At 44.2% G+C, this 144179-nt stretch overlaps 3 protein-coding genes and 1 non-coding gene across 5 annotated transcripts in view; 1 reads left to right on the top strand and 3 right to left on the bottom strand.

The window, feature by feature from the left end:
* Positions 1–33566, bottom strand: part of LOC118098865 (myosin-9) — a 93905-nt gene extending 60339 nt beyond the window's left edge. The window contains exons 1-3 of the mRNA XM_035143071.2: positions 32905–33566; positions 29537–29686; positions 25605–25721 (exon numbers count right to left, since the gene is read on the bottom strand). Coding sequence (XP_034998962.2) covers positions 25605–25721; positions 29537–29686; positions 32905–33123 — 486 coding nt within the window. The 5' untranslated portion in view covers positions 33124–33566. The remainder of the gene's footprint in view (positions 1–25604; positions 25722–29536; positions 29687–32904) is intronic.
* Positions 32776–32857, bottom strand: trnal-uag. The gene has a single exon. It is a non-coding gene; the product is annotated as a tRNA-Leu (tRNA).
* Positions 33491–41051, top strand: pex2 (peroxisomal biogenesis factor 2). Of its 2 annotated transcripts, none has more exons than XM_035143077.2 (2): positions 33491–33619; positions 39453–41051. In XM_035143077.2, exons 1-2 carry the CDS (start codon positions 33616–33618, stop codon positions 40424–40426), a joined length of 978 nt encoding a protein of 325 aa, XP_034998968.1. In that variant the 5' UTR covers positions 33491–33615; the 3' UTR covers positions 40427–41051. The 2 variants fall into 2 exon arrangements, with proteins under 2 accessions (XP_034998968.1, XP_034998969.1); XM_035143078.2 differs by having other exon boundaries at positions 33563–33619; positions 39456–41051.
* Positions 41052–57630: 16579 nt separating this feature from the next.
* Positions 57631–140323, bottom strand: zfhx4 (zinc finger homeobox 4). The gene is made up of 12 exons (XM_035142087.2): positions 139875–140323; positions 116246–118790; positions 115606–115818; positions 114845–115139; positions 112547–113088; positions 97173–97407; positions 76759–76857; positions 69716–69849; positions 68281–68481; positions 68030–68150; positions 62519–67942; positions 57631–62031 (listed from the first exon to the last, which is right to left on the bottom strand). Exons 2-12 carry the CDS (start codon positions 118742–118744, stop codon positions 60419–60421), a joined length of 11376 nt encoding a protein of 3791 aa, XP_034997978.1. The 5' UTR covers positions 118745–118790; positions 139875–140323; the 3' UTR covers positions 57631–60418.
* Positions 140324–144179: the final 3856 nt, after the last annotated feature.

The following is a 144179-nucleotide window of genomic DNA, read 5'->3' as shown; positions in this document are numbered from 1 at the left end:
CGTTTTGATATTTCAAAAGAGTGGAAAGAATGGAAAGTGGAAAAACCCAAAAGTCAGCCAAAGGGGTTGCGGTTGGGCAGGGTAGTCAGCTCAGTGTGTGTGTGTGTGTGTGCGTGTGTGTGTGTGCGTGTGTGTGTGTGTGTGTGTGTGTGTGTGTGTGTGTGTGTGTGTGTGTGTGTACAGACTGACACACGCACTACATATAATGTTCCCATGCATTTGCATTATTTTGTCATTTATTCCTCCCTTGGATGTGGTGTAGGAAGACACATAAATGCAGTGGATGTTTTTTTAACTCCACCAAGGAGATTATGTTTTCACCTTTGTCTATTTGGTTTGTTGGTTTGTTTGTTTTGGGGCAAGATAACCGTAACCAAAACACAACTAATCACATTCATAGGAAACTTGGTACGAGGATGTGGTGTGGGTCAGGGAAGAACCCATTTAACTTGGATGTAGATCCATGAATTTGTTTTGACTTTCTTTAACATTCTGAGATAGGGTCCTGATAAAAAATCTGACTCATCTAAGTAACTGACATCTATGAGTGTGGGAAGTTTGGTGCAGTTTGATTTAAGTTAAGGGGTTTTCTAATGTTTTCTGTACCTTAGAGAGAAGTATTTCCTCCTTCTCTCTGCTCTGGCTTCAACTACAGAGACAGAGACATAGCTTAATTACATATATGATAATAATATGATAACAACAATAAAATTATACATACTGTAGGTGTCTGACACATTGTAGGCACGTGACGTTTGTAAAAATATGTTCCTCAAGATCCTGTGGAACAAGAATAAATGGTAGTTGATCAAACAGCGATGCGTCAAATGAAGAGAAATAAATTCGGACAAAAATGTCCCACAGTGTGAATTTGGTGCCAAAGAGAATGGTTTGTAATGTACGAACAGACAGGTTCTTTCTCTCTGTCTCTTTCTCTCTCTCTCTGAAACACACACACGCACACACACTCACACGCACCCTCGCAGATCGACCAGGACAGGCCAGGGATGAGCACACCCCATCTGATCTGTGGCCCGTTCATTCATTAGACCCATGCTCTCCCATATTGATTTCAGCTTAAGTAATGAGAAAGCTTATCCAAAAATCTTTAGCATTTGGGCTCCAACTTAAGGGAATCGATGGGGCCATTTCCCATTTTGAACAGCACATATGCAGGGGTTTTATGTACAGTGAACGGGACAAATCCCGATGCTGATAAATCAATAGGCCTTTTTGTCGATGGACAGGCACGCTTGCACACACACACACACACACACGTCGCATACACGGCCACACATGGCTGATAAATGGTATTTTTGAGGCAATTAAAGTGAGCTGTAAACATATGAAGGCCAATCAATTGGTCAGTGAGGTCTATTATCAAGGCTTTAACACTGATTTAGAAGGGGCTTTAAGGAGCCAAAGGCTTTAAGTGTGGCACAGTCACTTATGCAGATCCACAGCAACCTGAGCAGATCAGTGTGTCGCCGTGCTAAGCTTACATGTCACCACAACTGATGCATGCAGGGGAAAGATGGGGGACTGTAATGATTGTTGCTACGGCTGGGCGAAATGAAATATAAATGCCTCTAAGGGACATTGAAAGACAATTTTTGTTTGTTATATTCTATTATTTAACCAAGGTTGATATAGAAAAAAAAAAAAAACTTTCATAAATTACGTTTTTGCTGCTCTCTGAATCTAAAGTACCTTTTCAAACATGGTGCCAATTTAAAATCTCACTTAGCCATAGGCGCTGTTAAAGAAATGCATTCGCGAAATGGGGAGAGTGGGGTGGGGGAGGAGCTGCGGGCTGGACATATCTCTTTTAGCAGGCGTCGACAAGCTTGTTAAGAAGAAAACAGATGCATCAGTGCAGGCCACTCTTCAGGAGGCGCCCCCTACTGCTTCCACTTTGCTAAAGGTGAGACATGTACGTATTAGCGGAGGTAACCTTCACACGACACGTCCCTGAGGTAATTCCGCGTTAATATTCATTTGATTCTGTGCATGGCGGCTATGACAAGATTCTCTGCTTTCATGCTCTGTGCCTGCAAGCCCCCTGTCCGCCGCACAACGTCAATCACATAAACACACACACTTGTTGACACAACTTTTTCTTGCTATCTGAAAGTACAGTGATGTAAAGCTCAACCAAAAAACGCTTCTCCCCCTCTTAGCTGTTACTTTTTTTTTTCTTTGTTTCTCTTGTTTGTGCAATGTGCCCACTTCTTTCAACACACTGTTTCAGCCTGGTTGATCTGGTGCGTGTGCATGTGTGCTGCTGAGGCATGACATTTCAATTGTGCGTCCAATCAAATTGGCAGAGAGGCGGTGAGGAAGGCTGGGGGAGTGATGAGGGGTGCGGGGGTGTTCCGAGGGTTGCCAACTCACCGTTGCCATGGCGAACCACTTCTGTCAAAACCACCAAGGTCACATCAACTGACCTGCAGTGTTATGGGACTTCTGAATAGCGTTCTGTATATGGACATGAGGATTTCTCTCTTTCTTTGCTTCTTTGTTCTATTCCCCATTTTGTCTTTCTTTCCTCACTTTTTTTTTTTTTGCTGTAATCATCTTTGTGTACAGCATTTCTTCCCCCCACCCTCATTTAGTCTTTCCCTCTTTCTTTTATATTTAAGATGACTAATTGTACCATTACGAGACCTGTGGTGTGGCTGAATCCATTATGTAGGCCTGTGCTGGCAGAGAGTCTGAGCACAGGCTGCTTTGGGCCATTATAATTCAGTTTGCTAACACACAGCCATTGTGTTAGCGTGGGGTTAGGGGAGATGGTATGATAAAATATTGAGGGCGACCGAGGCAGCTGCAGATGCTAGCTGTCATGTGTGAGCGAATGAATGTTATGACAAGCATGTTTAAACATTCATGTGGGGAGGAGAGTTTAGGAGGGCTTTTCATTAACACCAATATGTCTTCCTCTCCCCGGTGCAGACACTGCTGGTGGAAGCATGACAACAACAGGGAAGAGAGGAATTAACATCTCGAGAGGAAACTGTCACAGATACACACGTATAGAGAGGAGGAAGCGCTCCGTCGTCTGCATGAGCACACGCAGACGCACACATTTTGCATGGGCTGAGTGCTCTTCGGTGCCTTGCATCTTAACATGAAAAGTGCTAAGCGAAATTGACACTCTACTTTCAAACTCTAACAGACAGCAAAACAACTTTCTCTTGTTTACCGGGAGAGAGGGGGGGAAAAATCTGAAAGTGTAACATCGTGTTCTGAGCTGATCAAATATCTCGCAGCAGAACTGAGCAACGCATTCAAATAGGAAGAAATGGGAGCACAATGGATTCTCACATCAACCACAACAATGACATAATAGAAATGATTTTTTTTTTTTCAAAAGGAAGAATAAGGATGTGGGAGGTTTCTAGGCCAAACATGCATCACCCACTATGCTGTTAGGTTGTCAGGAGATTTGACCTGGTAGCAACGGTGCAATCTCTTTTGACACTTTCTGGAGACGAGAGAGAGGAGGAGCTATTTGTGGCATTTGGTGGGAGCGGAGCAATGGCCAATCTGTTTATATAACCTTGAGAAAGGTGAATGAAGAGACCCTTGTCTTTAACAAGTACAGGGCTGGCATAACCACGTTGTGCTAAATGGGTAAACACTGTGCTCATGTAGGAACTCAGCTCTTTTAATCTCGTCTCAACCATCATGTGCGGATCATCTGTAACTTGGGAGAAAAAGTACATGGAACGCGCCGTACAGTCAGTCGTGTAGTAACAGAGCTTCATTCGTTATTGTTTAACTGTGGCGTGTCATTATGGGAAAAAGGTATACACGTTTTATCTCACTAAAACTCAAATGGAGTGCAAAATCAATACCGATGCTGATGATCCTACGAAGTCAACAAGGCAAAGGAGAAAACAGGGGGATCAAGTAATCTCATCATAAGTAGCTTTGACTTGCAAAATGTGTTTGAATAACATGAGCTTTAGCTAATGTCATAAATGGCTTTAAATGCTGTAAGGTGCATTAAAAAAATGTGCCCACTCATCTGTTTCCCCGCACCTTGATGCAAACATTTTAGATTAATCGAGTTTTCACTGGTCAAGCAATTCCATTTTGATATTCAAATTCGGTGTGTGTGTGTATGTGTGCGCGCATGCCAGCGCTACACTGATCTAATCAGTCTTAAATCAGTTAATAAGCCAAGGACACAGAGGAGATGACTCAGCTGATGTGAGCACGAGCTAATATTAGCATCTCGCCATCTCGCTCGTTCAAGACCTGTGCGGCACATAGTAGCATCCAGTGTTCCCATTTCAAAAGTGCAGGCTTTGGGTGCTAAGCCCCGCAGATAAGCCCACCACAGTGAATTCCATTAGCACATTAGCAAAGGTGTCACGACCTAATGTTAATGTTTGGGAGCAGCGTTTTTATACCATATTCATTATTCATCATACCGTAACTTTATTTGAGGGCAGCGCTTCAATTGTTCCAAAAAAAAAAGAAGATAATCCAAATGACAGGTGGTTGTATGCCTTGAGATGACAAAAACCTCTGAGCCGCTCATGATAAAGGACGTGCGTCTGACCTCTAATCCATGTTGACGATTATAATTACCTCCACCAGGGACGTTATGTATTCATCTAAGTTTGTTTGCGGGATCGTTAGCAGGATTTTGCCATGGAATTTTGTGGAGGGGTGGGGCGTGATCCAAGAAGGACCCCATTAAATTTTGGTACGCGTCCCAGTGTTTACCACGGAATTAATTAAATCTATGGCAGTAATGGGGGTGTGCGTGCGTGCGAACAAAGGTCACTGTCAAGCGCAACAGATTCTGATTGACAGGTACACAGACTAAAGGGGGAAAGATACGTTTTCGCAAGGGAAAGGACTGCATTGCATGCCACAACTGCAGCCGAAGCCAAGAGGTCAAACTGTCTACGCGCGTGCACAGTAAAGACGTTATGGACCACAGCATAAGGAAGTTTTAGTGATCATGTGCTCATGCAAATTAGTTTAGCACCAAGTTAGAGATCCCTGATGTTATGATGAGAAGTGTAAAAAGTGTTTGTTTGATTATGAAACTGTGGCAGGACAAATTAGAATCTGGCCACCAATGTCTTTAATATAATTAATGGGAAACACTGGGATCCCAATCAGTAAAGAGGATCCAGGAATTCTTTTTAACTTTCTTTAACAGTGCAACAGGCGGTTTTTGACATTTCCACTGATTTCCCAGGGAATAATTCATAGATGAAAACAAATCAGGCATATCAAGGGGCTGACATTTGTGCATGTGTACAATTTGGTGTGGCTTGATTGAATTTAAGAGGACCTTTGGGCCTCGGCAGTGGCGTGCGCTCCTCTGAATGCGATTCTACTTACAAATCGTGACGATGTATTTTAATCAAAGCTCGCCCACTGTCAGCCTTGCAGACACAACTCCAGAGGAGCAGATGAGCACTATTCCGTCAAAACTAATTCTCATCTACAAACTCATTACATGACAAACCGCACGTCAAGATGCTACAGACACAGGCACGCAGAGACACATCACAGAGACAAACAGATACACAAGTTCATGAATGCTCAATACATGCAAACAAACACTCAGGCAGTCACACAGAAACTGACTATTAATTAAAAGCCGGAGCAGGGGTGGGCGGTTCGCAACACCACAACTCTGGATAACTTCCTGTAAGACATAAATCTGTTCTCTCTCTCTCTCTCTCTATCCCCGTCTTGCCTGGTTTCAACAAAGACAGTCTTGTGCGGATGCCTCCCTCCACCCTCTCTCCTCACCGTTCATTAGAAGCACAAGCAGCTGTGGTCAGGTTCAAAGACAATCTTACATCCTCTCTCTTTCAGTCACTCATTCATTCCCAGTGTCTTTTTCTTTCTGGTTTGCCCTCACTTTTTGTACTAACTCCCCCTCCTTCCTCTCTGGGGTCCCTCTCCCAGTCTCTTTCTTCCTCTCTCCCTTCTCTAAACACTGTCTCTTCCACATGGCCCGGATAATGAGTGGCGAAGCTAAACGAGAGGAAACACGGCTCACTATTAGGAGGGGAACGCTGACTGAAGGCTTTAAATAAACGGAGAGAACTTGAGGCCAAATTGTATTTCCAAGGACATAAACTAATGGAACAGGCAGACATTCTCTGAACAAATACACACTCTGTTTAAACTACCGTAATAGTTGTGAAAATATACATGTCCGTATGGATCTAACTGAGGAGACAGACTGGAAAGAAGCAGTCAGGAATAGATGTAAATGCGTATGTCCTTGCATATGCTAGCGCGAACACTGTTTGTGTGAATTCAGTCCCTCTTGTTCTCTTTTGCTGTGAAAATCCTATTACCCTCGCATTCAAAAGCAGAACAATGGGGACATGAAAAAACATAAATGCTTGTCTATGTCACTGGAAACTAATTAAGCAAATGTGTTTTCTTAAGTGTCTCTGATATGCTCTTAGGCATAAGAATCCCCACCAACACGTAAACACACAGAGGAGCCCCCACACCCCCCTTTGCTTCACTCTATGAGGTTAATTGGGTTATCAAGGCCGATTAGCATAACTAATTAGGATGCTTGTTAACGGATAAGTATTATTTATGCAATTAGCACTCAGGGTCTGTGTATGAAGCTGTGCATGTGTATAGATCCCCCTTCATCGCTGGCACGGGTTCAAATGAAAATGCAGCAGGGCTAAGTAGGCATGAAGTGAGACCTGTGGGTGTCTGTGTGTGTGTATTCACTTCATCATTTATCTATTCTGCACACACAGATGCTCAACCATCAGGTGCCAGATTCCTCCCACACCTCATCATCACACACACGATACACACTGGGCTGGAGTTCTTAAATCCCTCACCATCATCATTAGGCTTCTGATTAGTATAATTAGCATTGTGAACCAGACGAGCCGAATGGAGCCGGGCTGTGCCAGTCACAACAGCTGACGTGCGTCGCCCTTTCGCCACCTTTCCAGGCTGTTGAAGGGGACACTTGTCCCCGTCAGGTGGCTTCATGGCACATTTGCATGTTCTCCCTGATTGCTGACTGATAATGTCGACGCTGATGTTCACGAGTGCAATATGTGCGGGGAAAAAAACATTTCTGACGGCTAGTAAAGTGACACAGCTCTCGCCGTTATATCAGCTAATGGAACAATGCGGAGCTCATTTTACAGATTTTATTCATAGTGTTTGCAAATGCAGGAACCGCTGCCTTTTGTTTGTGATGCTTCATGTGCGCTCCGAGCCAACGGTAAACACGAAAGGAGGCAAATCAACAGCACTCCTCTGCTCTCCGGCTCACGAGTGAAAACTCACAAACACACTACAACGCTCACAAATAACCAGAGAGGGGAAAATGAAAGAGGGAGAAAGAGAGAGGGAGTGCTACATTTACTGAAATTAAACATTTTCTCATCAGCCTGAGGGTGCAGCAGGCCCACTAATGTATTATTCATCCCCACTTCACAAAGGAACATTAATCAATTATGAAGATATGAGGATCTTAAAGTATAGAGGAGAGACGAAGAGCGGCCCGTTCGTATTAATATGCGGCCGCAATCGTGCAAAACCCCCCCACCCCCTCCCCTTTGCTCCTCAAATCAATATTTTGCAGATTAATTTGGAGCGGTTGTGGCGAGATGGCAGGATGGAAGGAAGAGGGAGGCGGGGTGGGGGGGGGAGAGTGTCTGAGGTCTGAATTAAGGTGAAGTGTTTTGTTGTTGTTTTTTTTCCCCCAAGTCTTGTTTTAAGTCTGTGTAAATGCATCAATGAATCCATGCATGTTCATAATAATATCAAAAACATACTAAAGCCGCTGATTTGACAAAACGTTATTTTTTTGGTCATGAAAATATAGACAATACATTTTAATTGATTCTCGTTGTCTTTTAATTGTGGATGAAGGTGTTTGTGATGTTTTGACTTGCTATTTGATTTCCTGGTGAATGTCTTTATGGTTGCCATGGTTTTATAAATCTTTAGTGTGTTTGTTTTCTATTGGATGAAATGACCTCTTTTTTTTCTTTCAGTGTCTATTTCAGTTATTTTCGATTTTTTAATAGATGTACTTAGTACAATAATATACTTACCTCAGAATTTAACAAATATTTACCTCCTCAGCTTTTTAACAGCTTGAACATGGGCCTTCGTCTCCCCCTCTTCCACTCCTCGCCCCTTCTCCTTTTCCACTCTCTTCACCCACTCCTCTCTCACTACTGTTCCTCCTCCTCCTCCTTCCCCTTTCTCTTCAGCTCCTCCTAGCTCCCTCGTGCTCACATTCAACTTGGGGAGCTGAAGTCAGACAGAAGAAAAGGGGACATGTGGTGACATCTCTGCACGCTGTGAAACCAATGACGTAGCAGCTACCTAATTTAAATACTAATGTGAAACATCAAGTGGCCCACTGCAAGGCAGATGTTTGACGTCACTGACTGGGAGCAAGCGATGGCGTCCATGCCTACATTATAAGTTAATCTGCATGTTCAGTATCTACCCCACATGTGGAAATACATTTGTGCCAACAGGAGTATGAACTCATGCAGGTCTCTGCACATCTGAGCACGTGTGTCTGCCCCGTCCTGTTCCAGCAGCAGAGCTATTAGGTTGCACTTTGACGATGCAGATGTATTTCTTAGCAATATCATGTTTCATTTCATATCATGGTGTCTTTGAGGCCACCCCTCTGTAGCACTGGCCTCTCATTATCGTCCAGCTGCAGCCCTTGTGTTACAGTCGGGGATTTGAAAGAGTAAAAATGTGAACAATTCTATTTAAGGAATAAAGTTATTTTCAGCCATGGTGACTATCTGTGTGTTGTGTTTCAGAAATGCTGATGACTACTTTACAAATGTCATAGAATAATTTAAAAGAATCTGAAAAAGCAGTATGAGTAGCATTTTATTTTTGTATTTATTTTCATTGATTTTCAATAACTCTTTTGTAATTTTGAAAGACTAATATAGTAGTAAATAGTATCACTTATGAAAATGTTTCGATTTAGTCTCTAACGAGTACCAACAACAGTTTATATCCTGATAGCTGCTGTTTTATTGTTATTTGTGGTGATGTCAAACTGTACAAAGGAGGAATCAGCAGAGAAATGCAAAACATAAGCTGCTATAAAATAATCTGTGCCATTGTTATGGATTTATGTGATGGAAACACTACAACCATGTTAATCATTCACACATAATTACAGAGGAAAACCTTGTGCACTAACAAATTCTAAAGAATTAAATGCACACATCCATATTTCATTGTTAAGAAGATGCATTTGATTTAATTGGGCCTCATAGGTATCACTTCAGTTTATAGAGGAACTGGCGTACTGCTTACAAACAAATGGCAATCACCTTTAACAAGGCTGTGCGTGTGTGTATGCCATCTGCATTGCAGACATACCACTTAAACAGGAACACAAGCACAATGAAGAAATATATAAATCAACATTTGTTGAAAGTATGATTAACAGAACAAGCCCCAGTTACTAGACTTGTTTCTGTAAGCCTCTGTAATCACACAAACCACTAATTAGCAGCAGTGCAAATGAGTCAGCTCACAAGGAGCATAAACAAACAGCAACCAACCAACACACACATAAACAACCAACAAGCCCGGGTTTACCACAAGCAAAAATGTATGTGTGTGTGTGTGTGTGGATTTCTACTAGCCCGTGTGTCTTAACCATAAGCCACAGAAGACAGTAAAACAGCAGTGGGTATAATTTAGTGACACCCTGTAAGGAGGTGTGGGAAGGCCATAAAAAACTCTCCCTTTTAATCCCGGCCGGCAACGCCATGTTTGTTACCCAGGGCGCTGAGATATGCTGGTAATTCATCACACACGCCTCAGCTTCCTGTTAAACCTGGCTGCACATGGAGAGCTTCTAGCACAGCTGCCAAAGCAATATCGTAAAAAAAAAAAAAGGAACGAAAAAAAAAAAAGATTTCCCCTCCTCTCAGACAGGGCTCTAAACAATAACAAGCACGCTGCAAAAACTCACCTCAACAAGTCATTAAGTTATGTAGGTCGTCCTTTTGTGATAAAATAATGAGAAACAGTTCTTTTCATATTTCAGGTTTACGTATTTTCGGATTTACCTTGAAACCAGTGACAACAGCCTTAAAATGCACGTCAAATTAAATCTACGTAGGTTGGATTCAATTAACAGAAGAAGAATTGGAACCTTTTCACAAGTAGAAATTACACTAACTAATAGGCAGATGCTTTCTTTTCATTTATCCCTTTGTAGTATTTGTCAAATTAGGAGAAGTTGAGAACCTTTTGCTTTGGCTGTTAATTCTCCCTGAGCTCCCTCTCCAGACCGGAGATGACCATGTCCTGGGTTGGCCAGTGGATTTTAATGTCTTCTAACTCAGCTGCAGTCAGAGAACCAGAGCTATACGGCCCAAAGACAGAAAGCAAAGTGAAAGGAGAGAGATGACATGGGGTTTCGAGAAAAGACGGTGGACTGGTAACTATTGAAAAAGATATTATGAATATTGAATGCATCGAAAATGTGACTTGAATCACCTGAAGCCTAATAATCATCATACGATATAAATAAAGCAAATGTTAATGGACAAATTACATGAAACATTAACACACACTACACCACTGTTTTCGAGGCCAGACTTTCCTCTGGCTACTCAATTAAAAAGAAAAACCTATCCCACCTCTAACCCTGAATGAACCTCGATTATTTAATTTAAATGGTTAATTAATCTATTTAGTTCTTTTAAAGATGAAATATGTAACGTAATGATGAGCAATGTGTGAGCGGCAGGCAGTGTGTGTATGAAGTGTAATACGCGATTCATAAGAAGCAGCAAGGGGTTGCTGAGCCTGGTGAAATTTAAGTTATGTGACAGCAAGTGTGTGTGTGTGTGTGTGTGTGTGTGTGTGTGTGTGTGTGTGTGTGTGTGTGTGTGTGTGTGTGTGTGTGTGTGTGTGTGTGTGTGTGTGTGTGTGTGTGTGTGTGTGTGTGTGTGTGTGTGTGTGTGTTTCCCAGTGGTAAGAATATCTTAACTCTGCCCAGACACCTTTCTGAGTCACCAGTGACAGCTGTCACACACCCAAGATGGAAGGAGTGGGAGAAAAAAAAAATCTGATCACGCAGTGCCGTTCTCACTCACACACACACACACACACACACACACAGTTTCATATGTACCAGCCTCAAGAGATGAGTTATTCTGATTAAACTTTGCGCAGATTAAAAATGTTAAACTCACATTTGATCAAGCGTGTCTGCACGTTCACACCGAGCAGGGAAGGAAAGGCAAGATTTGACAAAAGTGACATGTGAGTGGAGGGAGAACGGTGAGACTTAAATCTTTCACCTCACCAGAGGAAAAAAAAACAACTTTTCAGTCAAATGGAGTAAAAGCCACGGAGGAGTGGGAGGAGAGAAAAAAAATTACTTTAGATTATAGTCTGTTCTTGTCTCTAAAAGAAAATGGGAAAATGTGTGCTGTGCTATTAATTTGCCGAGGCTTTTTTATTCTACTCTAACCACAGTGTTCCTTTGTTGAGAATCACAATTTTGCTGGGCATTTTCCTGTAATGTACAAAAACTGTGTGAACCTGAACATGTGCAGATGTGTATAAATGTCCCCAAAAATATCCTCAATCTAAATCTTCAATTTTCACAAAAGACAAAAACCTTCTACAGATCTTCTAAACGTTTTACAACATGATTTTTCTAAATATTTTTGGGGCAAAATCATCTAAATGTTTTAGCATTTTTTAGTTTGGTGGGAAAATACTGGAATAACACACAATCTGGGTAAAACACTTCAGAGACGAATGGCCTGAAGTTGAAAACCGAAAGAGAGTTGAAATTCGAAAGAGAGTTTTGAATGAAAAGTAACTGCAGCCAATTTCATCCCTATTTTCACCTGCACAGCAGGGGGCGGTGGGCTTAGACTGCTCCCTGTGTGCAAGCGTGCATGTGCATGTATCTGTGTACTACAGAACACAATCACTAGCTGAGATAAGAAACGTCATTTTGTCTCAGCTTGCCTTTTAAAAACACACAAATCCACACAACAAACTATTAAATTAAATCAAATATTTAAAAAAAGCATTGTCTATATTCATTAAGGTTTGTTGATGTAAATCTAAAGGTAGATGCTGTATTTTGTCCTTTTTGCATCTATTTACCATAATAAATTTAATAAACTACCTGTAACAACACATTCTGATCTGCAACAAGTCAAACAGCAGATTTATTCACGCCATGTATGGTGTGTGCATGCTTGAACGTGTCAGTTTGTCTGTGTGTAATATTGCAGGTCATGATTATGCATGTTAAGAAAATTAGGCCATATGATTTACTATATTGTTGAATACAGAGTAACTGTGCTAAACAAATGACACAATGTCAAACCAACAGATGAACATGGAATTCTTATTTAGAGCCCTAAGTGTTGTTATGATTATTGTGCGGACAGAGAGAAGGGTGAATGAGTGTGACTGGAGTGTGTGTGTGTGTGTGTGTGTGTGTGTGTGTGTGTGTGTGTGTGTGTGTGTGTGTGTGTGTGTGTGAAACCATGAGTGTGTGTGATATGAAAGCAGGCTCTCGATTTCTCAAGCTGTCACTCAGGCCTATTAGGCAAGGCTAACAAAATTAGTCATGAATATGCAGTAATAACATGCATATTGCCACCCCTTCCCCCTGCCCTGTGTGTGTGTGTGTGTGTGTGTGTGTGTGTGTGTGTGTGTGTGTGTGTGTGTGTGTGTGTGTGTGTGTGTGTGTGTGTGTGTGTGTGTGTGCCCGTGCCCTCAGGGCTATAGACATTGGCTTTGTAAACCTAATTCTTTCTACATCATTACAGAAACAAGGCATAATTCATAAGAATAATATAAACATGCATGTAGCGTGGCATACACGTGCACACACACACACACACACACACACACACACGTATACAAACAAATCACACACACAACACACACACACACACACACAAGTCCTCTATACTGCCCTCTTAACATACTTACCAACTAAACGGCAGGTTGTCGACAACCGTCTTTATGTAGTGAAAAGACTTTTGGTGTCTCCACAGTCATATTTAATGCAAGTACACACACACACATTTGTGCATGTGCGTACACAAACATGAAGATTGTCTGTTGCCGCCATGTCCCCAGGGTGATGTTTGACACAGCCTGGGTGCTGCCACAGCAATTAACCTCCCTGTTAATGAGAAGAGCGCTGTCAAGCAGCCAGATGGCACCGCCTGGCTCGCTGCCATCCACGCACACACAGACACACACACACACACACACCTCACCATCCCATCTCAACCTGCAGCACACCTAACTGTTGCTGGTTGTCAGCGCCCCGCCCTCCCTTCGGCACCCCCCGCCTCCCTCGTCACTTCCCTCATGCATTGTCCTCTATGGCCCTCCATCCTTTCTCTCTTTCCTCCCTTCCTCCCTCCCTCCCTCCCCCTCCATCTCTGGCAGCTGCTTATCCATGTCGCAGTACTGCAGATGTCACAACTCAGCAGCTGGGAAAACAACAGGGGACGAGAAGAGAGGAGAACATTTGAGGAGGAGATTGATGCTTCTCCACATTTGACGTTGAAGCGGCCAACTGGGGGAAGATTGATAAATTCATGCTCGACTGATTGATTGACTGATTAATGTAGTCATTACATTAGGGATTAATTGAACAAGATTTTATTGTAATTTGTTGGATTTTATTTTGATGGAAATTGTTTCAACAGTGTGTGCGTGTGTGTGTGTTTGTGTGTGTTAATGAGTGTGGCACTTGACCATGGCATGGCCTGCTGCGTGTGCCTGCCTGCATGTCCACACAGCAGCCCACCAGGCCCATGTATTGATCAGTTAGCTTGGCCTAATAGGAGAAGAGGAGTCTGACCTGGAAAGTCAATATGGAGAAAAAGAGACATATCCTCCTCCGGTCCTGAGAGAGAAGTGGGAGAGCGAGGGAGGGAGGGAGGGAGAAAAAGAAACAGAGAGGGGGGAGATAGAGAGTGCTAGATAGAAATAAATGTGCACCTCTTTCTGTCCTTGCAGAGATGAAAATGGTAAGAGAAGAGTCTGGAAACTGAGAGGAAAAAATCTGGACAAGGGAAAAAACAAGCAAAGCCATGAGGAAAATAATAATGCAATGCAACAGTAATGACGCTCCAGTCTACTCAGCCTAAATATCACATCACTTTTGTTAGGAGTTTTGAATTAGAGCACTTACACCGAGGGATACTGCTGGAGTGTGAAATAAGTCACGTTTCTACCTTTCCCAAATGAAAATCAGGAAATTCTGTCAAAGCGTTTCTTTTTGTTTTGTGCAGTTTTTTTTTTTTTTACCTAAGTAACTTTCAGAATTTGACTGCTTTTGGCAACAACAAAAAACAGAACTCAAACTTACTGTAACTGTGTAAAGAAAAAACTCTGCAGGAGATTATACCAAGGGAAAATAATTAAAAAATTGGAGGGAAATGGAAAATAAAAAACTGACACCCACTCACACATCAATACATCGATAGATCAATGTGTGTGTGTGTGTGTGTGTGTGTGTGTGTGCTCACCATTTCAACAAAAATATATAAATAAATCTGTAGATAAACAAAAAAACCAGAGGAAACGGAAAAGTAGATAAAAGACTTAGGTTTCACCGTGCACATGCACACACACAGACACACACACCTGGCTGAGTGATGCTACCCTGGAGGGTGGCTTCAATCTGATGTGTTTAATGTTGACGCTGGTGGCAAGAAACACACAAACTCACCCGCTGTTTCAACCTGCCTGTCATTTCATTTCATGAGACCTGATTTACTCATTTCATTTATTTCATTTTTTTTTTATTTTTTATTATCATATGTGCAGCCATTTAAAATGCTCAAGGTGTGATGCAAATCCCTGCCTCTCTGACAGTGAGTGCGCTGACTGAGGATCCATCACACCCTTCAGTGTGTTTCGCAGGAATGGCAGAGAAAAGCCTGCACAGCCACAAACTCAATTGTGCCACATTGTGCCAGACCACCGACTCCTGCTTGGCTGGGTGCTTTAATTGGCTGCACTGCGGGGCTGTCAGGCTACTGACTGGTTACTTCCTACCAAATTTTGGATGTGTTCTTAGTTTTCAAATGACAACTTCTGGAAAAAACAAAATATTGACTGCAATGTTATACTTATGTTTGGAAACCAGTTGATTTGTTTAATGACATCCGGGTAATCATTACAATGTCAACTTGTATAAAGTTTGATTTGTGCTTCTTGTTAGAACAAGTAGTCATTTACATGACTCACGTTTGAAGGAATGGTATTAAACACCATGGTCATTAAAAAAGGTCCATTGATTTCAAACAATTTAAAAGACTCGGGTTCAGGATCACGCACAGAGGATGTGTGCTACATCCTGAGCTAGAAAAGATACTCACTATACAGCCAAAGCGTAATTAACTGTCAACAGAGTCATTTAAAGATATTAACTGTCTTGGAAATTGGTTCGGGACATTTTGTGAGTTTTTAGTTTGCCTTTCACTTCACGCAGCAGGAACACAACAACAGGAAGCTTTCCGGAGGATTTAGGCAAAGGGGTGGCGCCTGGGAAGAGCATGCAGGAGGCCGGACATGACATATTGCGTTGCGTTTTTGTCTACAACACATTGACACCAATGTGCTGTATCTCATTGCCCTTCTAAGTTGACATCTTCATCAGCAGTAGAGCAGAGTAAGGCAACTCTTCTTTCTGAGATATTTGTATTCTTCCAGTTTTATGTCCACTGTGTGCTACAAACGTCATCGGCATGCCCACTCGCTCACTGTTACATTTTCCTGATGTATTCTCACAAGGGTTCACCCGCACATTTCACCGACACCAAAAAAAGTCTGGGAAAACGTCCAGAGCAACTGACTCGGACGTTTGCTTTCTCACACAAAGCACCTCCAAACAACTTCAGTAAAATGCGCGGACTTAAAGCAACTTTGTTGACTTTAGTGAACATTTCCCTGATAGACATTATTGAATCTGAACGTACTTTCAGACAAAACCTCTCCCTAAGTGCAGGTGTCGCTCTAGCGATGTTAAAATCTGGAATAAGAACATATGTCCTGTGAGAGTGTTTAGATTTATAAAATGCTACTTTCATTAGTTTTGTCAAAATGTGTGAAACTTAGTAAGTATAAACCTGTCTTTCCAGAATGGTCTACAGCCGAAAGAGAACTAGTCTTCAGGGGCCTTGGAGAACTTCATGGTGGTAAATATCATATGGGGATTTGCATATTGCCATGGGGACAGTGGTGTTGCAAAAAAACCCTGAGGAGCGCAACCTCCCCAAGGAGAGACAGAGTCCCTGAGGCCAACTCTGTTACCGCTCTCTCCACGCAGGGATCTGTGCATGTGTGTGTTTGATTCATGGAGTTATTATAAAGAAGTTATTAGGTATTTTGAGTCAAGGGTAAACTTTTCTTGAGATAAAATGACTTTAGTGAGTAACTTATAATTATTAGAAGGTAAGCCGCACAGTATCTACCTGATTTTTTGAAGGGCCCGTATATGAGAACGCAAACGTCCCGAGTCAGATGCATTGGACATTTACCAGAACTTTCCCTGCCAGCCCCTAATAAAATGTTTGGAAAACGCCACCATGGGCGCCACCCCTCATCTGAATGTTCTGGAAATTGTAATAATAACAATAATAATAATAATCACACATTTTATTTAATGGCAGCTTTCATGACACTCAAGGTCACCTTACATCAGATAACATCAACAGCAATAAATCGTAAAATCATCATGAAACATACAATCAACAGCAAAAGCAATAAAACATAATTGCCGTCAACAGTGTAAAAGAGCAGAACTTGGAAGTAAATTAAAATCAATATTTGTAGATAACAGAAATATAGATAAGGTGCATTGAAAAGGAGTTAAGGTGAGTACGTTAGTTTAAACAGATGGGTGTTAAGAGCAGTTTTAAATTTTGTATTGGAGTCCAGTGTGTGGATGTGGTGGGACAAGGGAGTTCCAGAGTTTGGGTGCAGCAGGAGGGAAGGACCCTAGCTCCCATTGTGCTGAGGTTAACAGTTGGTACCGTCAACAGATGTGCTGATGAAGACCGTAGGGAGCAAGTAGGGAGTGTAAGTGTGTAGGAGGTCTCTGGGGTAACCAAGTGATAAATTAGGAATGGCTTTGAAAGTTAACAGAAGGATTTTGAAGTTGATGCGTGGTGATACATGGAGCCAGTGTAGACGTGTTGTGAACACCTCTGACCCACACAATCTCCTGCTGCATTCTTATTACGTGAAGAACAAACTCTGGAAGACGTCCAGACCTAGTTTTCCGATCTAACCCTGACATATTCAAAAATAATTAAATTATCGCCTAATACTACTTAGATTTCGATTTATCAATTAGACACTCTTCAATAAAGGTTAATTAATAATTTTGGAGAAAGTTATCATTTTATTTTTTCCACATGCTGTAACCTGAGATGAAGCTTGTCGACACACAGGAATAGACGTGTGAAGTCTGTCACCTCAGGATTCACATCTTGATGACCATGGCAACATTACCATCGGGAAAAGTGTAACCATGTCAACGATTGAATAAAAAAAATATCTCCTTTATAATTCGCTCATTCAAAAAACAGGGACAGCTGAACATAAATGACCAAAGTCAAATCACAAAAGCTGACAAATTCTAATACAGAAACATTTAATTGAAGATTAAAGGTGATGAATATGATTCATGTCTTAATAATTTGTCTTCCCTCTTTGTTGATGCACACAAAGTCACTTTCTCTAAAAGGAGGACACTGAGCTGAGGAGACAGTGCATTCATAAATGAAAGTGAACACAAAGGCGCAGTCTTCTGTTCATTTTCAGACGTGGTACAACTCCTTGGACTCGAATAACCCTTACCATCGCCCTGTCTGCCTGGCTCTGCCTGGCTCCTTTTCTAAGTGAACGCTGGTCTGTGTGAGGACGGGTGAGAAATAAGGGTCACCACTGTTATTGTGAGGTCAATTCACAAGGCATGCACAAAAAGAGAACATACAGGAAAATACAAATTAACTCATGAGAGATGTAACACTTGCAGTGACCCAGCTTCTTCATTACACATGACTATTAATAAAGGATAAACAGACAGGGCCACAGGAAGAAAGGGGATGAAGAGTAGCTGCAGAGGGAAAGAGGTGCAGTACAGAGGGAGATGAAGAAAAAGACTGAGAGAAAAAAGAAGGAGAGAAAGACAGGGCGCTCTATAGAAAAAGAGAGACCCAGCAGTACTGGTGAAATATCGGCCACTCTATCGTTGTGGTGACAGGGGTCACTCTGGGAAAAGGAAATCAATGCTGACAGCAATGACTCACAGGTCAACACATTGCCCTGTATGTGTATGTGTGTGTGTGTGTGTGTGTGTGTGTGTGTGTGTGTGTGTGTGTGTGTGTGTGTGTGTGTGTGTGTGTGTGTGTGTGTGTGTGTGTGTGTGTGTGTGTGTGTGTGTGTGTGTGTCTTAAGTACGAGCCTGTGCATGTCTGTGTATTAATTATGCATATGCTCATGTTGAGTATGTGTCCGTGTGCCACTGTGTGTTTGTGCATATGTAGGATACAGGGTCATGAAATACGAATGAAAATATACTCACATGAACACACAAAAAACATCCAAATAAGGAGCTGATGCAGATGGAAGGATGAGTCTGAAACCATCAAAGGCGAAGTTAATATTTGATGCAAGATGTAGGCAGACACCACTTTGGTTTCGGTAGGTAAATGTGTGTTTCTAAAACACAGGAATATCATCTCTATTGCAGCCCCAAAGAGAAGCACCTTCTCAGCGGGCCTTCCTGGTGGATAGCAGCTAGTTAGCATAGCTAGCATCGATAGCATAGCCATGACATGCTTTGTGTAGACTGCATCAAAAATAAGATAAAGCCGTGCAAACAAATATAGTGTTGTAGTTGTATTGTTGGACCAAAATTAAAGCCGAATCCGAAGTTGGACTGATCTGACCGTGTGTTCTCATATAATAATGCAGTGGTGATTCTAGAGCATTTAATGGGTCGGACCATCTCAAGATGCTCTTTACTCATTCATTTTAATGTACTGATCATTTTAACAATAATTGTTTGTATGGTTTTTTTTCAGTGGAATGTTAATTGATATAAAAAAAATATATAAAAAGCCAAAGTAAGAGTAGTTATTGACTAGTTGTGTGTCCTCTACATATAAATCTGGTCACTGAGCAAAGACACACAAACAGACATAAACACAGAAGACAAATAACCCCTTTCTCCCCCAATCATAAAACATTCACATTCCAATGCAACCCCAGCGTGACAACGAGAAGACCCAGCACACGCAGAGGTCACTAACTATTATTGGTAGGCTGTGTGTGTGTTTGGGAGTGTGATTATGTGTGTGTGTGTGTGTGTGTCTATGTATGCATGCCTTATATACCCTTGGGTTAGCAGGAGCTACGACCTGCTTACATTATTAAGGTGAGTAGTAGACTGTGTTATGTATGCCTAAACAGCCAGTCAATTCATTGCCGATGCAATTCCCTAAGTACATGAATAAGCACACGGCTTCCTCTCATTCTCTGCCTCTCTGAACTGTAAAGGAGAGAAAATATTGGTGCGGTGCATAGCGCGTCAGATAAATCAGAAACGGGAGCAAATTAATAATAAGGAATAAAACAACATTAGCTGATTAAGTATGTATGGCGGAGTGGCAGCTGTAATTTACAGGCAGCTGGGTTTGGTGTCCGGAATAAGGTCTCATTACAGATCACAATGTGTGTGTATGTGTGCATATAAGTGAGTGTCCAACCGGTTAGTAATCCGTCACCAGTGGTCTCAGCTTTATGAAAAGACCTGCAATCTATGATAATGAGCCCGGTGAAGGTTATGACCACGGTAAACTCATTTGTTAGAGGGAAGGCTTACGTGTGTGTGTGTGTGTGTGTGTGTGTGTGTGTGTGTGTGTGTGTGTGTGTGTGTGTGTGTGTGTGTGTGTGTGTGTGTGTGTGTGTGTGTGTGTGTGTGTGTGTGTGTGATGAGTAATATACCTATACCATTAAAGAGTGGTAAGGAATATAATATTAAGGCAGTGGTTTTCAAACTGGGGGTCACAGAGCCACAGCAGTGGGGGTGTGGAGGAGGGAAAATATGGAGTGAATGTTGAATGAATGCAATTTATGTAGGGAAAATATACCAGCGAGTTTGCTGATGATACTGTGCTGACCTTTATTTCCCTAAACATTCAAATTGGACGCCTTTTTTATTTGCTTTCCCCTTTTGTTGTTGGTGTTTGCGGGGTGGGGGTGCTGAATCTTTTGCAGGGGGCATGCTGAAGGAAGTTTGAGAGCCACTGTTTTGAGGTAATTCAGCCGAAAGCTGCGAGAGTGAGAGTGAAACAGAGGGCGCATTACACAAATGTTGCATCACATCAGTTTTCTGACTCAGTTTTTAGACAAACAGAACAGGCAGATGCAATACATCCTTACAGAAGGGGTTCTGCCTCATCTCCAGTGGAGAAGGAGAGGATGTGGAAAATAGTCACATAAATAATGTCACAGGGACCTGTTCACTAGTTGACCCTGCAGAAAAGAAAGCAGTATAGTAGTATTAGTAGTAGTAAGCTGCTTTCATATCTTCCAGACAATTTCCAGTGGGACTGTAAGTAAGAATGCAAATGTCCTAGTCAGTTGCTTTAGACATTTTGCGTACATTTTTCTGCTCTCATAAAAAAATGTGAGTGAGCCCGTGTAAGAAAATGTCCAGTAAATTCACTGTGATCTAATGTGCGTGTTGATATCACATCGTCTGAGGACGAGAAAGAGGTGTCATACATGAGGACGACATCGGCAAACATGTCAACTTGGAAAGACAACGAGATACAACAGCTTTTGGCGATAAAGGTCGAAGGCTGTGTCGATCCACAGTGGAGTTGATACATCATGGCCTCCTGCACACTCTACCCAGACGCCACTCCTCACATAAATGTTCCAAACATTTCCCTGTTCTTGTGAACGCGTCTGACCCCAACAATCTCCTGCTGTGTACTTCACATGGGAAAGGCAAACTCCAGAAAATGTCCAATTTTCCAGACATTTTGATGTATGAAAACAGCTCAATTAGCAGACAGAAAAGTAATAGTTGCAGATATACAAGGAGAAATAGCAGACGTACTTCGAGTCATGGCAGGACTAGTGATATAAAAAGTAGAAATAGTAGAAGCACCTCTATTGTAAGACAGCAATAAACTAAGTAAACTTATTACAGCAACAGTCATTAACAGAATCGCTTCACTCTTTCCCTTCTCTGTCCCTGTACTCTCTTTCCTCTCTCCTCTGTTCCCTTTTTCTTTGTTTCCAGCCTCATCACATTGTCTTGTCTCCTCCTGTCTCATTCACTTGCCCCTCACCCACGTATCCTCTTCCCTGCTCTTTTTTTTTTTCCTCAGCCCCCCCCCCACCTCACTTTCCCTTTTTCTTGATTCTTTTCTATCTGAAAATAGCCGTCCATTTACGCAATCATTCCATTTTTCCCTCTACCCTCCGCTCCTTTTGTCTGGAGCTAGGTCAACTGAAAGCAACAGAGGAGAAAAAACAAAAGCAGGAACGTGTGTGCGTGAGTCACCAGATCACAACAGAAAGCAAGGGATGGAGAGGAAGAAAACAGGATAATGCAACTCATGGTGACGGTGATTGGAAGGGGCATGCCAGTGTCTAGTTCTCCTATGTCGAGGCTTGCATGTTTAGAGTGAGTGTGTACTAAAAATGAACTTTAATTTTGTCCAGCTTGATGTAAGTGTAATACAGTGATACAGCCATGATAATAGTTCTCCAGGAACGAACTGAACTCTACTACCTCACACTCAAGGCTATTTTCTGTGTTATATCACATCAAGTGCACGGGATGACTTAGATATAAATAAACGGAATACTCACACAATTTTTCATTCCATTTCTAGTGTGGCATACTCTGAGATCTCTCTGTGTGGAGGTATCGTGTTCTCCCCCATGTTGAGTTTTCTGCAGGTAGTCCAGCTTCCTCCCACAGTCCAAAGACATGCAGATTGGGGTTAGGTTGATTGGAGACTCCAAATTAACTATAGCGTGATGTTGTTTGTCTCTGTATGTTGGCCCTGTGATACGCTGGCAAACTATCCAGGTTGTATCCCACCTCTTGCTTTACAGCAGCTGCGTTTAGCTCCAACTCCCGCCACGACACCCAAAAGGATTGACGAATGGATGGAGCGTTCTAAATATGAATCTTCCCAAATATAGTTTGTCCTGTCTGTGCAGTCAATAGAGCAAGTGTTGCATTTACAACAGGAAGACTTGATTGAACAGGCTTAAGTGATCATGTTTAAATGTTTTCATACGGTCAGCATCTTCGGAAGCAAAACATTTACTGCGACACAAAGTCACTGCAGAATGATTGTGAGGCTATAGAGCCACGGTGGCATATGTTGCCAGGTTTACACGTTATGCAAAACAGTTGCACAATAAACTTTTTTTATTGAAGAAGAATTTTTACACTCAGCAAATGATGCTCTACAGAGCTAGTATGTTGCTACACAGCAGGCTCATGCCACAAGAAACTGCAAAACAATTCTTAAAGCATTCGCATGAACTGTATGTCTGTGAATATTGATTATCTGTCTTTGTTTTTACAATCAATCAATTTTTTTCCTAGTTTTATTGGTTGACAAAAAAGTGAGAAAAAAATTACGAATCACAATTTCCCTGTTTGTTTTTTCTGACCACCCGGAAATACCCAATATTCACTTTACAGATATAACACTGGGAAATTTAAATCATCACACACTAACCTGGAACCAGCACATTTTTATTTAATGACTTACTTTAATCAGTTAATAAAATAGGAGAATCATTTGCTGTCAGTTGCCGTATCGATGAATCGCTGTTCATTTTCATACCAATTGGTGCATTGAATGTTTTTTCTGTAAAAGTTCTGTCTGCCACACATTTGTTTCCTTAGGATAAAGCTGAAACGACATGATTACCATACAGGTTAGAGAGCCACAGTTGTCCCAGTGTATCAGATGGACTGGTTACAGTTCCATCCTGTGGCTGATATATTAACAAAGGTTTACAAGGGCAGAGCACTACATATGTAAGTTTGGCCTTATGGCTGACCTTACAATGCACTTAGTATCCTGCGCGGGGAGTAATGCTGCAGCCACTCCTACAAGCCATTTATTCCAGCTAACGACGGTCAAGCACTCATAAATCAGCATTAGGAACCTCTTTGGCCCTCTCTCTCTCTCGTTTAGTTTCCCCTCTCTCTGGCTCCCTCCTTTCCTCGGAGATTCTCTCTCTCTCTCTCTCTCTCTCTCTCTCTCTCTCTCTCTCTCTCTCTCTCTCTCTCTCTCTCTCTCTCTCTCTCTCTCTCTCTCTCTCTCTCTCTCTCTCTCTCTCTCTCTCTCTCTCTCTCTCTCTCTCTCTCTCTCTCTCTCTCTCGTCTTCTTGTCTTTGCCCTTGTCCACTCATTTTTAAATTTTATCTCTCACATTTTACGATCTTCAAACTTACACCTCCTCTCATCCCAACTTTCTCCCTCTTTGTGCATGCCCAGCTCATCTTCTTTCTGTTGATCTCATTCTCTTATTTATTTTTAATTAAAGAGTTTCCTATTCTTCTGTGTCTCACTTTCTTGTCCTTCCTTACTCTTCACCTTTTTTCCCAACCTTCTTGTTGTTTACGTATCTCCCCTCCAACCCCCTACCATCCATCCTCTTTCACCCTTTTCCTTCGGAGAATTCCTTTCCCTGCAGATAGAGACGGTGTCCCTGAGATGTCTAACCTGGTATTGGCACCTCTATTGATTTTAATTAAGCTAATTAGTTCATTATTCCAAGGATCAAATGGGGGCATCCATTACCGCATAGAGAGAGACTGCGGGCTGGTGGGGGTCTGAGAGGGTGGGGGCAGTGGAGTTAATATGGTAATGAAGACGATCAATTATCACTCACAGCAAAGTCATTAACAGCAGCATTAGCATAGTCAACCATCGCAACCCTCTGACCTCCCTGCTCTCTCATTCTCACACTCCGGCTCTCCCTGCGAGCAGCTGCTACACAAGCAAATGTATATACGTGTGTGTGTGTGTGTGTGTGAGGGAGGGAGGGAGAGAGAGAGAGAGGGGGTGATAAAGGTCACAAAGTTCAGGGATGGTTATTAATGCAGACCAGAATTGAGTTAACACATTTTCTCGTTGACTCGAGCAGAGCAGTCACCACAGAGGGTCCAGCCAGGTTTGGAGCGGAGTTCTTTCCCTTCCCGGTTATCAATTACAATGCTTGGACTTTGCGTATTGGCCAACACAGAGTATTAATCAGATACCTGTGTATTTTAATATATAACAACTTGTAGAAGATTGTTACAGCTGAATGCTACTAATAGAAGTGACGATTGCTATCATTGTTTTTGGCCTGGCTCAGGTTAAACCCTTCAAATCAATATCACGATTATTTCAAACTTGTATCTCGATTATGATTAATGAATGATTATTTAATGCCGCGCCACCGCAGCAACTGTTTATTTTATTTTTTTGTGCAAAACATGAGTAGTATATGTACCAGTCTTTCCAATTCTGTTTTTAATCAGTGATAGAAATAAATTATGTGAATAATGCTAGTAAAACTAATAGCATAATCTGGATATTGTGTCGCTTCTGCCCCATGAAATCCAATTGAAGCTGCTCTTAATGCTCCTTGAAGCGTGGCTGTGAGGCTAACCATCTGTTTGAATTCAAAAAAGTTGTGGTGATTCTGAAAAAAAAAAGCCTCTGTTTTCATCCAACAGTTACAACATTACTTATATACTTCTTTTATGTACTGTTTTGCTGACAGTCGTGGAGGCAAAATGGGTCTTGAGAGAGCTACTACAGAGGGGGCTCCGCATGACAGGAAAAATTACGTTCTCATTAGCATGAATTAAGTCATGAGACCAATTTTCTCATTTGGTTCCAGAGCCTTAAGATTTTAATAGCCCCCGTTCTGTGGTTTATGGGGAATGTCATAAACAGTCACTTTGTGAATCACACAAAGAATGGAGACTCTTATCACAGCTGGAGACATTCCCAGCATTCGGTTAGCAAACACAGTTGACACTTGTTAAAACCTGTTTTTCTTCCCTTCTCAGATATGAAATGAGACAAGATAAATTAGGTCTTATTTGATAACCCTAACTTTTATAAACAAGGAAACCAAATGACTAAATGACTCCGAAAAAATGTGTTGACTAATGTGCGGGTGTTTTGACTTTGTCTGGTATGGAAATAATTGGAAAATTGTGTGGGAATGAGATGACAGGTTGAGTGGATCAAAGAGAGGGTCATTGATCCCAAATGATCCCTACTGATCTGTTCTGATCTACACTGATCCCCCTCAGGCCTTCACAGCACCCCATACTGCACTGCAGGCCAGGGGCCAAACCCTGGGTATTAAATGTGCACCGCGCAGACAAACACACACACACAGATTTGCACAGCGTGCACATAATGTACAAATAAAGTGTACCAAATTGCCCATTAAAGGCAGATCAGCAGAAGAAAAAAAAGACAGCAGAATATATGGAATAAGACTCACGTCAAGGTTGTGCAGGTGTCCGGTTTGCTGGAGGAGCTGTGTAATGGAGTTCATGCCTGACCTCAGATCTCTGAGATGATCACTTAGCTCTAGGTTGGTCCTCTGTTGATTCAGGTCCTACAAAGAAAAACATTGAGAGATAATAAATGATTAGAGCCACAGGACTGACAATGAGGAAACATTTGACCCTCCACTCAACCTGCTTAATAGTAAAAGACTTAAGGCTGGGCTTAGCTAGAAAAGAGCGGACATGTTTTCCTACCATGTCAGGAATTTACACAAGGGGGCCTAAATTATTAGTAGCAAATTCTTGAGTTGACATCAGAAGGCAAACATCTGAGTTAGTGGCTGTAGACATTTTCAAGAACCTTTCCTGCCAGTTCCCGAACAAAATGTCCAAAACCAATGGAGGCAAAACTGAAAAAACAAAAAAGAAGACAAATATCTCAGGATGAAAAAGAGGTGAAATACATGAAGAGTGCACAGATGAAGATTTCAACTTTAAAAGACAACAAGGCGCCACCCCTCACCTGAATGTTCAGGACACAAACTGCTGTTGCATTCTTCAAATGTGAAAGGCAAACTCCATAAAAATCTTAACCCAATTCTCTGGACATTTACCAGAGTTCACGTCTGCAAATGGCTTTAGACAGACCCTCGACTAACTCTTATCTGCACAAGTCCTGACCAATCAATCTTCCTGCAGGCTATTGTAAGCGGGGCAAAAACATGGTGATATAACCTGATAATGGTTTGACCATGGCCATTTATGTTTTCCTAATTGTACGTCTCAAATTAAGCGTGAGTGCTTTATCCATCTTGCAATTGTCATTGAAACCTAAAATTGGCAACCATCTGGCCAATAAAAGTGTCTTTAAGCAAGATACTGAATCCCTGCCAGCTCCAGAAGTTGCTCTGTAGCTGCCCCTGTGCCTCTGACCTGCCTGGAATAAAGCTAGCAGGAAAAGAAAAAAAACTTTTCTACAGGGATCAATAAAGTAGCGGTTTTATTGCATTTTATGATTACTAATCCTTAAGCTGCCAAAATGACTGTCCAATGAGAGTATCACCGGGAAGATTGAAGGAAATGACTAAATGGAAAGTTTCCCCATTGGTTTTCCAACTCCAAACTCCTCAGAACTAATAATAATGCTTTTTATTGTAACTGAATGACACAAAGAAAGTTCAGCATTTTCCGTACGTTTTTTCCCTGGCTGGAACTCAAGCAAACCATAGCAAATAAAGAGTGATACTGGCAAGAGGACCACAGGGACTGGGAGTCTACATCTTAATACGGATTATCAATGCTGTTTTAGAGCCCAGCTCCCACTGGAATAACCATAACCACCATTCATCTACATACAGAATCCATAAAAACTACTTCACAAGACCCTACTTGAAAGTGAATATAAAGACCTTGGTCACGTTGTATTAAGTTTTAAATTAAGTTCTAACCTCGTTGGAGCAACAATTCAGTGAGATTGACCAAGATAGTGGTGTCACAGGTGTTAGCAGTACAGCAAACATTCTTCCCTAATAGTTGGCTAAACTTCCAGATGCTAAAGGAATTGTCCCACAGCCCACTTAAAGTTAACTACAGGTTAAGACAGATGTTCGGCCTTATTCACGGAGTACCGTTTGATGACATGACGTCTGCCCATGGATGACAAATAAACAACAGGCTAATTGCAGCAGTCTAGAACAGAGAAAACAAGCCTTGGATTTCATGACATTACGACCACGAAACTAACTCTGCTCAGTGTCCATTACAGTTCATCCCCATTGTGCATCAACAAGGCCATACACTACGATTCAATCAGACGTGAGCCCAAGCTCCCATTACAGAGCTCACTGCATCGTTTACATGGTGGAACGGGCCATAAGTAGCTCTAAATGCTCTTCATTTGATTGGATTTCACATTATGGACATCGGAGCAGAAACACAATGTTGTCCCCAACTGCCCTAATAGACTGTTGAGTGAGGCAGTCCATTTGTTTGTATTTGTTTACCAATCGGGGCTCCGAAAACACACAAAGTCATTCAAGGAGGGTGAAAATGGAGATTCGAAAGCCCGGAAGACAGTTCAATGGCAGGGCTGCAAACTATTACGTTCCCTCTCGTCGTTTGTCTTCAGCTGTCAAAAGAAACTGTTGTTGTCACGAACAATCAGTTTTACAAACTTTCCTTCACCTATTTCCCCTTTATGTGTAATTTTGTAATCTACAAAAGAGCAAAACAAATTGGCACAGAGTCTAAAATTGCATTGCTTTTAACACATCTGAAAGCTAATAAAGGTCTTGGCCATTTTCACCATTCACTAAAGATGTATTGTGCTATAGTTTGCAAGAAACATTAATATTGTACAGCCTATTCAGTAAAGACATCTGAGAAAGCCCTATGGAAGAGAGGCTGTGGCGATGCTGGTATTTTTTTTGTTGCTGAAGCAATGCCAATACCAATAAAATTAATAAAAAATGGACATGCTTTGCAGTGACCTTTGTGACCAGTATAGAGAGCACACAAAGCTGGCCCCCTGACCTTCTCCATAATAGCAGACAAGTACTTTGGTGTATAAAAGGACCATAATTACTTTTCTGTGTGCAAAACCTAGTCAAAAGAGTGAATATTGGCCATAACTGAAATGGAACAATACCTTAAGGTCACTACATCAAGTGGTGATGATGTCTTTATATTCCTGCTTTGCGCTGATGCAAACTTGGGAAAAAAATGAATTAAGAAAGGTAAAGGAAAAACACTTTGTTGGAGCATGTTTTTTTTGCACACGGCTTTCCACCTCCAGTCCATTCAGAATGAATGCTAATTTGTAGTTTCCTCCAGAAAACGGTTGGGGCCACAAGCTTAGAATATAATTATAGAGGCCCTTCTCTGCTCAACTCCTTTTTTTCAGTTTACACGCAGCTTATCCTTAAGAGTTCACTCTATCTTAAACACCAGGTCTCAATAAAAACAAACTTTTTTTGCCTTTATTCTTTTATACAGAAACTTCTAGCATGACTCCGTGCTTGTCCTAACTTTAGCCATAATTCTATAAAATTATATTATTCTGTCTTAACAATAAATTTTCCTTGAATTTACTGTTAACCATATTCAGTGTGATCTCAGATGATTGGATTCTGTGAAGTCAAAGGGACCTTGGCCTCGAGTAGTGCACACAAACAAAGCATCCTGGAGACGATGGTTCTGCACAATGGGGGAAAAAAGCAAAGAGCTGTTATTCTTTATTTTTTTTCTCTCTCTCGGTTTCTGTCTTTTGAATTCATTCTTATTACTGTTGTGCTCATGTTAGGTGATGGTTGTCTATAGTGTTTATGAGTACACATTTCATTCTATTGACATTTGCGTCTTTACTTATTGGATAAGACCAAATAAATGTCCCTGGTTAAACAGGAAGGTGATATGTATGTACATTTATTTGTGTATATGCTGGAGGAAAAAAGTTGGTTTTGCATTCATGTTGCTAACATAAAAACAAGCACATGGACAAATTACCCTGATTTGTCTTTTACTTTTTCTAGAGCTTATAATTAATTAATGTACTAAAATATTTATGTTCTAGCACACGCAATGAGAGCCATGGGCGTGCCTCAGAATAAACTGTGCCTATCACAATATCTCCAAACTTGTGTTTTTACAACCACTCAAAATGTTTTTCAATTAATGTTACAGGCATGTACAATAATATTCTGTGTAATATCCCTCTAGATATATTCTACACCTCTTCATGTATTGAAACCCTTCGACATTAGTCTTTTTCTTGATGAAACAAAAATCTGTTAAGGAAATAAATACCATAAAGATTTCTCAAAATTTGTATAAAATACAAGAATATCAAAGGAAAAAAATGCTGATGTATTTGGACTTACTACCTTGTTAAGTTGAAAGGAAATAAAAAATATTTTGAAAATCTTACATCAAATATAGCATCAGAGGTGCACAGCTTCATCACCGATTTAGAAAGGTTGTGGTCAGCTTCCATCTGCAGTTCCTCAATGGTCTGAACCAGCACCTGGTTCTGGTCTGTGAGGTCATTCACGTAAGTCTGCAGGAGGTCCTCTTTCTTCTGAAGGAACAACAGCACAGCAGGGTCAAAATGTGGTTTATTTACTGCATTTTAACAAGGTGACAGCAGAACCAAGAAGGTTTTCTTTTCTACAAGACTCACAAATGAATGGCAAACAAAATCCATCGTTTACACGTAATCTGTGCATCACAAATAGCAGTCAAACATAAGGGCTACTGACTGGCCAAATAGGTTTGCAGGAGAAGAAGATTACGATTTCACCACTGTCTGTTTGTGTGTTGGTTGTTGTTTGGTTTTTTTGTCACAAGCATTACGCAAAAATCGTAAGGATGGACATGGGCCAAGAAATAAACCATTTCATTTTTGGTGTGGATCTGGACCAACGGGCAGCTGTAGACTTTTTTGTCACTTTCTTTAACATTCTAGTTTAACATGCTTTGAGTGGAAACTAATTGTACTTTTCATCAACAGTAGTAATAGGAAACATGTCTGTAAAATGCTCAGTGACTAAGTTTTTAGAATTTTTCCTATAATATCCACTGATTGCAAATAGATCGCAATACACCAATTTATAGTTATGCTTAGGCCACTAAACTAGTTGGTTAAGGAGTAAATAATCAAGTGTGGGTAGGGACACAGATCTGCGTCTACAGTGTTGAAATCAAACAATGAACCCATAATTCACCCACTAAATTGCTCACTGTGCAATAACTAAATAAAAATATGCAATAAATCCCTTTATTGGGAATTTATTTCAGTATCAACATCGTTACATGAGGCTGAGATGCAGAGACAGTATATCATAATGTTATACTCTCACCTGCCAAATCTCTGTTTTTGAAATTAATACATAATTTTCCCCAAGCTTCATCATAACTCAAAGTGATGTCATGTATCACTTTGACAGACACACAAGTGAAAGAGCAGGGCCTCACAGGGGAAACATTAGAGCTCCCGAGACAATCAGGAAAACAGAATCTGAAAATGTATGTTTTATTTAGCTGTATCTAACCCTTGTGTCTTTAGGGTATTCCCACTGAGATGAAGACTCTAATTTAAAAGGGAGATTCAATGGATGGGGAGTCAATAGTCCCACTGGAAAGGTTGTGATTCTCTTACTTAGGGAAAAAAACACACACATCTGAAGACAGCTAGCTGTTACTGTGGTGGGGGTGGAAAGATCCACTGCTGATCTAACAGTTAACCATACTTTTACATAACACTTACACCAGCTTTAATGTCTACTGTGGTCAGTTTTAACTCGTTCTACATACACATGGTTAATTATCTATCCATGTTTGTTGTTTGCTGAAAAAAAAAAGATTTACTTTGGGCTGGGGTATTGTATTGAGATGGTTTTCAAACTGAAAACATATTTTTACTTTCCAAAACCAAACCCAAGCCATAAACCTGCTTGTGCACTTGTTCCATTGCAGTTGCCAACACATACAATTATTTCAGCTCTGTTAAAGGAGAGAGCAACTTGAGTTTCTTTTGCCTTGGAGGAGCATCTGTGTTCACAAGTAGCTGTCCCCTCAAACTAAAAAAGTCAACAAGCAGTTTATACAATCCCCTGACGCATAATTTCACACTGTTGTATAGCTTCAGGGAGAGTCATTTTACAAAGATGGTAGATGTGACAGTGTCTAAGATCACATTCTAGGGTTGAATAGAATATATCTTAAGGTATGAAGATTAAAATGGAGCCATAAAATTCTAAAATGAATATTTTTTGGCAACTGCCATAGCTCATAAGAAAAACAGCATGTATGGATTAACATCATGAAACCTGCAGTGGGTTCATGGATGTATGGCCACTTCTTTTTCAATGGACAAGCTTTCTGATTAACTGTGCACATCAACCTTTTTCGGACCTGGGAGCTCCTGGGTTCGAAACACATAACCTTGTTAGGCAGGCCCTCAACTGGGGCCGGCTAACCGAAACCCATCTCCGAAACCTTGTTACACTTGCTTTGATGCAAAGCTCAGCTCACACAGGCTACATCCAGCGCCTAAATGATGTCACATGACAATCCTGATGATTAGAAACCTCTCTTTTTTAAATATGAGGGTGGATTTGTGTTCCCGATCTCTGCCGCTCAGATGGAGACATAATGCAATTTGCCACCTGTTACAAGTGCTGCGGCTTTATGAAAGCACCCCTGTGCTTCCTACTGTCATTTGTCTGACACGACAGAGGTCATCTCCTGATGTCCGAGTCACGGTGAGCAGGATGCTCTTTGATTTGTATTGGATGGATGATAACTTAATGGCAACTGATGTCGGTAGAAGACAACATCCTGAAGAGACTTTGGGTCTGAATGGGGTCCTCAATATTTCTTTTTTTAACAACTGTAATTTATGCTATTGACTGGAACCATGAACACAAGCCAGGATCCTCTGAAGGCTGCAGAGTTTCCCCTGTTAAATGAACTGTGGTTCAATTTCAGTGTTGAGGTCTTTGAACACCAAGTCCTTCTTTTTCGAATGCATTTTTTTTTAATCATCGTCCAATAAAAAATCATCACGCAGACAAACTGAGTCCGATGGATTTTATTATTTTATTTGATCCAAAAATTCAAAGTGAGAGATAAAATGGAGTTGAGCAGTTAAGATGATTTCGTAGTCTTTTCACTTCTTGAAAAAAGAAAAAGAAAACATTGGGTCCATCCAATCCTGAAAACCCAACAAGAACAAGGAGGATTTTATTTCTGATCAAGGAGCTGGAAAATGATCCCGATCGTCTGTTTCAGGATGTCAGGGGTCCAGTTTGATACATTACTAGCAGAGCGGGTCGTGTTGGAGTTGGCGCTGAGAGATGTTGAAGAGCAATTACTACTTTTTTTTAAAAACTGCAACGAAGAAAAGAAAGACATCGTCCCCGTTCGTTTCTTTAACTCAATTGCAAAATGGCGGCGAGTCAGCCGGAAATATGCTGCTAGGATACTCGTCTACGCATAGGCTACATCGAAGAAGCATGAGTTTGGCTTTAAAGAGAAAAGCTGCTATATAAGTTCAAAGCTTCTATGTTTACTTTGATGGTACAAACAAGTGTGACAAGATGCTACACGGTCCAAAGTTAGTTCATTACCAGTATAACATGTGATCTTCTGTGTAAATGGCCATAATGGCAGCGGTGGGATTCGAACCCACGCCTCCAGAGAGACTGGAGCCTAAATCCAGCGCCTTAGACCGCTCGGCCACGCTACCGTGCACGTCTACCTCCACAAGGTCTGAATTTGTTTCTGGCGTCTCACCTGCAGCAGCTCCTCCGGTGAGAAGCCGGTGTCCAGCTGCAGCCACTCGAGCCTCTGCTCGTGAAGTCCCCTGAACTCGCTCAGGAGCTGCTTCACGTCGCTCGTCCCGGTCGCAGGACTCCGGGGGGCTGGTGCCTCTCCACAGGGGAGGCTCGAACCATCACCCCCGTGTCCCCACCGCTTCCACCGGGCTGCCCCTGACTCCGGCTTTTGGCTCATGCTCGCACACAACTCCCCGACATTGCTTCGAGTAGAGTCCCTGCAGCTGGCCTGTCAACGCTAGCAGGCTAACAAGCTAACGCTGTGTGCCACTGCTCTCTGGTTTAAACCTCAGCTCTGTGCTTCATTATTGGGCTGCAGCCTGTGCACGGTGGGTTTCTGCCATTTTGAGTGCGTGCATGACATGAACTGTGTTGTTTTCTGTGAGTTGCCGTGACTCCACCTGCTGCTCGGTCTCTAGGAGCCGTTTCTACAACGGACTGTCAACGTGTTTTCTCCCCGGCGTTCATTCCTGCACTTTGCCGCTGCGTTTGCACCACGCGATCCCATTGGTCGATCCGGTCCACGGCGCCTCGTAATCCCGTCGTTCCGGCGCACCATTGGTCACTTCTCCATGCGAGGCGGGGTTTGTGTTTGACAACCCGGAAGTGCTGTTTTGTTTTCGTTGCATCCGGGAAGCGCTGGTGTGTCTCTGCCTTCTTCTGGAGAGAAATGGGTAAATATGTACGAGCTGTGTTGTTTTAAAAAAGCAGCCAAGTCTGTATTCATTCATTTAATACCCCTGTTTTCACACAGGAACCCGAGAAGCGACACGTCTGCTTCGTTTAAACGATTTAAAGGCTGGTGTTCGCCTCCTCGCTCATGTGTTGCGTTTCTACTTCCATGTTTACTCCCGTTTTTCTACACGTGTGCATCTAAAATCAACTGGATTGTTGTGTGTGTGTGTGTGGCTTAAACGACCCACTGCTGCTATATATATATATATATATATATATATCTACCAGCTGCTACTTTGATGGCAAAGCTGTGACTGTGTGTGTTCCCCTCTTAAAGTGTGTTCTCCTCCCTTGCACATACTTCCATTATTCCCCCTAAATAATCAGCGCCATGGATCAAAAAACCCTCCTTGCACTGAGATTCAAGGCGAAGTTGATCTCATTGATTTCCAAGTGACGACTCACCTCATTTCTTTCATCCCAATCATCACTGCTCTCCTCTTATCAGCCTCTCGGTTATATCGCTCTCTTCCAGTGGCATTGACTGCGCTGCCCTCACGTACTCCACCAAAAACCTAATCCCCCCGCTGTGATTATCACATAATGCTCTTGCCTTATTATCAAAATGGAGCAGATTTGGGTTTTGTTGTTGTTAAAGACTGATTGGCACGAGCTGGGGGGTGGGGAAATAAACTAAGAGACAATGCATTATGAAGAGAATGTAGAGCGTCTGATTGCACGAAATTGAAGTATAGTTTTGTGCCTCTGACGCTAAACACTTAGTGTAATGAGTTTTTTTTTTTTAGGGAGTCATTGAAGTTAGATTGGGCTGTGATCTTACTCAGGGGTCATAGGGTCATTTTATACAGTTTCCACATGAAGGCGAGTGATAAAGGCAGCAGGGTTATCTGTAAACTTGGAAACAATTCCACCATAGGGCTATAAGTAATGGTTTTATGTATTCTGACTGATGGTGTCAAGGGTATTCAATTTAAAATGTTAAGAAACATAGAAATGTAATCATAAGTGACCAATAATTAATTATCGAATGTGTCATCACATTATTTTCCCTCTTGGTTTCCTTTTCATTTTAGTTCTACTTGCCAGGTTAATAAAGTACCACAATGATAGGAACTGGTAGACATACAGACAAGGTGGGAACACCCACACTGCAAATTAATTGTGATAATTCAGTTCTCTCTAGTATAACAGTATCTTTTTTTCCATATTTGCATTGTAGCAGAACATTCGCAGAGGGTTACTCATTTCTTTGTTACAGGAAATCAACGCATTGAACTTCCAAATTTAAATCAAACAAAACACGTCATGTCATTGGGGCTGGACAGCAACAGTCCAGTTAACCGAACCGATTCAGAGATACACATAAAAGAGGAAGTCACAAAATTAACATTTGGGGATTTGACCTTCACAGCAAATTCTTAAAATCCTCCATCGTGCAGTGGCCTCCACATTCTCATAAACTTTACAGTAGACCAAAAAAAGCAGCTGCCAGTTTAGAAGTTTTGTCACTTCTGAATACATTTTAATTGCTGCACAGATTAAAAAACAGACAATGTTCCCTCTTTTATTAACAACTCCGTTATTCATGCATAAAGTAAAGCAAAGAGATGTGCTGATCAAATATTCCTCAGGATAACACATTTTATTTGCATGAGGTGAGGCCCCAGCGCTTCCTCATTGACTCCTAAGAAAGACACAACTTCGGTTCTCTCATTTATTAGTTCCGCTGTTTCCTCTACATTCATTGTGCTTCTCTGCCCTCTAAATGTTTCATGACTTTTTAAGTTGTTTTTTTGCAAACCCCAGTACTTATTACTCATACAGCCTTAGCATAGTCAACCTTCATACTCATGAAATCAATTAATTCTCTTAAATAATTTACCTTCTGAGAAAACCAGATTAAGCAGAGCACATTTTTTTCCTGTGTCAGATGTGCTGCTCTAACGGATGTGTATTTTTTTGTGTGTTCAGGCATTAACTTGGCCCTTACCCCATGGCTTGGAGGAGTCTTTGGTGATTAGAGAGAGAGGAGAGCCTTGATAACGCATTAGTGTGTGACACACACACACACACACACATACACGCACACACTGCCTGAAGACCCCTCTGTGCATTTGCACACATTCATTTTTCATGAAACAGACTCATAACAATTAGTCTGGTTACCGCCTGGGTAATCTTAGCGTCCCTGTAATGCCTGTGGTCTGCTGTATGACATCACTGTCTTAAAAGTTCTAAATCTGACATTCTCATCCGTTTTCATAGTGAGGACATTAGCAGGCCTTGGCTAATAGGCTCGCGCTCGTTCCAGGCGAAAGAAGGGCAATAAAGTGAGGGGGCGGGAGAGAGAGAGGGGGGAAAAAATGAGACTGGACTGCTCAGAGAAATAAGCTTTATCCACCACGGCTTTTACACAAATTAATTTACATGAGCAAGAGAAGAAAATGTAAAGTTGTAATTCAGCATGCGTTGCCAATGCATTGCCTATTTCTCGCTACAAGCATCATAGAAAGCCAAGTGAACGTTTATGCATTATTTCTGAAAATATATTATGCTAACAACCATAGCTAAGTGCTCAGGAATTTGTGCACTACACCGCGCCAGGAGCTAAATCGAGACATTTGGCCACACAGTTTCCAACTGGAGAGGAATGATAGCCTTGTGAGCGGCTTCAGAGCATTTGTCTGCGGCAGAGAAAGCTAAATGCAATCCCCCAGAGATGCTCCACCTTTCCTGCATCCCCCAGTCTTTAGTCCCCTGCCCTAAACAGCCTCATCCCATCCCTAGACACCAAAGCCAAGGTCAAGAAAAAAAAGTGCAGTCTTCCTCTGTCTACAGGCTTTTCCCTGGGTGCCCGCACCTCCGTATGGCTGAGACGTGTCTGCTTCAGGAATGTTCCCTCCTCCTTTTATTGTGACCGTCAGTCTGAAGGTCAGCTCCTAGGGAGAGGTTTGCGCTTATCTGTTTTTCCCCTCCCTCATTTTTTTCCCCCCTCTCCTCAGCTATCTTTGCCCCCAGTTCCTTTTCTTCACTGTGTCAGTAGACAGTAGCTCAGAGCTCCCAGCTGGGGTTGTTCACGACACGTTGTCTGAAGCGTCAGTCTTCTTTTTCTGTCTCTCCGTCGATCCATCTTCCTGTTGGGTAGCTGTCATTACAGCCCGTTGTCTAGTTTTCAGAGGACCAGGCGCAGCTGGAAGGCTTCAGTCTGATGCTCTGTACACTTTTGTTGCCTCATCTCTCCCTCCTCACACTGGTCATGGCCCCCATTTGCCTTGAAGCAATGTTACACTGTGTTCCCTGTTAGATTGGGTATTGTTGCTGCTGCTGCTGTTGTTGTTGTTGTTGTTGTACTCTGTAAGCTATGGCAGTCAGCCTTGAGTCAGTGTGCTATCTTTGTCTGAACAAGATGCACAGGCTAAAGTAACAAGGAGAGAGAGAAAACACTCATCTGACCTGAATCATAATACCCTTTAATATTCCATGGAAGATGTTTTTGTAAAGCATTCTACACAGCTCTGTCAGAAAAAGCGACACCTCAGACTTTTTAGGTGATTTTTCTGTTGATTTCCAGTGAACTCTTCTAACTTGCCTCCTGCCTCTGTTCGTTGTCAGCTGCCGACTCGCCAAGAGAGGGCATTTTGTCTCCGGGTCGGTTGTTTGGCTGACCCACGAGAGAGTTATGAAGTTGATATATCACATCAGGTGTGTGTGTGTGTGTGTGTGTGTGTGTGTGTGTGTGTGTGTGTGTGTGTGTGTGTGTGTGTGTGTGTGTGTGTGTGTGTGTGTGTGTGTGTGTGTGTGTGTGTGTGTGAATACATCAGAGAAAGCGCCCGTCTGCTTGTATCTCTATACTTTTTGTGTGCAAATGCCGTGCTGGCTGCCCTCTAACACACACCGTGTCAGTACTCTGTAAACACCGGCATTGACTGTGACTTTTGACTATTACATAAGAAACATGGATTTCCAGCTGTCCACGGTAAAAGCCCTGTAAATTCAAATGCTTAATTTTTATAGGCAGCCCGGCATTGACTGAAGTGTCTGCTTGTTATATATTTGCCAAGTGCTGCAAGTCTGAAGGGAAGCTGTCAATAGCAATCCCAGCTATTGATATGGCAGTGGGCAGGAGATGTTACTTGGCCCCCGACTCCGGCATCCCTCTGATCCCTCTACATCATAATTACATTAATATTGACAGACCCTTGACAATAGTCACATTACTATTGATAGGTGGCTGTCAATACCGTGTTTGCCCAAATAAAACATATTCATTCATAACTTGTAAACTGCTCGATAAAAGGCTTTGAAAAGAATATTGGACCCGGTCGGGTTCACTTTCCCGAGAGGGCTGCTGCTGTGACGGGGATTTCCACCACCTGCGTGTGTGTGTGTATAACTATGGACTGATAGATTAACTTAGCTCCGTATTAGAGCTCTGCATAGATCAAGGCTACACTTGACATACATAGAGTCACACACACACACATACACACACAAAGGCACATAATCTGCACATATTCTCCCATCAAGGAAAAACTTTTAGATTACGCTAAACAAATGGAGCCTGTTTGTTGGTGAGCGTACACATGCAGTCTACCTCCGTCTTATTTGAAAAAGAAAAAAAAAATCCAAACTCTACTTCCATCACAGGCGAGGTTCTAGTCACTAAACATGGCAGCATTTCAAATGCAGCTCAATGAATTTGTCACACCTGCTTACTTCAGAGTGAATTCACCCTTTTTTTCATTCATTTGCTAATTCTAACTTATTTGGACGGTGCTCTATTGAAACATCATGAATGCACAGATGGTTCCGCGCACCGCAATAAACCCAAGCGTTGCCACCATATATATTAGAATGTTATTTTTTTCCCCTACCTCCTCGAGATATGTCTAAAGTGACCATCATCCCCTTCGCTTTCAGTCAAAACTGCCATATTTACCCAGCTGAAATCTCTTTTAAAGCCTCGTGACAAATCCTGTTCAGCGAGACACACAAGCCACTGTCAGAAAAGGGGCCTCTCTGTGGCCCTATTGCTCTGCCTCTCCCTTGTGTTAGTTAGTCTTCCACTCCTTAAAGCGTTTCATTTGAGGAAAAGGCCAGATAAAACCAGGGGGAACTGTGAGCAGTTGAGGCGCAGTGGTCCCGTCGTCACAATGGCGAGATCCCATATGGAGGCGACTCTGGGGGGAAGAAAATTGTTCCACATTTGGCAGATGTTTACGGTGTACCAGAGACTGTGCCGTTAGCCTAATCCCTAGTGATGTGATTTGTACACACACCCCTATCTCCAGAGGGAGCAGGCACCAAGAGCCCCTGGGCTTCTCCTCGTGTGTGTGTGTGTGTGTGTGTGTGTGTGTGTGTGTGTGTGTGTGTGTGTGTGTGTGTGTGTGTGTGTGTGTGTGTGTGTGTGTGTGTGTGTGTGTGTGTGTGTCTAAGACCCCCTGCTCCTCTGCATTGCGCCGCTCAAAGGTTGCATTAAGGACGGGTTTTACATGTGAAAAGTGATTTCCGTTCCTATGTATAAAGAAAAAATAACCCTCCTAACAGGATGGGCCTCACCCTGAGGGGCCTCATTCCTCCCAACAACCGAGCTGTCCTCTTAATAGTTCTGCCCCTGTGTTTATTTTGTTCATAACTTCAATAGATCGAGTATGGCTTTACTTATATTTTAAGTTATTTAATAAGGTCATCAGACATTTTAGTATTTTACTATTGGCAGTTTTCGAGAAAAGTCTTTGTCTTTGTGCTCGATATATAAACTGCAAAATTACAGTCACCTGAAAAAAACCTCTTTGTCCTGTATTTTTCCAGCAGGTTTGGAAAACGGGGACAACCAGGAAAGGACAGCTGGAAGCTCTGCTCCAGAAACTGATGCCGAGCCGCAGACCCCAGTGCTGCGCATCACTCAGCTGGATGCCCTCGAGCTCGACTCTGCCCTCGAGCAGCTGGTATGGACCCAGTTCTCCCAGTGCTTCCAGAACTGCCGCCCCGGCCTGCTCACGCCTCTGGAGCCTGAACTGAGGGCTCTGCTCCATCTGCTCGTGTGGAGGTTCACACTCTATTCCAGCAGCACCACCGTGGGCCAGTCTTTACTCAGCCTGCACTACCACAGCACTCTGTCCTCCTCCCCCCGTTACAGTCCTCTGTCCAGCAGGCAGAAGTTGGGTCTGGCCCTGCTCACCGCCGGCCCCCGCTGGCTCCAGGACCGTTCCCATAGCCTGCTGCTGTGTTTGGGTTTGACTTCAGGAGGGCCTGGAGGAGACAATGGTTGGGTCCGTACTTGCCTGACACTTGTTTCTAGTATTGCCCAGCTTGCAGGTCTCCTCAACTTCCTTGTGTTCCTGAGGAAAGGTCGCCATCCTGTCCTGGCTGAAAGGATCACGGGAGCTCAGGCGGTTTTCAGCAAGGCCAGTGTGCACCGGGACATAGACTACCAGTACATGAACCGGGAGCTGATGTGGCACGGCTTCGCTGAGTTCCTCATCTTCCTGTTGCCACTGATCAATACGGGGAAACTGAAGGCAACGGTGTCTTCACTTGTTTTTGGGGGAGAAAGGGCCACTGGGGAGGGAGGGAAGGAAGAGCAAGGGGTGTGGAAGGAGTGTGGCCTGTGCGGAGAGTGGCCCACGATGCCTCATACAGTGGGTTGCCGGCATGTCTTCTGCTACTACTGCATCAAAAGCCACAGCATTGCAGACGCTTGCCTCACCTGTCCCAAATGTGGTGCAGAGGCCGGGCAACCGGAGCCGGTCAGGATGGAGGAGGAGGTGATTGGCAGGCAATGATACGGAGAAGAGTTTATTTTTGAAATTGCATCAGTGAAACAGAAATCAAAAATTGGGTTTTATAATTTCATAGCTATCCAAACTTAATTCAGGGAACAGTCTCAATTACCTATTGCAGAATAATCTTAAAATCTTAATGTTAACAATATTTTGGTTAATTTATCACTGAACAGAACTATATTAAAAACATGAAGAAAAGGATTTTGCTGCGCCTGATCTATCAGCAGCCCTCTTTTTTTTTTTTAAAGATTCACAAGGTCGTCGTGGATGAGTTTATGACTGGACTTCAGTCTTTATGATGTCTGTGCCGTCCTGAACACACATCGACCTGCTATGTTTAATGCATGCGTGCATATATTGACAATCCTCTGGCCCTTCTGTTTCTCCAGCCGGACTTTGGACAGAACTATTTGTCTTTGCTGCACTGGACAGACTACAGAGAACCACACAGAGCATATATTTGATGAGCGAACGTGTTGATTTATGCTCCAAATTGGCTCTGTGTGAGTGTGTGTGTGTGTGTGTGTTTGTTGAAATGGGAATATTTGTTCTGATGAAAAATGCAGAAAGTCAGCTGAATAAATAATGGGAGGAATTTCTGATGCCTCTCATCATTGCCAAATTAGCATTTGTTGTGTATTTTGTGCCTAAATTGTATTTCAACATCATTAAAATTGATAGAGTGCCACCTCTTGGGTGTTTATTTAGTTAAGTGAAGGGGAGAAAGATGAGGGAAAGTTATAACAATCAGCACACTTCTCTCTCGACAGGCCCGGTCGTTCTAACTCCCATTATCCATTTTCACAGCACCCCAACATGCTCAAGATCAAGGGGGCAGCCGGGGGCTTGGATTGACTCACACACACATACACACATGCACAGACTTGACAGCCAGCCTCTCTTTTCCCTTGGCCTTTCTCTCTTTTGCTGCCTTTCCATCTCTCTCCCTCTGTAATCTCCAGGGCCCTCGCCCCTATAAGACTGTAGTAAACTGTACCAAAACCCTGGCAGTCGTCTCCTTCCTCGCAGGCGAATTACTCTCTAATCCCTGTAATGAGTCCAAAGATGCTTATTTATGCTGGAGTTAACCTCCACCAGTGAGCCCAGCCCCAGGCCAAACGCACCCCAGCTGAGTGAAGCCTTTCCTGGGCTGACAAGAGAAGAGTGAGGGGTGGGTGGTGTTTCAGGGGGGGGGGAGTCCAGGGAGGAGGGGGGGTGGAGGCTTACCTCCCACCTCTCCTCCTCTCCTCACCCCCTCTCCCCTGCTCTCATCACTAGGGCTTAATTGCTGATTGCTGAGACGATCAATCGGAACTGCAGGCGTGATAGAAAGCCTATCGCGGAGGGCTGGTCTCAGATCTACTGGCTCAGAGAGACGTATACACACATTCGCACTCAGATGAGGTTAATGTTTCTGTTGAGCGGAGGGGATAAAGCATGAAATATTTGTCCTCATTAGGTTGCACGAATGCCCTGAAGAACATGCTGGGTAGTTGGACCGGTGCGGCTGACCGTTGTGATCTGTATTTCTCCTCCAACTTGTGCAGGTCTGCAGAGTATACATGTGCTAGGAAATACTGTACGGCCTTGGTGGTAATGCAAGTCCAAAATTGATTAATTGTATCTTACACATACATACACATTTTCGCTGATTTAAAAATAAAATAATAAATAAAATGTACACCTTGGGGGTGTTACAATCTTGGATGATTGGTTTGACATTATGTAAAAAACATAAAGCTCATCACATTGATACTCTGAGCTCTCTCACATCAAGGACATTTTGACGAATGATGCCAATACAATGCATATAAAGGGTGAGACGGGGAAGACTGGATGTCAATATGTTATGCTCTACATTACATTAATGTAAAGATGAGTCCCACAACGTCAGGTTAAGGAGGAATTTAGAGATTTGTTAATAAATAGATTTTGCTTGGTAGAAAAAAAAAAAACATAAAAAAAAGAACTAGTAAATTCAACATAACTGTGTTAAATGAATTCAACATAACTAGTAAATTCAACCGTGTTTGTTAAATCCAGCATAGTTGTATTGAGGGCCATTTAATGTGGAAAAATATTCATAATAGCAGGAAGTATGTTACGGCCTCAATCTCACAATTTCCCTTGGCTCAAAATGCCATTAAATTAAACTCTGGGACTGTAGAGGCCTGGCCAAAAAGTTGAAAAGTTGGATCCAACCCTGCAGTGGGCCGTCAGATCCTGAAACTGTCCCCCTATGAGTGAGAAACTAACTAAAAACAAAACTGGACTATACCAGATCCCTAACTCTAAAGGAAACAACAAAATTGCAACAACAGAAATTGTGCTATATGACGGAGAGAGAGCTCCTACTCTGCAGCCTCCCTTAAATCACCCTCGGTGTCTTCACTCATCGTGTCCACCTGAGACGTGAGAGAGGAAAAAGGAGAAAAACTAAAGTAGAGCAAGTTACAGAGCAATTATTACATCTCTAGGATTTTACCATTAACACAACCCAGTTTTGTGGGACCAGTTGATATATCTAGATTTCAGTGAGACATCATGGCCCGATGACGTACTGGAGCCACACTTATTAAAGCCCTTCCTCAATACCCTAATATTATAGAAACTAGTTCATTAGCGTCATGGCTCGACCACAAGTTACTACAGCCGACAGTAACACTACGACTTTGTCCTGTGAATGCATCTTCCCTTAATAAAAAGGTTTTTCAGATTTTTCTCCATATTCGAATCTGGTAAGAATGATGAGATGAAGAAGAAGGTGCATTGGCTTTGGGAAGGGCCACACTGATTAAGAGCTGAGGATCCAGATAACCCTTTACCCATGTTTCTTGTGAATGGTGAGGTGAACTGACAATGTCCCTCCCCTTAGGTTTGTCTGGTTGGTACAGTTCGTTTTGCCAGTCGATCCCTGGCAAAGACCAAAACACCAGACCGTATGAAAAGGGTCAGCTGTGGTTTTAGCTCCCCGAACATTTCACAGCGGAAGATACTGATTTTGTTTTAACATCATTTAGTTTAGGATTTCTTCAAATTTGGCTGGGTGGTTAATAACACATTGTTTCTGGGTGTGACTCATAGGAACTACTGCTGAACACAGACTGTAGGAATGCATACATGATCGACCTCAACGCCACTGGGACGTCGTCTTAACATTCAGACACTCACAATCCAAACCCTTTTGCAGATATTACTGCACAACCCCAGGTCCCCCAATCCCCAGGAAAGGGAGCAGATAAAGAAGAAACGGTGCATTAAAGTCTATTAATTGAGTTAGGCCCATGGATTGAATTAGTTGGAAGTTGGAAGGGCGCTGCAGACTTAAGGAAGGTAGCTGAGGCTCCGCTAAGCCTATCTGTCTTTGGATCTTTTCTAATTCACAGGTTCCGTGTGGAGAAGAAAAAGAGGAAGAAGCCCGGATTCCCAGCGGCTATGCAAAGCAATCTGCACGTTCACACGCAGCCATTTAGGGAGCAAATTGGCCCCGTGCCCCCTCCGACGAAGGTTTTAAGAGAAAGGGAATTAGGGCGTTGAATCCCTAACTAGATCTCCTTCTTTGATGAGCCTCTTTATCCGCCTGTCCCTCATCTCCATTCCTTTGATGTGAGGCGTTGATTTTCCTGATTAAATAGTTTTTAAAGTAAAAAGCTCTTTTCTGGGCCGTGTAATACTGGGTACTTTACTGTACCTATTGTAGGTTCGTTTGTGTGCATGCTTGTTGAATGGTCCATCTGTGGTATTCTTTAATTGGAACAGAGCCCTTGGCTTGCAGATGCTAATAAGGATAGTACAATAGCTTTGATTCGTGCGTGCATATTTTTCTCGGAGAAAGAATGTTCATTTAAGCTCAGGCCTGGCTTTTACCTCTTCATTTGAAATGGCTGGAAGGACACAGGAAGCCCGATGCATCTCTAATGAAATTAAAGAGCACAAACACCTGGGCTCTCTCGCCGCAACAAAATTCCATCTCCGCTCCTTGTGCTAATGGCGCAAAAGCTTTTAGCTACTTTTCAAGAGGAAGGGGAAATGCGTCCCTTTTGAAATGGGAGATATTTCCAACAACTATCTCTTTTCAAGCAGCGAATGACATTATTACCATGCCAAAAAAAACACAAAGTAAACACACACAAAAAAAAAAACGCGCCAGTTATTTGTTGACACCTCCGAGGATTTTTGACACCTGTGTGTGTTTTTCTTGTGGCACGTCCAATATGTCAATAGGAGTTACAAGCATCTCTCATATTTCATCTATTCAATAAAAGACCCTGCCAAACACAAAACACCCCAAAAATTCCTCCAAGGTAGGGAAAACCCTAGGTGTGCTGGAGTTCATGGCTGCAGTCTCCGCAGGTACCGGTGCTGTGAGAGTTCTTTCAACACCTGCCGGGCTTTGGATACCACCGGGCCCAATTATATTCGTCTGCCTCCTCTTCTTAACCACCTCTTCAGTCTAACGGGTCAGGGGGACAATCAATCACACCTAAAATAAGGAAGTTGATTTCCTGGCTTTTTATCATGGTGCTGAGGTTTTGTCTGGTTGAATTTCACAACTTGAGAAAGATGGAACGTCACTGGCTTGGGAATATGTGGAATGTGGTCTTTTCTGTTTTGTTTGCAAGACCCAGAATATTTTGTGATCCACATAAATACAAAGATCAAGAAAATACACGATTATGTTTTTAGGCAGGCAATGTTATAAATCTTGTCATGCTCTATATTTGTCCATATTTTCCACCGTTAAAATTATTTTTAACATTACGTACTGTTCTTAATCCAGTTTTTAAATATTCTACCTACCTATTTTTCTATTGCATACATTATAAAACTGTCTGATCTGAAAATCCCATCATGTTTTTTTCCCTGAAGCCTCAGGAAACACATTTTTTCAAGAACGCCCCGAAAGTCTGAACATTAAATTGCAGTGTTATAAAACGTGGCAAGTTATTAAAGACGGCATCAAATCAAAACACCAAGCCGAGCGTGTTCATTCAGCATATTTCATATTTCACATCTCCGCACTCTAACGCGGGGCTAAACTGACGGAAGCAAACTTTACCTGACCTGTCCTTTGATTGGACGAGGCCCGGGTCAGGAGCAGCGAGGGCATCATGGGAGGATTACAGGCAGGTGCGTCGCGGTGAGCCTGGGGTAAGATCGACCAAAGCCTTGTTTGTGTGTGTGTGTGCACATCTTCCAGTCTGTGCGTGCATTCGGCCATCTCAGTCCGCCGCCCTACTGATGTCTAGAACAGACTAAATGAGCAATAATCTGCACACATCCCTCCAGATGTCCCAGTGAATTTCCTGTGGCTTATGGCACCAGCTGAGCTCTTTGAAAGTTTTGATAACTTCTGCAAATGTGATTGAACCTCTGCTTGTTCAGGAATGTCGTGCGGGACACAATGTGCTTATTCCTACTTCCCCTCGAAGAGATGAAAACAGAGGCATGTGTTGTCTCGGGCACTCGTGCACCAACGGTACAATACGGTCAAGCACAGGGTTGTTGGAAAAATATATTTCATCTGTAGAGTGCAAAACATTTGAAGTTACTCTGATAAACTTGTCAAAAAGTTGCACCAGTGAATGTGAATGTATTCAAGGTTATTAAAATTATCATAAGAATATCAAAAACGTTAAAAAGGGGTTTGTATTCAGTTTTATAAAGAGCAAGTTAGTTGTAGTCTGTAAAAATGTCTTTGTGTCTCTATTTTGTTTCCCTAATTACATTTTTGTTTCCCTAATTACATTTTTATTACGCCTTTTTGTACAAACAATACCGTGCATTGATATTTACTTGTATATTTTGGCTTCTGAAGCCACAGACTCATTTCCATAAATATGGTTCTGATCATTGTGCAATCAACCAGAAGTTGTCAGCAGCGACAGAGGCAGACGGTGGAGAAGAACAGAGCTTTATTCCCCATCACATGTCAATCACTGCTACTGCACGGCCCTCAGTCCACACAGGCAACCAAATACAAGCAGGAGCCCATGTAAAGTGTCACAAATACTCGATAATGTCCTTCCAGCATGACAATTACTCCATTTTATTGACTTAATCTAATTTTACAAATCTCAGAAACACGTTGCGAACAAAACAAATGTGTAAGAATGTAGAACAGAGATGTAATAATAATAACCCTGGATGGAATTTTCAATAAATCAGCCTCTTGTGGGCAACAGAAGGAAGCATCAACCCTGCCTGTACGTAAGTATAATATGGAGTTTCTGTCTGGAAAATGTAACAAGAGGAATTTCTAAATTACATGTGTAGGCAACACAGCGAACAATGAGAACAGCAGGCAGGAAAAAAAAGCCTAACCCTGTTAAGTATGAGGCTGCTGGGTAATGACAATGTATTTGTGCATTTCAGCATCTTGGAATCTCCAGCTTGCCAGAGGAAGGAAGAAACATAATTTTTGTGGTTGCCATGGATACCTGCGTGTGAAGGTTCCTCGCTGCGAGTCTCGACTCCTCGAGCAGATCAGTGTCAACCGGCATTAACCTGCTCGGTCCAAACGGATGCACGGTGACACGCGCGCACGGGAAAGAATAGTAAACACGCACGCGCACGTACACACATTAGCCCGCTCGCGTCAACACGGAGTACAGTGCAAACGGAAGCTTCAAAACCCACAAACGCGCGGTTGTGACTGGAGCTACACGAGTCCTCCGAGCTGATAAACACGGAGAAAGGAAAACTCGGAGTATGATGTTGTTCCGTCGTACATCATGGGTTCGGAAACTCAATAATACAAAAGTCCTCCCGTCTATAAAGACTATATAAGAATGTGGTGTAGCTTGTACACTTTGCAAAGATGGAGTTTGTTTTCTCTGGCGATGTACGTTCCCCAATTTGTCCTATTTTCTATATTTTTTTTTCAATTCATGGGTGGTTCTTTAGCTTAACATGGAGAGCATTACGCCAGGGTTAAGAGGATTGTTCCAGCTGGGGACCATGTCAACTACATTATGCATTCATATTCCTGTCGCACCCACCAAATTAATATATATGCATACTATGACTGACCCTGTTAGAGCAGGGTCAAGTGTAGTGTGGCATAATATAGAAAATACCGCCCGTGCCTTCTTCTGTCTGACATTATTATATGATGACTTTTTCCCCCCCTATCTCAACTAAATCCTAGAAATAAGACCAATTTTTTTGTCGACATCACTTTTTCTAGAGTTGTGGTTTGGCCGCGGTGCAATGCCCTCCTCGCTACATGGTTTAATAAAGACAAATTTTCACGGGGGGAAAAAAAATGGACATAAATTGGGGCCTCATATGTTCTGAAATTCTAATTCAGACTCAGCTCTCTGGCATTTTTTACAGTCTCTGCTTTCACCCTCTTCAAAACACACGCCAGAGTTTTTCTGCGTCGGGGCCCCTCCGCTGACACTCTGGGCTCGTTGTCAAGTATTATGTTCTCAAGTGTTTGTGCTCGTCTCCCGCGCCAAGCTGCTGGAGTCCTCTCTGCCCCATCCGCAAAGGGCTTACACAACATTCAGCCGTCATAGCTGTGATTGTCTATCGGGTAGGAGCCCCGGTGTGTTTTCTTTCAAAGTCAAATTAAAAAGGTATGCCAGAGAAGAAACCGTATCTGCAATTCAGAACACATTTTTCTATCAGACAGGAGATATATTGCCGACTAAGTATTGTCAGATGTTGGCAAATTCCACATATTTTTCATATCCAGCCCCCTGAAACTTGGGGCCGCATCAAGACTCGCGGCACATCATTGACAAAGGCTGTTTGACCTCGGGAGCACGGGCAGAAATGAACCGAATATCCATTCTGTTTTTGTACAAAAAAATATTTTCTGTGATATAAATGCAATATCAGCGGCCATAAATCATTTACTAAATCATTTGGAAATCATTTGAAAAACACATTTATTTGGAGGGGGTTGTTCATCAATAAACATGGCTCCTGTGGAAAGTTTTATTTATATATTCATGCATTCAATAGATTCAGTTATTCATGTATTCACTCATTCACAAGGCCTAGTCAGTGACTATGCGTCAGGCCACCGTGTGTATGTGTGTGTGTGTGTGTGTGTGTGTGTGACCTGCGGCGTAGCCCTGCTATGCTGCGGGCTAGTACTGTTCCCCAGGGGGCTCTCATCTTTTACTGAGCCCTGACAGAAGATGGAGGCTGGGAAAGGAGTCCGCTGCATTAAAAAGCCTTTACCTAGCTCTGATTTATCACCCCTACCTCACACACACTCACACACACACACACTCAAACACGCAGACACACACAAACCTGCCTGCCAACCCTTCGCCATCTCGCCATTCCTCGCTGCAGCTAGACTCCACACTCTATCAAACACACAGACATATATACGCGCACGCACACACACACACACACACAAAGGCTGAAACGGACACACATTCACACACCATCAAACACATACTCGTTCCATCATAAGATGGCTGCCTCGGAGAAAGAGCGAGGCGCCGCACACCGCACCGCAGTGGTGATTTTGCATTTTAATGGTACCTCTCCTCCCTTTACCCCTCTCTCTCTCTCTCTCTCTCTCTCTCTCTCCTCCCCTCAGTTGGTAATTCTGGTGAGTCGCGGGCTATACCTCACCACAGGAAGACGGAGCAACACAATCACAGGACCGCATTTCCTGGGTACGTCACCTGCAAACGGCTGCATTTGAATGTGACAGCCACTCAGGAGGTGAAGGAGGGGAGCGGGGAAAGACGGGGATTTGTGTGTGTGCGCGGAGGAAGTACGCCGATTAGCCACGAGTTTCAAAGTGGAAACTGGTTTTAATGGCAGATGTATCGTGAAGCCATGAAAATAATTGAAATTGAAAGTAGAAATTAAGTCATTACTGAGGCCAGTTACCTTTTTTAATGCTATGATTGTTTGGTACAACAAGTACAATGGAGTCCTAGAGTGAAGCTTCGGCAGACACTATGAACCTTTAATGGCACTCACACACTCACACACTCACACACCTACACACCTACACACACACACACACACACACACACACACACACACACACACACACACACACACACACTCAACGGAAATAAGAATATGCTCACAAAATTCAAATTCAAAGCTGCATGCATTCATCCTAACCTGAGACATGGACGTAGGTGAACACTGGTTTTCAAATGAACTACAACAGCGATAAACACAAACACACACACACACACACACACACACAGGACTTTGTCCTTGAGAGGATCCAAGACTTGGTAATCGTATTCATTCATTCATTCATACATATGGGTGGAATACATTTGCTCCATCTCCGCTCGACTTATTGCATGAGTGCTGATAAAAAGTGGGAACAAAAAAAAAAAGAAAAAAAAGAAAAGGAAAAACACACCAAGGGAATGAATTTGATTCTGAATGAATAAAGACATTTTTTCCCCCAACACACACTTTAATACAAGCTGACTGCACAAGAAGTTGCATGTTAGCATTACTAATTTTTGTGTATTTTTATTCGCCCTTTGTTCGGCCATGTTACGTTAGGTGGAATCAAGGATGTCATTTATGACGCCTGCACAGGACATTAATGGAGGCGTGATTTGACTCGTGCAAGACAAGACACAACTTTTAGGTTATAGGAATATTAAACAACCCTTCATATGTTTGAGCAATTAGAAAAAAATAATAAAGTCTAAATACACATTTTTCCTCAATACAGAAACTCTATTACTTCTCTATTGAAGCTTTTTATGTCTATTTGTTTGCACGATTTTTATCACTCCCTGTTTTTATCATTATTAAAGGCGTTTATAAAGCATTTGTAAAAAAAAATCAATGATTTTGTGCGTTTGATGTGTGTGTCTGTGCTGAAGGGCATCATGTCTCTTTGGAGAGCGGCAGCACATGAAACATTATGGGAATTGAAAAAGCAGTGAACGGGTCAGGGGAGAGCATCGGGACATAATGGTCAAAATGAGGTTTTGTTTTGATTCAAAATTTTGCTCCAAATGCTTGTAAATGTCCTACAGCCCGTGTGCACGTATATGTGAGCGAGCACCTTATGTGCATGATGGGAAAATTAACCCTTTTGTGTTCACGCCACCTTCGATGTCGGAATGAGATGGTGAAATGTGCATGTTTGTGAAAGGAGAGGAGGAGGAGGAGGAGAGACTGTTGGTAATGGAATAATTTCTCACTTGTCATTATGGAGGTTGCTGAAGTGAAAGAAATGGTGATAATAACACAGCTCAGGGAGAAAATGGGTTTAAATCCTGCATTTGACTTTTCAAACCGTTGGATAAAACCGGTGCATTTTCACAACACAATCACATAACAAGAAACAAAAATTTAAAATGTATATTGCACGAAAGATTAATACTAACATCCATATCATGAATAATACAAGCTTTTTAACATATGTGGGAAGAAATCATGGATGCAGGATAGCTGCACGTCAATAGCACCAACTTGTGTGTGTGTGTGTGTATGGATCTACCTGATTTGCTGAGCATATGAAGTTATTTGTCTCAAAAATTGTATTATTTGTATTTTGCTAATGTGTGTGTGCGTGTGCGCGTGTGCGTGTGTGTGTGTGTGTGTGTGTGTGTGTGTGTGTGTGTGTGTGTGTGTGCGTGCGTGTGCATGCTTTGGAAATGTAGGGTAAGAGGAAGGCTGCTGCAGCTGTTGCCTCTAAATCCATAATTTATTGTTGGGAATGCGACAATCTAGATTACACCCAATCTAGATTACCTCTCACCCCTGCATACATGTGTGTGTGTGTGAGTGTGTATATGAGTGTGTGTGTGTGTGTGTGTGTGTGTGTGTGTGTGTGTGTGTGTGTGTGTGTGTGTGTGTGTGTGTGTGTGTGTGTGTGTGTGTGTGTGTGTGTGTGCGGATAAGTGTATTTGTCCGCATGGCATAAACAATCCCTACTCCCGTCAGGAACACAAAGTGATCCATCAGTTTCTCCACAGAAAACCAATTTCACTGGAGATGTTCGGTTTTTCACAGACACACACCACCTATCCTTGCAGAGAGAGCAAAAAGGGGGAAACAGAGAGACACACACTCACACACACACACACACACACAAACACGCACACAGAACAGAGAGAGATAAAGAAAGAGGGAAAAGAATGGCAAGGAAATAGAACAGAGAGGAGAAGGAGACGTGGAGCACAATTGAAACAGAAGGATGGTAGGAATAAGAGAAAATAAAAGAGGAGCCATGTTGCTGTGCTTAATAGGACACACTGCTATTTGCTGTCTCATCAGTTCAATATATGTAGAAACTGTTCATCTGTTGCCCCTGCTCTCATATGCACTGGGAGTTGACACACAGCGCCTGTCAAATGGGCTTTATGTGAGTGCTCCAAAAAAAAGACAAGGGTCTCAGTCTCTACACGGCGGTGTGTGTAATTACAAAAATAAATAAAGATGAAAGACTGAAAGAAGAAAAAAAAAGAGAGAGAGAGAGAGAGAGAGAGAGAGAACTTCTCGCTTTTGACCGTTAAAGCTTGAAGTGTGGAATTATGAGCGAGGGAGCGAGGCATGCGGCGGCGGCCCAGTTCTGCTGCGTCGAAGCGGGGCAGATGACAACATAATTACAGGGAGTCATCTCATAACACGTGATTAAACAAACAATGCATGTCGTCTCCTCCGAAGGTCCCCCGTTCCTTTTTTTTTTTTCTTTTTTCAATTCTCATGCGTGTGCTCGCTGAACGTCGACGCCGCATGTGTTCTCCTCACACGGGGCGAGGAGAAGGAGGTGGATCCGTGCACACTTGCGAACACATGTGGGCACCCACAGACGGGAAACGTTGCATGCAGACAAACAGGCGATGGACAGCCGGCTAATGTATCTGTGTAGTAATGGGCTTAAGTTAAAACAAGATGAGAGAGGCCTTCATTTCAGAGGAGCTGCATTGCTACTAATGACTAGAGGGCCCCCAACTGCCATCTCAGCCTATTATAACTTTGAGATGGCTCTTCTGTGTTTTTAAAGATGAATGCAAATTAAAAAGCATTAGGCTACATTCATTTGCGGTCTTTGGCATATAGGCCACTTTTGGTCTGAGGGCCACTTAAGGCTGCCTTATTTCTTCAAATGACCTTGAAATCAAAGAAGGAGCAAGTTTTAATGATTTAGAGGGCTCTTAAAGACTCGGAGAGGAAAAGCAACACAGGGCCTCATTAAAATTTTCATTTCAACATTAAAAAAGCTTTTTGTTACTAATGTCCCTGCCAGGATGCTGAGTTGATGCACAAAGAGACCCATAAGAATGCCCCGGCATCTGAGCCAATTTGATGTCAATGCGTCTCCTCGTCCCTTCGTCAGTGATTCTATAAATTACAAGGCATGCTTATTTGGGCTGCTTTTATAATTTTCTTTGTGAGACTTGTGTGGGGGGTCTCGCGCGCACGTGTGATAAACACGCCGTGGAGCTGTGTGATTTGGTGTGGGGCCCTGCAAATGACCTGGGGAATGCATCGTGTCACTTTATATTTAGCTTCCATTTCCTCACCGCCTGCTCTTCTGCGGCACATGGTATGATTTCTGAGCGTGCGCACGTGTGTGTGTGTGTGTACGCGAACAAAAGAGTGAGACGTATCCCATCGCCCCCTAAAATTCCTTCATTCCCCCCTCCATTGCTCCCTTATTTCCCCGATGACTCAACTTGCCTTGTAAAATCCTGAGCCTGGCTGCTCTGCGCCCTTTAAAATGTAAAGCAATATTACAGAGTCTGACACGTCGATCTCTGTTGCTATTGTTTCAGGGGTCCAGTGGATGTAAAGAAAGGCCGTGGCTGCGCAGAGTTAAGTGGGTGTGGAGCCAAAATGTTCACTTTATAGGGTTGTTTTCACGCCAGAGGAAAATATGCAAGGAACTGATGAGAGAACTGTACGACGGTTTTGTTTGTTACAGGTGGTAAAGCATTAGAAATACCCCCCCCCCCGCCAAAAAAACGAGAGAGAAAATGTGCCACATGTTTTTTCCGTGTTTGGCATGTGGATCCAGCCCCAACGTAACTTCACCTCTCGTGTGTTTAGTTATTTACAGCCCCCGACAACAAAAAAGCCTTGAACTGTTCAGCAAACTACACAGCATCCTTTGTGTCACAGGCAAAACAGGAAATCAGGCTTTTGTCCGCCCGAGATGGCATCAAAAAACACCTTGTTTCATCTGTCTTAAGCAATCCCATCTTGACGCCTTCACACGTCCCCATGTGGGGCTTGCGCTGCTCCTCAGAACAGATTGGGAAACAGCACAAACGATCTGCCGGGGAAGTCCCAGCGGGCTGCCATAACATGCTCGTTTGCCGACGCACCTCTGTTGCACGGAGCCCATGTTTGATTCCTCTCAGGTTGCCCCTCCCTTTCTTTTCTCTGCTGCTCTCACTCTCACTTCACTTCTATCACTTGCTCATTTCACTGTCTATGTCACCCACTTGCTTTCTTCCCCTCTTCCCCCGTCCCTGACACTCGGGCTCCCGTCAGCCCGCTGGCCCGTCGGTCTGTCTGCGTCTCTCTTTTTCCTTTTTCTCTCAGGCCTGCCTCCCTCTCTCCCTCACACCTCCCGCCTCCTTCTCTTTCACTTCAAAATACGTGCTAGTTGTCTGTGTCTTGTGGAAATGCCAGCAGTGATTGTATCCTTCATCCACAATGCAATAATAAAGCAGGTGTACTCCTGCCCCCTCCATTTTCCTCACTCTCCTTCATTCCCTTTGTGCCTCGGAAATGAAATGTATTGCGGCGGTAAAATGCAAGACGGCCAAAAGAAAGATATACAGGGAAAAAAGGTTATATTGCCTTTTCTCGTATGTTAGTTTGTGTGCGGCCTTTGTTGGCACCTGGGTTAATCCAGAGAAAATGCTGTTAATATGTATTTCCCATCTTAAATGAAGCATCGCTACAAGAATTGTGCCCTTTGTCGTACATCGCTGTGTCCCGCTCCCCACAGATCCAGCGCCGCCCGCTCAACAAACAACATTTATCTCCGCATTTAGTGAAAAAGCAGAGTGAATTTCCTCCTGAGGGTGGAAAGTTTCAAAGTTTTGCAGAATCAGTTTGTTGGACGAAGTCTTAAAGCTGCATTACACCTGTTAGCGGAAAAAACAACAGGGTTTTTTTGGTGCGTACCCGCGAATCTAGCCAGCAATAAATAATACGATTTCATGTTGAGTATTACTTCACGGGGGACGATGGTTTCCTGATTTCTCGGGTGCAATGGTTTGGTGGATGAATCGCAGGTGGAGGAGATATTGCGTGGTGGATGGAGACCAGGTGCTGGGAGTTATTTCCGGTCCTCGCTGTTAATCACCAACCTGACGCTGAAATATGGCGTGCAATTTAGCAGTTTTAAAATAGAGTTCCCCTCGCCTGCATATACTTAGGTTGGGGAAATAATAATAAGGGCACGATGAAGTCAAGAGACAAGAGGATGTTTCATTTAAATGTGCGCCGCAAAAAATGTGTTCCGTTTTATCAGCGAATGTGAGGCTCAAAGTCTGCAGGATAATAGAAACTAAAAAGGATCTGATGCTGTCTGCCTGATAACAATAATTTGACAGTTTCAATTCCGATGCAGCAATCATGGCTTTGATGTGAGGAGCTGATTAACAACTAACTTTACCAATCCCCCCCCCATTCCAGGATTTTATGTGCACATGCAGCATTCTAAGTGAAAGAGAACAAATGAGCGAGAACAAGTCCCTCTTTTTCCTCAAAACTTTTTTTTGGTGTCGGGCCAAAATAAACAACAAAGCAGCGTGTGTGTATTGTTGCACTGTTGATTTGAGTTCCATAGATGAAGCCATACATGACTGTGATGTCAATGAGCAGTAAATAAAGAGAAGAAAACATGGGCGTGTTTGCTCCAAAACAAGCTCTCTCCTGTTTGCATTAATTTGCGTTGCCGCTTCTGGAAGAGTCAGAGTGTGACAAAGGTTTACATCAGAGACAGACTGTCTAAATATCTGATTATAAGCTGTTTATCCTCGTTAAACGATGACAACATCGTAACGCCGATACGCGAGAGGCCTCAAATGTGAAGCTGGTCAATATCTATTGACAGACAAATCATTGTTGTTGTTCTTTCGTTTCGTCATTGTCCAGGCCCCCGATGCATGAGGGTCTAAACTGGGAGTGAATGTGATTGGATTTTCGGTCTCCGTCATTAAATTCCCATGCGGGGAATACTAATTCCAGTATTTAGTGCGGTGATGCTGGGGCTTGCTTTCATCTTAAACTGATTCCAGTCTAATTAGATTGGGCATGTGGGGGGTGGTGGATGTATGTCTGGACTAATCCCTGCCTCTCTGTCCCAAACATTGTATTATCCAGAGAAAATCCATTGGCTGCAGGCTATTCAAAGCCAGATCTGCCTCCTCTGCAGCCTCTGCACTGTATCATCTGGAGAGCCGTGGCTCGAAGGGTACACTGTGCAGTGAGGGTGGAACCTAATGGTCATGAGTGATGTATGGGTTGCAGAAAACGCCATTTAGAATTTACAGTAAACCTTTTATCGTGTATTCGGGGCAAGACCGCTCACTGCTGTGGCCTCTTTAGCAAAGCTGTGTCTGAACTACTCTTCTCTTCAGAGGGCATTTTTATTCTAGGACAGTGCAGTTAGGCGGTGGAATTGGGTGGCCCCTAAAATACAGTTATATTAAAATAGCTCTTTTTTTTTAAAGATTTTACATTTCCTTGGACCAATAAACAGTCAGAACTTGTAAACAATAAACAAATATTGTGCGTATTCACTGTGCATAGTTCATTCACCCATTGAATAACGGACAGACCACAGTGAACACGCAGTGTAAAGAGGTCCTTCCTCTAGGCACAGAGAAGGCCAGAAAAATGAAAGGCCTTCAGCCATTTTACTCCACAAAGGTCAAACACAATTCAATTCCATAGTATGGGGGCCTGTCTCGGCAAGCGGCTGCACTTTAAGGGTGAGCAACGGGAAAGGACCATTCAGCAGCGCATTAGTCAAGGGCGAGGGTGAAGTCAGAAGGAGGTAGGTGGGGGGTGGGGGTGGGGGGCAGAAAAGAAGCTGTTTTTGAAGCTTTTACATGTTGCGGCTGTTTCAGTGTTTGAGCGAAACAATAAAGGCCACAGCCGACTGTGCCCGAGTGAAAAGATCCTCATCTTCCCCTTCATTTTTTGATGTCCTTGTGAAATTTCATTAGGTGGATTTAACGACTTGCGAATGTCGGCTTTCTCCGTGACCCTGACACCGGTGGCGGACGCGTCGCGCTGGCAGGGCGTGATGTATTGTGTTGAGGTCTTCCTGAGGTGCAATTTTTAATGTGACAGCATCTGTCGACCTCAGCTTTTAAAAGTCACCCTGCCGTCTCGACTTGGTGTCAATTCTGCTTCTCAAGAATAAAGGCGGTTTATAATCGGCACAACAAAACACAATTTCTTATTTATCTATTTATCGACTGGGAAATTTATGCAAAAAAATGCTTTGGCCTCGCGATGCTTTGCTTCAGTAAGTGATATTCACTCTGTTCAACATCATCAGCGCGGGCCGTACAATGACAAGAAGATCCACTAGTGGAGTTGTAGGGAACAGCAGATGTTCTTTGCCCTCCCACGTGAGCATACACTTGTTTATCTATGCTTTTGATTTGTTATTGTGGATGTTTCCCCCGATGATGGCAGCGCTGCAGAGTGGCACCTGATCAGATCCAGATTAGCAGACACTTCAAAACCTAATCCCTGCATCTGCTTAGAGTCAGATTACCACAAAAAGCATAATGATGGGAAATACCCATTTTGTGATTTAGAATTTTAGTCTGTGACTGACATGACAATTATTGAAGGGATGTTGACACGATACATAACATTTTCCTTTATCCAAAATGTAATAACATAAAACAAAAACTTGTTTTGAAATGTTTGATTGTCAGCTTCGATCTAAAATGTTGCTCTCATCTAGAGCTGCTTTGAAAAGTTATCATGTATAAAAGCTTCACAAACTTATATTAAAATTGTAATATAAATGTAAACTGTTTGAATTTTAAATGGCTAACCAAACAATATACTGTAACTAAACGACAATAAGCATAATGAGATAAAGAGAACATTTATGGAAATGGACATTTTAAGCATTGCCAGACGTGATCGGCAGCCAAATGCAATTCTTTTTTTTTTTTGTGTTGCAAAATGTCATGAATGAGGTGTGTGGAACCAACTGAAAATGAAATAAAGAATATTTGATGGGACCAGGCTGGTTTGCAGATACAGTTTTTAATGTATCACAACAATGAGCAACAAACATACTTGATGAACTATTTCCAGAAGTTGTTCAAATACCATCTACAATAAACGTCATTTCAACTATGACAACAGGTCTGTGACAAAATAAAAAAACGGTTTCAAAACCATGTTATTACCGTGATACGGTACAGTTGAGACCTCAAACAGTACAGTAACAAAAACTAATGCGACTACTCTCTATATATAAAACATCAATAACATTTTTGGTTTAGTTTATTTAAAGTTTTAGCCATAGGGGCTTCTTCTTATTAAAACCTCAGGGTGCATTTCCTATGTAACCCAGATGTTGAAGAGTACATATTGTGTAGGATATGATTGCGCCATGAAAATCCCTTTGACATCCAGAAGAACAATTCCAATTTCAACCTTTTGAAGGCTGTCCCCATAAACATGACACAATCCATCCGTTTGTTTTTAAAAAGTTCTTTTTTTTTTTCTTTTTGGCTGCTGTGCAGTTGCAATATCTATGTACAGTTATATTGTTGGACCATCCTTTTTGTTGGTTTGTTAGCTTTTACCAGTCCTTGGTGTGGAAAGCGTCCTGTCTGAGGCTAACATCTTAGCACATGATGCTAGCTGACAGTTCAGTCTTTTAATGCTGAGCCACAGAGTGGGGAAAGGCAAAAAGCCAGAGTTGTGAAAGCCTTTGGAATCCGGACAGTCGCTCATGTTTGTACAATGGCAGAATTGCACCTTGGGAGGCCAGGATGTCTCTTATGAAACACAATCGAAAAGTGTCTTCAGGATTAAAGTAAATGTTAAAATACTAAAAATCCAAAAAATGACATTTAAAAAGCTCACGCAGAAAATTAAAGTCTGACATTTTGCTTTAAAACTTTGAAAAAAACACCTTTACAATAATAAAACATAAAAGGAAATGTTACTTGATTTCATTGTTTGAAACAATAACTAAGCATGATTTGATTTAACCTGTCAAACAGTTGCATTACATGCTACTTGCTCATCTCAGAATAGGAAATACCAAAAGCAATACATTTTTGCATTTCTTCATATTAATAAATTTGTACCATGCACAGCCAACTACGAATATGTACAACAGCTTAGCTTTCTTTGTTCACAAGCCTTTTTCTTTCATACAAATAGCCTTCTGTTACTTTGGAATGAATCACATTGGTTTCAATTACCAAACTAGAAAGTGATTCGTAAAAAATTGAACACCCTTTGACAGCTTTCACATTCTTAGTTCCACAGCAAAATAACAAAATAACATAAAATAATAAAAGGTAGCAAAGCAAAGCAATTAATGGATCAGTATCTTGTCTGGTAGAAAGTTGAGAGAATGTATGGCAAGCAAAATAACATTACACAGTAGCAGCAAACTTTGTAAGGTAATACTTTGCAATGTTGAAATCACTAAATGTGGAAAAATGAAAATGTTGACTTTAACTGTAGATCATCAGAAGTGCCCAGAGAATCGATGGGAGGACGTCAACCTATGCGATAAATGTCTGTGTATACGTGTAACACTGTTTTAAGTCCTACAAGTACAGGAAAAGGTTTTTTAATATACAACACAAATGCTGTTGTCCCCCTTTTAAAGCAGCATATTTTCAAACGTAAATGTTCATACCTTTTTTTAACATTGTGACCAACTTGTACCTTAACAGTTTCAAGTATACAGTACTGCTTTCATGGATGCACCAATTATTAAATAGGTCTCTAGATTGTTAGGCATCAATCCTGTAACAAATATGGACCAATATGCTGCTGCAATAGACACAAATAATAATTAAAATACAAACATACATACATACAAATGGAAAAAAAATCTATTAAATTAACAAATGGCCTACTCAAATAATAAAAAGTCAAACAAAAACAAAGTAAGTGCACTATAGTCCAGACACAAGCAGGTACCGTAACAGTACAGCAATTCACAAATGAAAAATGTTATATTCACATAATCCGAGAGAGTCTATCAAAACTAGAGTTATTACCTCTTCAGAAAAGGGTGTGAGCAGAGGTAAAGTGAGAAGGTAAGAGTTGGCACAGATTAGTATATACTACAAGAAAAAAAGGAAAAAATGGGGCGGGAAATAGATACAGCTTGTTGAAATACAAACTGGCAAACACAGGGGCATCATACACATTTACTTCACCATTCTATATTCCCTCAGTGGCAAAACCATACTGTCTTTGTAGGGCAAAACTAAAAGGATATGCACATCGTCCATTGTAACAGTAATATTGTCTCTTGGTACTCTATACACATCAAGGAAATGCGTCCGATAAAGCTTGACATGTTTTGGTTATAAGCCAAGTGTACCCAGGCTTGTTGCTGCTTTAACAAATGAGAAATGTTATGTTCTGACCTGAGAATTTAAAGCTACTGAATTACACCTATCTAAACTAAGAGAGATTCTCTTTGAGGGTTCTGGATCGTCATCCCATACAGTACATGCTAGCATTTGGAAAACAATCCAGCTGAGGTGCAATTTGCTATCGTGAGAGTTTTTGGCTTGAAACAAGCTCCCCAAGGGAGCCTGTGGGATTTTTTCCTACTCCTTGTTTTTGTATACAATATAAGCTCAGTCAAGCATCTGCAACAGTTCTGTCCATAACAAAAATCAATCAATATCTTGCCAGCATATCAATATGGGAAAAACAATCCTGAGTCAATCATTTGGTACTGTAATTTTTTGGGTTAAGAGAGACTTTGGAACTGCAGTTTTAAAAAGTCTTATTTTTTTCTTTAAGCAAGGGATCCTTTTGTCACTCCTACACACTGAACATATCCATTCTGATACTACTGAAGCTCGCGTCTAGGCCAGAGGCCGGCTTAGCCTTGACTTCCAACGCGTTCTCTAAATCATCCAGCTTCTGGCTTAGCTCATTGTCAGACTCATCTGAACAACTCTCGGTGGGTAGTGAGGTTGGAACCCCTGAGGTGCTGCAGGAAGTTGAGGTAACCGTTGAAGGTGAGGAGAGGGGGGGAGGAGGAGAGGCAGACGGGGAGGAGGAAGCAGCTTTCCGGGCTGTGTTGGCCTGGAACAGGACATTTGGCCAGGACTTCATGGACAAGCGAGAGAGATGAGGAAAGGTGTTATTAGAAGAAGCTGCAGACTGCGAGGTAGATGTGGTGTTAGGAGTAGGGGAGCAGACAGAGTGAGGTAATAATCTAGTATGCTCTTTGGCATTTCTCATTGCTTGTTTGATTGTTTTCTCTTTGTGCAAGCTCGACTGAAGATGTTGGCCAAGTGCTTCATTCCCGTTAACAACCACATTGCAGGCAACACAAGTGTAGTTGCTCACTGCCTTTCGAAGCACTGTCTCTTGCGGGTCAGTAAAAGGATGTCCGAAGTAACAGAAGGACTTCTGATGACGCACCACTGAATCTTCATCAGCAAAAATCATCTGGCACTTCCTGCATATAAACTCATGCTTGACGGACGGTACAATAAAAGCGTCTGGAAAATCCATGGTACTTTTGGTATCTGTTTTGGGATCTTCTTTTGTGCTTTCTTTTGAAGAGCCTTTGTTGGTTTCATCCTTAGCATCTATAGCATCTTTTGGTTTGAAAGAGTTAGTGGTGGTGCTCTGTATGCTCTGGGGTGTCTTCACAGGGGGTGGTTTCTGTTGCTGCTGCTGTTGTTGCTGCTGCTGCTGCTGCTGCTGCTGCTGCTGCTGCTTCTTCTGCTGTTTCTGCTGTTGCTCTAGTTGTTTCTGCTGCTGCTGTTGTTGCTTCTGCAGTGAATCCTGAAGGGACTGCTGGTACTGCTGGTACTGCTGCAGGAGAGCGGTCTGGGAGAGACCAGTTGCCATGGCAGCTTGTGGGACTGCTGCCGGGCCATATGGAAACAGGTTTTCCATTCCACACAGTGGTGGGAAGTACCCCCCTGTTTGGACCCCTCTAGTAAGCTGGGGAGAGAAGCAGTTGGGAAATCCAGGGAGAAAATAGGGCAGGAACTGCCCCCCCAAGAAAGAGGTGGGATCACTTGCCGCAAGAGCATTCTGAAGTGCCTGAAGCTGTGTCGCGTCCAATGCAGTCTCATTTCCTGGTTTCCCTGGAGCAGAACGTTGTTTCTCCCTTTTCTTAGCCATGCTGGGGGTCTCAGGGCGTGAGCCGCTCTCGTTCTCTTGTTCCTTCACCTTCATCTGCAGTGACTTGTCTCCTGATTTCTTGCTGCGGTCTCTCTCTGTGTCTTTGCCTTGCTGCTCTGTATGATTTGCTGCTGCCAAAGGTGTGGAGGGAACAGGAGGAGGAGGAGGAGGTGGAGGAGGAGGAGGAGTCTGCAGAAGAGTCTTGGTTGGGGTAGTGCTGAGAGACATGGCAGGAGAGGGGGTGGCTGGTGTAGGGAACCCAAGCATGCCAGCACCGGGAGACGCTAAAGCTGAAATACAGTGGTATATAAATATGGAAATGTTCAATATTTGAATAATCAATCCCAATGGAAATTGTTTAAGATAAAGTTGTTAAATTTGTCACTGGCTCATTAAGATTTTGTTATGGATCAAAACTGTTCCCATGCGCTTTATGATAATTTCAATCTGCCAATATATTACAATATAAATATACCAAACCTACAATAAGGGGAAAAACAAACATGAACAAAAGTTATGATATAGATACATTTGTTGTAAAAAAAAAAATCTCTGAATTATCAATTAGCAGGTCAACTCTGATGCTGACAATATGCATGCACTAAGTCCCACCGTTTTTCATTTTAAAATATTTTAAAAAATAAGACTTTTTGACAAACACCACTGTGATACAGAATAAACAGTAGTACAGTAGAATAAAATAGTGCATGATAAAGCTCAGTTCATAAAGCTTGTAGTCTATTTAATATTTTTTTTCTGTTCGTCATACTAACTCACCAGGTGTGTTGGGTGGGAAAACAGGAAGTGATGATGGCCCATTGACCCCAGGAAGTAGCACGGGTGGTAGGCCAGATAACCCTGGGTAGCCTGAGGGTAGACTGAGGCCATGAAGTGCATTATTGTTGTCCAACGAAGTCAGTTGCTGCTGGCCAGGCAGGCCAAGTACATCACCAACTTTCTTCATCCGGTCCATCTCTTGCTGGGCCATCAGCTGACGAACAGTGGTTGGTGCTAGGTAGTCCTTTTCTCTATCCACCTGGTTTCCCAGGGTTTCTTGCACTTTGGCGATGTGCTGTCTGGAGAAAATGTGGTCTCGGACAGACATCCGGGCAGTGTACTTTATACAACACAAGGTACACTCAGGCCTGGGCCCCTCCGGTGAGCCTTGACTTATCATGAATGGCTTTCCAATGTTAATCTTGAACTTCTTTTCTTTAGCACGGGCATTCTGGAACCACACCTGGACAACACGCTTGGGGAGTCCAATCTCATTGCCCAGCATCTCGCACTCTTGCATTGTGGGAGTTCGGTAGTCACTAAAACAGGCCTTCAGGACTTTAAGTTGCAGGTTACTCATCTGAGTTCTGAAGCGTTTGTGGCCAGGCCTGTCCCCAGAATTGCTGCCTTTGCCAGACTTGCTGAAAGGGTTACCTGTCCCAAACGGACTGGGGGAACTGGGATCAGCTAGGCTTGATGACTCACTCCTGTCATTGCTTTCATCCATTTCATAATCCCTGTAGCTATAATAAGAGTCGCAGTCTCTTTCAGAATAGCTCAGGGAAGGGCTAACCATACTGAATTGGAACCTTTCATTGCCAGCATCTGAATTTGACCCCAAGCAACTCTTGGTGTCACTCAGCTTGTCTCCTCCATTGGCAGTGAGGCTCTCAATCTCATTGTTATTACCCTCGTCTCCAGTTGTAGCATCACTTATGGCTGTATTAATTGATGATGTCTCATCAAAGTCCATCTTAATGAGATCATAAGTTGAAGCTTCTGCTGAATTAATATTAGGCCCTTCAGTTTCATCGCAGATTTCAGCTTTTAAGGATGAAGGGCTTAAGAAGTTTTTTAACTGGGCTTCAGATGGTTTGAGTGGAGTTGAGGATGCAGCAGGCAGCTCATACTCATTTGGCTCCGTCTTGGTAGGCAGCTGTGAGAAGTCAAAGAAATTATATTTATTTGGGCTTTCTCCTCTTTCATTGTCTTGATTCATCATTGGGCTTGGTGGCAAGCTAAAGCCTGCCTGCTTAGCCTCGTGCCAGTGTCTGGATCTTATGTGACTATCTAGAGCAGATTTAGCCTTAAACAGTGCTCTGCAGAAGGGACACTTCTTGTGGGACTGGGAGGGCCCAATAGCTCTAAACTGCCCCTTTCTCTCTCTTGCACGTGTGTTTTGGAACCAAACTTGCACAACTCTCTTTTTCAAGCCAACCTCTCGTGCAATATGGTCCAACATCTTCCTTGTTGGGTTAGAGTCAAGTAGGTATTTGTCATAGAGAATCTCCAGTTGTTCTGGTGTAATGGTGGTTCTCAAACGTTTATCTCTGTGTTGCTCTTCACTACTATTTCCTCCATCTTTGTCATTACCACTTTCGTCTTTGTCATCCAGTTTCCTTTTCAGTGATCCAGAGCCTGTTGCAGAGGCCAAACCAGAGCTACCCTGAGATGGGATTTGGGAAAGGCCTCCAGATAACAGCTGACTAGCCATTAGGGGGTTGTTGGGATCAAAAATCATATAGGGCATATCAATGGGTCTTTCAAGGAACTGAGAATGAAGGAATTGGTTTTGGGCAGCCAAGAAATGCATGTGCTGGTGCTCTTGCCATAGCTCAACAGTGGGGAATGCAATCTTGCACTGGTCACACTGGTACTGAAGCATTTGGTGGGGTAGACTGTTTGTGAGTGAGGAAAGGGCCAGAGACAGTGGACTTGAGGGCACTGCTGCTGCCTGGGGCTGGGAATGGGGTCTTGATATTTGTGGCTGGGGAGCTTTCTGAGGAGGTGGCTGAGGAGTGGAAGCCTTAGATGGTCTGGGCTCTGGTAGTGACTTGATCACTGGTGACTGGGCAGTCTCAGTTTGTTTAGGTTCAGGTTCAGGGCCAATGTCTGGCTTAGGGGACATTTTCCCCAAACTGGCACGAGGAGAGGCCATCACAGGGGAGCTTGAGCCAGAACTGGTGGCAGTTCCTGTTTGGGACTGTTTAGGTGGCTCTAAAGGTCCTTGGGTAATCCTAACTGGACCTTGCTCAATACAATCTGTGTATTCCTCAAAAGACTGGTCCTCATAGCCTTCTTCATCTTCATCTTTATAACACAGTTTCTTCTGGTGAGTGATAAGGTCAAAGATGCGTGGGAACACTATGTTGCACTTTTTGCACTGGTACTGCATGTTACTGGTTCTGATGTATCGCTCATTCGTCAGCTCTTTTTTCTCATTATCTTTAGAATCTGCCTGGTTCTCATAGCTCTTGCGAGCTTTCTGGCGGGCATTCTGGAACCACACTACAATGACTCTGGATGGTAGGTTGAGCACGGTGGAGAGCTGCTCAATCTCATCATCCTTTGGATAGGCATTAGTGTCAAAGAAATCCTGAAGTACCCTCAACTGGTAATCAGTGAATCTGGTCCTAGAGGACCTCTTGTTGAGGGATGACTCTGTTCTGTAATATTCGTGGGCACTGAGCGGGGGCTCCATTCGAATATCTTCCAATGTAGTAATGGGAGGAATACTAAAATTGTAGGGAGAGTCTTTACTCCTCTGTCTTTCTTTAAAAAGGGTGTTACGGAACCAGTGCTTTATGACTTTTTGGGGCAAGCCAGATTTCTCTGACATCTCCTGGATTTGCTCTTCATTAGGAGAATTGTTGATGTCAAAGTTGGCACGCAAGATCTTAAGCTGGTCATCAGTAATACGAGTGCGGGGCCTCTTAAACTGAGACTGACGGAGAAAGTTTGGATCAAGACCCAATTGTTGCTGGCAAAGCTGTGTAAGGTCAGAGGAAAGACAGTCCATTGAGGGCATTTGGAGGGTCAGCTGATGGGGCAGGCCTGGGTGCTGGACAGACTGCATCATTAGAGGTGAGAAAAGGGGCATATCCAAGGAAACGGGAAGCTGTACTTGGGGTGGTGCAGGTGGGGCAGAGGGTGTTGGAGGAGGGGGTGGTGGCTGGGATGGTGGTGCCTGGTGAGAGGGTTGGTGCTGGGTCTGGTGGGAAACAGGAGCCGGTGAAGGTACTGGGGTTTGGGGCTTGGTCATTGATGTAGATGGAGGCTGTGGAGCTGTCACTGGGGCTGGAGCAGGAGGGGGCGGAGGAGGAGGAGGCGGTGGAGGCGGCGGTGGTGGAGTCTCAGGTGAAGCAGGGTTTATTGGATAGAGTTTGTCATAAGCCTCTCTGTACTGCTGGGCAAACTTTTCAAGCTCCACATATGGGAAAAATTGACTGTGCACATGTTCCTGGTGACTTTTGAGAATAAGCATATTGGAGAAGAGCTTTCCACACATTCCACACTCAAGCTTATCATTGTTCATTTCTGCATTTTCACCTCCTTCTTTGTTTTTCCTTTGGTTTCTTTGTCTGTTTTCATTGTACTGGATGACTAACTCAAATCCAAAGTTCTCTAGAAGTGCTTTGGCTGCATTGCCCCTTGCTCCTGACACAATACGTGGAGGGGGAATCATTGGCTCTGAGAACTTTGACCTTTTATAATCTTTGTTGTCTTTTCCAACATCACCTAATGAATCGCCTCCATTTTCCAGTTTTGCTCTGTTTTCTTGTTTTTCTAAGTGGTCCTCTGCCTCTCTTGACATTTGAATTTCTGAAATTGAAACAGTGCTGGACTCCATTTTGGGTTTGTGGTTCTGCAGTTGATGGTTTTTATGTCGATGCATTTCAGACTGTTTCTGAGAGGCTTGCTGCTGCTGCTGCTGCTGCTGCTGCTGCTGCTGCTGCTGCTGAGCCTGCTGCTGTGCCTGAGCCTGCTGCAGCTGGTGCTGCTGTTGCATCTGCTGCTTCAGGTCCTCTAGGAATGATCCAGTAAGGCCAGGCATTCCAAAAGCTGCTGCTGAGTGCAGCGCAAGTTCTGGGCTCATGTTGAATTCCGCTCCTGGGATGTAGAAGGGGAAAAGAAACTGTGGTTGTTGAAATTGTAGAAGTGCTTCTGGGGTCATTGGAAAATGGGGGAAAAAAGCTGGATTAAGAAACTGAGGCTGGAAGAAAGCAGCTTGTTGCTGGAGCTCATGCTGAAGCTGCAGTTGCAGTTGGGCTGAGGCCTGCGCTGACTGGTGACTTGCCTGTGCGGAAATATGGTCAGTAGTTATTTGTTTATTACTGTTGCTGCTGTTAGCTTCTTTGGGATCCGCAGTGTTTTCTTTGTTAGCAGAGGGTGTACCACTTCTAGCAGCATCTGAGTTGCTGCCATTTCCTTGTGTGCTTGGTGCTGGACTCTTTGCAGGGACTGGACCACTAGTACCAGAGATGCTGCTGCTGCTGCTCATTTCAGTTTTGGCTGTTCTTGCTTTGGTCTGGTGGAGTACTGACCTCATATGAATTTCAAGTGTTGAACTTTGGCTATAGGCAACATTACAAATATTGCATTTAAATGGTTTGTTATCAGTGCTGTTGCTTGTCTCCGGTGGGACAGGACTTGATGCTTCTTGAAGGACTTTCTTCAACTTATGCAGATGGGAAACTGAATTATAGTGGACTAGTAAGATGTTCTTTTGGGTAAAGGACTCCTTACATACTGTGCACTTGTAAGGACGAGAGGGGTCCAAAAATTTCTCCATTGTAAAGTTGGGCCCTTTTCTAAATGGTAAGGTCCGCTTAGGTTCTGCTCCCATGTCATCAAGCAGAGAGCTACTGTCACTTCCCGTAGGACTGGGCTTCTCTTCCTGGTCAATGTCATCATCTTTGTCCAAGTCATGTTCAAAGGCCTGAGCTTCCTCTAAGGCCCTGGCCTCACTCTCAGTGATATCTCCATTCGTTGGGAGATTTCCTATTAGTTGCTGCACTTCAGCTTCACTAAGTTCAGGATGTCCATTCTCCAAATGCTTCCTGAGGGCCAGGAATGTCCTGAAGCTGCGCTGGCAAAGGCTGCACATAGTGGCTGCTCTGATGGCATGGTACTGGGAATGTATCTGAAGCTTCTGCATTGTCTTGAAGGCCAGGCTGCAGTGGTTGCAACGATACTTGTAGACATGACGATCAGATACCGAGAGCTGCTGTTGTTGCTGCTGGAGTCTTTGGAGCTCACTGAGATGGTCTTGAAGGGTATCAGGGGACTTGCTATCATGTCCTAACCCACTGGCTCTCTTCCAGTCTGGGGCCTCTGAGGCCTCCTTTGGGGGCTTGACTTCCTCACCCTGAGGGTCCAATTCATTCTTTTCTTGACTGGTCAGCTCATCCTTTGCGATGTTTCCTAAAAGTAGAAATACAATTTGAAGTACAATGCTCTGTATTGTTGACTTTTTTCCTGATACATGACAAAGTATCATACTCTGCTCACCTTGAGATTTTCCACACCCATCAGTCAGGGAGGTAGAGGAATCCATCAGAGATAGACCTTTGTCTTGTCCAGTTTGGGGATGCATAACATTATTTGGTGCTGCTGTGTCAGGTCCAACGACCTATCAAGACCAAAACAATTTCTTTATTATTATATCAATTTAGCTGAAGTCCCCACCAGGATACAAAACACTTATTGTAAAAACCGAACACACGTAAAATATCTTAATAATAATCATTATTACCACATACCGTCATAATAAGTTTTTCTACGCAGTCAGGAGCCACACTGTGAAGGTGTGTGAGATGCAGCTGCAGGTGAATCTTGTTGCTCAGGACATCCTGGCACAGAGGGCAGCGGATAACTGGCTGCATGGAATGCTGGGACATCACATGGAGCTGCATACGGTTGGCGTCTTTACTGCTGTAGTTGCAATACGGACACTGCTGAACCTAAAATAAGAGAGTGGAGATATTATGAAATGATTTTCAAGAAAACAAATCTAAAAATTAGTTTAAGAGCAGGAATGATTTTTCCTTAGTAGTTCTCTATCTTGTTCTGCACTGTTATTAGCAAAGCCTGCTGTCCCCTGTCTGCCTCACTAGAGAAATGACAAGACCTCACTTTATAATTTTATAACTTAATAACTTTATAAAAACAAACAAGGATTTGATGAAGACATGCAAGAATCCTCTCCCCTGCACTGTTGGGGTGACAATCAACAATTATTTGCAAAATTCAAAGTGGCTCTATACAGAGCTTTTCTATTGTTCACTGCCCACTCACCTCATCCCACCACACACCCCCCGCCCCAACCCCCCCCGTGCCCACTTTCAAACTGAAAATGTAGATCAGCCATGTTTCATGTAATTCACTTAAGTCTCAACTCATACAATTTTATTAACAGAAAACACGATTGCCCAGAATTTCTAATCAGGAGATTACAGATGACAAAGGTGTGTACTCTCCCCAGCTACGCCTTGCCCTCATTACAGGGAGTACTCTGAACATAGCTGCCTCCCCACCACCTGTCTTAATAGAATCCATTTCTGAAATGACTAAGTCCTCCCTCCTCGCAGGGCCCAGAACCAGACAAGCTAATACTTCATAATCTAATTTAAAAACACATATAATTTAAAGAGATGCAAAAGGGGGAAAGAAGCAAAGGGAGGGAGGCTTAAGGCAAGTGCAGGTATTCCACTTAAGCACACAAAGACTGGCCCACTGTGCTTGATGCTAAAAAGCTCTGTCAGGGAGGGAATGTTGGGCTGCGTTTAACCCTTGTGTAGAAAGCTGGCTTCAGCAGTTGCTTAATGCTTAGCTTAGCATTTTTGCTTCTTAGAGTTCATAAGTATCTTCCCATTAGCTCATCCCACAGTCACGGTGAAGGTTAGATTTAATTAGTGCTTATGAAGAACTTGCCTCATTAGTCATTAGCCTTATGTGCATCCAACATCAGACTGCAACATGTATTTGGAATATGAATTGCCAGATGTCCACTTGAAATATACGCGCGCTAAGCACTAAAACCTACGTGCATTTTCTCCAGCGAGGTGAAATGATTACCCACAGTGCACCTCAAACGCTCTCAGGATCTGCAAGAACACACCCGTCTTTGAATTTCTAGGAACAAGACCGGTAACCTCTTTGAGATTCTTGCTCGGCGGTTTCTCACAAACTTTTTACCTGCTCATTGGCAGAGGTCTTCCCCTCAGCAGACTTTGGCCTCTTTGGTGGGCTTTCAATTTGTCGATCCGGCGGGAGGGAATGTTTCACCGTAGCATTCGGTCCGGTAACCTCTTTGGACATGGCGATCACTCCTGGCAGGTCAAGGGAGACACAGACAGAGATTGTGGCGCATTAAAAATGTATGTCTTTCATGAATTAAACAGTTATTATTACATGTGTGTGCATTTGTGTAATGTATGCTGAGATATGTTTACAGCAAATCTTTTTTTAGAACAGTTTAGAAGCTGCAAAAGTACAATGGAGGTGTTTTTATTGAGCTTTTTGGAATGAGCTCAAAAGCAGAATGACATTTTGAAAATTATAATTGACTGGATTAAGAACATTGATGTAAAGTATCCCATAGATCACACATGCAGTGGAGTAGGAGCATTTAAAATATACCAAGTAAATAAAACTGCCAATCTAATTAATGCATTTAAACATTTTGGGGCCATGTTAGATCACAAAATGGTCAATAGACGATTGATGCACACATAATAGAGTAAATCGCAAGAGTACAAAGTTAATATTCAGTGGGACATGGGCGATGATTTGAAAAATGATCTGACAACAAGACAACATAAGCACGGAGACAAGCGTGGACTGTGTTATTCACATTCATGTACACTGATGTGTTTCTGCCCCGAGGAAATGTGAAATGGAGAAAACTCCGGCAAGCTCATTATCACAGCACGACATACATTAAATGTTATGGTAATATTATACACTTCATTAGTTCATATACATTTCCCCAGCTGCCTCAACAACTCCTCTGTCTGTACAAGATGCTAAATTTTCGGGGGCTCGGTCACGGCTGGTGGTACAGTAGCAACGGCGCTTGTGTGTGTGTCTGTTTGTGTGCGCACGTGTAAGCGTGTGTGACGTTAACAGCGGGGCTCAATGTGGAGAGATCAGCCTCTGGTTGTATAAATGCTGCAGCCGCTGATAAATCTTTCATTAGCCTCATCCTAAGATACAAGCCATGCAGGCTCTGCTTTACTCCTGCCACTGCAATTTACCCACACAAACACAAAGACACAACAACAGCAAGTCTCCCTCCCTGCTCTCTTCCTCCCTCTCTCCCTAAGCCATCACCCCCCCCTTTCCTGCCTCCCCTCCCCTTGTCTGGTCACTCAAGGCAATATGTGAGCCTCACTCTTGCGAGTCAACGCTTCACGCTAGATGCACAAATAGAAAAAAAAGGGAAATCAAAGCACTGATACATGGAGAGGGGGGTTGAAAAAAAACATTTTGTATTTCAAATTATTTCGTGGCTCGTGTTTGTATTGGGCGCATATCAATTCCTCTGGCCCGTTCATGCATTTTAATTCTGTTGCATTAAGTAGGCGTTCCACTTATTTTATTTGTAATCCCCTATATCTGGAGCCTGAAATATTGGCCTGTCAAGGAAAGTGACAAGAGAGAGCGAGGAAGGGAAGAAAGGAAGAAAGCGAGCGAGCGAGAGAGGGGGGGGGGGCAGAAAAAGAAAAAAACACATGGTCACAATGTGAATTTCCAAGAACATCCGAGAATTGCTCTGCAGCTCAGAAAAGCGAGGTAATCTCGTCTTCCACTGCCTGCGATGGCCCCTGCAGGGCCTGTGTGGATGTGGGTGTGCACATGTGTGTGTATATTGTGTACTTCATGACAGGCCGCTGACACCCCATTGGTCAGAATGGTCCAGGCTGCGAGCACCTATCATATCACCTGACCTTTTCCAAAGCCTGCACCCGCCTCCCGTATTTATTATAACCATTTCTAATTTCAACTTTCAATTTTTGCCTCCGTCCTGCAGTCAATTTGCAACTAAATTACATCCCCGCCAAAAAAAAAGAGATGAGACGATTGTCGGACAAGAGACTGCAAATACATTTACAATGCGGCGGGGGGGAGAGAGCCCGCACATCACCATTGATTACTGTCATTTTGAATGTAAATGTATTTGTGTAGCCTGTGTGTGTGTGCAAACTGAAGATCTGTCCTTCCAGTGCAAAGTCGTGTTTTCATCATCACTTTAGAGTGAAAAACATTTGGTTAACCCTGAACGCTCTCTGCGTGGACACTTAGGAACTTTAAATGGAAAGTCCTGTGAGTGGATAATAGTTATTTTGAGGAATGTAATTGTGTTCCAAAAGATACAATCACATGTAACACAAATAAATACAATGGCCAATAGAATTCAAACCCAATCTATAAATTTACGAGAGAAAATCTAAATATCCCTCCGTCTGCAGATGGATTCCTATCCCTGCCCTCAATAGCTGAAATAATTAGAGAGAAACAATGGGAGAGAGCGGGTCAGAGAAAAAGACAGGATCAGTGGACTATCCTCTCATTTTCCTTTGTCTCAAAGTCTGCACCCTACACTTAATGACTGTGTCCTTTTTTTTTCTTTCTCCTCCTTTCTGTCCCCCCCCCAATCCCTTCATCCCGACGTTGGGCTCCACCAGCTGCAGCCCAGTGAAGCGGAGGGGCAGAATAAACCTGACACCACCAGCCCCACTCTGCCAATGACAAATGTCTGCACGCGGCAGGACCTTGCTTGATTAGATAAATCAAAAGGTGATTTATGACACTCAACCCCCCTTTTGCATTGCAGGGGGAAGAGAGCGGCACACTCGCCACCCATCTTTATTTGCGACTGTCAATGATGTTTAGGGAGCGGCGCACACACGCACTTGTATACACGCATGCGGGCGCTCAAATGGAGAGTCGCAACGGAGGGAGAGGTGTGGAGGATAAAGAGGGAAGAACAGGAAAAAAAAAAAAATACATGGTAGAGACGGACACAGAAGCCCAGAGCTCTAAACACCTCCGGATATTTCTGTCTCAAATTGTTCCTCAAAACGCAGGACGACCAACAATGCCATCGTAGCTAATGCTTTTCCCGTGGATCTATTTTAGAATCTGCCCTTTTGTGTTGGAAAGGGTAAGACATTTTGTGCAAACTGAACCAAGCAAATGAGATTTTCACACAAACAAGCACGTAATTGAATCCTTATATCTCTCAAACTATGACTTCAGGTGAAATCAACGACATCATCAGGGCCGCGTCTCGCTACGGGCTTTTCAAAAATAACCGCCGTGCACCTATTGCAATCTTCTTTTCGCCTCTTTCTTTCATTTACAAGCCACAGAATGAGCAGATTCCATTCCTGACATTTCATTTCATGAAAATAAAAAACCCCAGAAACATAGAGAAGAGAGTGGTGGTTGAGGGTGGGGTGGAGGGGGCTGTCAATTAAGAAGGAGCAGGCTGGGTGGCGGCAGCTTGGATTTAGTATTCAATTTAGCTGTCCTGAGCCCTGGCAGACTGGCTAAGGTTACGGAGCAGTAAATCTAGGGAGGAGAGCCGGCCAAAACAGGCCAGGGTGGGCCGGCCGGCATGATTTACTGGCCTGGTGCTCCGAGGTTACGCATTAGGCTGACCCCCGGTCACCTGATAACATTACAGCAACACACTCTGAACCCCAAACTCCCACTGAAGCACTCAGCAGGTCCAGATCTAGCCGGAGGGGAGGAGGAGAGAGAGAGGCCGAGAGAGATAGAGACGGAGAGATAGAGGCCCTCTCTCTCAAACCGCCCCCCCCCTGCACCCTCTCTACACCCACTTCCACTCCGTCTGTGCGTTCATGGGAAGGGTCCACCACATTAAGTGCCATCCCAAACCAATTAGTGGGGAATGGAAGTGGGTTATAAAAAACCCCCAACAGCGAGTCTGCATCGATGCTGACATACTGACCACGTGCGACGCCTGTGTTGTGTTCGTCACACAACACACTCCGTACAAATTCTGTTCGACTAGCCGCACAATCAGAAACTGCTCAAACTAAGACAGAGATTTAATATTGTCAAACAGATGATAATAACAGGGACTTTTGCAGAAAACAAGCAGCGGAGCTATAAATGAGATGTTGGGAGCATGTTTAATTTGGGAGTAACCATGGTTACGAAACAGTTCCTGTTTCCGCTGAGGAGAGGGAAGTTCACCATATAGCTTTCTGCTGTATTTATACCCTACACCTTCAAGAGGGGTGCGTCATTCAGCTGTGAGTGTGACAACAAACACAGTCACCCTCTGTGACGGAGTGAAGTGTGTCCGATTTGACAAAGGCCCAGAGAGAGACAGAGGGATGGAGGGAGACGAGAGAGGGAGAGACATAGTCGGATGGAGAGGGAGAGAGGAAGAGAGAGATGGTTAAACAACAGCTGCCTTGTAGTTTGTGATTTTTAATGACTACCCTTCCTTTCTGTTCCATCTCCGGCTTGTACGCTCATGAGAGATAAATATGAGCGTGGCCTTGTCACATTTGACAAATCGTCTGAGACATTCAACAAGCTGTCATTACACAGAAAACACACACACACACACACACACATGCACAAAGGAATTGCTGCAGGCTCGTAATTAAACATGCTAATATATTTAATATATTTTAATCTCATCATTGAGAGACAGAAAAAGAGCAAAGCTCTCATCTCAAATTGGGCAAATTTGCAAGATGCATGCAAATATAAAAAAAAAGAGAGACTGAAGATATTATGAATGTGAACAAGCTAATATGGAATATTTAACATCTCATCTTGTTTGCGTGAGATTCCATTTTGGTACAGCCCTACCTGAACAAGTCAAACATGAATACACAACATTTGTCAGCAGGTATAGATCAGTGGGGCTGCCGCACAAGATCATTTCCATGCCAGGGTCTTTGTTTAGCCGGACAAAGAAGTGGGCCCCTGAGCCATGATGGCAACATGCGCCATCTACAGTACACAGATAGCACAAAGCTATCTGGAAGTAATCCACATAGGGGACATTTGCATGGAGAATGTAACATGGATTATAATTAATCTAAAGTGACATGGGATTAAAAAAGACATTGTAAATGAAGCAAGGGGAAAAGGCTCTGTGGGCCGGTCGTTCCTTGCCCTTCCCCCCATCTCTCTCTCTCCATCTCTCTCTCTCTCTTCCCTTCTCTATCTATCTGCCCCTCTTTGTTTAAAGGATCTTGGTCTTGGAGATGAAGTGCGCAAACACACTGCTCACTTGGTCACACTGTAATCCCTTCCCTGGAGATCTCCACACACACACACACACACACACATGCACACACACACATAAGTTCACACACATCGGAACATTTCAAGCCTGCCAGAGATTTGGGGCTGAGGAAGGAGATGCTAAATCTTACTACACTAAGCTGGAAAAAGAGAAAAACAAGAGCCCTGTCTCTGATGATAACCCGAGCATAACAACGCACTACTGACACATCAGAACCCCGGCCATTAGACTTTCTGAAACCTCCCTTTAATCCAAAGGCAAAAAACCCACCAGCAATATTATCATATCTGGATTCCCTCGCCAAACAAGGCGATCCCCCCGGACAAATTATTCACTAAAATAAAAATGCATACAATGCTGCTTTAACAAATAGGTTTCTGACATCTGATGAACTACACTCGGGAACACATACATACGTAAGCACACTTTAAAGTAGGAGGGACATGGACACTTGGCTTTTTTTTTTGCATGTGTGCGGTGGTGTTAAATGACGCTGGCGGTAATATGCGGCAGTAAATGCATGGATGGTGGTTCCCCCCGCCAGTCCGTCAGACAGGCCTGTCAGAGAGATAGAGCTGAAAGATAGATGACTAGCCAAACTAATAGGCCCCAGCCTCACTCAGCTCTCCTTCTGCCTCATTGAGCCTCACATTATGGAGCTAGGTATGGCATGCTAGGGAAAGAGGAGGTGGGGTGGGAGCTTGAGATGGATAGAGGGGTGGGAGTTGGAAGGTGTGTGTGTGTGTGTGTGGGTGTGTGTGTGTGTGTGAGTTGGGGAGAATGAGTGTGGTGGCAGGGCGCAAAGAGAAAGAGGTGGGGAGATATTAGTAGAGGAGGACGAATGAGAGAGAGAGAGAGAGAGAGAGAAAGAGAGGGAGAGAGGCCCATGAAATGACAGAAAAAAGTGGAGAGAGAGAGAGAGAGAGAGAGAGAGAGAGAGAGAGAGAGACCCCATGCAATATTCATCCCCAGCCATGGATTTCCATCTCATACATAAAAAGATCATATGAATTCTTATTTGGGTAAATCAAATCTAACAAAGCCAGGGCTATCCCGACCACAGCCTGGCAGCGGAGGCATTATGTGCTCGCTACCTCGCCCAAAATAACAAAAACATCCAGCCGTCTTGTACTGATTGTTGCCCCTCCCCGCGTACAACATCGCCATTCTTACAAACAAATAAACATTTTTTTCCTCCCCCTCCTCTTTTCTCCCTCGTACTCCTTCTCTATCCGAGGTAATGCCTGGTGATAGGGTCACAGATTGGACAACAATTAAGGGATAGACAGAGCCGGGGAAAAATAGGAGAGAAAGAAAAATGAAGGGAGGGTACAGGAGAGAGAGAGAGAGAGAGAGAAAAAAACTAATTTAAGGGTTGCTGGGATGTGGTGCAATATTAGAAAAACATATACACAGGCCCCCCCATCTAATCCCGTGCTTATGAAAAATTAATATGTCATCGGAGAGGGCACAAGAACGAGAAAAGATTAATGCAAGGCGCTTATAAATTACAAGCACGCAAACTGATTTGATTAAAAAATAATCTGGGGCCTGGACATAGCCTGGTAATATCCACAACACTCAACTTATCCCTCTCTCTTTCTCTCCGCTTTTTTTTCCCCCTCCTCTTTTCCTTCTTTCCCACTGTCTCTTCCCCTGTCTCTCTCATTCTCTTTTTCTCTTTCTGTCAGATGGAAACGATTAAAGCGGGTCACATGGAGGCTAGTCAGCAGCGTTCACATGTTACACACACATGTTAGAACCTTTTCTGAGGGAGCGAGAGATGAATGCTAACTTGGAAAAGAAAGGAAGCTTATGGTCATATGTGCTTTTATATATATATATATGTGTGTGTGTGTGTGTGTGTGTGTGTGTGTGTGTGTGTGTGTGTGTGTGTGTGTGTGTGTGTGTGTGTGTGTCTTTGTGCATGTGGACTCACGGTCAGCTCTCCTGCTGTCAGTCAACTCTCTCTCAGTGAGGTTGAGTCCGTGCCTGGAGGAAGAGCGAGGAGGTCTCTCACCATCCTCAGCAGTCTCTTCTGAAAACACACACAGAAGAAAAAAAAACTACATTACCCACAATGCTCTCTAAAATACAGCACTTTGCTGGCCGGGGCCGGGGGCCGCTGAAAAACAAACCTCCCATGATGCTGAAGTTGAGAAATGGAGCAGATGTTTTATCTGATATCGCTGTATCACATTAAAGCCAGTTTGATAATATTCCTGTTTGTACATGTTCAGTTAATCCTCATAAACCCCTTTTTTTTTTTCTCCACCACAAATGTCAAGTGTACTCTGCTGGACAGTGTCTCGCACCGGCGAATAATGCTCCCAGTGACTTGAACAAATGTTGTGTTGAAAATAGCTCTGCCGTGCCACTTCTGGAGGGTGAAACATAATACATCCGTGGCGTGGAAGCAGGGCAGTTGTGCGAGGAGAAAATATGTCCTACTGGGGGAAGTATTTTAGTCATTTTTGGGTGTTTCTTCAGGGGGGACTTTTCAGAAACTTCTATTTAAAGACGAGGCGTGGTGATGTTTTACTTTTCTATGTATTCTCTTCAAAACAAATGTCAGCTATTCTCCTGTTCTTTCTTCAAACCATTCTAATATTTATTTCAGGTTGGACAAATGTTTGTATGAGAACTTACAGGACACAAATTATAAAATGGGTTTGTTTTTTGTATGAATTCTTTGTATATGTTTGGATGCAAATGTTTTATTTGTCACTATATGAAAACCTCCTTCTACAAGCATTATCATGGATAGCCACATAATTTAAATTCTACAAAGTAAATATATAATAAATGTAAAATATAATAAATGTGTCTATCTTCGTGTTTGTGTATTTCTGTATATCTCTGTAAAAAATGTACATGCATGCACACACACATGCACACACACACAAACCCAACACACACGTGCAGCTCTGTACTATTAGCAGATTAGCTTGCCCATCTCGGAGAGTTCAGCCCCTTGTTTGATAATTCTGTGTATCTGCAGTGTTCTGCCAGTGGATTAAAGTGTGCGTATGCGTGCATGTGTGAGTGTGTGTGAGCGCAAGTGAGTGTGTGTGTAGGCACAAGTGTGTGTATGTGTGTGTATATGTGTCGCCAGCACAAGCTAACACTAATCCAAGCCGAGCCCCAGCGATCCCTTTCATCCAGCCATCATTTGTCTCCGGCTGGGCTGATGTCACTTTGTAATGAATTTTGAGCAGTCTGAGAGAGGCCAGATAACCAGGCATGCACACACACACACACACACACCCTCACACGCGCACACAAATATATATATACACACATATACTACCCTCCTCCATCTCGTGGCTAGCACACACAAATGTAAAATCAAACAGAAAAACTTGCACATAGGTGTCTATTCCCACACACACAGAGTCATATTCACTCACACACACACACACACACAGACCAAAACCGTTAAAAATTTCATGTCTTCTAAACGGGGGAGGGGAGGAAGGGGGGGTGGTCTCTCTCACCACAAACCCCTCACTCTGCAGGAGAATGAAAGGGGAGTGTGTGTCTGTGTGCATGTGTGTTTGAGTGAGTGTGTGTAAAAGAGCTGCGCTCATCAATCCTGCACTGCCTTAATAACCTTATTTTACAGTGCGCGTGCACACACACACGCGCACACGCGCACACACTCACAGTCATATTCATAGAAATCAGGCAAAGGGTGCATTGAGGTCAGCTAGCATTTGCATACAATCACTTTGCCCATTGTATGACGAGCACAAGCGGTCTGTAAAAAAAACCCGACGGAAACATGATATGATTAACCCCTTCCCGTACAGAGAGGTGCACACACACACACACACACACACATACTAAAAACACACAAAGACACAGACAGACACACAGACTAAGCCCTGGCGCCGTTACTTTAAGCGCCAACACATTAAGTGGACATTATATCCAGCATGAAATTTTCATGGCAGAAACTGGCATGTGATTGAAAAATTGCGGTTGTGTGTGTTTGCATTCATGAACACGGTTTTTATTTTTGCACACGCGTTAGTGCCGCACATTTTTTTCACATGTGTATACACAGTCAATGTCAGGGTGTAAGTATCCATCCTCCTTGTACGTGTGTGTGTGTGTGTGTGTGTGTGTGTGTGTGTGTGTGTGTGTGTGTGTGTGTGTGTGTGTGTGTGTTTGTGTGTAAAATAGGGAGAGACTGGGGCTGCACTCTGCTCCTGATGTTTTATTAATACGTCGGTGACAACGGGGATGAAATATCTCCTGTCAGCCACGAGAGCCCGGACTGCAGAAATTGCAGTTTTCACTGCTGGTGCTGCTGCGGCGGCGTCTATCTTTGTATTTTAATTCACCCCACCTCCATATATATTGAAGGGAAGCGGTAGGATAGTGTGTGTGTGTGTGTGTGTGTGTGTGTGTGTGTGTGTGTGTGTGTGTGTGTGTGTGTGTGTGTGTGCGTGTGTGTGTGTGTGCGTGCGTGTGCGTGCGCGCATGGATGTAAATGGTTCTGAGAAAGTCCTTCATCGCTGGTTTGTCTCTTTTCTCTACACATGACTTTTGTCCGGTGCCAAGGAAAAAAAAACACAAATGGCACAAATTGAACAGCGTGTGTTTTGCAGAAGAGTGAGAAAAGACAGGAAGGGAGAAGGGTCAAAACATAGGGGGGGGGGGGCAACAAGCTCTCAAAGATCTCACACATTGCAAGGTCGGGACAATGTCTCAATTTGAAAATCTCAAAAAAGAGATTGTTTCTTGAATGTAAAATCATATTCCATTACTTCTATTTAAAACCCTGTTTTCAGATAACAGGCTACAGGTTAAATGTATGTATTACTTATTCACCATATTATCACTATTGTTGTACAATATTAATATTATAACAATATGCACACATTTAATTTCATATTATGTACCCTGAATTAAAAAAATTAAACTATATGACAAATGAATGATTATTAACATTATCATCCATGCAGCCACTGCAAATCATGACAATAATCAAGCTTATTGCACATAAAACATCAACTCATCTTTATTAGACTCTGAAAGATTAATTTGTATGACTTGACATGATATGTGCATGAAAAGATTCGACATCTGCAGTGGATAAAGTGCACGTGAAACACTCAGCTTTTCTTAAGCAGGACAGTGAGGGAACGGCGGATGAGGGTAGTGTGTGAAAGTGGTCATAGCTGCACCCGGTGCTTGATCATAAAAGGACTAAACCACCGTCTAAATGTAACCTCTAGGGGGCACTCTACCTGTGGCCAGATAGGACACAAGAGAAAAGAGAGACAATGAACAGAGAGAAGTAAAGAGAGGAAGGAATGAGGCTAGAGAGTGGGTGAAGAAAGAGAAAAATTGAGGGGGGAGAGGAAGAGGAGGGGGTGATCATCTGGGCCTCATCAGTGTTTTTTTTTCTCACTCCTTTCCCCTTCTAGTCGGTTAGATCTGTGGTGTGTGTGTGTGTGTGTGTGTGTGTGTGTGTGTGTGTGTGTGTGTGTGTGTGTGTGTACGTGCGTGCGTGCATGTGTGCATACAGGGAATGTGTTTCCACACTGAGGACATTCCCAGACGAGCTCTCTCAATACATCAGCACAGCGTCTGCCCTCTGACTGACCCTGACAGTTACACACCACATGAGTGTGTACGCGAGTGCGCGTGCAACTGAGTGTTGCGCACATGTTTGTGTGCGTGTGTGTTGTGTGGTTGTGTGCCATTGATCAAGTGAGTGAGACAGTGACTGCATGTGTTTGCATGTGAGTTGTCATGTGCAAGCGTGTGTTCCTGTGCGAGAGAGAGGGGGAGAGAAAAGAAAGAAGAGAGAGAGAAAGAGAGAGAGAAAGAGAGAGAGGGTTCTGCGGCAGGGACTCTTAACCATCAACTTAATCGCTACCAGAGGACGCAGAGAGCAAAACTTTCGCAGTCACCTTCCACTGCCTCTGTGCACATCCATACACACGCACACACATGCACGCACACACACATACACACAGGGAGTGGGTCAGGCTGTGCAGGGTGTGTGATTTTGGCAGCCTGGTGGGACTCTCTTTGATGTGGGTCGGTCGGAACATTAAAGCTGGCCGGTGAGCTCGAGCTAACCACAGCCCATGGGTCTGATTACCCTGCAACCAACACCAGCCTATATTTAACTGTTAGAGAGGAAGAATAATTAAGTGACTCCTGATCAGGGACACAAGCAAATCAGTTCGGTTTAAGATTCAACTAGTGGCCAATGTGACCGGTTTTCTTCCCCGGGTGAAGAACTTTTCTTGTTAATCTGACAAATAACACAATCTGATTTATACCCGATCTGAGAGGAAATAGGATGATCTGTATGATTTCAGCACAAATATTCCAGCTACTCCACGTCACTTCAAATCATCAAAATCAGAAAATCAAATGAAAAGTTCAGGACAGATAAGTGCAAGGGGATATAGAGAGAGAGACACGCAGAAAGAGATGTTTGGAACGAATAAATGAAGGAACAGACATATGGGAGATGGAGGCAATGGAGGATGTATTGAAAGTGTCAGCGCAGTGTGTTTGTGTGTGTGTGTGTGCCCTCTAGCTGTATAATGACCTGCTCTGAGATCACTCTCTCTCTCTCCCGTCTCCCCCTAAGGGCCCATAACCACCACGCCGGGTCATTATGTGCCCGGTGGAGGACTCAGTAGTACAGCACACAACCGTAGAGCGATGCCACGCCGGGGAAACTGGACACGGGGGCTCCAAAATGGCTGAATTCATTAGCTGGGGACGAGCTGCCTCTAATTTGCTTCCTTAGGGCGAGGATGGTGCTCATTAAAGGGGTAAAAAAAATCCCTTTTCTTACATTATTGTTTATCTTAAATCATAGACGCTATGAAAGCGGAACATCAACTGCAGCCATAATTGCTGCCAAAGAAAACAACATAAGGAATATATGCGAAATGCTCCGACAACTATAGAATGAGAAAGTCACTTTATAGCTGTTATGACTCTGTATGCTGAATTATTAGCAGCACTGTTGTGTTGTGTATATTTAAAAACAATAATAAAGACCAGATACGGCGCACGTCTTTATACGTCCGTTGGAGCAATGCAGCCTTAATGTTTTTTGCGTAACACCCATGACGGCCATGTCTCCAGCACTTAGCCGTGATGTTGACGATGATTTCTTGGTACAACTCTGGTCATGTCCCCTGTGAGACCGTGTTTGCATGTGTGCATGTGCGTACGAGCAATGGGGGCCCTGTGATGTCACATTCCTGCGCCCCGCGCGTGGCTCTAGTTTGGCCTCTAGGTTTTAAAGGGGAAAGCTTTGAAACATTACACCGTCCCACACAGTCGCAGCCATGTGCACACACGGAGACACACACATGCACACACACACACACAGTCAAGGGCCAGTGGTAATACTGCCAGAGTAATAACCTTACAGACTTACTGATCTCCCTCCCTCCCGTTCTCTCACCCTCAAATCTTTATTTACCCTGCTCTCCCTCTTTATCCCCCCCCCCGCTCTCTCCCTTGCTCTCCCCGTACCTTTTCCCCCCGAATTTCAGCGCGTTTAACAAGCATTTAGATCTTAACCAGATGTTGTTAATGTAGCATGTCTAAAATACTAAACATCAACCCAGCGGAGAGGGGCTACAGCTCCTGCACAGGGCCTGGGAATAACTGACACACACACACACACCCGTACATGCTCACACACACACACACACCTACACATGAAACCCTCTGCGCGTAACACACATATACTCCCACACAGCGCTCGATGGATTTCATGCACAGAGGTCCACGGCCCACATGCTAACATGTAAATACACACACACACCAGTACAAGCAAACACACATGTTTCCATGCACACGCTCCAGTCCACCCACACCCACCCATTTATTGCCTAAAACACAAGAGAACTTATTACACCAGCAAAAAAATAAATAAAAAGGATCTATTGTTTTCAGGTTGACTCTGAAACCCAGACAATGGGATTGTCACTTTTAATACGCTCCTGGTGTGAATGTCAATAACTTGAACTGACAGAATAAGCTGAAGAAAAAAAAAAAAACGACTTTTGTGGAAAAACGCTTGTATCAGCAGCTCCAAATTTGCTTTGTTGTTGTCAATTACAACTTCCTGAGACACTTCATTGTATTTTCTTCTTCGCTCAAATTGCCCGCTTCGCTGTCTCGCAGGCGACTGACAAAACACCTCTTTTGAAAAAAAAAAAAAAAAAGGGGAAAGAAAAAGAAGAATCATATGAATAAACATAGCCAAGATTAAAGGCTTGTGTGTCTTGCTTGCTGCGTAGACAGAAACTGTTGTTTCGTGTTAAGAGGGGTTTCGTTTTCGGGCGCTGTGAGCACTGGGGGATGATGCTAATGATTCTTTAATAGCAAATACAAAAGGTTTTTCACAGGACAAAAGTATGGCTTCAAAAGGTTCAGTAGTGGGAGAAAGAAATTGCTGCACCTGGCCTCATACAATGGGCTCACATACCTACTGTACACCTCCACAAGCGTACACACACACACACACACACACACCTGCATCTTACACAACAGCCATATTGCTTTTCCGCTGTTTGAAACACCTTAGGCCGAGTAGGTGAATTGAGGAGGCGGCACGGCAAGCTTACTGAGGGATTTAGGAATAATTTGAAACGAAGATTCCTCTCCTCTGTTTCATCTCCCCCCGTCTCTTTCTCTTTATTCAGTTCTTCCCGGTCTTTTTTATGATTCCTCTGTCCAATATTTATCCAGCCCCTGATTATAAACATCTGGCCTGTGGGGCAGCGCGCACAGCGGCAGCTAAAACACATGCACACACACACGCACGCACACACACACACACACACACACACACACACACACACACACACACACACACACACACACACACACACACACACACACACACACACACACACACACACACACACACACACACACACACACACACACACACACACTCAGGGTCGCACACATAGTGGAAATATCGCACACGCTCGCCAACGTGACCCTGTCAGGTCCAGGATGAAGGAGGTGGGAGGGAGGAGAGAGAGAGAGAGAGAGAGAGAGAGAGAGAGAGAGAGAGAGAGAGAGAGAGAGAGAGAGAGTCGGACAAGACAGAGACGGAGGAAGAACTAGGAGCTGAGGGTTAATGGCCTTCCCATCTCTGTGATAAGAATTCATTCTGTTCTATTACCAGCACTTACCTACAGAGGCTGTTGTCTTTCCCCTCTCTCTCTCTCGCTCAAAAACACACACACACACACACACACACACACACATACACACACTTGCACAGCGAGGGTCTGAGATCGATAGATGAACCTAATGAAGAAAGCAGCTGTTTCTCGGCATACCTGCTCGACTCTATCAGCCCAACAAGATCTCCCAGATGCATTCATCTGTCTATCTATCTATCCATCTGTCAATCTATTTTTATATCTTTTTTCGCGCAGATATCCATCCATATACCTCTCCTATCTGTTCCTCTTTGCCTCCATTTATCCCCCCTATCTGTCCATCCATCACTACACTGGTAAACAAAGATACCAGCAGGGTAGATATAGTTTCCAATTGACCAGGCCGGTCCTTGTCATGTATTCAAGGTTTATCTATTTTTCGGGAACTAATACAAGGCCTGAAAACGGGGAATCTAATAAAATGGCTGCCATGGTTTAAGATAATAGCTGGATGTGTGCGTGCGTGCGTACGTGCGCGTCTCTATGCTTAAAATAGGCCTGTGATGGGCTGTGGCCAAATGGATAATGCTTAAACAGATCTTTATCCTATTGGGCTACTGTCCCGTTTTCAGCCGCATAAAAACCATCTGCTTTCAGCGCCACCAAAAACAAGACAGTAATCCTGGACGGGAATCAAAGCGAGGGGAGAAGATGGAAAGGACAGTCATAAGAAAGTCACGTTGCGATTAATTTACTCATAAAAGTGAGGAATTTAGCAAAACAGAAACTTCACCAGTAAGAGTTTTCATTTTTATATGTTTTCATGCAAGCTACACTCAGTATGTTCCTCTTAGCTCGGATAATAGCTTGTTTGTGTGGATTACACATAAAGAAATATGGCGGAGAAGAAATTACTCCAGGTTTCCATTCATTCAATTCAATGCTTTTCTATGTCTGCATTCCTTATTGATGGGGGCTACAGTTTAGCCCGCAGCACCACATCGCTGCCATTAGCACAGAACAATTTCATATACTGACAATGAGTCCATGTGACCGGTGTCTTTTTGCTATTGAGGAGAAAACAAAAAATCTGCGCATCATCAGGGCCTCATTGTGTGCTGAGGTAGGGGACTCTTAGAATAGAGTCACGGAAGAGAACAAGAAATATCTCCAAGACCCAAATATTCATTAGGTTGCTCAGAACCATCGAGAAAATGAGACGCCACATGGAACCTGCAACACACAGGCACGTGTGCTCACATGCAACAGGCGCACACATGAATGCACGGACCGGGGGCAACTGCCCCGGAGATGGTATTCACAGACGGTTACAAATAAGGAGTGTTGGCTTTCCTCTGACTTTCTCAAAAACATGCAAAAAATGTCCATTTCATTACTGGCTAAACAATGTCATATGGGCCCCCACTGGCCCTAATAGAAGCAGACAAAGACAGAGCAGCACACATATGCTTCGAATAAATCAGATTACTGGGGGAGAGTGGGGGAGAGAACAAGTGAGAGAAAGAGGGAAAGAAAGAGAGACACCGCCAGACACTTAGAGGATTGACAATATTCCCTTTTCTTGCTACCTCCACCCCTCCCGCCTCCTCCTCCTCCTCCTCCTCCTCCTCTCCTCCTCCGTCTCCTTCCCCTCACTTTCTTAACTCTCCCCCTCCAACCCTCCCAGCAGGATCTGTTTTAGATTTGAGCCAGTGCAAGAGCCATATCTCTACCTTATCTCTGCTAGCCGTCAGAAAACAGAAAGCTCCATGTTTCCATGCATTAGACTCCCGGCCCCTGACACGCCACTTGGAAATCTCACAGCCCCTAAAAATGGCTGAGCGGGAAAAATAAAACAGCGAGGATATCGCTTAATCGAATGAGATGCATGTTACCAGGTTGCATTGATGTTTTCTTTGGGAGGGGAGTGCGCAATGATACGGTGTCGTATCAAAGAAAATGAAGGACGGAAATGCTTTTTTGGGGGGGGGGGATTGTGATGACAAATGTCGCCCAAAACCAAGAAAAAAAAAATGTGACGACTGTTTTAAGAGCGGCGCAGCGTCAAGTGTATCTGAAAAGCTATCAGAATTTAAGGGGCTGTGACATTTTTTACCCTCCGAGCATCGATCTCCATCAAGATATTCCTTTGTGTTTTTTTAGCTCCAATTATGCCAAAGCACTTCTCCGATGACTGTAAAGGGAAGTATTGATTCTACTTAAAGTTGTAACAAAAAGGAGAAAAGCATAGACATGGTGGGGGAATATGTTAACAATTTGAGAAAAGGAGGGAAAATCTATATTCAAATGACTTCTCATATTGATTTATAATTAGGTCTTAATTGCGGCGAGGCTTGGACTTTCAAACTGCCCTGTGACAATACCCTGGGATGGAGACAGGGAAACATTATTGATACACTTTAACAGTGGTGGTCACCAAGACATTGATCCAGGCCGGTTCTTGCGGTGCCTTTGGCGCGCTCCGAGGATCTTAGTGCACGTGCCAGTGAGGAAACGCACACATGCCAGTGAGGAAAGACGCACTTACACTTGCATGCACACATGCACATATGTAAGTGAACTAACACAGGGTGTGTAAAGATGGGGGGGTGCCTTATCTGCAAACTTGACACTGAATACAGAATGAGTGTGTGTTCGCATCTGTGTGTGTGTGTGTGTTGTAATTCCACCATTAGGTGTGGAACTGATTGATGGTTGGTGGAGATATCATTCTGGACAAAAAAGTGTGTGTGTGTGTGTGAGATTATTAAAGCTAACATTTTTATATCCCATTCCATTTACTTGTTATTTGTGTGTTTGTCATCTCCACCTGTGCCTCAGCCCATGTGGTTATTTGTGTGTGTTCATGTTCAAATTCATATATGTGTGTGTGTGTGTGTGTGTTTATTTAAGCCAGTATAACTTGTTTTTATATCCCACTGCATTTACTTGTGATTGGTGTTGTTTGTGTGTTTGTCATCTCTTCATGAACCTCAGCCCCATGTGGTAATTTGTGTTCATGTTCAAATACATATGTGTACACGTGGGTGTGGGTGTGTGTGTGTGTGTGTGTGTGTTTGTGTGTCCCCACGGGCCCAATCAGGTATCAGATACCTTTTGTTTTGGGAGCTCATTGATGGATGAAATCTTTATCTGTGCTATTGATCAGGAGGACGCGGGTCCTAAACTGTCTGTCTAGCTGCCTGCCTGCTCCAGCTCTAACAAGATTGCCAGGGCTGAGTATATCAGTTAACATTTAATCAATGGCAGCTTAAGACACTGGGGCTAAGGGAAAGAAGCCCCCCGCTTCAGCCCCCTGCCCCAAACCATTACCCGGGATTGAAAGGGGGCTATATGTGTGTGCGGGTTCCAGATGATTACAAGGGATTGGGTCTGGTTGATCACATGTCTTCGGGGGACAGAGGTGTGTGAATGTTTGCGTCAGTGTTTACAGGCAGCCGAGTGCCGGCTTGTCGATACACGTTAATATGTCAAAAATGCCAGAGGGGGTGGTATGTGTTAGGCTGCTTGTGCCGCTCCGAAGAAAATAGGAAAAACTCGATGAAGTGACGGATGTGTTAGAAAAATCACCATTCAAATCAAGTGAAGGCTTCAAATTGAACATGCCCGTGTGAAAAACACACACACACACACACACACATACACATACACTACAGTGGAAAGATATGATATATTAGGCAACGTGTGATTTTTTTTTACTGCTTTGCTTGCAAAAAGCGCCCTCATGGTAAAATGCAAAAAAGGACAGTCAGCAAAAAAAGAGATATCAGTCAGACTTTTTTTTTCTCTCTCTTACTTTTAATTTTACCATCAGCTCATCTTACTGTAAATGAAACCCCATCAGATCTAAGAGGCAGATCCTTCATCTCCCGTCTCCAATTTTTTCTTTCATTTTCTTCTTCACGCTATCTCCTGACCTCATCATCATCATCGAATCTCATTTTGAGAGAAGTAAAGATGTACTTACAATATTTGCCAATGCACTGGGTACTTCTGTGTTTGTGTGTGTGTGTGTGTGTGTGTGTGTGTGTCTGTCTGTCTGTCTGTCTGAGAGAGAGAGAAAGAAAAGGTTAAGAACCAGAGAGCTGGTGTGCATGTGTACATCTGTCTAGGGGTTGCTCTGACGGGGGAAACCCCTCTCAGTCGCTGCCTTTCGTCCAAAGCCTGGGAGATTCCCACCACCAAAAATCAATGTGTGTGAGAGCATATGTGCACCTCTGTGTGTGTGTGTGTGTGTGTCAAGGTTTTGTAAGACAAATCTCTCCAGCATGCGCCGCTTTAGTGCTATTGAACCAGGCTTCGATCACTCGGCCACTGTGAATAATGCAAGGGAGGCTACTGCTCACTTACAGCACAGGATGCCTGCATGTGTGTGTGTGTGTGTGCGTACACGGGGTGTGTGTGACAGGATGGTCCTTTCTCCCTTCTTGCAAATGCAACAGGGCAGTTGTTCGGTGCTCCTCCACTTGGCCCTCTTAATCTCGTGTCAGATACAGGAACTCCCACATTGATACTGTCTCTTCGGGTGTGTGTGCAACATGTGCGTGCGCGAGTGTGTGTGCGCGCACGCTGGAGGCTCCTACAGTAGACGGAGAGAGCTTAACTCAAGCAGACAGCTCAGGCCTGCACTTTGACACACCCTGACTCATTACATACAGCCGGCACACAGCGGAGCATTGTCATTAAAAAAGACAATTAGATATGAAGTCAAGGGAGCATCGCTTACACACACATGGACACACACGCGTGCAAAAAACGCACGGCGCGGGGATATATAGGTGAACGTGCCCTCGTCTTCATATCCCCAGGTATGTGAAGCGGAGATATTAAAAATAAGGATGTTACAGAGTAATTAAAATGATTCCGAATGATGAGCGTGTGTGTGTTTGTGAGTGTGTGTGTTTTTTGCGTGTGTTTCTGTTAATTAAGCTGAATGATTTGATATGACACAAACCGCAATGCTTTAATGGTGTCCTGTACTTGATGTGGCTGGAGGGGACAGTTGATGGGGAGGATAGAGGGAGAGATGGGGCCACACACACACAAACACACACACACGGACACACGCACAGACAGATACAGCTGCTCATTGGCCCTGCCTGAGAGGAACATCTCTTTTTGAGACATAATTATCTGTGTCATCACTTATGAGGCAATTAAACAAACATCAGTTCCTATTTCCTCTCCCTCCATCTCTCCGTATTCCACTTCCTCATCCTCTTCTCTCCTGCCATCTGTGCCGCTCCTCTGCTCTTTTATTTTTTTATTTTTTATTTAATCTCCTCCTTGCTCCTCTCCTCTCCGAAACACCCCCCCACCACCACCACCAACCTACCCCCTCTCTCCTGTGCGACTCCAGACAAGGTTTCAATTTCAGCATGCTGATTGTCTCATTGCCGACTCCATGCATGTCTAACACTTACTGGCACTCTGGGGACCGGCAATACACACCATAGAATGCCTATTACACTCCCACATGTTTCTGGCGAGTGTGAGTTCATGTTTTGCGCCCATGTGTGTGTGTGTGTGTGTGTGAGTGTGAGTGTGAGTGTGTTTTTGTGTGCAAAGGGGTGATGAGGGTGTAAAATGGCTATTACGCTGAGAGTCTGGTCTCTCTTACACTGGAGAGAATTCTCTGCCGCCTAAAGAGCAGAAAATTGCAACGCTCCTCTTCCTCACTCTCCATTAACCTGCTTTTGAAACAAAGGCCTGGCCAAGGTGTGTGTGTGTGTGTGTGTGTGTGTGTGTGTGTGTGTGTGTGTGTGTGTGTGTGTGTGTGTGTGTGTGTGTGTGTGTGTGTATGTATCCTTGCCCATTAGCCCTATATATGCGGCATCATGGGTAAAGCAGCTTGTGGACCCGACCGAGCAGAAACAGCAGAAATTCTCTTTGTTTTCTGTTGTACTTACTGGCTCGGTGCCGGCTACACGATATATATATATATATATCCGTCCAAAATTTCACAAAATGTATGTTTTTATGCACCTGAATGAACTTGTCACCCATTTTTTTTTTCTCTCCGTAAGAAATGTCAAAGGCAGATGGCATCTTGTGAAGTGCTTCGTGATGACTAAAGCAGCAGGCATATTTGTATAATTTGCACAAAGACATCCACATCAAAGCACAAATCGAGACCCGAGCTCATTCAATGGATTTTTATCAGTCTATCCATTTCTTGTGGCACCCCCCCCGCCCACCACCACCCTCCCTACATCCTCTTTCCTCTCTCTGTCACATTCCTCTTTCTTTCTCTCTCTATTTTCAGAACGTTATTAGGACATGATAAAAGCAAAAAAATAAAAGGGGGGGGATGTCATGACACGGGACCCCCTGTTAGCATTAGGAGGTGGGAGAGAGCAGGAGAGAGAGAGCGAGAGAGAGAGCGAGAGAGAGAAGAGAGAGAACGAACGAGAGCAGAACGAGGGGGGTGGAGGGGTATGTAGGGGGTTTCGGGGGTGAGGAGAGGAGAGGAGGGCGGTGGGGGATGAAAGAGATTTGTCTGGAAATGATTGCTCACAAGGCACTGATTCTCTGCTTTAATCTCGCACAGTGTGCTCAAATTTCCTATTAGGGAGATGAAGAAAAAGGGGAGAGAGAGAGAGAGAGAAAGAGAGAGGGAGATGGGTCTTGTTCACTAAAGGTGGGGAGGTGAAAACTTCGCATGTCTCTCTGTGCTGACAAAACATACGTTTCCCTTATTCTGGAAGGAGAAGCCAGAAACCGCATTAATTAAATTTTCTGTACACTTGCTGTCTTGGTTTTTTTGGCAATTTGTCGTCACAGAACTGCTGGAGGGTCACACACACACACACAAACACACACACACACCCATACGGAGAACAAGCCACTGACAGCTGCTGGAGCTGCAAAGCTTCCTCCGGGCAGTGACGATTAGCCTTGGCTATAGGTAATCAATAGCTGCTATCAATTGCAAACCTCCTATTGATAGATGAAGTAAAGGAAGGGAGAGGAGAGTGAGGAAGAAGGGGAGGAAATGGGGAAAAAAACTTCTACCTGAATATCTCCTGGCGTAATGTTTCGGCTTTTTTTGAACCTCCTCTTTGTGTGTGTGTGTGTGTGTGTGTGTGTGTGTGTGTGTGTGTGTGTGTGTGTGTGTGTGTGTGTGTGTGTGTGTGTGTGCGTGCGTGCATACAGGCTGCCTTAAATGTCCATCTGTGAATTGTATCATCGCAGTCCCGAGATTAGCGGCTGCTTGGGCCCGGCGAGCACATTGCCTGGTTACCGCGGCTCCGGCTCCACACCACCCTCCTCCCATCAGCGGATTGTTTGTCTTAATGCTATGTGACATGACCCATTGTTTTGTCCATCTGTGGTTAAGAGTCAATGGACACTGGGTGTATGAGGGTATCGAGGGGAGAAAAGAATGGAGGTGAGGGAGAGGAGGAAAAATAAAGAAGGCAGGGGGAAGGAGGGGGGGGGGGAAGGCAGGAGAGAAATAAAAAAGGAAAGAAACAAGATAGGGGGACAAGAGCTGAGAGGTGAAAAAAAATATGGACAGAGAAAGAGAGGAAGGTAAAACATGCGATAATGCTGTGATTTCAATATGGCCCTTCACATTCACCACTTCCCTCTCCAGGACTTTCCATATGGCGCGGGGCCTGGAGCGCTTTGTGATATCACCGATTGTGAGAGACGTCCTGGCCCTGAGACGCCAGCTCCCCTCTTCAAAGGGCCAGAGTCATATTTACTATGCGTCCTCAGAGCCCCGAGGCTTTGTATTGTAAATAAGACTAACGTGGCATTGGTCAGGTATGCTAATTCAGATAATCAGCGCAATTTCTGTAAATTATAACTGTCAGTGCGGTGGGCACAGAACCTTGGCGGAAAACATGAGGGAACAATTTAGCCCGGGTAATACCCCTCCACCGAAGAGCTGCTCAACTCAAAGAAAAACAATCGGCCTGAGCCCATATACCGCCCCGACACACCATTTCAAAAATAGTTTATGGTGAACAAGGCTCTTTTTTTTTTTCTCAGAGGCACAAGTCAGCCTGCTGCCCTCTTTTTTTTCTATGTGCACACACAGACCGCAAAGTAATTATAATTTGCTTGGATGGAATTATTCAAAAAATGACCACATCTTTTACGCTCAGCCATAGAGAATATGGTTTTGGGAAATTTGGGGGTAAATTGCTACTTGCCGAAAATATAATAATACACATATATGTATGTGTCGTATTTTGATTTGACAAATGATTTAAAATGCAGCGTATTGTCTCCAACTAATTGCACAGCAATAAAAAGAATGACATACTTCAGGAAAACTCCTCTCGGATAAAGATCACATCACTCTCATAAGAATAGTTTCTTTTTCCCAGGAACTGCCTCTCACTCATGCTCGGCACATAGAGTGACATTCCCAAGTTTTTATAATGCGAGGAATGGATTTCACTGACTTCCTGGTTCACAGCAAATGAGAAAGTAAAAGGTAAGAAATGATTTGTTAACTGTAGGTTACCCTATTAAAGCTTTCTGGTAGATACATGGAAGCACAGAAATATTATCTAAAGACGGACAATGCTGTCTTTTGATGAGCCAGTCAGCTGCTCTCACCTACTGCATCCTGACTCACAAATGAAAATGACCGCCACTGTGCTAACTCTGTTATCTACGTCTGTGTGCAACACGCACCCTTTCCCTCACTCCTCCGGCCATCCGTGAATGTTTATGTAATGGCCACAAATTACTGAGACAAACCCTGGAAATAGACTTCTGTCTGAGGAGGGACCTTCTCTGAGAAAAAAAAAATGGAGGAGGAGGAGAGGAGAACCGCTGGAATGGCAGAAAACCATCGCCACCACCCAGAGGATAAAAAAATGATGAAGAGAGATGAAGGAGAGAAAGTGAGGGAGGAGGGAGAACCTAATGCCTCATAAAAGAGGCCTTGGTGTCATCACATCGAAATGCTCTTTTTGGATAAAAAGCGAAGCCCGTTCCCACATCGGGAACCGAACGCTTGTCTTTATGCGTCTCAGCCACTTTGACTCAGAAAGGGTTTTGGGGTTGGGTAAATCTGGAAACAAGGAATGTCAGCGGACTTGGAAACAAGATGGCACACTTGCTTTCTGTCCATTTTTTCCATTACTTCCTGTTGGACACGCACACACCCATACACAAGCACATATCGGGATGATAAGTGCCCATTAGGCTCAGTTTTTAGCCTAAAGCTGCTATGTAAATGGTTAGCACTGCTACACTAATTCGACCAGGACCAGGGGAAAAAATGTCCCAGAGCCTTATCACTCAGAGAAAACAAACGGCTCTGGACACGCACACACACTCACACACACACACGCACACACACACACACACGCACACACACATGCACCCATATGCACATGATAAAAGTGTTATTGGTCTCTCTAAGTCAGAAGAGGTCTTTTGTTTAAAAGGGGGACTCAGACAAAGAGGGTCTTCTCCCTCCCTCTTTAATGCATGTTCGGTGGTAGCGGTGGGGGTGTTTAGAGGGATGGAGATGTGTGGGTGGTGGTGGTGGTGGTGGTGGTGGAGGGCTGGAGGGATGGATGACAGGCTGGGCTCTCAGAAATAATTACCTCCATAAGATCCCATCTCCCTTTTTCCTTTTTGTGAGGGACGGAGGGAATGAAAGAGGGGGAGAGAAAAAAAAAAATGACAGAAAGTAAAGTATGCAGAAAAGGCCCTAGTGTTTCTGCCTGGTCTGGCTTATGAGGAGCTTTACACATGATGGAGCACAGGGGCTAATGGGCACAGAGAAAAATGCACTCGGGCACAAACACACACACACACACACCTCCTCGCCGTGCTAAACAAACGGTCAAATGCTTGAGACACAAGCGGCAACAGAGAGAGAGAGAGAGAGAGAGAGAGAGAGAGAGAGAGAGAGAGAGAAGAGAGAAATCACTCCAACAACTAAACTTCAGACTGTTAATGTCTGTAAAAATCCTGCCAAACAAATTGTTCAAATTATACAATTGATGATGGAATACCCATGACGCGCAAACTTGTTTTTTTTCTATTTGCTGCTTGAATTTTACTAAGCAGCTCTATTCAGGGTGTAACTTCATTACGGAACAGAGAAGGGCACACGAAAAAAAAAAGAAAAACAGAAAAGAAAAATCTAATTTCTCTAACAACGTTTGGATGACCCTCAAAGCAAAATGGCCTCCAAGTCCTCCATGTTGAGAGGCAATTCATTTATGCGTGCTCTTCTGATACAAACTTGAAAGAAGAAAAAAAATAACCAACTCAATTTTCTTCAACACTTCTAATTGTACACAGAGAGGGAGACGGTTTATCTCAGCCATGTGGGCACAGTGGGCTGTTTGTCTGCGAGAGACACCGCTGAAAGATCATGGTAACAAGTTTCTGCTGTATAGTCGCTGAGAGTTAAAGAGTACACACACACACACACACACACACACACACACACACACAAACTTCACAATGGCATTTTATACCTATTTTAAAGTATGAGACGCCTGGGCCCATGCAGGTTTAGGAGGAATAACAGCCTCTACAATAGTAAACAGGCACCGTTGCACACACACACACACACACACACATGTCAACACGCACACAATGCAGTCCCGAGGAAGTGTTGTTTGTGCACCCCCTGTCTTTGTTCAAAAACACCTATACCCTCGCAGTGCGTCTATGCAACACCATATCCTTAATTAGGCCATAAAAATCAGCATCAGAATTGTTTAATGAAAGCCATTCACATGTACATAAAGTCCAGAGCATTAGAACTCTTATTCCCAAATGGGCCTATAATTATCTGGCCCGGCGCCAGGTCCCAGGCTTTAAGAGAAAGATACCGGTCAGCACTTAAATTAATCTTTTTCATACCGGTCTCTAATGAACAGAAAGTGCTCGAGTCAGGAGTTGCAGCCCCAGAAAACTAACAGCACACGCATACATGCACGCACGCACACACAAACAGAGGCTCCTTAAACCCAACGCCGCCTTGCAAATGTTGCCTACTATGGAGCCTTTTTCCATCGTGAGAAAACATTCACATCATCTATCACTACATAGGGGCCAAAACAGCTATAATATAGCCTTTCTTCCGAATAACGCAACCCAGCACGCAATGATAGCGCGTTGCTGTTGTGTGTTCTGAAACACAAAAAACACTTTCTTTCTGAGTGCAGACCACAGAACAGGACTGCAACCTCTGTTTACGACATTCACTTTCAGAGTTTCTCCGTCTCCACCTGCCAAACGTGCACGGTCCGCAAGGACACGGCTTTGAACACTTTTACCGCGTACCTTGTGAAAGAATACTGTTTTTATACAGCGTGGGCAAAAGGAGGGCATCCAAAAAGAAAAAGTGGATTAACATTTCGGACGTCGCCAGCGTCCACTTTAGCTGTGCGCTCGCTTCCTCATGGAAACTCACCCGTGTGGCATCAAAGCTGAGGTTTAAAAACGAGGCCGAGCAACAAACGTGGTGTGTTTTTTTAAGAGTGGAACATTTGGAATAGGTGCGGTGGGTGAGTATTGCTTTTGACAGTTTTAAAACCTGGTTGCGCTCACTGGTTTGAGAGAAAGAAGAAAAAATAAAAGAGGGTAGGAGCTGGGCTTGTGCTTCGGACATGAGCAGCATAGAGTTGGAGATGGAATAAGTGGAACAAAAAGAAGAGGGGATGACACAAAAAGAGAGCAGGAGAAGGAGAGGAAAGTGTGTGTGGGTGTGTGTGTGGCTGGGGGTGAGGGGTGTGTGGGTAATGATTTATCTAAGCATGCTTTTCTTCTGCTTCTGCTGCACCCCAATTCTCACCGAAACTTTGATCCATGTGTAATTAAAACCAAACGCACACCGGCAACAGTCTCCATTTCAGGATTGGGAGTGTGTCTCCTGCTCGTGCATGTGTGTGTCTGTGTGTGTGTGTGCGTGCATGTGCTTTTGGATTCACATGTGCTTCTGAGCGCCGGGCCCCCGTCTGCTCTGGGAGTACATGTACAGTATAAACAGGACACTTTGGGGAGCAGGGATTCATGCAGAAACACACACACACACACACACACACACACACACACACACACACACACACACACACACACACACACACACAGATGGATGCATGGACTAATGCTATGCCGGAATGCTAATCAAAATGTGTTACCCTCCCACCGCTCCCCACCCCCACCACCCGCTCCTCCAGGTCAAGCAAAGCAAAAACAAGTTAAGCACTCATTTTCTCCCAGCAGCATTAACATAGGGATGACTAAATAATGGACCCTGACTCTCTCTCCCCGTCTTCTGGTTTAAATTACAGCGCGGCCCCCTCCCCTAACGCCCTGCAACCCCCTCCACCAACCATGCACCCCCCACTCAAAGAAAAACGATTAATCTTTTTTCCTTTTTTTTGTCTCTCTGAATGTTTTACAGTTCTGTTACACTTATTAGCTGCTGGCAGGACGGAGACTCTTAAATGAAAGCCAAATTGCTTTGGTCATGAGAAAGGAAATGAAAGCTCACTCCAGGGAGAGACTGTGTAGCCGTAGCATACATGTGTGTAAGTGCATGTGTGTGTGTGCGAGAGTCAGAGTAACATGTGTGTACAGGCCTTTTGACTATGAGATCCTCCCAAGGTGAAATTTCATAAGCTGACTGCCTGCCTGCCTGGGATGTTCCTGTGCACGGGACAGTGTGTGTGTGTGTGTGTGTGTGTTAGAGTTATTGTGTGTGTGTGTGTGTGTGTGTTGCAGATATAAACGCGGCAGCCTAATAGGAACAGTATGCTCATTTTGGAGAGATTAGGAGGAATGGACGGGCCTGTATCGAAAGACGTGATCTGGATGTGAAGGCCAAAGGAGGGAGGAAGGGAGGGAGGGAGGGAGAGATAGGGAGGGGGTGAGGTTTGACAGAGTGACGAGGGAGTGGTGCAAGAAAAACAGGGGGAAGAGATGGGAGGAGTGAAGGAAAAGATGGCTCTGACTTCAAATCAAGAAAAAGTGACCGCTATATAACTGACAACAACGTTTAGCAGTGAACAGAATTTTTTTTCAAACAGAAACACAAGCAAAAAAAGTCAGATGACAAAAAAAAAAGAGAAAAGGACATGTGGAACATTAACACAAGCCCCAAAAATAGCTCAAGTCACAACAGCTCGAGCAAACAGACAGATCAGATTAAAGAAACACCGACCTTGGCTGGAGAGGCACTCCTTGACATGGAACACCTCGTGCAGGCTTAGTCCATCGTCGTCCCCGCCCAGGCCTTGCTGGTGCAGCTGGAGTTTCCTCAGTCCTTCGTTCTGCTGGTGGCGAGCCGAGCGGCTGTGCTGCACCAGGTTGAGGCGGGCCTTCGTGGAGTAGTCGCACAGCGCGCAGTAGTAGAGGCACAACTCCGGGCTGTAGGCGCCGTCCAGCTTCTGCAAGTGCTGTGGAGTAGAGGAGAGAGCAGATGTTACACGGTGGTCACTTGTAGAGATGGTAAAGCCGTTGCTGTAAATTATCTAAACCTTTCTGTTAGAGACATTTGGGTCAATTTCAATATAACAAGTGAGGCTTGGTCCGAAAAATCCTGTTTGTAGGCCTTTGTGCTCTGTGGCTGTAAAGTCCTTACTTCAACTCCACTTTCAGTTTGGTTTCGAAAAATCCAACGCCCCCCCCCCCAAAAAAAAATGTAAATTCTCCACCTTCAAACAAGCCAGCAACGCTTGGCCCTTATTTTCTATAACATGTGCTTGCTAGAAAAGGAAGGACAGGTTCCTGAAACTCTAACAGCCGGACTTAAAGCAAAGATCCTCCTGGACAAACTTGTGGATTTCAAACAGAAGGAACACGACTAATGCAGCAACAGATGCAGCTTTAAGTAGTTGCGTTTAGTTTCGGCCCTACACGCCGCACACCGCAAATTAACTGGATACGTTTAAGGTGACGTGAGGATTAAAAACACACAAAAAGTCAGACGAGGGGTTGAGCTCCGAGCACTTTTTTTTTTTTTGTCTTTAACGTGCACATTGTCCGGCTTCCCCCCCCCTCCCCGCCTCTTTGTTGGCAGCTGCGGGGATTTTTCATTCAATGGTGTGCTGTCAGTTGCAAGCCCTTAATTTCCAGTTGCCTCTTTAATGGCATTGCAGCCATGCAAAGCTACCCCCTACCTCTCGCCCTGCCCCGTGCGTGTGCGCATACACACACGCGCACCCACACCGCCACCGCCTCCCCCCCCTCCCCTCATCCCACCTTGCCCTACTCCCATACACCCAGTCAAGCCAAGCATATCAAGTGTGCCTCTGTTGTTGCTGCCGGGCTAATGAACAATGCACAAAAACAAAAGACCAGGCCAAGCTTTTATTATCTGATCCTCTGTGAAGGGAGAGGAGGGAGGGAGGGAGGCAGAGAGGGAGAGAGAGAAAGACACAGGGAGGAAAAAGAGAGCGAGGCAAAAGGACAGAGACACAGAGGTGGCTCACCGAGGTTAGTTTATGCTTTGTTAAGATTTATTCATACGGCCATGTGAGAAACAGGTGCAGGGTTCCGAGCATGAATTAATATACAAAATGGTGTGCGTGCATGTGTGTGTGTGTGTGTGTGTGTGTGTGTGTGTGTGTGCGTGCTAACTCTACATTGTCTCTCATGGCTCCTATAGGAAGATGTTTCATTCCTGAAGCACATGAAATTTAGCAAGGTGATATTTTCTCCTGAGCAGTTGCATCATGTTATATGGAGCAGGAAGAGAGGGATCGGAAAAGTGTGTGTGCTTGGGGGGGGGGGGTTGCACAGTTAGCTGCAGGTGTGTGAGTTCTTATCCCCCCATCCCCTTCTCCCTCTTCCTCCTTTGACAAACAGGGATTAGCAACATAGCTACAGCCGCTAACACATCTTTTCTCCCCCGTCTCTCCCTCTCTCCTTCTTTTGTCGGAAACCTTACGAGGGTTTTCTCACGAGACGGTGGGACGTCCCCTCACAGTCAGAGGCCCTTTCAGAAGTCTTAAGTTTTAATTAAGTCAGAGTTGTCAGAAGAAAGCTTGCCTAGTCCGGGGCTCAGGGCCATTAATTACAGCTATCTTTGTTTCTCTGTGAAAGGAGGCCTCCCTCGCTCCTTCTCTCTCTCTCTCTCTCTCTTTGCTGCTTTTCTTTCTTCCTCTCCTTCCCTTACCGTGGAAACCACACACACACGTGTGCCTGTGGAAGCAAACATGCGCTCCGTGCACACAAACATGTAAACACAATACGGCTTGAGTTTGCGACTTTTCATTCAAATGTAAACTTTTGTGAATTTTGATTTTCCTTCATACTTTTCATACAATAGGGGTTTGAAATGTTTCCAATAATCTTTCACAATGTCCTTCAATAAAGATGCCATATGCTGTATACACCATAGACAAAATCCCCTATACCAAACTTACAAACACCCCCAGAGTTATTTGTTCGGCTATCAATCATCTAATGTAAAAAACAAGTATATTTTTTACTGCTGTATGGGATTAGTTTTTTTTTCATGTGTCTGGACTCCCTACGCCTTCTAAGAGTCCTTAGAAATGAATGAAAAACTAGTAATCAAACAAGGCCTTTCTTCACTTCAGCTACAACCTTCTGTGCTGCATCGACTGCAGAAGAAAAGCTCAGTGGAAATGTGGCAAAAACATGTTTTCGTAACGAAACACCATCACAGACAGTTTCCAGTGAATCCTAATGGACATTAAGGTAATTAAATTGGATCAAAATCTTTAAAAAATCATCTTAATCACTGGTGGACTAAAACACACATCCTTTAATGTCTCAACTTAGGAGATTCTATTTGTTTTTATGATATGAGGCTTCAGCTAAGAGCAGCTAGAATGATATACTTGGGGTTGAAACGGGCTGCCAGATAGGTTTAGACCTAATATTAATTCTCCCCCCATCAGCACATTCCAGAGGGTTTGTTTAAGACCTAAACTAGAGGCTGTCTGTCGCTCTCTGGCACTCCGCAGGCCTGAAATGCAGGCGGTCTGGTGATCACAGGCCAGAACATCCATGATTTATGAACTTTTAAAGGAGCACTTTGACTCCTGCCAGGCGTGGGCTGTGTAATGCATATTCAAACACACAAACACACTGTTCCTGCTCCTGGGTTTGCGCCTGTGTGTGTCTGCTCGAAATGTGCATGTAATTTATGCCTCTGCTGATTTGTGTGCGTGTATATGCGCCACACATACGTTTGTGTCATATGAGTGTCTGCGTGCTTACAGAATGAGGGTTGGGGGCACATCCCTGTCAATATGGCACCTCTCCAGAGTGCCTGGTGGTTAATTGTTAGGGATTAGTGTTTGGCAAACAACCAAATAAGCTAACGCTCCCCGTGGGCCAATCAAAATCAACTAAAGAGCGCTCCCTGGGTGGACCTAAACATGGCACAGACGTCCCTGGATGGTGTGGGAGGTGCATACACACCCACCCCAACACATGGCATGCAAATTACGACAGTGAGGACTTCCTGTTTACCTGTCAAACACACACACACACACACACTGGGACTTGTACCGAGGAGAGGGGAGGAGAGTCAGTTTGACAGGTAAGGGGAGCTCCCTTGTGTAGCTGTTTCCTGCTGCTGCTGTTGTTGTGTTTGTGGGCATGTGTGTGTGTGTGTGTGTGTGTGTGTGTGTGGGGGGGGGTGTTGAGGATGACAGAGGACTGCATTCATTATGCAGAATGAGATGTTTACAAAACACCTTTCTCACACACCCGTAAACACAAACGCGCACATCCTCCCCTCCGCTCGCTCCCCGGGTTTGTGGGGAATAAAGCAACACTGCTGTCTCACATTCATTTGTTCTATCTGTGGTGACAAAGCTGCCTCATTAACTGAATTCTTAATAAGGCGAGGCGAAAGACATCTTCTCACAACTTCTTTTATCTTTCGCCGCATGTACATGAACGTGAAAGCAAGCGTGGATGTGTGTGTGTGTGTGTGTGTGTGTATGCACGGGTGGGTGTGGGTATAATTGCAATGTTTTCTTCTTCTTGCTGTATACGTGTGTGTTTTTTCCATCGGTAATTTTGACTCCACATTTTCTTTCATCTTACCTCACAAGTGTGCTTTTGTGTCTGTCTATAATTTCAATCATTCTTGCGACTGAGACTGTGCCTGTGCGCCGGTAAAAGGACCAAAATATTTCGAAAGCAGGAGCAAAGCAGCGGGGTCGTGTCTTCCTCCATAAACCAAATGACAAATTAGGGTATTCAGTGCAAACATGACTCTTTCCTGTCATTAAGCGAAAAAACCAGGCAGCTAATGAACATGTACTGAAAATAAGAACCCTCCGCCACTGCAGCTATGCCTTTAACAACCAGTATGTGTGTGTCGGGGCGTGTGTGTACGCGTTTTATACACTTAAAGAATCAGTATGTTCCTGTTTGTGTCCACTGAGAGTATGTGCATACATACAAATGTGCACCCCACACACCGCAGAAAGGAGAAACCTCTTTATCTGCTTTCATCAGTGTTTTTTTTTTTTTAGAGGAAGCAGAGAGCATTGTTGTCGGGAATACCTTCTTCTTTTTTGTTTTGGAACGTCACCAGCTTCCGGTGCTATCCCCCGGGCCCCTGGGTGCCATCGGAGACAAAACCAGCCCCACTTGGCCCGGTGAGCAACAAAAGCATGTTTTGTTCCTTGAAAGTATTTTAAACACATACCATCGCTGCCTGGAAGGCTGCCAAGTGTAGAATTCCATCAGTGCTACCACCTCCCTAACACATGTTACTGCTAACCGCCGCTCAGCCCTCAAGACATAGATGTAACGCAAGATCACTGCCAATGGATTTCGCTGGCAGAGTGCACCGTCGAAAAAGAGATGCTGAGGGCCCAGGTATATGTGCTGCCACAGATGAAGAGAGCGGCGGATATATAGTGTGCACGGAGCGGAGTCGGTGCTGCACATGCACAAAAACAAATATGCAAATAGACATAGAAAAACTGCTGAGTGCACAGAGCACAAACAGACACACAGAGTAGGACGGGGTTTTATTTTATTTCCGTGGCAGACATTTTGACATGTCACAGTAGGAAAAGCACAGGTGTAAATTATAAAATGAATGATGGCTGAGTTCCATTTAGCTGCTTCAGTTCCAGGGCCCTGGTATTTTGCATGCTGGCTCGCTGTCACACTGTCTTATTGTCTAACTGGGACACTTGAACCACAGTAACACCTGTGCTTTTCCTACCATGACAAGTCAAAATGTCTGCTGAAAAAAAAAAAAAAGCCCGCTTGTGCAAGTCTCCTACTTTTCTCAAGGCCACAATGTGTGTGATCTAAAGATGCTGGAGACACAAAACAACCCCAGAAAAAGAAATCCCCCCCGAAATCCATCGCGCGTGATCGTCTTTCCTCTCTTTACAAGGCTCTCAGTTTCATAAATGCAAAGAAAAATATTTCCTCGAGATAAATTACCTCTCCCGTTTCTCTCGGCCCTGCCTGCTGGCAGTCACATGTGATCACAGCTCTGGGGCCTGTCCATGAGGTGCAGGGCCTGTGGGCGAACTTAGCTCAGGTCACCCAATAATAATAAGCATCCATCGCATAATGGCCGCCAAGCCAAATAAATGAATTATCACAATGAGTCTTTTATACTAGCTTTCTGCCGCCTCTCTCTACTTTCTCTCTTTCTCCCGTCAACTTGTTCTTCGCCTCTTTTTTTCTCCCTGTTTCTTCTCTATTCCTCTTTTTTATTTGTCAGCAGTCTAAAAAAAAAGGAGGTAATAGTGATGGGGCTTTGTGAGAGCTTGGAAAAATCATCTAAATAAAGTCCAGTTACAGTAATAGTCCTGCCTTCCATTTTCCTGACTCCTACACACAGACACACAAATGTGCACACACACACACATATTTGTACCACTGACGTAAGTTTGTCTGACGTATGGGGCAAAGGTCAACTTGAAGTTCAACGCTTCCTGACCCGTGGCCCCCCTCTTGAAAAAAATCAGTTTGGTCTCTCGATCTCTTACTCTCTATTCTGCCCAGGCACACACTTCCCTCACAAACACACACACACACACACACACACACACACACACACACACACACACACACACACACACACACACACACACACACACACACACACACACACAATGATGAGTTATGCATACCAGCGCAAAGAAACAAGGAAGAAAACAACCCTGCTGATTTACAACATGGTGTATTTCTTCTGGTTTTAGCCAAAGAACATGGAGGACTACCTTTCCTGCGTTTCTGGGAATGGTGGCCAAATATTTTATTTACTGACCCAGCAGCAGGGAATAACAGATTCAAGGAGACAGAGACACCAGAACAAATCTTACCGACTTATCGGTGCATGTGTGTATGTGTGTTAGCTGTCTTGAAAGCCAGTTCACCTCCACCCCCCATGAAAATGGATCAGTATTTACATTAGCATTAGATTTAGACAGCATGGCTCAGCCACTTACTCCCTATTAGCCATCCTGACCTTAGACCATTAGGGGCTAAAAGCCCCCGCTTGTCTCCATCGCCGCCAGGTGAGACTGACCAGACCTCCCCATTTCCTTAAACCATCTTGCCGCTGAGGTTATCTTTTCCATCGACTCACCATGAGACAAATCATAAAACGCTGTGCTCAAGATCACCGAAATGCGAACATACTTGTGGGATTCATCTTTTTTTTCCAGTGCTTTGCAAAGGGGGGGGGATAGTCTTGTAATGCTAACATGCTTTTGGGTAGGGTTCATCATTTTCCATTTTTTCCCAATGTGCAAAGATGCTTTTGGGGAAATCAAGGCAAGGCCTAATCGACAGGAGAGAAAGAGAAAAACTGAAATATAAAAGCGGTCTGGAGCTTGTTGGCTGGTGCCATCAAAGAGGTTTGCACTGCAGCGATGTTGTTATATTGAACTAAAACTGAAAGGGAAAATTATTTTGGTGCCTGGAAGGAGAAGCGATTTTTGCCAAGTTTGTTTTTCTTCCTTGCTCTGTTCGTAATGAAGAAAATGTCTATTAGCGAGAGTTAGACAAAAGGAACGACAGAAACTTACAGTGAGAGGAACTAACTGATAGCTGGAGAGGCGAAAAGAGACTCTGACAAGAGAGAACAAAAGAACAAGAGACGGAAAGAGAGGGAGAGAATGATAGGGAAGAAGCTAGACAAGCATAGTCGGGTTCAAATCACTAATTACACATTCCTGAGCCTGTGAAGGGGAGTATTGTTTTCCAGTTAGCCCCTACCCTGTCGCATGGTTTCACTTAGAGCAAAACAAAAGGTACAGGGAACAAAACACAAGCCTAATACCAGGCCCTGCTAATGACAGTGAAATGGGAGAAATTATCCCTGGGGTGGATCCTCGTGAGAAAATGGCTGGTGATTACTGGACAAAGGGAGTTCATTTTGAAACTGTCACAAAATGGCAGACTGCTTCTTTCTTTCAAGAGCTGCGTCCCGCTGCCATTTTTCTTCAGTGGTGCATACATTTATCTATACCTCACCTTAATCACTATATAATACTGTCCAACATTACAGAACCCACACTCGACGGAACAAAAGATGAGGTTGAGGCCTTATACTCAGGAAGCGATCGAACAATGTGGCTTGTTGTGTGCATAAGTGTTTGTGTGTACGTTGGAGTGGTACCTCTGCCAGGCAGTGCATAATGAAAGCGCCTCTTCAGCTGTGCCGTTTTGCATATTGCCACAGGAAATCAAATGCCTTGCAGTTGACCTACAAGATGGCACACTTAATCCCCTCCCTATTTTCTTGATAGAGGGGCGCAAGGTTTTTGGGTTTGTGCGTCTCTCTTTCTGTCTGTCTCTCACCTCTCCATATCACAACTCAAACAGTTGGTGGTGAATCACAGCGCACACACACACACAGATAACAGTTTTTGGGACACGTCACATTAAGTCTTGGTCGCCGGTGTCAAACGAAAAAACAACCTGGGATTGTTCAGTTCCGGCAACACGCAGGACCCCAACATTTTCTGCATGAGACGTGGGTGGGTGGGGTGGGGGGGTTGTTTAGCTGATAGCGGTGGCAGCTCCGGTGCAGAGTTGCCTCGGCTGGTAGTGTTTGCGCAGGCCGTCTAAAGGAAGAACATTGTTTTCCTCTGAAAAAGCCTCAGCCGCGGTCCGCATACCAGCGTCCACTCAACATACCAATGAGCTCTTTGAAGATTACTCAAATGTTTGCCTTTGTTCCCCCTCCTCCCCTCCCTCCCATCTACCCCTAGTCCGAAGCTACACTCCTGGCAGAAAAAGGAAAAGAGGAGAAAGCACGGAGTTAAGAAAAAGAGGGAAAATCAGACTTATATCTTCAGGAAACAGTGGGACGGCAATACCACCCCCCCGGCTGTACTAAGATTCAAAATGGCCTCCTCTGTAGGGGATGGGCAACCGCTGAAAGGAATAATCCTGCTTTTGGCCACCAGCAAAGTAAATCTAAACATAAACAACAGGGGGAGGCGGCGTTAATGCGTGGCGGCGGCTTTTATACAGGGGATGTTCAACGCAAGTCTTCCGTCTATCTGCCGATGGCACCGGAACACGCTTTAAAAAAAATAAAACAGCCTCGTCCTCGTCCCCCGCAGCAAGTTCTAAGTCCACGATTAACGTTAAATCGCGGCGTTTCCCAACGGGTTAATTTAACTAAATGTGCTGAAAACTCCAGGATCCCCCCTCCCCCGATCCCCTCCCCACCCAACCCACATTAATCCCGAACAAGTAAGTGGGCTTTCTATCAGGTCTATTTCAAAGCATTAAGGATTACCTCACAGAAACTAAGCTGCTTGAACTCGCAGGAGGTCAGCAGTATTGTGCCGCTGCGAGGTTGGAAGGCCAGTGGTAGAGACGGATAGACAGCGGGACAGGTCAGCTCCTCCGTCTCTCCCAGCTCTCCCAACAACATCCCTCCATCCCTCTCCCTCCGTCCTTCCCTCCTCTCTCTCTCTCTCTCTCTCTCTCTCTCTCTCTCTCTCTCTCTCTCTCTCTCTCTCTCTCTCTCGTTCACCGTATAATCGAATATCTCCCACTACTTATCTATTCACTGAGCACCTAATGGTTAAAATCAATTACAGCTGGAATGCTGAAATGCCGAATACTGAGCCACATGCTGATAATGACGGAGAGAGTGTGAGGAAGAGAGAGAGAGAGAGAGACTTGGGACTGTTCCAAGGAAGGCACAATTACCTCCAATCGATTGATTATTGATTTGGAAAGGCGTTGAGGAGTATTTCAGCTCAACTTTGTCCATATCAATATCCTGATAGATTCATGAGAGGGGGGGGAAAGCGTGGTTGTGCTATCTAAATACCATTCTAGCGCTGACGTAACATTTCAGACTATTTCAAGAAAAGAGAACCTACTTATAACTTTGTCCCTAACTGACACGCGTGCGCGCTATAAAAGACTTTTGACAGCCTTCGTACAAATTAGGCGTTTTAATGTCAGGTGATTTCAAAAGTAAAGCTAATGAACTTACACAACGATATTTATCTGATTCTGCCTCCGTGTGATCCGTCTGAGGTGGCTCTGATCAAATCAAGGCTTCAAAAGTGGAGGCGACGCGCCCACAGAGATCATATCTGAGATCACGCGCCTTCTTGATTATTACTTTGTTTTTGGTGTGTTTGAAAACTCTTTGTATCTTTGTCTCGACGAGATGATCAAGGAGCGAGAGGAAATAAGGGGACGGGGAGGAGGAGGAGAGAAGCGTGTATTTGGGAAGGTATAGAAATATAACAAGTGTGAGTGGAGGGCTCACGTGAGCCGAGGGGGGAGAAAAAGACCAAAAAAAAGACAAACTCCTGCTTGTTCCTTTGTTCCCACTTCCCAGGGATGTTCCCCTTCCTTGTGGGGGTCTGGAAGACACTGACCCCCTCCTCCACTCCACTCCACACACTCCCCTCCTTTCTGCTATCGTTCCCATACCTGTCAGCCCCGATCTGCTTCACAGTCCCCTGCACATGGACAAATGGCTTGGCCCAGGCCCGGCCCAAATAACCCACAGCCCAGAAAAGGGGTGGGAGGTGATTATGAAGAGGATCACATCTGGCTATTAATATGAGAAAACCAGCAGTGTCTGTGTGTCTATGTCTTACACACAGTAAAAAAAAAAAACACACCTTGCTAAAGGGGGGAGAAAAAGGGAGCGACAGTCTGTTTCAGTCCCTTAACTAATTCACCGGACAGTCGAGAGGTATATGGAGAGGGGGAGAGGGGGGAGGCTGGCTAGGGTAATTAAACATCACATATGAGTGTCAGTCAGGAGTTGGACCAAAGCTGGACACTCACACACACACATACGCTAATGCTATGCCGACCATCTGGTTAAGGCGTTGGAGGAAGAATGGGCGAAACTCTTATTAATATCTATGAGGATTATTAGGAAGAAAGGGGAGGGTGGGGAAGTCTGTCCATTCTCTGTCACACACACACAAAGCAACAGCAAGACACAAACACACACACACACACACAGAAGCACACAGTTGCTTTTATGCTTTCATTAGTCGCTACCCTCCGTCCCCCGTTTCCCCAGACCTCTGAAAGATTTCCATTGTAATCTGCACGCAGGTGAAAGAGGAGACGATTTGAATAATCTACTAACTGCCGTCTTTTTGCCTCCTAGAGAGAAAGAGAGAGAGAAAGAGTAGAAAGAGTGGAAAGAGAGAGAGAGAGAGAGAGAGAGAGAGAGAGAGAGAGAGAGAGAGGAGAGAGAAGAGCAACTTGTAGAAGTGAAAAATGAAAAGAGAGACAGACTGACAACCTTCTCTGGCACAAACATCGAAGTGAACTCTTGGCGGCATTCATTCGTCTCCATGACAGAACATGAGAATCTGTATCTCGCAGTCAGGTAGCATCTTGTGCGAAGTGTCTCCAAACGTCCCTCTCTGAAGAATATGTGTCTGCGGAGTACGTAGACAAAGACGCGGCGACGAAGAGGCCCGGGTCGCAAACGAGCGGACACGGGCTCATGTGGAAAACGGTAACCTGATCACATGTGCAGTTACTGTGGGCGCGAGTGTGAGAACGTGCGTGTGCATGTCGCCTGTGAATGTATGTAATGCTATACCTCTGTGCGCACATATGCATTTCAATGTGAGCGTCTCATAAACTGGCGCCGTGCATTCGAAGTAGATCCACTCTCTTATTTTTCTATTCCGGGCGACCAGCACAATGGCTTTTTATGCAAATCTATTGGAGTCAATCTCCTGTCCATTTTCCCATCACACAAGTCCAAATGACAGTCCAATAATTTGGGCTGCATATATATAGGGCCATTTGATTTTCAAATGAGAGTGGGCAGGGTTGACCCTTGCTAATAGCCAAGGCACAGCGGCAGACTTAATATCACAGATGCATAAGCATAGCCCTCTCCATCTGCAGGAGATGGAGGAGAATAAAATGTGAGGGAGCGAGGGAGGGAGCGAGGGGGGTGGAAGATTGAAAGAAAAAAACATAACGTCTCTTGGTTGATGGAGAAGAAAAAAAAAGAAAGAAAGAAAAATACAAAGGAGACGATGGAAATTAGAAAAGAGAGGACTTCCTCTGATGCATCAAGAAATCCAGTCTCCTCTCCTCCTCTCCTTCTTTTCTTCTTTTACTTCCATCCCTCCCTCCTCCCGTCACTTTAACCCCACCACCACCGCACCCACCCACCCCTCGATTCTCTGCCACGGTGTTACCACGAGGATCATGGGTAATGAGATGGCCTATCTGTGGCTCCCCAGGGGAAATGGCAGAAAGAGAGAGAGAGAGAGACTGAGGGAGAGACCGAGAGAGAGGATAAGAGAAAGAGAGAGTCAGAGACTAAACAAAGACAGTGGGTATAGGACAGAAGGAGTGAAAGAGTGTGAGACATCATCGGGAAGACATCGGGGGAATGAAACACTCTGTTCCTTTTCTTTGTGTGTCCCACTAACAAAAAGCCTCCATCTAAATGTCATCTCTGCTCCATCGCTATCATAAAAAGTTTAGCATTTTATGAGACTAGGAGTTCAAAGAGGAGTGGGGAGGGGAAGGAAAGGGAAGGAAGGGGGAAAATAATACTAATACAAAAAAAGAAAAGAAAAACAGAGATATGGAAATGTCCAGTGGACCCCGGACGTCCATTTCTGCTTGAATTATGATGGAAAGCGGAACAGACAGACAGGGGTGGGGTGGATGTGGCTGAAGACAGTTTAAGATTTATTCAGACAGCCATCTGAGAAACAGGTGCCGCGGCCTGTGAGACACATTGTGTATACGTGTGTGTGTTTGTGTGTGCGTGTGTGTGGTCCTTGACCATGCCACATTGACCATGAACATTCTCAACTCCTAATGACCCAGGGGCAAGCACAGCCCAGTTCTCAACCTCAAAGCTCTGTGGACACACACACACACACACACATGCTCGCTACAAACTCAACCCCCTATTTAGCCCTGCAGCACTGACAGAATGGCACTGACAGATTTACTCCCGTCTCCATGTGTATTAAGGCCAGTGTTTGTTATTAAAAATCATAACGAAGCCATACATCATCACGTTCGATGCTAAGCTAAACACGAGCTCGGCCAGCTACGGACACGCCGTTCTTCAACACCGTTTAACGCAGACTTAACTTCACAGGCCGCTCACAGACAAACGTTAAGACATATTCCATTTTGTCATTTACAACGTTTGACAGCTGTGATAATACTAAAGCGAGGCTCGATACACACGTTTCATTTGCAACTAACTGGAAAAGCACCCCGTGTGGAAGTATTCTCATTAAAACCGAACAAGGGACCAATCAGATTCCCTGCCGTTCCTCTCCAAAAACCAGCAAATCGCTGATGTCCGCTTATTCCATATAAGGTCTCAGCTTCCTGCGCCACCTGTTGTGCCCTGGACACCATATGACTTGATGTGCATGTGCTGCTAATGTCATTTTCCTTGTGCTGTTTCAAAGTCTGGGAAAGAAAGAAAAAAAAACCACTTTTAAACTCTCAATTCCCCTCAGAAGTACTGCAGTGCTGCTACAAAGCAGCCATAAAATCTCCTGAATATGCTTTTTGTTTGTATCTTCAAATGGTTTCCCATGCCATAAAGATATTCTGTGTTTCCAAAAAACCAGATGGTAAAGTCGTCAACACTTGGATCTTTTATGCGCCCTCGCCAAGCTACCTCCATCCCCATGTGCTTTTCACCTCTGCCAATACATAAAAGGAGAGGTGTTTTTCTGGTCAAATAAAGAAATGACTTTTTTTTCCTCTTGCTCTTGCTCCGCTGCTCGGCGCTTTTCCTCCCTCCCCCTCTCTCTCTTGCTTTACTACCACATGTCCAAGGGTAAAATAGTGGGATTTCTGCCAGAGGCATTAAAAGCGTCATCTGTGGAACAGATTTGTTGAGGCCTGTGGGGTAGGTGGGTGGGTAGATGACGTACAGGGGTGTACGAGTGCACAGAGGGGGCATTGGGATGACCCTCGCTTGCCTTGTCTAAACTGGTGCTTGCGGAGGACACGCCCTTCTTTTCTTGCACGGCCTAAATTAGGAGTAAGTTCAGACAAACCGCTCTCTTTCATTTCTGCACTGTTGATTGTGCTTCTTGGGTTTGCACATAAAATCGCGACTGATATAAATAGCCTTCTTTGCATGACGTCCGATGTGCAGCACAGCCATGGTAACCTATTTGGCTATTGCGTCATTAAATCAACTAATAAGGCTTCCAGAAGTGTCTCAAAACTCTGAAAAGCATGACACACACACACACACACACACACACACACACACACACACACACACACCCGAGAAGGTCCTACTAATCGAGTTAGTCCTATAGTTTAGGGTTCAGCTAATGTCGGCCAAAGTCGAGGATGTATATACTTTTTTGTTAAGAATTTAGAGATGTACCACATTTCAATGCAATTAGCAAACAATCCCTTAGGACAGACATCTCCAACTCATCCAATGCCAAGTTCAGCCTCTGCCAGACCGTCGGCCAATCCCGTGTCAATATGTACATCCTGTTTAAGTCAACTACGACTGTTTTAAATAACCCTAAGAATGCCAGCGTGCTTAATCCAGGCAAGCTTTGGATCCGTAAGAATCAGTCACAGATTTCCAAATAAATCCAGCTCCTCAAATGTTAGTGTGCAAACGCAGGCCCCACAAATAATTGAATAAAGTCTAGTGGAACTGTAAAGAATAAGACTCTTTTTGTAAATTTAATTTTGCTGATTCAAATTTCAACCAGAATCTCTGTTGCATCTCATCCTGTCTTACGTCAGCCTTTTGTCAAATACAGCTGAATCTCTTTGATATAATACACATTTAATATATCAATATATAATTTAAATTGAATATAATTTCAACGTATCTTTTTATTTCCTCCGTTTCTACATCTGAGGCACACACACACACACACACACACACACACACACACACACACACACACACACACACACACACACACACACACACACACACACACACACACACACTCACAAACACCTACCACAGCCAAATGTTGCATACAGTAGTAAAGAAATCCTCATTAATGTAATGCACTTGATCCTGTCCTGTAGGTCAAGGCCTCGGAAATGTAACAGCATCCTATTAAGCTGAAGGAGACGTCTGACAAACTAAATCACCTTAAATATATGGGAGGAAAGGGAGATGCCAAATATCGGCTGTGTTGGGATTTCTCCGCAAGAAACGGTTGATTTCTCAGAGTGTGAAGAGTTTAATTAGTTAAGTAAGAGACACGTGTGTTAGTTTGCCGCTCCGATGGGCAACTGGTGTGTAAACCCTGCCCCAGTCGCAACTAAGGAAAAAAATATGTTGAGCTAGCGGCCTAAAAAACAAGGAGTGCTGTACCTCTGTGTACATGAATGATAATGTAAACAATGTGTGGGTGTCTGGAAACATCAGTTTCAAAGAATATTGTATGTGTGTATCTGTGCCTCACCTCAGCATGACATATCAAAAGTTATATGTATAGAATGTGGTAGGATCCACTTTCATTGTACAACTGTTCCCACACAACAGATCTTAATACGCGTCCACACCCTTATCCTGAAAACAAATTCTTGAATTATTCCAGAATTATTTACAGCTTGAATAACAAGCAGCTGAAGAAAATCAAAACTGCGAATCATCTGAAACTCGCTGACAGTACGTGACTTCTGTATAATTAATGGCAACAGTAGTGCCGGCCGGTCACAGGCAGATAATTTACCCATAGCTGATGAAAATCATCCTGGGTACGGTGACCTTTTCCCCCCCCCATCTCTGTCATTCCATTTTCATGGGAACTTTTTTGTTGTTAATCCATGTGAGGCTGTGGTTAAGAGGTTGGGGGCAAATTCTTTGTAAACAAAAACATGTATCAGCTTTCTGAGTCCAAACGAAATATGAGTGGAGCTCCCATCAGATGTATAAACTGTAAGAAATGCATTGTGTGGTATTAATATGATGTCAGTGTCCTGCAAAAACTATTTAACCTCAGAATATATTTAGATTTTCTTACTCACATGTAGTTTTTTTATATCAATGATATTTTTTTTTCCAACAATCGAGAGGAGGAATGTTTCTGCAGGACACTCACGAACGGTAAATGTGTTTTTCTTTACCTTGTAGAGACGGATGGCTGCCTCGTGCCTCTGGTTGGTGGCATGTAGCCTCAGTTTATCCACGCTGTTGCTGTAGTAGTCACAGGCGTTGCACTTGAGGTGCACCGGGTTGCCAATGGCCACACACTTTAATCTCCACTGGTTGGCTTTGCCTCCCTCCTTGATGTGGGCCACCAGCTGGTGCTTCTGCATGTGCTTGTCTGTCTTGCAGTGCAGCTGAAAGTTGGCCTTGAGCTGCGTGTTGTAGCTGCAGAGCTTGCACTGGTAGACGTCGCCCACCACGCAGCGCCACTCCTCTTCGGGCAAGGAGCGCTCGGCGCTGACGTGGGCGTTGAGGACCTCCAGGCTGTCCGTGGAGTAGCAGTTGCACACGGCGCACTGGTAGAGGCGCAGCGAGGGGTCGTTGATGGGCGGCGACAGGGAGGACAGGGAGGGGTCTGATGAGGACATGCCCCCACATCCGCCCGAGGACACCAGGGACAGGTCATCTGCCATCAGTTGACCACTGGCAAGACGCAGCTCAGCTGACAGGTCGCTATTCACTGTGGAGAAAATGAGCAAAATAAAATAAAAAATCATGTTAGACAGTGAAAGGAAAAAGGGAGACAGAGAGGAGTTTAAATGGTCGAGCCTCAAGTAGAGTTACACACATGGAAGCACAGAGGGATAACATGTCAGCCGGAAAAGCAGACGGTATGCACAGCAGGACGAGTGGTACATAAAAACAAAGCGGTATGACAGAAAGACAAAGCTCTGGTGAAAACGAAAGGCTCACATGCATGTGGAGGGATAAAGGACGGAGAGAAAGAGAAAAGGCTCTTTTTATTTAATGAAATTAAGTGTGGAGAGAAAAGTGAGTCTTCTATGCAGGCCTCCCCCACACAAAAGGATTTGATAAAATAAAGCCGCACAGAGGACTAGGGCTCCTTACAAAGTCTTGTCTATAAAAAACCCTAATAGGATTGAATCGGGATCAATTACAATCATCCTTTTCAACTTGCTAACTCGCTCATCAGGTAGCTTTAATTACTGCTCTCGGCGATGGTGGGACGTCGGTTTCAGGGCTCCAGGCTTTTCTCCCATTGACACACAGATTTGAGAAAGCTGATCAATGCATTACACACGTTTTCCTCTCTTTTCTTCTCCCCACCCACCCACCGGATGAAAAAAAATAAAACAGATCTGCTATTCATACAAATGTAATTAACTCTTTCGTTTGATCCCTTCATTGTCTCTGTGTGCAAGTTACCAGGAGCTCATCATGTCTTTTTTTCTGGATAATATTTCAGTGTTTGGAGAACAGTGGATTTAACAGCTACGTATTCATTTTTATTTTTTTTTATTTTGAATGCAGCTAGTAAGAACAATTAGTGGATGACTAACAGTGTGTTTGTATTTTGTGTCCAGAACATGGATGCAAATTGTGTCCAACAAATTTGGTGTACATCTGACATTGTGTCTCTGCATATAAGCATGTAAACATATGTATCCGTGCATGCATTTTGTGCGTGTGTGTGTGTGTGTGAGTATTTGAAAACACTGAGTAAATATTCTGCTCACACCGTCTAAACCTATGTACAGCTGCACTCACTATGGGGAGCTGTGTGTTATGAGTGTAATTCACTGCGAGTACATCTGCTGGCTGGGCTGTGACCTCCACACTAGAGGAGGGAGTGGGTGTGTAACACTGCAGGGTCATTGTTAAATCTCCCTCACTCCTACGGGAATCCGCTTCCTGCTGTGTGAGAGAGTGTGTGTGTATATGTGTGTACGTGTGCGTGTGCGCTCTCTCCAGGGCGAGGGAAGGTAGGGTGGGGTGTGTATGGAGGGGATTAAGCTGACTTAAGAAAATTACAATTGAAAGATTAAGAATAATTCTCATGTGGCGTCTCATAATCATTTTTTAATCAGTGAGAGGGGTCAAAGAAAGGAGACAATGACAGAGGGACAATATGAGAGAGGAGATAAGAGGGAAAGAGAAAGAGACAGCGAGGGTGCAGCGGGGGGGGAGGCGAGGCAAAAAGGATGGGCGCAGAGAAGGAGAAGGTGAGAGGGCAGGGAGAAAAATGGAGAGCGATGAGGAAAAGGCACAAAGATAAAAACAATACCCAGATACATGTGATGAAAGAGATAAAAGTGACTAAGTGAAAGATGAGCACAAGAAAAGAAAAAAAGAAAAAAGCTTGAGGGCAAAAAAATGTAAAAGGACCCTATTTAGTGCTTTGTCACACCTTCGGTATGTAAAACTTGTCAGACATATGCATCCTTGTGTTTCATTCAAGCCACAGTGTCACTTACCGAGACCCGATCCAAGAGCAGCCGCGGTCGCCGGATCTAGCTGGAATGGGTTAATCATCATCTGGGCATCTGGGCCACTGCTGCCAGCTGGGCTCTCCAGCTTCACTCCTGCCAGGCCCATGTTTTGAGCCAGGTAGTACTGGTAGAGCTCTGCCTCGGCCGGGGCCAGGCCCAGATGGAGGCTGTGCTGGATCTGCTTCATGTTCTGCTGCAGCAGCATCATGTTGTGCATGTGTTTCTCACTGGTCATATGGATTCGCAAGTTCCTCGCCACGTTGGTCTCATAGTCGCACACCTATCGGAACAAGGTGGGGTGAATTAAATGTTAAAGAGCATCTGAACTAGTTTATTATCACAGCATTATATTTAACTTAAATTTCAAATGTAATGAATAACTAGAATTATTTATTAAAACTATAGTTAATGTATTATTTACTTTCATATAATACTACAAATAACAGCAATAGTATAACAACAGAGACTGCGATAAAAACATCTTAATACCTTATCCACAAAATAACACTGATGTAGGCATTTTAGTAATGCATCCATAATCATGAAATTTCTTAGGGTTTCTGCAATACTTGCGGATAATGCTAGAATGTGTGAGAAAATCCGTTGTATAATGACCAGGGGTCAGATGATGTGGCCAAGAAAAATAATAGACCCAGTGACGCAGAGTGGTATAACTGGCTCATTGTGTGGACAGTGCAACAAGCAAATTGGTATGTTGCTGCCACATTCTCTGTTTGTTTCATTACCTCGCAGCGCCAAGTGGGCTTCTGTTTGGGTTTGGATGGCGAGGGTACACCGCAGCCTCCAACAAGGCTGACACTGGGCACAGGGTTGGCATGGCTGTGGTTGTATGGTGTCTCAGTGCCACCATTCTGGAGCGTTTGTACATTGTTCAGATGCTTGTCCGACTGCATGTGGATGCTAAGGTTGCCTTTGGTGGTGGTTGAGTAGTTGCACACCTAAAGGGTAAGAATTAATACAGTGATGCATGATGAATGTTATATGCATTTTGAACAAATATCATAGATGATTAAGTATCACAATTCAGATCTTTGACCTGAAAGCTGTTGACACAAAGAGGAAGACAAACATATTGAATTTCTCCTTTCCTGCCTTGACATTGAATTTCCAATCAAGCAAAGATGTCCTGTTGTAGTGATTACCATTACTGGCCAGATGCCTGTGACTCAAATTGGCTACAAAAACAAATGGCATTGTATTGCTAAGATTACAATAAATATTTTCTATTAACATGTAGAACAAAACCTTAGGTTACATCAAAGACAAAAGGTAGCTTATAAAATCCAACCTAAAAAAAATATTAGGAACATAAAATGTAAAGGGAAAACAAAAATCCATAGAGATAAAAAAATTTGATGGACAGACCTCGCAGCGGAAAGGCTTGTATCCACAGGTATAGCTTTCGCCCCTGGCTAAACGAGGATGAGGCTGTCCTGTGCGGCAGTACACACATGATCCACCAGACTCTGGATGTTTCTCCTTCATGTGAGCGTCCAGCGTCTGCTGGTACTTGTAGTGCCAGTTACACTTGGGACACTTCAGCGTCTTGCAGGAGTTGCGTGAATGCATCATCGTCATATGCCCTCCCAGTGACCGTGAGGATCCCAAGACTGTGTCACACTTTGGGCACTCCACCCCACTACCAGGTGATCCTTCACCTGGACCAGGGGTACCGGGCGTCCCTGGAGTTCCAGGCGTACTTGGATTTCCTGTGTGTTGATACAGAGGCCCTGGACTCTCATCATCTCTGCGCAACATCATCATGTCAAGGGGGTGGGAGGATGGCGACGACCCATCACGTCCTGCCAGGGTTTCACTGGTTGAATCGTTGCTGCTCTCCCGCTCTCTGGCAGCTGCCAGGGCAGTGGACAGGCGGCTCTTCTCCATCTCTAGCTTCTCACACACAGGCAGGGAGGAAGAGGAGGTTGAGGCAGGGCCTTTGCTGTCACTATTATACTTTAGCACACTGTTGGAAAGGGGGGAAATACTTTGGTTTAAGAGAGGGAAATCTTTGCTACTGGTGCTGTCGGCCCGCTGGCCTGTCATGGCCATGTTCATGGCCCGCTCCTCCTCCTCGTCTGCCTCCATTTCTACTCCACCACCATTGGAGTAAGCATCCTCATCCTGCTCTGAACTTTCTCCTCCCACTACACCGGGCTCCCGCTTGATAAGCGGGTACTGGCTCAGGTCCGGCCCATTGGGTTGCAAAGTGCATGTGTCCCTAACGTAGCCTTTGCAGTCACTATCAGAGTTCCGACCTTCCAGGTTACCAGCAGTGGCAGCAGCAGCAGAACTCCCGCTGGAGGTTCTGTGGGCACCAGCCCCTCCCCCGAGGTTTGGGTTGGTCTCAGCCTTTGGCATGGTTTGGGTTCGGGGGATTTGGTCATTGGAGGAGCTGCTGGCACTGCCCTTCAGGAAGGCAAATCCTGCCTGAAGGGAATCTGCATTCTCCCCACTACTGTGGAAAGCATTCCACAATCCACGGAGCCCCGTGTCTGGCCCTAGGAAGTTGGCAGGTGTAGGAAAGTGGGGTAGCACAGAGTTGGGGGATTTTTTTGGTTCCAGAAAGCTTATAAGAGGTTCTTTGTCCTTGCCGATGCCCTGGATGATGGCAGAGACATGCTTGTTGCTCAGCAGTTTCTGCTCCTGATCATTCAGGGTCATACGGTGGTCATGGACAGCGTGTGTCACGAAGGAACGGCTGTAGCCAAAAGACAGCTTGCACAGGAAACACATCAGCACAGGCTTCCGCCGCCCATCAGCAACGCAGCCCTCAAACTTGGACAAGTCCACATTGTTAGGGACATCTTTGGACACACAGGAGTTTTTGGCTGCACCATCCGCTGTAAGATAGTCTTTGTCATTCTTGTGGCGGAGGTCATAGACACGGAAACTGTGCAACATGGGACCAGCGCCCACCAGCCCTCCAGCTGAGGTATTTGGGAAGGAGGGGTGGTCAGTCACTAGGGATTTAGGCCCCAGGGATGAGGCGATGTGGAAGGTGTTTATGATCTGGGGGTAGAAGGACATGGGTGCAGCGGGCTGCTCCAACCGCTCCCCCCCTGGGCTCAGGCCACTCTGGCCACTGCAGGCCTGGACACTGGGGAAGGTTTGGGGGGACAGCAGGCCCCTGAATTGGAGAGACCCAGAGAGTCCCCCCTGGTTGCCACGCTGCTCTTTGGAGTCCTCCAGGATGAAGGCAGAGCCATCGGGCTGGTAGATGATATCACCACACAGATTCTCCACATCGCTATCCTCTTCCATTTCCACCTCACTGTTCATTTCCCCCATTTCTGCACCACCCACCTCACGCTCTCCTTCATCTTCACTCTCATCCCCTACCATCCCTTCAACCTCCTCACCCTCCTCGTGACCTCCAAGGGTAGGCAGACGGGCATTGGGGCAGTGGTGCTCCATGTATTTTTGTAAACTGGAGAAGGAATTAGAACATTCGTTGCAGGGGATCTCCTTTGCCGGCGCCACGGGAGATGTGGCTGGGGCAAAACAGTCCGAACCCAAAACTGCTCCTCCTCCTACTCCTGGTAAAGTCCCAGCAACACTCCCTTTGTTACTGGTAGTAAAGCTTTCTCTCCGACTCTGTTCAGTTAGAGGGTTGGTGGTTGCACTGACAGTGGTGGGGGTAACAGTGGACGTCAGCGGGGTCACAACAGGCTGTCCAAGGCCATTCTCCGGCTCTCTAACGGCGGCAGGTGATGATTGGTTGTTGTTGTTGGCGTTGTTGCTGTTGGCGACACTGGTCTCCATGGCCATGAGGGAGTTGTCCTCGGCAGCAGCGTCCAACCTCTGGCCACCATGTTCCTGCTGCCGTGACGACACCATAGGGGGAGAGTCACAAGTTGCCATGATGACCACTACATAGGGATCTCATCTCATCCAGCCTAACAGGGACCTGAGTCGGGAAGAAAACAGAAATAAAGAAAGGACGACAGATTTAGTAAATGTTGTTTAACATCATATATCTTAGGCTACATCTAAAACACCAACTACTTTATTGTAATTAATTCCAACTCACACATCGTTCATTCTCAGTTTCAATTGCATTCATGGTCTCATTCAGATAAGATTGATTCTTAAAGCAGAGGGTGTTGATTTTAACACTGGAAGCAGTGATCAGTTATTTTAACCAGTCCAAAGAGCATATGTTTGTGTTTTCCTCAAGTATGAGTTATTGTCCCAGTGAGAGAATGTTTATCAGGGCCACATGAGTTTTTTTCCCCTGCAGAATATCCTCACAAATCAACTCCAGTAATTTGGCAGTGTCTTGAATGCTGTCGGGAATGATCGTGGCAAATGTTTTGGAAGACACTTCCTCCTTCAATACTAATCCAATCCACTCTGGATCGTACACACCAAAAGCTCCTCAGTTGGAGGTTAGATGGAACAAAACATGACAGATGTCTACCTCTACATTGCTTACCACTGCAAAATACAATAAGCTAGCACCAGGAGAACTTTTTAAAAAGTGGAGAACCATTAACTGTTCCCACCTGCATATATGTCTTACATGTGACAGATTGAGATAGTTTGTAACAACCACAGAAAAAAAGCCCATTCTTAAAAAAAAGGTTTCGTCTTCTATTGACCCCAGGGACCAGGGCTTGGAAACAGGGGAAATAAGGTATAAATGAATGAAGCAGCTTCCATGGCAGCCAGTTAAAAAGACTCTTTGATCGTCATACCACTGTGCAACACTGAAAGCTATTTTGAAAGCAGATTTGCGTCTTTTGTGTCCCAGGTATGCTGTGATATAAGATAATGATTTCAGGCTAGAACATACTGGCTCTGCAAACCCTCAAAGGGGCAGTTTTGAAAAGAATAACGCACATTAGTCCATCAAAAAAACACATAGGCAGAAAGGTTAGTGTCTGCCTTTAAGATTCCTCAATCACTGGCTAAATCGGTCTTGGCATGTTCTTACCAGTCAGGAGTTGCTAATTAGGCAGCACCTATTAACCTATTAATGCCCCGAAGGTATGACTGTCTCTGTGCGGACAAGAGAAGTAAGACACTGAATATGGTCATTCTGCTAAGTGCACGACTGCGCTTGAACATGTGGAAATGCAGAATGCTGCCGGCTGGGGAAATATCGGAGGGGAGGATCTCACACAGGAATACATCGGGAAATTAAAGAATATTTCATCCATGTGTTTTTCTTCATGCAGGAGCATAACAGGAAAGAGAGAGAGAGAGAGAGAGAGAGAGAGAGAGAGAGAGAGAGAGAGAGAGAGAGAGAGGAACAAGCTTCCATGAGGAATGATGTTTGGAATACCAGTGAGATGTTATCAATCCTGGGCGGCTGCCCATCTCTCAACCCCTCGCTACTCCAATCTCTTGGCTTTTCACAACAAGGCACAAATGCAAAGGCGCACACAAACACACTTGCGCGCAGAACGTAGAGTAGGAGTCTCCTAAACCCACAAACACAGGGCACCCCAAAATCATGTCATTGTGTAATCTCAGGCTTAATTTCTCATCATGAGAGCAAGTAGAAACAACAGCGTCACAACCACATCGGGATATAAAGATAAAGAGACTAAAAGATTGAGAATGGAATCTTCATTACTACTCAGAGGATAACGCTTTCTTACTCAGCGAAACGCCACAAATGAAAACGAGTTGTCCACGGCAGTGTCTCTCCACTTGATACAGTACCAGCGCCTTTCAGATGCTTGCGTGTAAATGAGCTGGCATTAAAAGAAAGCTTTAAAGAGCCATGTTAACCTTTAACCCAATCCACCTGCTGCTTAATTCTCTCTCTCTTTTCCTACACTCCCTCGCCATCACAACAAAGCTACAAAGCAATTAGAGGATTAATCCGCATCAATCCAGGGCTAAACAAAGCCAGTGGGAGGGACAGTAAAAGCGTGAGGTAGGAAATCAAATGTGTGTGAGTATGTTTGTGGGTGCATGTGTGTGTGTGCACGCGCTATAATCAGGTCTAATCTGACATATCCCGGAGATGATTCCATGGGGACTAGTGATAGATTAAAAGAGAGAAATTATGCTTTCCCCACCCCCCCCCTCCTTTCCGTGTCTCACTCCGTTTCTGTGTCTCTATTTGCGAGATTAAAGAAAAATTCACAAGGAGCAGAAAATGAATTTTTATGCTCGTCTGTGCAGCCTGTGTGTATCAATACAAAATAGTCCTCTGAGCATAACTTTGGAAAGTTAGGGGTAAAACATTGATCTAGTTTAAACATTAGTAACATTTTCAACATTTCAAAAGTATTTAAATCAATGGTGTTTACTACTTGGAGTGTAAATTGTCTGCCATCTCTTGAAAATCGTTACATTTTTGTGACTAAAATACCTGTGTTTAATATACTAATATACCTGTCTCCAAATGCAGTAAACACCACATGACTGTCACAGCAAGAAGACAAGTATGGTCTACACACAGAGACACCTATAGGGCCGACACTTAAAACACGTACGGAGACACCTATAGGGGCCCACGCTGCACACCTGTCTGCATGTTAACTCACACTTGCAAAGACATTAATGGCAATTAGCTCTGCATTCTGAGCAGGCGAGGAGCGGAAGCAGGCCAAACATGCGTCATGCCATGAGAACGCACGGCATTAACAGACACAGATTCTCCATAAACGTATATATCTTCATCTTTAGCTGCACTGCTGTTATATGGCAGCAGAATAAAACAAGATTAATTTGGCTGTGTGGGGGAAAAAAAAAAGAAGATAAAATAAAGGCTCCACTCAAATTACCACTCTCTCAGTTTCTTTTTTTCTACCATAATTCATTCATTACGCTCTGCACCAAAACAACACGGCCGGCCTGCCCCTGCCGTCGAACATATACATTTAGTTTTTATTTTACCACCAGCGTCCCTCTCACCGTGGCTTGCGTTAAACGTGATTGAGTGTAAAACTGTTCAGAAGCAGCGGGTTTTTAGAGCTAATGCGATGCATACGACAGGATTTACTACTTGTCAGTGGTGTCACTCGACTGCTTATTTCATTTGGGGAGCAACCCCTTTGAATTGTAGCTCGGACATAAAACACCGCACTTTATGAATTATGCATCTCCGAACACTTTAAGTATGGAATTATGTCTTATGGATAAGCCAACGTGTTAAGCACTTGGCACTGATATATCACCCCTAATGCTAACAGGTTAGCAGCTGTTTACACGCGCACCGCCTGCCAACGATAACGTAATAACGCGTCCATTAATTTGTTACCTCTGGTTCTTATTCAACCCAGTAATTCTGCTGCTACACCGACAGAACACTGGCAAACAAAGTAGGTAACAACATGTGACTTGTGCTTAATGTTTTCCAAACTTCTTTGCATTTGCATCCTGATCCATTCAGCATGTGTCAATTTAGCATGGCCGTACGGAGGAGTATTACAATACGATGTCTGGTCTTGCAATCAAGTGAGTTTTTCCCTCGTCTACCTTCCTGAGCTCAGAGGGAGCGAGATTGTTAGATTTGCGCAGATCTAAATAATAACTTGTAATGAGCTCTGTGAAAGCTGATTACGTGACATTTTCGTCTCGAGAGTAAATGGGTGGAAAGATTATACGGCTTGCTTCTTTTCATTTTGCTCCATTCCCCGGGCTTCACACCTTTCACAGCAGCGGTGCCCACTACTGCTTCTTTTAAGGCAGATCATGTTACCGCTCGCTAAGAAACCCTCCTCTCTCGCTCGCTCTCTCTCGCTCGCTCTCTGTGTCCCCCACTGGTTTCCTTTGCTCTGCTAACCAACCAGGCTACTTCCACCGGAGAGAGAGCGATAGATGGACGGGATACATAAAGGGAGAGTGAGAAACTAACAATAAAGCCCTGGTTTCTCCACACCGCAGAAACAGTTCCCCTTCTTATAACAGAAGAACAAAAGAAATGGCCAGAGCCGCTCCCACCTCTGTTTTTTAATTAAGCATGTCCCCTTTGCTTTCACACGCATGCACATGCACACAGGCTCTCTCTCTCTCTCTCTCTTAGACACACACAGACACACACAAACACACACACAGACAGACACACACACACACACACTAAGGTAATTAAAGTGGCAGATCAGATTCAGTGAGAGGCAAATAATAGCCCAGGAATGCCTGCTTTGGACACTGCTAGTTCTGATGGGAGAGAGGGGCTGAGAGACTCCTTGGCCTATTGTTTTTCTCCTCCCCCCCTCTCTTCTCTTCCCTCAACTCTCTCTCTCTCTTCCATATCCCTCCATCTGCTTTTCCATAGCTCCCCCAGAGACAGAGAGGCAGTCAAAAGCAGGGGATTTCTCCGCTTTTTTCCTTCTTTTTTTTTTTTTCGTCTTCCCACTTTTCCGCTCTCGCTCTCTCTCTCTCTCTCTCGCTGACTCGCAAAGCACCCAGGTAGAAGTTGTTGCATCCTACAAAAAGTCAGAATGTGGACAAATGTGTTGCAGGAAAACCACCACACAGGTAAAAACTACATTTGTCAGGCGCTGCATGTCAATGTTTTTAAGCCAGATCACTCAAAATAAATGTGCTCATGAGGCATAAAAAGTGTCCACAGTGCAGGCCTGTGGTGCTGAGCTCCCACGAATGTGAGTTAGTCCTCGTCCTGCTTTTGTCCTCCTGTCAAGACTATCGCACATTACCCAGAGTCGCAGCCTGTTAAATGCCAAACCTGTAATTGCAACGTCGCCACACTGTCGTCTTTGTTTACACGGGGAATCTGCTGAGTTCCAATTCGTCGTCGCTAACTGTCCGACATTTTAACGCAAGGGCAGACAGCGCCGTTAATGCCGCTGTGAATATTTATAACATCTGTAAACACTGGAATTAGGCAGATCTGTGCTTTGGGACGTGGTCATCTTGAGTTCTGAAATTTTCCCCTCACACACATGTGAGTGTATGTAATAAGCGGTGAAATTAAATCCTGGCTGAATCTTAAAGGTGACCCGTAAAGCCCGGCAAAGTCAAACAACAAAGTCAGAAGACAGGGCTATATGTCCACCCCTTGAGGTCTCCTCGAAGGTCATCCCTCTCTCTGCATGTGGCCCCTCAGTCTAACACCAAATCTTCTATCAAAATGTCACCAAGCATTAGCCAAAGACAAAGGGGAAGGACGCTGTGAAAGCCCCTGCATCCATCTCCCACTGTCAGTGCCATGAATAGGCCTACTCTAGTCTAATTAGACCTGTTTATTTGTTGCCATGCAGAAACGGAGGGATGAGAAAAACAAAGTGGATGAAGGAGGAGGGAACTATCTCCCTCTTCACAATGCGAGCAGGCGATAGAGGAGCAAAGAGCGCTGATGCATGCGTGCACAGGCACACGCACAGAATTACAGAAGAGGGCCTAATGCGTTCGGTTTAAAGTCTTAAAAGAGAGGACAGGGGAGGAAAAGTGCAAAAAGGAGAAGGAAAGAGGGGATATGTGCATGACCAATTGTTTCTGTGTCTTCTGAACCTCACCGTAGGTTTTTATGCAGCCCTTGTTTTTTCTTGCCTGGAGGTGTAATATTAGACGTTATATGCAGGAGATCTTCCACATGCCCCCACACCCTTTCCTGTCGGCCTGTCCTCTCCCTCGCGAGCACAGGCCTTCATTACCAAAGAGACACCTTATCATTATTGCAAGGTGCAGCCCAGACACCTAAAGCAAGCGCCACTCCATTTAGCACAGGAATCTTGTTCGACAAATTACCGTCTCGGCAAAAAAATGCCTTTTAGCGAATCAAACTCAAAATTACGCCTACATGAGCAATGATCTTGGTTTGCAGGGAAGGAGGCAGAAGAATGGAGGGATTTAGAGGAGGAGGGGGAACGAGGATAATGAGCAGAAATGTAGAGGATGGAAGTGGCCTTTTTCTCTTCTCCTGGAGCAGGTATGCAGGTTCTATCCCTCAGGTTGATGACAAGTTAATTGGTCTCATTGGTTGCTCAGGTAACATTACACCCAACCGCCCCGAGGTCCATAGCTGATAGACCATTGTTAGAAAAAATTATATATATCTCGGTAACATAGAATATATAAGCAGCAATATGTGAGATGAGAGCGTAATGGGAAGCAAAAATAATCAAGTAAGCACAAACAAACTTGTTGACCACATGAGTGAACTGTGGACCCACAGGTCATGTTTGCCTTTTCCCCCCTCTCTGTCAGTGTCGTATCACTCCACTGATGAGTCCTGAAATCTGATTTAGGATCAGATTTCACCGTAGCCTAACTTCAGCCAGGCTGATGGGGGAAAAGTCTCTCATGAGCTCCAGTCCACTAAAAAATATCCTATTAAGCGTATACAGAGCACAAGTTACATCTATTTCCATTAAGCAGCTTTTCATTATGATTCTTTGGATGTGGGTCCAAAGTCAATGCCACTGTTTATCCGCTGCTTGTATGGCTTCATGGAGACAAAGTTTAACGGATTAAAGACAACTTTGACTGGATTTAACATTTTTACAAATGGACTTTGTGCTTACACAGTCCAGTCTAAATATATGCACAAGTCTCACGCCTCTGAAGAGGCAATATTTCAAACTAAACTCAAACTGAAACATGAAAATAAACAGTCAGACACTGCCGGGTCGCAGTCACCACTTACTGCCCTTGCTAAAGATTTTTCCAGCATCAAAGGCAAAGCCAATCTACATAGCTAATGCCTCCAGTTTTTTTTTTTTTTCTTCCTCCGCTTCCTCGAACTCAAAACAGCAAAGACCAATGGGAGTGAAAAAAAAGGGGGATTTTTCTTTTGCCGGCAATCTGGAAACACTCTCTAGTTAATTAGGGTTGATTGGAAATGAACCGCACAAACAAAGGGCAGCCTATGCCCCGACTATTATGACCGTGCACACGTGCACGGGGGGTGCGGGCGGTGGTGGTGGTGTACTATAACCACCTTCGAAGCACGCCCTGGTAAAAGCTCTGCTCTCCAGACTCTTCTCCTCTGTCTCTTTACCCCCCTCTCACCCCCTCGCCCTCCACCTCCACCTCCACCCTCAAGATTAAGGGAATGCACCGCCAAAAGAATGTGTGACGACCTCCAGCGCCACGGAGCAAAACTTCCAGCCCCTGACGCCACAAAAGGCAAGAAGGTAATTAAGTTTGAAAGAATAGAAGCACTGCCACAAACAATGCCGCAGTGTCCATGGGGAGGGATTGGACGGGGGGGGGTGTATGTGTGCGCCTATGTGTGTGTGTGTGTGGTGTGTGTGTGGAGGGTGAAGCAGAAAAGCTATTAGCATTCAGTGGCCGGGTGAGAGAGAGAGGAAGGAGGGCAAAGGGGAACTGAGGATGGCATTCTCTCTCTCTCTGAGCTTCTGCCTGTCTTTCTCTATCGCAGCATGACACGTCTGTTCATTCTTTTTTTTTTTATTTATCTCTCTTTTTTATTCTCTCTCAATCGCCCTCACATCTGGTTTGGACCCCCCCTTTCTCATATCAGCCCCCTCTTGCTACACTGCAACAGTTCCTCCAGTGCTCTATTTGGCCCCTTTGCTGTTTCCTCGTTGTTGCTCCCCATGTGAGGGGTGCCCTCCTACAGACGACACACACTCCGACGAACGAAGTCACACACACACAAACACACGCACACACTTTTTTTTTTTAATTTCAGCTTCATCTCTTTGTTCATTGTTTTTCCAAATTTGGTTCTGCCTGTGCTTAACGTTATACCTTACTATGGCGATGCACACACGGTATCCTCGGTTACCACTTTAGAGCGCTAAGAGCTAACTGGATTACCACCCTACGCACTCAACTTCACACACACACACACACACACACACACTTGCGGCACACAAACACAAAACATACACTGGGAGCTTTCATCTTTTTTTTGCCACATCTCCAGCAAAGCAGTTTAACTCAATTAGCAAAGAATGTAATTTTATTTACAGACTCCCAAGTAACTCTCATAACACACACACACACACACACACACACACACACACACACACACACACACACACACACACACACACACACACACACACACACACACACACAGACATAGACTCATACAGTATAAGCAAACTGTCCCTCTCCCACGTGGTTGGAGCTAAGAAAGAAGTATTCATTGCTCACGCATGTGTGTCAGTCAGCCTGTGTGTGTCTGTGAGTGTGTGCGTGTGCGTGTGTGCGCATGTGTGTTCGGACAGTGGAAAGATCATGAGACACATTTACGTCAGATGAGTGAATCAGACAAACCACCGCTAATTTCAAAGAGGGATTCTTTTGAAGGAAGGAGGGTGAGAACGGGTGGTTAAAAGTCAGAGAGAGGCAGACAAACAGCGACAACAATAGGTTGTGAGAGCAAGTAAAGTAAAACGCAACTTTGCGCGTGTTTGTGCACATTTGCCGATCTCCTGTCGGTCCCTTTTTCTGCCCAGTTGGGGAGAGCGAGTCACCAACTAATTGTGGTTTTGCGGTGTTATGTGTTTAGTAATCTGCCTCTCTTTGTCTCTGCATCTCACCAGAGACGTGGATTAGTGCTAAAATGATGACTGCTTAATCCTTGATTTGCCTGCGCTAAATAAATATTAATCTAGCCTGCGCATCATGCTCTTGTAAGGTACAACATACACAATATGAAAGGGCTTAGCTGTTACGTAAATCACAACCTTATCTTTTGGATGGGGCAAAAAGCATGGGACTGCGCGCGCACACACACACACACAACCTCATCTCCGCAATACTATAAGCCCCTTTCACACAGCCTGTTAAAACAGGAATGTCGTGCCTTTTATACCACACTGTACAAAAGGTGCAAATATGAAATTTGGTGGGTCTGGGGACTCGTAGTTCAGCCTTTAAGAAGCTGAGGTGGTGGTCACAGAGCGAGGTGGCGTAGTGGGACAGACTCTGATGTGGCTCTGTTTCGCGTCAAGCCTGTGCTTCCAGTGAATAAGCGAAAGCTCTTGCGTGTTGAAGACAGTTGCTCGGTTAGGGCTGGGATTATTCGCTGATTTGAAAACTCTAAAATGTATGTTTTCTCTATGGAGCTTGCAGGTGCCCACCATTATAGACCAGTCCAGGAAAATGACATTACAAATATCTCTCGCTTGTGTTGATTCAGACCCCTCGATATCTCTCACTCTGCCTCTCAGCAGGTTTGTTTGGCAAAAAAATATGCTGGGGAAGTGAAAAATGAAAGCTACCATTGCTGGACTCTCTCCTTCACCCTCTCTCTCCCCCTCACACACATACACACACACACACACACACTTAAATTGACAAGGCCGTGGTAGTGCAGCGCAGAAGAGGTTAAGCAAACACTGTCCACGTCAGTCAAGGATAGCACACACTCAACAGACAGACACAGGGAGCAGTCTCTGACGCAGACGTTTCACATCCACCTGGCAAATATAAACGGCTGGTTATGCTGTATCAACCACATCCAGCCTCGGATCCTTTGCTTATTTTATGTTAAGATAACACTGCTGCTTGTGAAACAACTTGTACGTGTGACTTATTTTAAGACTCCAAAAAAACAAAACAGCAATGATATAGCCCTAAAATACTTTCCTGGTCACGGGCTCAGCGGCCTGAAATTATTAACATGAAGCACTTTTCCAGCGCTGAAATCAGTTTTGCAAGAGCAGTTAAGTTCCGCTGATATTTGGGAACCTAATATGAGGCATTGCAAACTAATGTAGCAACTCCCGCTACGTGCTGCCAAAAGTTCATTCCTTTTTAGGAGAGGGGGAAAAAATGTCACAAATGTTGCCCTATTTGGTGAAAGACGCCTATCAGTATCAGTTGACCGAAAAACAGGCCCGCGGTGCAGCTAGTGGATAGTGCTTTTTAAAGTGTATAGTCGATGCCTTGTTTCACAGCAGCGTCTTCAAATGCTTATTATTGCTGTAACGTGGTCTGAACAAGTAGGGACATCGTGTCTCTCAATTGTGTCAATGTCAGCTTTGCGTAACCTGTTCTTAGAAGAGGAGAGAAGAGAAGAGAAGAGAAGAGAAGAGAAGAGAAGAGAAGAGAAGAGAAGAGAAGAGAAGAGAAGAGAACATCTGCTTTTACAGTGAGTTAAGTCAGGAAAGGCAGAGACACCTTGTTAACTGTGAAGACGTTTCTCGGACATGGCGAGTGAAACCTTCCCGTTCTGTTCCAGGGGTAACAATAAAGTTTAAAGTTCAAACCCCAACTGTTTTCTAAAGACAGTACTCAGCGCGACCCCAGCCCTGTCATTATCTTCATAAACATAATCATAGGGCAGGTATCCTGACTGACGCCACAAGCTATGTGCCTCTCGCTTAAACATCTCCCGAGCACTTCTGTGACACGCCACAAACAGGCCATTAATGTCTCGAGCGTTTCGAGGGGTGGGGGAATGTGCGGGGCCTTGCGTAAGAAAAAGCGCAGATAAAAACCCACATTTCGGGAAACACTTGTTTACAGAGATGGGAGTGCATGAAAGTTTTGTGGAGAGAAAAAAAAACATACGAAAACACAAATGCACACATACCTTTTGGGGGTTTCCCGAGAGCTCGAACACTCGTGACAGGTCTAATTTCTGGACCCAGGGAATTACTAATTAACTTAAGCTTTTGGCTCTCTATTTAATTAGAGAGGTCTCCAAATGAACTTTAGACCAAAGCCATTTGCTTTTCAAACAAACCCCCTTTTCTGACAGCTGTTGTGAGTTTGCCCTCTTCTCACAAAAACCACAAGGAAAGCACAGTTGTTATTTATGCCATCATAGGCTCTTTTCTGGTTACCGTGGGAGGGAAGGGGGAGACAAAAAAAAAAGAAAAGAGAGAATGGCGGGAGGGCGGGGGGGAGGGAGAAGAAAAATGAGCAATGGAGTTGAAAAGTGTACATTTTAATTGGATTTCACTACAAACAAACAACTGTCAGATGTAATTAGTGTGGTTTTAGATTAGCGCCACAATATTCCTTTATCGAAAAAGGGGGGAAAAAAGACATGTCACGGAAATCCGGGGCCACGCAGCCTGCAGAGAGGGAACCGGGATGAAATTGAACCATTACTTTAGAGTCTGCTGTAAGAAATAACCACTATTATTTTTAAATAAATGACACAAGAACATACTGAAATCAAATGTGTAGCATAGAAAAATGATCCAAAAAAATTTAATTCAAGCTTCTTTCCGTGTGTGTGTGTGTTACAATGTATTTAGTGTGGCAACCGGGGTACCGTGGGGGTCAATGACGAGGCAGCTGAAGACCAGAGTCAGCAGTATCTCTCACACACACACACACACATGCACACACTGATTCTGCTTACTGCGAAGCAAAGTCACGCTCAAAAAGACATACGTATATTTCTTTTTAATTATGTGTAATATATAGCCGGGAAAGGGCAAGCAAATGCACTGTGTTCTATTTTAATAAAAACCTGGTAGAAGGGTGAGTATCTCTCCAATAAGCCACAAAGGCCAGTGAACCATCCATCACCACATCGTGACACTTGTTTAAGTACTGTGTTAAGGCAGAGCTCCGTTCCTCAGCCATACTTTGCTTTTTTAACAATTCCCTCCATAGCCTCCCTATATCTGCTCATCTCAGCGGGGATGAAACACGGCGAAAACTCCCCTTCTTTATTTAGTCTAGGGGCAGGGAGCTGATACATCAGCGAAAAACCACTGACAAAACCAGCCCTGTTAATACCTACAATTTCATATACAAGAACATTCCTGCGCCTGCTCTGCTCTTCTTCTTTACTGTCACGGGAGAAGAAGAAAAAAAAGTAGTCTTGTTTTTTTTTTTCCCTCTTTTAAAAGCAAATAATTAAAGATTATTCCACGACTGGTGCCAGGCCAGAAAAAAAAAGAGGCATGGTTTGAGAGGGATAGTGTTGGCTGGAGTCTCCTCAGGGGAGTTGAGGGAACACATACTTTTCTTTTTGACTATATTAGATCAGACTGGGAACTACGTTGGGAAAAAAGGGAGTATTTTGTTTTGTAATACTGTGCACATATGTCACCTGCAACTATAGTAACATCTGTATTTCTGTTTGAGACATATGCTGTCCATTAAGTCAAATGAATATAGTTCATAATAATAATAATAATAATAAAAATAATAATAAAAAACAATTGAGAAGTCTCCGTGCAACTGGAGTTAAATTCTTTGGTAAATTCGTCTCATCTCTCATTACACTGTTTGTTTATGCCCACAACTCATGCATAATTAATTATCCACTTATTCCCTAACGAACCCTGCCAATGGCCTTGATATCCACATGCTATTGCCTTCAGGAATACCACACGCCAATCATGTCGCACACATGCGATATGCATGCATACAGAGGCGCTCGCAGACGTCGACACACATACAGAATAACGTGAATGAGCCGGGGAGTAGAGGTAAAGGTGATCGGACGCAGACATTTTATTCAATCATTTCTGCACATACACAGAATCAATCTCTTATTTCTCCATTTTTTTCCCCCCTAAAGCTCTGTTTATGGGCATATGTCCTATGACTGGGTTCTCTGCCTTTTCAATCCCCGCCTTTGTCTTTGGCCAACAAGGAAGAGAATGCATCATTTGTCATGAGACGTCTTGTGCTATTGTGGTGTATCTTTTCTCAAACCTGGAGAATCTTAGTCATTCATTAACTCCCCCCCACCCCCTTCTTTAGTCTGAGCTCGTCTTTTTTAACTTCTGTTTGCATCAGGTAGCCGGGCAGTTATTTTTTTTGCTGCTTTTTGTTTTTAGCCTCACCAGCTTTTACAGCTATGAAAATACTTCTGAGAGCAATCGATAAAATGTGGCATATAACCTTTTGTAAGGGCTGTTTTTTTTTCTCCTGCTACTTGGTAAGTACAAGAGGGACAAACCTTTTTCTGAAACAGAAGGCTGCTGAATTCTTTGTTGAATATGTAAGATGAGGACTTTGAGGCAATCGCACGGAGCTGCGGGGCCGAGCGCGGCGTCCTTCACAGTGAGCGAATCGAGGAGTACAGAGGACAAACAAATGTCACAGTCTGAAAGGTAACCGCAGCTATACTGGTTCGCGGGGGATGAAATGAGCAGTGGCGGAAATGTACAGTAATGAAGCAAAGGTGCAGAGATATCAGCGAGGAGGAAGAGGAGGAGGAGGGTGAGCATTGCATTCAAATTCCCCTATCGCTGCTAACTATTAACTCCCCTGTCTGCCATATCTGTCAAAAGGAAAACTAAAAAAAACAACATCCACTGACGCACATCGAGCAAATCCGTGAGACAGTATGAGTGAAATAGAGAGGGCCTCGGGTTTTTTTTTTAATCTGACCTGAACCTGGGAATTTCAGCCACCCCCAGAGCCAACAGGACCTCAGATCAAACAGACAGAGTCCCCTAACACACGGCCCCGACTGTTCTTTCCCCACCCGACAGAAACCCCCCACCCCCCTTCCCCTCCATTTCCACTTTGAAAATGAAAAGAATAAACATATTATTCTAAATGAAATACCCTGACCCGTGTTTTTTTTTTTTTTTCTTCTGCGGCTAATATCCTGTATGAGACGGCTGATGCAAAATAGGCACGAGAGCCTGAGAACGGGACAGAGCACAGAGGGAAGAGAAAAATCCCCCTCTTTTCTATTTTCCCTTAAGAGACCGATGAAGGCCTGGCAAGATGAGAGAGAGAGAGAGAGAGAAAGAGACAGACATAGACATGAGAGAGAGAAGGAGAGAGAGAGAAGGAGAGAGAGAGAGAGAGAGAGAGAGTGAGGGGGTAACGCAATCCTAACTGGCGCTGGACCAACAGCAACAAAAACATTTAGATAACCGAGCTCAATAATGAATGATTTCAATGAGGACAAAAATTACATTTCCTACAGATAACATGCCCCCTTCCCATAACAGAGCCAAAAGAGCCTCAAAACCACGTCATGCTCCACAGTGGAGCGCTGGAGCATTATGCTGGGGGAGAGTTGTAGTAACTATATTAGGATCCTTTTACCCCACCAGAGACAGCGCTTTACTGGTTGTTAGAAGATAGAGTAGGCAGACCGAGGAGAAATATAGACCCGGCTATGACAACTCAACTAGCGCCACTGGAAAAGCAACAAATCACTCCTCAACTGACTTGGCCTGAGCTACAACACTACCGGCGGCACGGCTCAAACGATTACCGATCCGCAATACCCACTACAAGGGCCACTCAAAAATGTGTCCACATAAACATGGCCGGGGATCGCTGCAGTGCACTTGATCCTCACAGGTGGCGCGGGTCACGGCAACAATGCCATCCCCACCTTTCCTATCCACTGAGCACTCACTTCCTTTCACGCCAAAGTCTGTCAAGTTGCTTGAGAGGGGAAGAGGCAAGAAAAGAGGAGATATGGCGTGGAAAGGAGGCAGAGAAAGAGAGAGGAGTCTTTGTCCTCCTGCACTCAGCTCCGGCGTGTTTCCTCCTCGGCCCTGGCCCTGCATTAGCATATGAAAGGGAAGGGAAGGCGTGCAAAAGGTCAAAGAAAGAGGATCCTGTCCAATGAGAGACAACAAAAACAGGCCACAGCAGCCTTTGTGGCGTTCATGTTCTCCACCACCCAACCTCACGTCCCTCCCTCAACCCTGGATCATTTCCATACACCAGATGCAATAGCAATAATGACGGTTGATCATAAATTACGCACAAAGTCGATTTGGGTCATATGGAAGTCACAGTGGCGATTTTAAGCTGCGTCACCACCCTCGTGCCCCCGCCTATGACTACCATAGCTCACACACGCACACGCACACACACACACACACACACAGACACACACACACACCCAGGCATTCACATAAAACACACCTGCCTCGCAGTTCCACATTCCCCTCTACCCAGACGATATCCGACCAAATCCTGGGTAAACATCTCAATAAAGGAAAATGTAAGAACAGTGTAGTTTGATTTGATCCATGAAAGCCGCTCCCTTCCTTCCATGTAAAAGCTACCTGAGCCACATCCATCCACTACATAATTGCACACTCCAGTGCTTTAGGGATGCAGTTTAGTATATACATGGAGGCTTAGGAAGCCCGGAGTTTACCGCGGTTACTCTATTATCATACATATTGCCTCACATGACACCTTCCATCTGCTGGCACCAGAACAAACAGCGAGAAACACGGGGGCCTGCCGTTTCCGGGGGTGCTCTCCGGAAAACACAGTCCCTCTCCGCCAGCCACAGCGGCCGGAGACAGAGGGGAGAGATGGAGAGGGAGGGAGGCAAAAAAAAAGAAGAGGGGTGAAGCATTTCATCTCTCTTTCATCTCTGTCACCCAGTCAAGCGTTCAATGCCCCATTCAGCGCCTGCCCAGCATTATGCAAAATAATGCTAATCCCCTTTCCCGTGCTTTCACACTTGTATAAACCGCCATTCCTGCCACTGAAAAGCAATTATATCAGTTTACGTTCCTGTCAAAAAACAGGATTAGCATGCAAGTACTAGTAGCACCAACTAGGCCCAATGTCTATCCACCTTTGGCTAGCGGGAGGCACACAACATCTAATAGATCCCCCCCCCCCCAGACAAAAAGAAGTCCTACTGCTTGGTTGGGGGTAACTCTAAAAATGTGTTGAAATTACATAATTTTGGACGGAGTGAAAAGGGTTGACGCTTTTCAAAGGCAGAACTCCTTGTCCCTGTTATTCAGGCCCGAGCTTTTCATTGCCAGAGTCCCAGTCATGTACAATAATCAAAAACAAATTCAGCCATGTCGCTACACAGGGGCCATAACAGCCTCGCAGTCCAAGTCTTGCTTCACAGGCAGCAGTGTACTGCACATGTGACACACACACACACACACACACACACACACACAAACTGAGACACGACACGAAACTGAACCCTCGCCCTCCCCTCTGACATGTTGCCGCCACATGCGCATGACCTTGCCAGTGCAGGTGTGCACATGCAAACGCACGCCGAGACAGACGAGGAAAGACGGCAGGGTGTTTTTGAATATGCAAATGCTTGTAGAAGCAGAACGTGTGTAAATAGGAGTTGGTTCAGGAAAGTCGGGCCTCTCGCTCTCTCTCTCTCTCTCTCTCTCTCGCTCTCTGCCCCCTCTCTTGTTTTGGGGGCACGAGGACACACACCCATCTTGACTGACAACAGATCAGGGGACATTAGTCAGCACAATTAGCCAAGTCGTCATGGCGACTAATGAAATTTGGCAAAGCGGCCAGCCCGAGACTTAAATGAGCTAGCTGGTTATGTGCTCGCACGGGGGGTGGACTGGCTGACTGGCTGGCTGGTTGCCTTACACACACCCATTATTCTCTTTTCTGCCGTGGCGGTACAATAGAGTCACTTGTATCTCAGCCGATACCCACCGGCGGTACAAGCTCTCCGCCTGACAATTTGCATATGTTAATATAATTAAGTGCTAATTACACTAAAACTCGCATATTCACAAGCTCCCACCCCGGGAGCTACGGAGGGGCTTGATCTCGTTCCAAGTCTTTAACCCTCCTCCGCCTCTCGCACAGTGTGTGTGTGATGGAGAGAAAGTGTGTGTTAGCGGTGGTGCCCCAGGGCTGACACAGGAAGCCCCCCCTCTTTGAGACATAATGCCGAGCTGCTGTGGACTTCTTAGCTTCTCCCCCTACAGGCCTCCCTGAGCCAGAAGACCCTGACACTACTACTACTGCTGGCTGTCACCCCTCGCTCTGTCTCGCAGACACCACACACACACACACACACACACACACTACATAACCAAGAGAATATCAAACCTTGATCTCCAGAAAATCCAGCTGTTAGGTAGCACTTTGCATCAAAAAACGACATGCTTCGAACGGTTGCATAATACATGTTGCATAAAACACCATCTATGAAAAATCTTAAGAAGAAGTGCGAAGGAGAAAGACAACTTGGTCCGTCAGAGTCAAACACTGACGGTGGCTGGGATTGTATCTACACATGGCACAGCTTGGAATCGTCAAAATGAAGAATTTATGATTTTACTTTGTCAATTTAACCAGCATATCCGTGTGAGGGAAAAAACGCTGGATATTAGCTTTAATATTGAATCTCCTCAAAGCCTGTGACCGGAATGATAGCAGTTATTTTTGAGCCGCAAATAAGAGACAAAAAAAAAAAAGATCTACATGGTTCCCCCCAGTGAGTATGCGTGTATGGATGTGAGAGTGTGTGTAGGCCTGCCGTTTTAATAATGGAGGACAGGCGGTTGTGCTTTTCACATTGTAATGGCCGTGAATCAGGGAGGAAGCCAAGCGGTCGTGCTACAATTACAGATCTTTTGTGCCTCTTCCTCTGTCTCTCTCTCCCTCTGTCTTCTTGTTTTCACTCGCTGACACTGTCCCTATCAAGAGCATGTTAAAACAGTCTACTCAGTTCTGCTGCAAAGGCTGAATGGGGAATGAAAAAATTGGTGGCTGACTGGCGAGGGTGGGGGGGTTCACACTGTGCTGCTGCTGGACACGCATGCACACACGCATACGCACACACGCATACGCACACACGCATACGCACACACGCATACGCACACACACGCACCAGATGGTACAGGAAGGAGGATTAAATAAACACACATGCACAGACACACACCTACTGGCAGACAGACGCCTGCGTGTGTGTGCGCACTGTCCCTTAATGAAGGTCTATGGGGAGTCAAAGGGTCCAAGCTCATTTAGTTGACTTTCAATGAGATGCAGCATTATGACTATGGTAATACGCTCCCCAATAATCATACACAGGTCATTGTGTCAGAGTGATTCATCTCTATAACACACATACGCCAGATGTTATTGCGCCTGAGAGTAAATCTCCTCGGTGGACGTCAAACGGGCTTCTATGCAAAAGAGGCTGAAAAGCGGAGTAGAAAAAAGGAGGAAGGGAAAAATATATTGTTATAGCAGTCCAGCGTGCAGTAAGCTATACTGTTCGCTCGAGCATGACGGCTGGTAATGCAGGTTTGGATGTAGCTCTGGATGAGTGTGTGTGTCTTTGAGGAAGGGGAGGGGGGGGGCTCCTGTTCTCTAATACCTGCTACTCGGATTACCACAGCGTCTTAAGTATTCAACCGGACTCATATTTTCCCTTTCTGCCTTTTTAGCCAAATTGGCTGTCTTTACACTGTAAGGCAGCGATATAGCCCTCCTTACCAAGGGCCTATGGGGGGGGATCCACGAGGAAGAACATTAAAATGCAGCGATAGCCTTGTTGCAAAGCTCCTCTCTATTTCTTTCTGTCTCCCTCTCTCTTTCTGCAGCAAAGGCTTCTAAATCATCCAGCCTCCTCTATTAGACGGGAGACTTATTGAGGTAGAAACCATAAAAAATGAAGAAGGGAAATTTAATCCTTGAAATATTGATTTGCACATTAATATCAGATAGGCAGAGGGCAATCTAGCCGGGTGGAAATGACACATTGTCGACCCCTAGGAGAGGCCCGAGCCAATCTTCTGGCTGCATGTGTCTTGGGCCCAGGAGTTATAGGACAGACTCAGCCCCTGTCTCCCTCTCTCTCTCTCTCTCTCTCTCTCTTTCTCCCTCTCTCCCTCTCCCATCCTCTCCTCCTCCCAGTAGCCTCTCATCCCTCTCATAACCCCCCCACCACCATCACCCCCCCTCCATCCGCACCCTTAATGAAGGCTGCAATGCTGAAAATGCATTAGCTTTTAATAATCAAGAGGCATTTTCAAGCCAACAGCTATTGTCCTCCCAGGGCTATCTCGCCCATCTCTCACACTATATATGTTTTTTTTTATTCCTCCCCTCCACCGCCACGGATAGAAATTAATGTTACAAGCTGCTTAACTAACATGCAGATACACACACACTCACACACACACACACACAGCCTTTGAAAGAGCTAAAGACACAAAGCGAGCAGAAAAACAAAAACAAGAGGGGCCTGGGCTTCTGCAAATGTAAACCTCAAAAAAATTCCCTCATTTGCAGAGTGAGACAATGCCATCATTAACTGATGAAATAGACTGCAAATACACCGGATCATCTCCTCTCATTATTTCACATTTTGGATTTTTTTTAAATAATTTTTTTATTGTAATTATTATTAGGCCTCAGCTGTATTTTTGTAATGAAATGAAGGATTCTATGCAAATGCAATTAAAATCCTCTGACCAGAGATGAGATCCATGCAGTCCAAAAATACACCAGTTTGTGAAACTATAAAAATTATCTGATTTAATCTAACATTTAATTTGCTGAAAAATACAAGTGTCTCTATTTAATTTAGGAATTTCAAATTTGAAACACCAATCTTACGTATTCTGACGAAACAACAATAATAAAAACAAAAACAATAAGATATTTATTCTGATCATTATTCGAATAAAACCAATCATGTTATTAAAAGGTGTTGTGGTGTTCCTTGTTTGCTCTGTGATATAATACAGAAAATCCCGTTTTTGGATTCAAAAATAAATGTGCATTCTGTGTCATATTTAAAAAACGTGTACGCATTCCATAATCCACAAAGATTTAAAAGTGAGACACGTTGGGGGGGGAAGGCTGCTTTAAAGGCGTCTTTTTTCGCTGGTAAACACGCTCCGAAATCCACGTAAAAAGCCAGAGAGCCGCGTACAAATGGAGACAGTCCTATAAAAAGCTCTATCCTATATTGGCGCACCGTTCATTGGGAGCGTATAGTGTCCCTCTAGGCACACACACTCACTATACACAGCCTGTACCCGAGCTGGAGACAGACTGGCCCCTTGGCCCTGATGTTTTTTTTTTTTCCTCCCGTGCGATCGATGTCCCCCCCTGTCACTGTCGCGTCCCAATCCGAGCCAAGTCTACCTCTAAAAAAAACAAAAAAAAAACAGCCATAATACAGTGCGTAAAAACCCACCGGAGAGCCCCCCACATCTGCGCTCTGGTTCCTCTAAATGACACAAAACCAGAGCAATCTGCAACTTAAAGGAGATGTTCGCAACCACAGATCTCTGGGATTTAAGAAACATTTCATACAGGGGGAATTATAACCCGATGAACCGACGCTCGGATGCATGGGGACCGAGGATGGAAATGGAAGTTGTAGACGATGTGGATGGAAGGGATTTAAAAACGCGTAAAACACCAGTGAAATGATGAAAGTGTGAGTTTTTTTGTAGACACACTCTGGTGTTTCAGATGCCGGTGCTGAGGATGAAACAGGGGGGAAGTAACTCAGGAGTTGCCTGGCTCTACAGGGACTCGCCATGCTATCGGTAGCCCAGCGATCGCTCTCCCTTCCGGACGACGCAGCCACCCACGCCTCGGTAAAAGTGCGACTACTTTTTTCTAAACGAGCGCAGCAGGTAAAGACGTGTGGACCGTGATCGGCGAATGTCCGTTTCTTTTTGGTCACGATCCTCTAATAAAATGTGGTAAAGAGAGTGGTTTTGAAAAGATAGAAGGCGAAGGATTCCAGGCGGAAAGGAAAGGGGGGATCGTGTCGGAGGACCGATCGTGTCACTTTGGCCGTGAATGCCTGGAAGGTGCGCGAAACCACATGGGTTAAAGAACTGGCTCGGATCGCTGCGGTGCGTCCATAAGATCGCTTCAAAATCAATGGTTTGGTGGTCGCGGGGGTCTGGCACGGGGGGTGGACGTCCAGCCCCGAGCCCCCTCGAGTGGAGGCTCGAACGCGGACATGTCCGAGGGATCGGGCTCCTGCGAAAAAGACCATATCCGCACCGCAAAGCCACCAAACGGGGGGGAGGAAACGCTCATCGCCTCGGTGTGTCTACGGGGAGCGATCGGGTGTGATGTGGCCGCGGCTCGACCTCACTACCAGCGGTGTAAAGTTTGCAGAAAAAACGGCAGGTCTGGACGTGGGATCCTGCGGACACTACGCGTAAAGGGAGAACGCCTCCGATCCTGTCAGAGCCCCCTTGTTTTATTGAAGCGCCGGAGTTGCACTCTAACATCACGATATCCGCCTTTATTCTGGGACTAAAAGCGGCCAGCACCTGTTATCCAAGCAGCCTCGGTGTCAGGAGATCCACGGGCGGGATAGATAATCGATACCCGAGCCCCTAAATTTAACACACACAGCCCCAAAGTCACTCAATAAAAGTTAAAGGAAAAGGAAAGAAAAAAAAAAACTTACTTTCTTCCCCCCTCTCTCTCCAAAGCCGTCACCTCCGCTTCTCGTCTCTGCTCTCGGGGTTTTACAAAACAGTCACATCCAGCGGCTTTCGTGATCGGGCAATCAAAAACGTGGAAGAAAACAGGTAAAATTACAATAATCCTCCAACTTTATATTGGGAAGAGGGGGTAAAAACCACAAATGTCAAGCGGTCTCAGAGCTATCCCTTATTTTGTTTGGTTCCGGCGGCGGCGGAGCGACGTGTCGACGGGCTGCCTCGCAGTTTCTCTTGTGGACGAGGGGTCGGGAAAACGGAGGAAAGGAAATGAAAATCCGATATGTCTTTATTCTGCTAATTATTATCGTTTTAGCCCCTGTTTAAAAAAAATGGCTGATTAAGTTGAGTGCGCATGTCTTTGTGTGTCTATTTCCCGATATGCACTCTGGGAATGGGTAGAGAGACACAGAGAGAGAGAGAGGGCGAATAGGAGAGAGAGAGAGAGAGAGGGAGAGGGGGGGAGGAAGAGAGAGAGGAGAGAGGGAGAGAGAGAGAGAGAGAGAGAGAGGGGAGAGAAGTGTAATTAGTGAGTTGATCAACAGTCTCCACATTGCAAATGACGCGCACACGCAGGCCTGGCGGAGGCATGGGTCCGTGCGCGCAGCGGAGAGAGACCTTTTTGTTCGGCTTCTCTCTGCAGAGGCCAAATCACATGTAGAACAATGGACGAGCGCTTCCTGCACAGCAAACAGGCTGCAGCGAAGATTACTCTCAAGTGCTTAGAAGTCATATTTCTCTATAATAATAATAATGATAATAAAATAAACAGGTTTTTGCACGGGGATATTTCTGAGCTGCAGCTTGGAAGGCACCGAGTTAACGCACTTTTCATTCTTTCTTGATTTGACAAATATAAAATAAATATTTTTCTCATATTTACAGATCTTGTTTCTGATGCATCTATTTGATTTAATTGATTATGACATTGCAGGTGAATTTGCTTTTCCTGTAGATGAACGGTGGTTGTGGATTTGGAGAAATGTTGGAATATAAAATAAAATACTTGTGTGACTTTCTGTGAGGTGTGGAAGTATTCATGAATGGATCAATGAGAAACTTTTCAAAGATGTGCGTAAAAACTACAAAACCGTTATGTGCCACGACAAAAGCGGGCCTGCACACATTATGTAGAATATATTTTATAGGAATAACAATATTTATGTAGAAAAGCGTAATTGCGCAGTCACAAACGTGATGAATTTACGCACGGGTCGGACTGTTTTTGCCTGTCTATATTGGCCATCCTAGGTCCTGATGCAGGTGAGGACACCGCTCTGTTGGCACATATGGTCCATGTAAACATCCAAGCTTTCCCCCAAAAAAAAAAAAAAATCAGAGCCACGAAACATCAGAGTATAATCCGCCACATGTTGGAAAGCCATCAGTGCCCTTTCGGGACCGCCGAGGCCCCGTGTGGGTTCAATAGAGCCAAACTGCAAAATCCAATACAAGGTCACATAAAAAAAAATCCCCCACTCTATTCAAAGCTCCATTCACAGGCGTTTACATTTAGTGTCCTTTTAGAAAGTGCATCGGTGTGTTGGCCCTATACCCTCTCAAAGCAATGTGTGTTTCCCCCCTTGTGTTGTTTTTTTTTAATAGTGGCTTTTGGACAAGAGGAAGACTTTGCACAGTCTCAATCGGGGGAGAAAATCAAGAGATCTTGTTCGCCTTCATGGAAAAAAATCGAAGCTGGGGGTGAATTGAACTGCATGAGCCGGGGCTTGGGATGTGATTATAAGGCTGCTGCTGGCAAGTGAACTACTAGGTCTACTTTGCAGCCACATTGACTGGACTGCGCCCCGTACCCACTGGATCCTTAAGAAGCCAAGAGATCCGAGCCCGACCCGACCCGCGGCTGTTTATTCTGGGTTTAGAGAGGTCTCTGACAAAAGGGGGTGGGTGGGTCGGGGTGAGGAGCAGAGGCGTCACTTTTCACCCGGATCCAAGGCTCCTGCTGCTGCCGCTACTGCTGCAGCTGCCTCCCTGTCCTCCAGGGGGGTTTTCCTAGCCTGTCAGCCTTGGGAGGCGTCGCGCACAGACGGCTTGGAGAGTTCACTCTATCCGCTGCTGAGGCGGACGCGCAAAATAACCATAAGTCGCACCGTGGCTTGCGTCGAGGCTTCTCCAAGCTGCATGGAAGTGGACCTATTTCTCTTAAAACAGCCAAACGGAGGACTTTTTATAGACACAGCCCATCGTGCCTTTTCTCTTTTTTTTTTACTCGAGCGTTTCCCTGTCTTTGAAAGGATGTACTTATTCCCACTTTATTCTAACGATCCAAATTGTGCGCGCCGGTGACTATTTTTCTGCAAACTTTCGTTTGTTATTTTATTCGTTTTCAGTGAAAACGCTCAAGTGCAAAGCGGATTTAGAGAAGTGATACAGGCTGCGTCTTATCGTAACCTCCTGCGTTTTGTAAATCCCCCCTCTCCACCCTCCCTCCTTCCCCGCAGACGATGCTCTTTCTCCGGAGAGCCGCTCCACAATGGACCGCGTTAACTAACATTTCGTCCCATTTCCATATCAGCGGCATCCTCAATTAATTATAGATTTTTATCTGTAAACTCCGGTGTCTGTGTGTGTCTGACATTGTGTGTGTGTGTGTGTGTGTGTGTGTCTGTGTGTCTGTCCTGCTTGTGGTGCCTTAATGTCTGTGCGTGTGCGCGCGAGTGTGCGAGTATTTGTGTGATCTAATGCAAATAGGAAATATATTTCACAGTGGCACCAGTCCAGGAGGGGGTGGCACAAATTAAAACTCTTAAAAAGAACAGAGTAATTATCGAACGTTATACGTGTTTGTTTTATTTTCTAATGCGTCTATTGACAGTGTGAAAGGTGCTGAACACTCATAGTGATCTTGTGTCACTTCAGTAGATCAATAACTTGGAATCGTCTGGAGATATTACCATATTGGCGTGACACACCAGGGGATGCCACCATTGTTGGTGCGTCAATATATTCGATGAAGTCGAACTGGAAAGCTGACTTGATGTGTCCGTTAGATTCTCTGTGCTGTGTATATTTTTTAAAGGAGTAATATTGTCGGTTCTGCAGCCCGTCCTGGTGTTTACGACAAGCGGTCACCTGGATGTGCGCACAGACTTCCACCTTGTTTGTCCAACGCGTCGGCGCCCTCATGGGGTTGCATGGCTGACCCCTGTGCCCCATCAGGACACGCACAGAAACACGCCAAAAAAAAAAAAAAGAAGCACACAGCTCTGACCCGCAACCTGCCACAGTGACCCACTGGCCAACTCTGCTCCAGCAAACACACACCGACACAGACACACAAACAAGCTCCATAAAGGCCCATTAAAACATCCAATAACCAGCTGTAAGTGCAACTCCACAAACACAAAGATTCTTTGCAGAATAATTAAGCCAAATAGAAATAAATGCACGTTAAAAATATTTCTTCCAAATATGCCCAGCATTTAAAACGTGTATTTGTAGCAGAAGAAGCTAAAAGTAAAATTCTGACACATAAATCCTCTGAACGTAAAACAACTTGCAAGCTGTCACTTGTGTTAAATTAAAGTGCAGAGTTGTAAAAATCAATTAAATGCATTTAAAAAAATCAAGGCAGAATTATGTCGGTGATTCCAGCGAAATTAACGTCTAAAAAACGTCCTTTCGACATATTTGCTGAGAGAAAACACAACACAGAAACATTTCACTCTCAAACAATCAAAGGAGAAAATGAAGAAAAAATAAAGAACTAACATTTCTTTTGCATGTAGATGCTCAACATAAACTCTATCGACGTTTTCACACTCAGCCCTAAAGCGCCCCAGCAACGCTCCATAAATATGCAATCGTTATAAAAACTTCAAATTCACCTCCTCTTATCTCTTTTAAATCCCACCAAAAAAAAAAGCATAAAGTGCACAAAGCCAATGGAGGAGAAGAGAGATAAAAAATGTAGAGTCGGTACCTTTGGTATAAAGCATTCCGTTTTTCTTCTTTTCTGTCTTTCTCTTGCTCAGTAGCGATCCGATAATAGCATATGGAAAGTGTTTTCAAAATGCCCAGATTTGGCACATTGTCATTGAAAAGAGAGGAGCGCAGTGATGCGGTGCTACAACAGGGGAAATGAGTTGCGGATTGGACGCAGCCCGCCTCGGTGCGGACTTATCCCACTTTAATTTAATATTCCGCAATCACACACACTGGTGATGGCATATAATTCAAGGAGAAATTCAGAGGGAAGGAAATGTTTTTGTGTGTGTGTGTGTGTTTTTACACCACTTTATTTGATTAAGGAG

This window comes from Hippoglossus stenolepis, chromosome 19 (genome assembly GCF_022539355.2).
Source record: "Hippoglossus stenolepis isolate QCI-W04-F060 chromosome 19, HSTE1.2, whole genome shotgun sequence".
In the NCBI taxonomy this organism is placed as follows: Eukaryota; Metazoa; Chordata; class Actinopteri; order Pleuronectiformes; family Pleuronectidae; genus Hippoglossus; species Hippoglossus stenolepis.
Note: the sequence above shows the minus strand (reverse complement) of the source record. Positions and strands in the feature narration are given on the sequence as shown.

Bases quoted from the DNA above. Each gene is read 5' to 3' on its own strand.
- zfhx4 (XM_035142087.2), bottom strand. From the start codon at position 118,744: ATGGCAACTTGTGACTCTCCCCCTATGGTGTCGTCACGGCAGCAGGAA. The intron at 97,408-112,546 runs GTAAAGAAAAAC...TCTACTCCACAG, and splicing joins CAGCCATCCGTCTCTACAAG to CACTTGCAGAAGCTGGACGG. The intron at 76,858-97,172 runs GTCGGTGTTTCT...GTGTGTTTTCAG, and splicing joins GGAGTGCCTCTCCAGCCAAG to AAGAGACTGCTGAGGATGGT.